The 121,749-nt window shown below is 31.1% G+C and overlaps 13 protein-coding genes across 30 annotated transcripts in view; 8 read left to right on the top strand and 5 right to left on the bottom strand.

The window, feature by feature from the left end:
• Positions 1 to 2,633, bottom strand: part of LOC113854706 (putative leucine-rich repeat-containing protein DDB_G0290503) — a 5,241-nt gene extending 2,608 nt beyond the window's left edge. The window contains exons 1-6 of the mRNA XM_027485872.1: positions 2,297 to 2,633; positions 1,891 to 2,091; positions 1,689 to 1,811; positions 1,503 to 1,540; positions 1,290 to 1,398; positions 1 to 1,015 (exon numbers count right to left, since the gene is read on the bottom strand). The exon at positions 1 to 1,015 is cut by the window's left edge and continues 1,247 nt beyond it. Coding sequence (XP_027341673.1) covers positions 1 to 1,015; positions 1,290 to 1,398; positions 1,503 to 1,540; positions 1,689 to 1,811; positions 1,891 to 2,091; positions 2,297 to 2,365 — 1,555 coding nt within the window. The 5' untranslated portion in view covers positions 2,366 to 2,633. The remainder of the gene's footprint in view (positions 1,016 to 1,289; positions 1,399 to 1,502; positions 1,541 to 1,688; positions 1,812 to 1,890; positions 2,092 to 2,296) is intronic.
• Positions 2,634 to 20,836: 18,203 nt separating this feature from the next.
• Positions 20,837 to 22,705, top strand: LOC113855741 (remorin-like). Its single transcript, XM_027487370.1, has 5 exons — positions 20,837 to 20,933; positions 21,241 to 21,312; positions 21,386 to 21,473; positions 22,330 to 22,411; positions 22,505 to 22,705. Exons 1-5 carry the CDS (start codon positions 20,837 to 20,839, stop codon positions 22,703 to 22,705), a joined length of 540 nt encoding a protein of 179 aa, XP_027343171.1.
• A 1,100-nt stretch (positions 22,706 to 23,805) lies between these two features.
• LOC113855740 (LIM domain-containing protein WLIM2b-like) lies at positions 23,806 to 25,205 on the top strand. The gene is made up of 5 exons (XM_027487369.1): positions 23,806 to 23,940; positions 24,290 to 24,389; positions 24,494 to 24,516; positions 24,604 to 24,693; positions 24,873 to 25,205. Exons 1-5 carry the CDS (start codon positions 23,806 to 23,808, stop codon positions 25,203 to 25,205), a joined length of 681 nt encoding a protein of 226 aa, XP_027343170.1.
• Positions 25,206 to 26,542: 1,337 nt separating this feature from the next.
• On the top strand, positions 26,543 to 33,122 carry LOC113854539. 3 transcript variants are annotated; one of them, XR_003502779.1, is made up of 14 exons: positions 26,543 to 26,900; positions 26,996 to 27,628; positions 27,717 to 27,853; positions 27,935 to 28,055; positions 28,133 to 28,231; positions 28,350 to 28,649; positions 28,752 to 28,859; positions 28,967 to 29,038; positions 29,233 to 29,319; positions 30,218 to 30,289; positions 30,410 to 30,499; positions 30,730 to 31,688; positions 32,106 to 32,174; positions 32,646 to 32,891. XR_003502779.1 is itself a non-coding variant. In XM_027485570.1 (14 exons), the coding sequence occupies exons 1-14, from the start codon at positions 26,670 to 26,672 to the stop codon at positions 32,718 to 32,720; spliced, it is 2,202 nt and encodes a 733-aa protein (XP_027341371.1). In that variant the 5' UTR covers positions 26,547 to 26,669; the 3' UTR covers positions 32,721 to 33,122. The 3 variants fall into 3 exon arrangements, 2 of the variants coding, with proteins under 2 accessions (XP_027341371.1, XP_027341372.1); XM_027485570.1 differs by having other exon boundaries at positions 26,547 to 26,900; positions 31,581 to 31,688; positions 32,646 to 33,122; XM_027485571.1 differs by lacking the exon at positions 30,410 to 30,499 and having other exon boundaries at positions 26,560 to 26,900; positions 31,581 to 31,688.
• A 1,555-nt stretch (positions 33,123 to 34,677) lies between these two features.
• On the top strand, positions 34,678 to 38,380 carry LOC113856174 (tetraspanin-10). The gene is made up of 11 exons (XM_027487891.1): positions 34,678 to 34,811; positions 35,375 to 35,487; positions 35,591 to 35,645; positions 35,778 to 35,833; positions 36,830 to 36,877; positions 37,066 to 37,114; positions 37,204 to 37,287; positions 37,383 to 37,450; positions 37,610 to 37,735; positions 37,992 to 38,067; positions 38,257 to 38,380. The coding sequence occupies exons 1-11, from the start codon at positions 34,758 to 34,760 to the stop codon at positions 38,320 to 38,322; spliced, it is 795 nt and encodes a 264-aa protein (XP_027343692.1). The 5' UTR covers positions 34,678 to 34,757; the 3' UTR covers positions 38,323 to 38,380.
• Positions 38,381 to 39,275: 895 nt separating this feature from the next.
• LOC113856649 (probable DEAD-box ATP-dependent RNA helicase 48) lies at positions 39,276 to 43,069 on the top strand. Of its 2 annotated transcripts, none has more exons than XM_027488590.1 (10): positions 39,276 to 40,077; positions 40,300 to 40,406; positions 40,706 to 40,761; positions 40,856 to 41,086; positions 41,280 to 41,486; positions 41,604 to 41,690; positions 41,883 to 41,978; positions 42,057 to 42,272; positions 42,493 to 42,675; positions 42,828 to 43,069. In XM_027488590.1, the coding sequence occupies exons 1-10, from the start codon at positions 39,302 to 39,304 to the stop codon at positions 43,056 to 43,058; spliced, it is 2,190 nt and encodes a 729-aa protein (XP_027344391.1). In that variant the 5' UTR covers positions 39,276 to 39,301; the 3' UTR covers positions 43,059 to 43,069. The 2 variants fall into 2 exon arrangements, with proteins under 2 accessions (XP_027344391.1, XP_027344390.1); XM_027488589.1 differs by having other exon boundaries at positions 42,481 to 42,675.
• LOC113856650 lies at positions 42,375 to 50,742 on the bottom strand. Of its 7 annotated transcripts, none has more exons than XR_003502902.1 (10): positions 50,318 to 50,617; positions 50,071 to 50,198; positions 49,764 to 49,903; positions 49,579 to 49,647; positions 49,216 to 49,354; positions 48,676 to 48,738; positions 48,543 to 48,586; positions 47,995 to 48,096; positions 47,859 to 47,914; positions 42,375 to 47,266 (listed from the first exon to the last, which is right to left on the bottom strand). XR_003502902.1 is itself a non-coding variant. In XM_027488592.1 (9 exons), exons 2-8 carry the CDS (start codon positions 50,129 to 50,131, stop codon positions 48,010 to 48,012), a joined length of 603 nt encoding a protein of 200 aa, XP_027344393.1. In that variant the 5' UTR covers positions 50,132 to 50,193; positions 50,318 to 50,619; the 3' UTR covers positions 42,375 to 47,914; positions 47,995 to 48,009. The 7 variants fall into 7 exon arrangements, 2 of the variants coding, with proteins under 2 accessions (XP_027344393.1, XP_027344392.1); XR_003502903.1 differs by having other exon boundaries at positions 42,698 to 43,005; positions 48,011 to 48,096; XR_003502906.1 differs by having other exon boundaries at positions 42,375 to 47,914; positions 49,750 to 49,903; positions 50,318 to 50,742.
• A 1,379-nt stretch (positions 50,743 to 52,121) lies between these two features.
• On the bottom strand, positions 52,122 to 54,990 carry LOC113855048 (general transcription factor IIE subunit 2). The gene is made up of 5 exons (XM_027486495.1): positions 54,892 to 54,990; positions 54,339 to 54,590; positions 53,672 to 53,803; positions 53,460 to 53,576; positions 52,122 to 52,736 (listed from the first exon to the last, which is right to left on the bottom strand). The coding sequence occupies exons 2-5, from the start codon at positions 54,588 to 54,590 to the stop codon at positions 52,395 to 52,397; spliced, it is 843 nt and encodes a 280-aa protein (XP_027342296.1). The 5' UTR covers positions 54,892 to 54,990; the 3' UTR covers positions 52,122 to 52,394.
• Positions 54,991 to 60,947: 5,957 nt separating this feature from the next.
• On the top strand, positions 60,948 to 68,368 carry LOC113854032 (methyl-CpG-binding domain-containing protein 13-like). 9 transcript variants are annotated; one of them, XM_027484842.1, is made up of 9 exons: positions 60,948 to 61,248; positions 61,799 to 62,120; positions 62,226 to 62,327; positions 63,098 to 63,238; positions 64,145 to 64,240; positions 64,676 to 64,810; positions 65,098 to 65,158; positions 65,496 to 67,888; positions 68,040 to 68,367. In XM_027484842.1, the coding sequence occupies exons 2-9, from the start codon at positions 62,037 to 62,039 to the stop codon at positions 68,067 to 68,069; spliced, it is 3,042 nt and encodes a 1,013-aa protein (XP_027340643.1). In that variant the 5' UTR covers positions 60,948 to 61,248; positions 61,799 to 62,036; the 3' UTR covers positions 68,070 to 68,367. The 9 variants fall into 9 exon arrangements, with proteins under 9 accessions (XP_027340643.1, XP_027340645.1, XP_027340642.1 ...); XM_027484844.1 differs by having other exon boundaries at positions 61,065 to 61,248; positions 68,060 to 68,368; XM_027484841.1 differs by having other exon boundaries at positions 61,067 to 61,248; positions 65,457 to 68,345.
• A 1,036-nt stretch (positions 68,369 to 69,404) lies between these two features.
• On the bottom strand, positions 69,405 to 71,224 carry LOC113855739 (elicitor-responsive protein 3-like). Its single transcript, XM_027487368.1, has 5 exons — positions 71,158 to 71,224; positions 71,006 to 71,071; positions 70,366 to 70,492; positions 70,163 to 70,277; positions 69,405 to 69,467 (listed from the first exon to the last, which is right to left on the bottom strand). The coding sequence occupies exons 1-5, from the start codon at positions 71,222 to 71,224 to the stop codon at positions 69,405 to 69,407; spliced, it is 438 nt and encodes a 145-aa protein (XP_027343169.1).
• A 689-nt stretch (positions 71,225 to 71,913) lies between these two features.
• LOC113855417 (protein P21-like) lies at positions 71,914 to 72,579 on the top strand. Its single transcript, XM_027487055.1, has one exon. The coding sequence runs from the start codon at positions 71,914 to 71,916 to the stop codon at positions 72,577 to 72,579; it is 666 nt and encodes a 221-aa protein (XP_027342856.1).
• Positions 72,580 to 100,549: 27,970 nt separating this feature from the next.
• Positions 100,550 to 101,239, bottom strand: LOC113856061 (protein P21-like). The gene has a single exon (XM_027487690.1). It carries the CDS (start codon positions 101,219 to 101,221, stop codon positions 100,550 to 100,552), a length of 672 nt encoding a protein of 223 aa, XP_027343491.1. The 5' UTR covers positions 101,222 to 101,239.
• Positions 101,240 to 106,001: 4,762 nt separating this feature from the next.
• LOC113854182 (bifunctional UDP-glucose 4-epimerase and UDP-xylose 4-epimerase 1) lies at positions 106,002 to 109,163 on the top strand. The gene is made up of 9 exons (XM_027485067.1): positions 106,002 to 106,394; positions 106,480 to 106,529; positions 106,617 to 106,752; positions 107,234 to 107,335; positions 107,528 to 107,755; positions 107,941 to 108,022; positions 108,186 to 108,268; positions 108,443 to 108,534; positions 108,749 to 109,163. The coding sequence occupies exons 1-9, from the start codon at positions 106,200 to 106,202 to the stop codon at positions 108,831 to 108,833; spliced, it is 1,053 nt and encodes a 350-aa protein (XP_027340868.1). The 5' UTR covers positions 106,002 to 106,199; the 3' UTR covers positions 108,834 to 109,163.
• Positions 109,164 to 121,749: the final 12,586 nt, after the last annotated feature.

Here is a 121,749-nt window from a genome sequence, read left to right as displayed (position 1 = left end):
CATAGTCCAGTGCAAGCTGCTCCATCTGCATCTCTAACTCATCTTTGTCCCTCCTATACATTTCTATTTCACCATAGAGATCTATAATTTTTTGCTCAAGTAAATATGTGTCCTTGGCATTGCTGTGCTCCTTAACAAGCTCTTCCAATTCTTTCTGTTCTTCATCGTCGTCTGTTTCACAATTAGAGAGGTTTCTCCCTAACTCGCGGGATTTTTTACTCTCTTCATTCTTATTGGAAAGACCACATATTTCTCTATTTTTCTGCTCCAGCATTTCATCCAGGTCCTGGACAGCAAGAACTAGTTCAGCGTTTGATTCTTGTGTCTTCTTTAGCTGTAATTGGAGATTTGCATTCAGGTCCTTCTCGTACTTCAATTCTTGTCTAATTTCTTCCACAAGAGTACGAAGATCACCACTTTCCAAGTGTGACCTATTTCTAGCTTTGGCCTCCTCCATTCGTTTGTGAAAAGACCGGAGATTCTCACATTCAATCTTGAGCGTATCTCTTTCCTCTTTCAAGCTAACAATTTCCTTTGAGAGGTCCTGCCCTCGTTTGCTTTCCTTTATGATTTGCTTCCTTAGAGTTTGTAGTTCCAAGTCTGATACATCCACCTGCCTGGCCAAAGCAGCAACTTCAGCTTTGAGTCTTTCAATCTCCATATCTGATGTTTGATTGGATCTTTCCCTAGGGAGGGCATCCTGAGAACCATTTGCTGAACCATCCGTACTCAAACCATGTTCTGAACCAGCTGACCAGTCCCAGGGTGATCTCTGATGTACATCATATATTGACGCTGAGGCATCTACAGCAGGTTTTTGAGGCTCAGAAGTGTGGCTCACATCCGATAGAAAACCATTGTTGTTGGGGTGGATGCTACCATTTAGTCCAAGTTCCCGGGGAGTATCAAGTCCAGAGCTGCCATCAGAACTTGACAATGTAATGTCAGATCCACTAGATGTCCTACAATCAGTATTCAATTCTGCTCCATTGGTTTTTACTTTGGCAGAAACATCCTGTGAAACATAGAAAGAGGAAACTTAATAATTTCTTTAGAGTTTTAACTGCCAAAATAGAAGGAAAGATAACAGATAACTTTTGCACTTAGAATGGACATGACACTGTTGAATTTATATGTTGAGGAAATTTTCAATTATGAAACACACTGATAAAATATCCACAAACCAAACACTCAATAAGAAAGTATTTATACTTTTAATTTTATAAACCAGGATATATAAACAATCCAAAATAGTTCATAAGCTCTAGCCCCAGTGATTGAAACCTTACTTCAGAAGAATCACTTTTAGTGCTTGCATCTATATCTCCATTGCTTAAATAGGTCCTCAAACTTCTATCATGGGACTTTAATTTGTCGTCTTCACATTGCTCTTCCTCTCTGCAAATGTCATTAACAAGAAGAACCCCCATCATAAAAAAAATTGAGTTTGAAGCAAACTCTATAACCTGCGAAGTAAAATAACCATAGTAATCCCCTCATACCTTTTATCATTATTTTCTTGTAGTCTATGAATTGATACCTGTCCATTAAGCAACAAATCAGAACTACTGAAATCAGCATTGCAGTAAATTGCATTCATCTCAAATTCTTTTATCAGGAATCCTTGAGATTTCAAGCGGTGTGATCTCTTGAAAGGGGGAATAAAAAGAGAGAGACCAAATACTAACATGCAAAACGGCATCACAATGAGAATTCTTGATGGGAAGAGAAACAGTAGAGAGCTTTGTAGCCTCAGCATACTCAGCAAAGTCTATAGAAACTTCCCCAAAGGAGTTAGCTTTTGACAATCCCTACACAGAATATAACACAGAAACTAGATCACAATCTGACACAACCAACCACAAAGAAAGAAAATATCGAAGTCCATACCGTAGAAACCACAAAATGATATTTTCTCTCACTGAATTTCCCAGTCTTAGGCTCCTGAACAAACTTCACTGTTTCATATACAGGACTCTCCCATCTACAAACTCCACCACAAATTGCAGCTTTCTCTAACCTCGTAGTTACCTTTCCAATGTCCCCTGGAACTATAGACAGCACCAAAGCATCCACCCCAGATTGCACTATCTGAAAAAAAGTAGCAATCACAATGTAAAAAATCTCTCCTTTCACCATCACAATTCATACCCAGTTGCTGCATTGCACCCCCATCATCAAAATTATACCCTTTTAAAACATAAACTTCCTTTAACATTCAAAAAACAAATTAAATGAAAAATGTGCTAAATTTGATCAATAAATATTTTCATTATAAAAAATGAAGCAAAGTTACCTGGGTGACATAGAATTGGAGTTTGAAAACAGCTTTGACCTTGTTTCTCTCACTCCTCCATCTGAACATCTTCGCTCACAAGTCACACACACCTCCACCGGCCCAGGTGGATTTTTGTCCCCGGAAAACTACCTCATCAACCAGAGCTCCGAGAATCCACCGGAAAAGGTGGTTCCGGTGATCAACGATTAAATGCAAACAGAGTGAGTGAACAGAGTGGTGAAGTTTAGTGAAACTCAGTTTGTGAATAAGTTAAAGAAGGAAAATGAGGGTAATGAGTTCTGAAAATAACTTGAAAGCAAACAGAGTGAGTAGATCTCATCTCATGCTTGATGTTCTTGTCCTGTGTCTTTGCAACAGTTTTTAAGAAACCAGGTGACACATGCGTCGTATCAATTTAATATTCAATTGGAACCTTCTCTTCGTAATTTTTTAAAATTAATTTATGTTCTAATTTCGTTTGAAAAAAGTTATTAGATGAAAATACTTATATGGTTTTCATTTTAGGAGAGGTGTCATTATTTTTCATTTATAATGATAGCCTTGTACCTTGTCTGGTATTATTATAAAAGAAAAATTACCTGTTCAGTGAAAATAAAAACAAGATTTTCCACATTCTGAGTTCATATCGTACTAAAATTCCCGTGAGGTATTTTGAATAACATTATTAATTACTAACAAGAGAGAATGATGGATGAAAAGGAATTTGGAACCAGACAAAAAAGAAATAAAGTGAGTCGTTGGAACAGTAACAATGTCTTGAAATAGAGAATTCAATTCTTATTGGGATAGACATACAGGTTTGCCACTTTTGCTCAAGAAGAAGAAATTCGGAAATTGGAGACATTGAATAATACCAACATTTTAGCTTAAACATAGGTCTATTGGGATAAATTTTCGTTTCAGTCAGTGTATATATACTTTTTATTTAAAATGAAAGTTTAATAACGCATAATAAATATAATTTTTAAGTTTGTTATTACAAAAAAATAGTAATGCATATTAATATAATAATTTATAATTAGATACCAGTATTAAAAAAAAATTCAATTAAAATTTTAAATAACACCACGTGTAAATTTATCAACATCTTTAATTAATTTGTACAGGTGGAGGAATGTGCCTTTTCGTAGGAAGCTTAGCAAAGTGTCCTTTCAAAGTAACAATGGTCCTTTGTTTACTTTCTGAGTGAGATGATTTGGTACTTGGGAGAGATGAGGAGTTTTGATACTAATGGCCATGGATGTGTCTCAAAAACTCGAACCAAGTATTTACTACATATTCACAATTACAACTATGAGACTACTTTTGTACCACCGTCCTTTTAAAATGGAATCCTCTTAATTGGAATTTTAAGATGAAGAGAGTAAATTGGACCATCTCATTTGTTCATAGTTTTTAAACAAGTTTATATAATGTTTTTTTATAAATAAATTAAACATTTTTCTTTATTATTTAGAACAGTTTAGTTTAAAAACATATTTTAAAATAACAAAATTTAAATGTCCATTTAATATTATACTTATAAATTGACAAACATAAGTAATAATGTATTTCTTAACATTTAAGTCTAGTTATTATTTTAAAACATATTATGAGTTATTATTTAATTTTATTATTTATTAACAGTATTCTTATTTTTAATTATCATTATTTATAAAATATGTCAAAGTAACAAAATTCAAATGCATATTAATATAATTTTAAAATATTATATGTTGAAAATTTAATTTAAATATTATATGCTCATTATACTTTTATTTATTTTACACATTTTATATATTAATTAAAATTTAAACTCAAAATTATAAGTTAAATCAAAATAAAATAACTTATGTCAATTAATACACGAATATGTCAACTAGTAGTTAGTGTAAATAAAGTTAATCATCAAAATCCATATACACTAATATACAGATAATTATGTCATTGATAATTATGTTATTGGATTCCTTTTATTGAGTCATTATCATTATATTGGATACTTTAATTAAGAGGACCCACTTAAGTATGTACTTTTGTGTATTTTCTTCGCTTCATCTTTTAATTTCTTGCATAATTAAACAATAGGACCCCCAAAGATCATCATAATAAGCAACCGAGCTTTCACTATACCGTCTTTTCCCTCTACTTTCACCTGTGTGACTTTTTGTGAATATATGTGTGTGTTGAGAGACCAATTAAAAAAAATCATATTTTAAAGTATTTACATAATTAAAAATAAATTTTAATTACATGGCTATGATCTATTTCTCATGTAAAAGTAAAATTTTCAATGCAAAATATTTGAATTTTGGAGCTAAGGCATAAGTATAATAAATAGCTTTATAAACATATATGTTACCTGACATGTCAGCTGCCGACAAGTATACATGGATGCTTGGTTTGAGTTATTAAGTTTGTTAACAAACGCTGAAAATATAAAAGCCCAACGGTCAACAATTTTCATGTTTTATTTTAATACAATGAATATGACATCTCAGCTATCACAGTTTCTATTGTAGCTTACGAATTATTGCCTAAATACGAAATCGTAGGCACTTTTTTTTATATTTCCACTAATAATTGATAATATCAATGGCCGAAGTGTTTTTATTTATAATAATTGTCTACCCACGCTTCACAGTGTTAATTTTTTATATTGTAATTTTAAGTATTTAAGATCTTACAGTTTTTTTTTTAATAGTAGTATTATTTAGACTAACTTTTTTTTTTCTTGGTAGCTTGTTAATCATGCACGTGCCAAATGTTTCCTTAACAGGCATTTCATTTAGGATCTCTAAAATGAATTCGATTATGCCGTATATAGAATTGTAGGATCAAATTACTATATAATATCACTATTAGCCTATTAGGTTGCTTTTTCAGTTAAATCGGATAATCTTCTTTTAAATTTATTAAATTGGTATTATTTTCTAAAACTTTATTGAAATACTATAAATTGTACTCTATATGTATAACTTACCCTATTTTTTTTTCTATGAAAGTGAATTATGACGGTTTTTAGATCAATTTTACTATTTTTTAACTGTTACAACTTTTTTAGTCTAAAATTGTACAAATTTATTCATGTGAAAAAATATATAAAAAAGGATTTTATATTCATTAAATGTAATTTATATTATTTTGATATTTAAAAAAACATATTTAATTCATCTTGCATTGCACAACTTTTTATTTTAATAAATTTAAATTTTGTTTTAATAAAGTCTATTTTACTGTTTTATGCACCTAATAAAAGTCTATTTTACTACTATCAAGATCCAATTAATCTTTTCACTATCTAAGCTTGATGCATAATAGTAACTAAATCATTATTAGTTAATAAAATTGTAGAACGAATTGATTTTAAGATTTTATATAGTCAATTTCAATCCTAAATTTTCAATTAGTTATCGACTTAATAATTTTAATTAGATTGTAGTATTTTATAATTTTATATTTTCCCAGATTATTTAGAATAGAATTTAAGAAAAGAATGTCAATGTTATATAATGGTTGAATATTTATAGTTTTAAAACAAGCAGTTGATTATCTAAAGAAATGTAAATCATAAAATATATTAAATAAAAAACTTGGCAAACAATGTAGGTAAAAAAATGCTCAAAGTTAATTCTAAATCAACATTGTTGCTTTTATTTAATTACTTGAAATTTTATCTTTTTCTTTGCAGTTTTATTTTATACAAGTTTTTATTTTTTTCTGCATTACTTCTAAAAAAGCTTATTTATTTTAATTTATCTAAGTAATCAGAGATTAATTATCTTAATAATTGTTGCATAGTCTATGTGAGAAAGTAATCTAGAGTTTTCAATATTTCCTTTATGTTTATGAGCACATTTACCTGTATTTTATACCACAGATGCATTAAAAATTATAGGAAAAATATATTGATAATACTTTTGGACAAAATTTCTCACTCTTAATTTATCAACTAATGTTCTAAGTAGTGTTTGCCGTAAAAGTTAACTAGCCTTAGAAAAAAAAACTGTTAAAAAGTTCTAAAATTACAATCTAATCCTTACTTCAGAAAATTAAATTGAAAACTCACCAACTCTGCCACCACGAATATCTCTGACATGTCTCCATTACAAAAGCCCAATTATCAGACCAACCTTCATCTTAAACGATGCCGATCCCTCTTCTATTTCTTGAGTCTAATGTTGATGTCTCAATCTATGACTCACTAAAAAAATATTACCAGTGAGGTTAAGATGAGAGACTGAATAGCAATTATTCAAATGCTGGACCACTGTACAATGATCCCATGTACTCCACCTAAAATTTTATCTTTTATTTTACTCATTTAAGAGATCGAGATGATAAATGTTCAAGTGGCCACAGAGTACACTTGTAATTAAAATTGGCCTATGCTTGTAGTCAATGTATTGTTTTTTGGGCATTAATAGAGAGCATTCAAATATGGTAGACGACTTAATTAAAATAATTAGGCCTTGGTTGTGAGGTTTATGACAGTTTGGTGCATAGTGTAAATTTTTCAGTGCTACATATTATTAACAGAAGGACGAAGGTGGTGACTTCAGGGGCACATAAATATTAAAAAGTCACACATATCTACCTAAATCATAAAAGAAGTATGTGTATGGACCGACACATTCTGTGTACGTATATACTTATCGTATACGTAGTTGTGTTGTGCCACAGACTTGACTGAAAGCTAAGGGACCAGACATAAAACACCTACCAATACACAGTACTAAGAAAAATTATTGTGAAGATTCAACAATTTAAAAGACAAATACATAGGTGGATGTATGAGAGTGGTGAGTGGTGAGGCAGTGGTAGTTTTCATTGTGCTTTGAATTTACTTGGCTTCAAAGGTGGTCATGTGCAGAGTGTGAGGTGAGCTTAACCAAGTCATTACCAGTAGTCAATCACTTGAAGTCCATTCTAGTCCAACTTTATAGCGTGAGTCTGCAGTTACTACCCAAGTATATGCATCATGCAAGCATTCTTAATAAATTTAAATATTTCTGTTTTACTTTATAAAATCATAATGATACATTGTGAGGGGAAAAAAATAGTTTTAACTGTTATACTCTTCTTATTTATTGAGAGAATTTTTTTTACTCAAATCAAAGAATTCAATTATTTTGTAGAATATTTTTTTTATTGTTTTCTAATTTTCTTGTTTTAATAGGCCTCTCTTTGACATTTTGGTTACTAAGCTAGTAGAAATATTTAATTTATTATGCTCAAATTTTTACATATCTAAAAAGACATTCATAATAATAATAAAGTATGTATAAAAATATATTATCTTAAATTTTATATAAATAAGCAAGTAGAAATATTTGTTCTTCTTTTTATAGATATATAAATAAAATGGATGTAGTATTATATTTTTTTCTTAATATAATATTATCATCTTATTCAATAAGATAAAAAATAATAATCAATATCTTAAAGGCATTAAGAAAATTGAGGTAAACTTTTTTCATTATATTAATAATATAAAAATTAATTAATATTTTAAAAATATTTAAAATAAACATTTGTTTTAGTCCTTCAAAATATAAATATTAATTAATTCAATTATTGCTTTTATTTCTTAACTTTATAAAATAATACTTATCTAAATCTTAATACAAAAATAATATGAAATAAAACATTTAAAACTAATAACATTTTTAAAAAATAATAACCAAAACAAATCAGAGACATGTCTAACTGAGGCCAATGACAGCTGTGAGAGCAAAGTTCACCTATCAAGTTTCAACTTTCAATACATACCACAACTGTCAAACCTAACCATAATCCAACATCTTTAAACTGGGGTCCATCCCATGTTCTTGTTATCTTAATCTCCACACTCTTATTCCAGTTTTACCTTGACATGAATGTGTGTCATACTGTTATATCCTTTTTATTCATAGAAACCATCAAATCAGAAAGCATTAGGAGTTAGGTCCTCTAGAGTTTGCCTCTTCTGGCAACTAGTCCTTTCTCATAGCTCTGTTTTGGCTGCGTACCATACACATCTTATGCCAATTAAGGTGACACCAGTTTTAAGTGTTTTTGTGGCATTTGGCATCTACTCAACTACTCTATTCAAGATAAAATAACACCACTTCAATCAAATATTCTTCTTTTCGCCAGCTATGCACCAAATCAACAGTTCAAGTTAGATATCATTGGTAGATGATTCAGTTGGCACATATTTAATTTTTCTTAAATATATTTTTGATATTATAAGTCGTATATATATATATATATATATATAAAAGTTAGTAGTTATGATAACATGTTCATAGTAGAAGTAAGTGATATTAAAGAGAAAGATTTTGACAATGACTAGAAGATTTTTCTTACCATGTAATAATAGGACTAATCTGATTGTTCCAAAGTGTAGAGCAGTGTATCTGATATTAGACAATAGAATGTTAAATAATTAAAAATATTATTTAATATATTAAATAAAGATATATACTTTGTCTGATTTAAAATAATTGTTATATTTTATGATAAATAAAATTTTAAAATGAACATATTATATTTTAAAATTAAATATTTAATAATCCTTTGATGATTATTAAAATTAAAAGGAAAAATATGAAGTAATTAATCATATATCTCTAAGACAATCTTTCGTTTAATGCAAATAATTGTGCATAATTAAAGTGAATAAAAATAATAATAATTACATATATTTTTATAAATATCCTCTTAATAATCTGTCTAAATATTATATATACGTGAAAAATATTAAACATTTATATTTATTCAACATATCAAATATTTTTTAAAATTTAATATTTTCAATGTAAAGTATCATAAATATATTTTAACAATATATAAAATTATTGATACAAAAAATATAAAATAATATATAGCTGATATAGAAACACGCTTAACACGGGGATCTCATTCTTTTGAAGTGCGAATATACGTATAAAAAAAAGGATAAAATACTAATCAATATATTTTTTTTAATAATTTGGTCTTTTGTAAGAAATTTTTTAATTTAATTACGAAGATTATATATATATATATATATATATATATATATTTTATTTTATTTTTCTTGTTTCCCATGGTATCTTTAACATTTCAATAATACTATTTTGTGCATATATACTTTCCCTTATCTTTTGTACAACTTCTTTAAAAAATGAGGGCACCAAAGTGAAATTAAGATAAAATAAAGTAAGGACTATGATAAAATTAAACTTTAAAACATCCAATTAAAAAAGCTTATATTCTTTTAAGGCCAACATTATTATTTTCTTTTGTGAACATCCAACAATCACGCTTTCGTGGTCGCTAACTGCAAAATTGCGTGCTGTTTCATCAATAGTTCAATTAGGTTCCCAAGTGTGTTTCAGAGGTCAAATCCTACAACTTCCAAAGAACTGAAGTCACAATAAATATTGGGTTCGTCTAGAGATTAAGCCTAAGCTCCTAATTAACCGACCATGAAAGCAATTATGAATAAGATTAGATTATCAATAGCCACAAAATTAAACTCAATTATGCATGGTAACTATGTGAGACTTGATTGTTGGAGACACAGGTCCATCTTATGAGACACAAAAGTGGGAACCATAAAGATGTTGATGCTGGCTTATGATGATGTTATTTTGCAGAGCATCATCTTGGCTAGTTGGTCCCGTTTGATATTTTCAACGAGGGGGACCCTTAATCCACTTTATTCATCATTATTTCCACTTTTGAGCTTTGCCATAAAATTACATTGGATTGCAAGTTTAATATTATTGGTTCATCGGTTCGCATCTTATGAACATTTAGCTCCATCAAATTACAAAAGCAAAACTTTTCGGGTTTATTATTAGGCAATGATCTTCAGAATCAACCAGCCATGAAATTGAAGGGTGTAATTAGTATATGGTTAATTTCATAGTTTCCACCTAACTCCATCACTACATAGTAACTAACTAGACATGCGAACTAATTTTGACAAGGGTCAAATTTGTTCAATTTTCTCTTGTGCCTCATTAAATGTTCTTATTTGTGTGATACACTAGAATATTATATCAATGTACACCGTGGGAGATTGGTCCTTTTTTTTTTTCCTTTACGACTCATAGTCTCAGACAAATAATCATTTGTGTCATGCTAGAAGGCATATTCACTGTCACGCTCTAATGTGGGCACTTCAGAGATGGAATCAATGAAACAGACTCAAAACTCGAATTGAATAGCTAGCAGTGCTAAAGCAAATTATTTTCCAAGAAGAATGTGCAGAATAGAACTGTTACATGTGAACTTCGGCTTTATCATAAGCAGGATACGGTCATGCGAGAATCATTGACTATGTTTTGGATCCTTTGCTTCAAAAACAAGAATTCTGACTTCTAAGGAATTGAGCCTATCACCTTGAGGGAAACAATTGTATAATTTACTTTAACAACTTCCTAATCTGGACGTCGTGATATATTTTTGTATATATGTATTATATAAATACAAATAATGAACCCACTTTGGTTAATTTAATAATAAGTACGACTAGAATTATTTTTATGTGTCTCTATTCTGTCCAAGTTAATTAAATACCAGCAAAACGCAACAAACCCCATCTCCTTCGACATATAATAACTATTAAAACGCTACTTACTCTATTAACTACTTATTTGTTAAGGGGAAAAAAATGGAAAATAATAATAGGTAACATCTGGCAGTGGCACTTTTGAGGAAACAAACAAATGTCTATATTGCATTATATCATGTGGTCGCGAGAAGTAGCTGCCATAGGCTATAGGTTTGATTTTTCAATTTGCTATTGTTATTGCTCACGTGAATTTGATTTAGTAAGTTTTGTTCTTTCACTTTATCCCTGTGTGTAACGTGACAACAATGAGATGCGAAATCTTTACTCAATTAAGTAATCAATCTTTATCACTGAAACAATTAAAACACTTGTCTTTAGTATTTCGCTCTAACTTTATTTCTTTTGAGTTGGATAAGGGAGGAGAGGCTACATGGAATGAATGATGAGTCTGTGTTGTGTGTCGTGTCAGGCATGAGGGGCAATATAGTGAATGTGCTCACGTGAATATGGTCGACCCCATCATCCATGATGCATCATCCATCACATTAGAACTCACAAGACACCCCAATTTGCAATTAAAGCGCATAGTGTAAATGGGTCCCTTAGACTCCTCCATGGCGCATCATAGTCACATCCCCATGATTTGTGTTGCCCCATTTGCTCCTTTTAGAATTGGAAACACATACACCTTATGGCGCTGAAAAATGAAAAGACCCGAAAGAAAAAAAGCAAGAAAGAAGAGATGCAAAGCCGAAGATATATTTGTCAAAAAGAAAAGGCAACGAATGGAAAATAAAAGCCAAAATAATAAAAAAAATGAAATATCATGTGCTGTACAGCCACAAAGGTTACAGATCTCACGTGATGAAAGAAACCTTACGCCTTTGTTCTCTTTAATTTTGCTCACAGTATGAAAAAGGGTATGGGTCCGGAACTAGGCATGCAAAGAATTCAGTCCATAAATTCTAGCATAGTGTATGTGGCTTCAGAAATTAATACACTGAGAATGATCACACGAATTTATGATACATACATTTAAAACAAAACATCTAGCATGGATGCATTCAAATTTGAATTTTAAAAAATGATGAAAAATTGTATAACAGCATAACTAAATAATCCTTGGTTCATGAAACTATCATATTAATACACTGCTTCGTGCGTGATTCAATGATCAAAGAATATGTGAAATGGAAATTAGAAAGTTCTATAATATGATGCTCCCAAAAGTCTCAATTTTATTAATTTTCATGAATTTTTCTGCCTTGACATTGGATGCAGATTTGGAAATGACGTGATTTGTCTTGATTGAACGAATACTTAGAAGTACTGGTGACATGGGTCATGGCTTTTATCTCATAGGCCATCTTCCCAGAAGCCGAATGCAAACATGTTAAATAGAGGTGGGTCTACTATCAGATGGTTACTGGACCCACATCTAAAGCCCAGCATGTACACAAGTAAGCTAAGTCATGCTTTGGTTGACTTGAATAAAAAACTTTTATGTTATTGACCAACAAATATACAAATAAAAGAGTATTTAATGCAGGTTAAATAAGATTTGTTTTTGTAATCAAATGTATAATTTAAAATTAACTTTCCTCTCTCTTTTTTTGGTTCACTTCTCTGTTTTGTTTATATCTCTCTGCATATATTTACATATGGTTGGTCAATGTTATATACTGAGTGAGTTTTTTACTTTTCAATTTGTGTGTGTTTTTTTTTGGGTTATGGACTGAATTATTTATGGTTAGCGTCCACTGACTTCACTCCATAAGTCAGGTGATGCATCTAAGCAAAGCCCAGTCTGTTTTTGTACGGGCCATAAATGTTGGACTTCTTTTTTTGACTTAAAATTTTAGTCTTTATATTTTATTTTATAAACTAAATTAACATACTAGTCTCAGTTTTTTATTTTGTTTGGATTTGGACCTTTCATTGTAAATTTTTTTCATTTAAACTGTAACAAAAATAAAATATATTTTAGCAAACTTTTTGTAATTGTTTTTTTATTTTACTTCCATCTCTTATTTGGTTTGCATGGGAGAACTTGGTTAAGACTCACCGGATGAAGAATGCACACCGAAGAGAAAGACTTCTCTGATTAAACTACTGACCCTGAAATCACATAAGCATTTATATGTTTTTCATATATCAAAAGAGAATAGAAAAGGAGATTGATAAGAGATAAAGACTAAGAAATAGGCGTGCTATTGGAATTTCACATGAATCGCTTATAGCTAGTTCAGATCTTGGAGTTACTTATAGTAGTATGCCTAGTAATATAACTATATAAATAAATGTTATGTCGGTATTGATAACAGGTAAGAGGAAAAAGGAAAAATAAATAAATAATTAATATATATATATATATTTAAAATTTTCAAGAGATAAAAAATGAATATTAATTTTTTTAAAAGAACCAATATTTTTCATAAAAATTTGACTTTTCTAAAACACTTTTTTAAGTTAAAAATCAAATTCAAAAGTTAAATACCAAATTAAAACAAAATAAAAAAATTAAGAGTAGAACTGTCAAAACAGGTGATATAGCTCAGTACGAATACTAAATTCAAACAGGTCGAGTTTATTTAGCTAAAGGTAAAAATAAACTTGCATGCATTTTTATTGTCCAAACCTAGTCTTTTACGGGTTACAGACTTTTGCAGGTTAGCTCATAGTCCAAATAATTTTTTTTTATGTTTTCTTTTTTTCTTTTTAGTAACAGATTATTCTTTTTACTATTTTTGTAACAACAGACTACCATTTCTTTTTTGCTGTTTTCAATTTTATAAGATCATTTCACACTATTTTTGTAATAACTTAACAAACCATTATTTTTTTTGTCCAGTTTTTATATTAAACCATTTTTTTATTTTTTTTAAGTTTTAATAGGCTACTGGTTCTTCTTCTTTTTTGTAATAGCTATTTTTTTTATTTTTATACACACAATAAATCTAAAAAATATAAATAAGTTCACACAATCACACTTCAACAAAGTTCTAAAAACAAAATGTCTATACACATAATAAGTCAACAAAATTTTTTTTTTTTTATATATATATATATATACGGGTTGTCCAAGCTCGAACGAGTTAGCCTAGTTAAAGTCCTATCAGATATCAGACTTATCTAGACCAGACTAAAATAGCTCAAGGTAGTTCTTAGCTTTATTTTTTAGAGTCTACGTCTGCTCATTTAATGAAATTTTTCAACCTAGTCTATTAAGGCTGCTCTAGCTAAAAAGTCAATATATTGATTTAATCTAATTTATATATTCTAACAAAAAAAAATCTCAAACTTTAATTGGTTGAATGTAATTTTTGTAATTTTTTAAATTAAGTCTCTACTCTATTTTTTTAAATAATTAAAAAAACATAATAAGTACATAATATATTGTTGGTTTATATAAATTTATATAAATATATAAAATAATTGAATGAAATAAAAACTTACATTACACTTTAAACATTTTATTTAATATTTATATTTGAATTATTTATAAATTTCTTCCCTTACTTGCTATAAATAAAGAATATGTTATACTTTCATTATATTCGTATTTATTATTGGTTAAATTTTTAAGATAAAAGACTTAATTTAAATAATTTAAAAATTAAAAATAAATGCAAACAATTAAAATTAAAGAGACTAAATTTATACATAAATTAAAATATAAAAATTAAAAATATATTGTTAGTTTTTATATTTTTAATTTTGAAAAAAAAATTAATTTTTTTTAAAAGGCAAGTAATACACTTCAAAATTTTACTTATAAAACATATAAAATTAATATATTTAAAAAAATAGTGGAAAATAATTATTTACTATTAATAAAAGTGAGACGTTGTATCTTGTCGGCTTTTACAATTTGTTTAATGGAAACAGTGTCTGTATATCTTGTGGTGACAGTTTTATGTAATTTTTTATTATTTTAGGAATATATTTTTAGATTACTTAGAAATATAATTTTAATGATTCAAATTATCTAATAGAAAAAACCCAAAGTTAAATAAAAATAGTGCGGGGTGCATTTGAATTTGAAGGAGGTTTGAATGGAATTATTCATGGAAGGACAGAACTCCAAGAAACCCCAAAGAAATTAAAAGAAAGAAAGATATTAATCTCTTACAAAGTTCATTGCCATGCTATAATAGATTAATACAAGAAAAACAATTTTGTATTAATCTATACCTTTCTCAAAATATACCTTTCTCAAAATATACTTGGTTCTTGAATGATACCCACAATACGCAAAAGCTATATCTAAGAAATTAACAATGTATGTATTGTGATTAATTAAGCCGAGAGACAAGTAAAAACAATATGGTCAGCAGCAAGGGGAAATCCATTAGAGAGGAATGAAGCATTGTCGGAGAAAGGTGGAGGAGTGGAGGAGGAAGCATTGTTGTGAGTGGCTTCAGTTGAATGTGATTTGGAACCCTTTTGAGAAGCTGCTGCAGATGCCTTCGCTTTATAACATAATCTTCAGGAATAAACACGTCCATATTGTAAATGTGTGTTTTGGTGAGTGATGTCAAATTCTAAAACTGTATGAAAGTGAAGTGAAGCATAAAAGGATGGGGTGTTGATGATTATTAATATGGAGAGAGACAGAAGATACCATGGGCGTTGGTCCCATGTTTTGGACTAAACTGACTAAGCTAACTTTTTAGTCAGGTACTTTGGAAAGATCCAGGTGAAAATTGGGTTATTCTCGATTCATGGTCCTGTTTCTCTCGTGTTCTGTCCTCATAAGATAAGAACTGATGCAACGTGCCACAACTTTTAAACTTGATTTTGGTTAGCTTTTATTTATCCTTTCTTTAAGAAAACTAAAAATTTATTAGCTTTAACAATAGAGTTTGATTTTTAGATATAGTTTGTATAATTGTTTTATATTATTAATTAAATAAAATAGACAATAAATATAATTTTTTAATTTAATATTATAAAATAAATAAATTTTATTTTATAATAATTTAATAATAAATTAAATTGTCAATTTATTCCAATTTTTTTAACACAATTTTATTACATCATCTTTGTTTATTTATTTTTAAAATGCAACTTTATTATTTCAGTTGTTTTCATTTTTTATAATTTATTATTTTAGTTAACTGTCTTCAATGCTTGCTTTTGTATATTGATAAAAATAGTTTAAATAAACATTGCCTTGGATAGATCCAACATTTAAGAATAGAGTACTGTAAAATTTTAAAGCTGCAATACACCCTATTTAATTACTTGACATAGCTCATATTTCAATGTTTCACCTTATTTTATTCAAACTCTATCCTAATTCTTAATCTAAAAGAATATTTAAATACTTTTTGTACTAAAAGATTTAATAAATTAATGAATATATATTTTTAAATAAAGTCAAAATTTAACTTGATGAAATGGTGATGATATTTTTTTGCATTAGCTAAAATATTATACTTAAAAAGATGATTAATTGGCTTAAAATTAAAATTTTTGTACATATATGTACATGCTCGTACAAACAAGTATATATATATACATACACACCGTGACAGATTATTTGTTTAATTCATAATAAACTAAACGACAAAACTCAAGGTGAGGTATTCTGCAAAATGTTACTATTGATAAACAAAATTAATTTTTTTTCAAAAAGTAAGAAAAAAAAACTGCAAAGTAAAAGGACCTCTTTACCATTAATAAACCACATCCTAATAAATGTCTTTTTTTTACTATAAAATTAATTTTCAATTATATCCAATCAACTCTTATTCAAATAAATAAATTATAAAGAACAAGGTGCAAGAGTGTGATTAAATGAAATTAACTAGTACTTCAAGTTTTACAACACATTTATTTGGTTAATGACTTACTGTAATGCTAGGTTGAAGATAAAATAAACAAATCACCGACATTGCCGATTGCTTTTAGAAGGATAAGCATGAATTCAATCCACCGTTATATTAAAAAATTGTAAAAAAAAATAAAAAAATTCTTGTGTGAGACTCAAAGTGTAATATGTGGTATGAAAAGAAAAGACATAAAACAGAGTACATGTAAAAGAATCAGAGATTAATAATAAGACTCCATGACAAACCTAGGTTCACGTCACTTGCATGCATAGCAATGCATGATGTCTGTGATCAAGTATAAGTTACTATTTTGGTTAAGAAACAATAAACGTGCCAACCAGCTCATTGTTTGCATAGAAGATCAAAATGCCTCATCATTCATCAATTCGTGAATCTTATGATCCAAATCTAAACGCTTGTGACGGATCCATGATCGTTTGGACACGCTTTTGTACTTTCTAACTCTCTCTGTTGCTGAGATTTGAAGTGTCTTCTTTAGGTTATGGTTCTTGTCGTCCGTAAATTATGTGATGTACTAAAATATTTATAACCATTATAGAAAGTGTGTAGACATTGAGGTAAAAAAAACTTAATTAAGAAAACAATCACAACGGTTAATTAAAAGTAGTTATTTTATTTAAATTTTTCTTTATATAGATTTATTTATGTATTTTTATCTTGTATAGTAGACTTTAGATTTCAAAATTAATGTTTTCTTTGGTACATGGCCTTTTAAATTTAAATAAATTTTTTAAATAAGAATATAAAAAACATTTTTATTATGAATTTAATTGAAATATAATCATGATATATAATCTTTCTATATTATCATTTAATTATAAATGGTCATATAATTAAAAATTATTAATTTTTATAATAATTTTTTAAAAAAGATAATCATAAAATACAAATCAAAATACAGACAACTTAAGATGCTCACAACCCTTAGACACCTAAGACTAAGGATATCTTCTAAGGATATCTTCAAACAAGCACTTTGGCACACTTAATATAGCAACTGCCATCTTGTCCTCTATGAAAGCAATCAATCCTCCATTGTTCACTAATCTAATGACATATTTTGACTCACCTTTTTCAGCCATCAAGTCCTCAACACTCTGTGTAAGCACAACAATAAGATGTATCCATGGAATAAATTTTAAACTTTTGAAAAAATGAAGAAAATCATGAAAATTATTTGTATGAATTAAGAGATGTCAGCTACATGTATATTGATTAGATATAAAGTGTTAGGTTTTAATTTTCATTTGAGATTAGTTAAATTTAAGTAATAAAGCTTGAAAGAAAAAAAAAATGTAATAAAATCAGGATAAATTATACTTTATCTGTCATGTAGTGTTTTTTTTTTTCAAAGTAACATTTTGATATCGCATTACATACATGTCCAATGTTATGAATGTTAAAGTGAAGAAATTCAAAGGCAAGAGTAATTATAACTCTGTTAAAATAGCTAAATATCTTTCAATATGAGTTACATATTATAATTTTAAGGAATATAAAGTATAAAATAAAAACTTAAATTTAATATATAAAAAATGTCAGAAAATATAAATTTTCATTTCACGATTCCCACTTTGACTTGTTAAAAAATATAAACTTGAAATTAGAATATCATAAATTTTAGTGTTTTCATGTAGACATGAAAAATACCTGTCTCTACTGCTACAGTGCTACTACCACACTGTGTGTGTAATTCATGTCTGGTTGTTTTCATGTCTGAAAAAGAATATTTTAGGCAACGTATAGTTAATGTTTTTTAAAAAAATAAGTGTAATTTCTTCTTATAATTTAATGTTTTTTAATCTATTTCCTCTTTTTTTCTATCAATTATTTTTTTGTGTGTAGAAAATAAAGTGAAATGAAAAATAACACTAAAAGTAACATGAAAGCAAAATAAGTATATGAAAATTTAGTGAAAAAATCAAAGAAATAAATTGAGAAAGTTAAACTGTACGAGATAAAGTATAATTTATCTAAAAAGTTAAACTGGTCATCAAATCAAGAAAAACAATTGGTTCACGAACTTTCACAAGTCTTATCGTAATTATTAAACCAATAATAGTCAAATATATTTTTAATAATTTATGATACATCACAAGTAAAAAAAAGGCATAAAATTCTAAGAAAAAAAATTTAAATAAATATTTAAAGTAATAATCCTAAACATAACAATCTATATATAAAAGTAATAAAACCTTGTACAAGATTTCACAAATTTATGTATTATTTTAATTTAATTAGAATAGTATTTTAGTTGAATTAAAAGTAATAAAAAAATCAATTCAAAGAAATTTGTCTAATTCCCACCGTTAATTATAATCAAATTAAATTGTGTTTGCATGTAAGCAGAAGCATCCATCCCTTGGTGAATAGAAAGCATTCTCTGGTTCAGTTCAGTCGGCCAGCCAAGGATAATGCTTTCACCTCAAATAAGGTGCTGCTTATAACAGTAAATTTTATATCTTTAATAAATCAATAATAAATAATAATATATTTAGATACAAAAATTTATTATTGTAAAATTTATAAGAACATATTAAAAAGAGTATTCATAAAAAATATTTATTATTATAAAAAATATTTTAATGAGTTTAGTAAAAAATTATTAAAATAAAAAAATAATTTATAAAAGTCATTAACTATGTTCTTAAGCTCTTTCCTTCCTTGAAATGCATTATAAGTTATTAATCATGAAAACTATTCGCCAGGGCGAAGAGATAGCTTGCAAATGCCAATTTAGTTAATTAATTATTAGTGTCATTTATTCCAGCTCACCACTTCTCTTCCAGGTATGTGAAACATGTTTAACTTGATACCTATTCAATTTAAAATTTTCATAGGGTTTAACATAACTGGCTAAATCATATAACTGAAGAATGATAAAAGTTAAGATATATTTTTAGTTTATATTTCAAAATAAACATTCTTAATATAAATATAATGTTATATTATATCAAATATTTGTCACTTTATTTTAAATTAAGTATTAATTAAACTTAATTATACTTTTACTCTCTAATTCAGTTAAAAGTGTAATTGATTCTATTAATTAAACAATTTAATTATTGTTAATATGTAATTCTTAAAAGAATATAACTCTTAGAAAAAGAAGAATATAAAGAGTTAAGGTAACCTAAAATGTAGTTGAAATTTATTCTTAAAATATATTGAGTATAGTTATTGAACTTATGTAAAATTTAATTTTGAGTAGAGTCATAAAATAAAATTGGGTTAATCAAAATTTGATCGATAAAATATAAAGTTTAAACTTTAAAATTTTAGACCAAATTAAATCATGACAATTTTTAACTTGATTTGATTAAATCTGGTATGGGTTAAACTTGTTTATTACTAAAAATAAATAAATTTTTATTTATTTATTATACTGTTTTTATGAAATCAAATTCACTTTAAACTTTTTTTTAATACAATTTACTAAAACTTGTGGGCTAACCTGAGCAAGTCAAGTTTCCTGTTTTGTTAATTATAGATAAATGAAATAAGAAAGTCTCCGTATATTTCTTTCATTTATCCTAATGCTAAAACTTGGTTTAATTTATTCGGTAGTTCATTATAACATAGTCTGAAAAACCTTAAAAAAAAACTATTTTATTTTTTCAGTGGTTAGAATTTGAAACTTAATAAAAATAACAAGAATAAAAATGATAATTATATTTATATTTGAAAAATATTTTTATTTTTCTTATTTTTTTATTTGGTATCTACTTTTATTCTAACAAATTTTTAAAACATGTGTAACATTACACATGATAAATAAATTATTGTTAAAAATTATAGTATTTAATATTATTAATATATTAAAAAATTAATAATTTATAGTAAAAAAAAGCACCAGAAGAGATGTAGAAGTAGATTACAAAAGCGGGGAACATGTGTGGACCCACTTGAAACTTCCCCGCATCTCTTACATATAGGAGCGAGGCCATCATGTGGTTTAGCTCATCAACACCTGCAAAAGGTACATTGATTTCCCCACTTTGCAATTGTATTTGAGTTTTGCTATGTATTCAAAGTTTCATAGGAGAAAGTAACTGTACGTAATCGGAGAAACGAGGAACCAACAGAACAACCACAGTTAGTGTGCTCTGTCCCCACTCTAATCGCTATCTCCACCTCAAGATCCTCGAAGGAATGGTACCCGAGAACGCAGACACTTCAAGCAGTTTTAGACGAGTGCGCAGCGACAACTCTGCTCCTAAAACCCCCGACACTTTGTCACCTAATGAATGTATGTAATCGCTTCAAATATTTTCATTTGATATAAAATATATCATAATCTTATACTAATTCACATATAAGAGTGAAAATATTTTTATTTACACACACATTCTCACTCAATTTTATTCTTTTTATTATTATTAATATAAATCACAATCCATTGCTCATGTCAACGTTTGCAATGTTAGTAACGTGGTTTCACTAGTTCAAATATGATAAAATAAAAATTGATTTAAACAGCAACGATTTATTTTCACTGCCCGAAAATGCTTTTTCTGTTTGTTTGTCAAATTACATGGATTAATATTTATTAAACCCGTCATGTGTTTCCTCTTTGCATGTTGCAGTTCCTGCTGCTAAAATGGACACAAAGGATTCAGCTGACAGAGGTGGTTTTAAAAAATTTCTGTATTTAATCATTGAGTATTAATAGATAAACAACCTATATTCATTTTTCATCAGATGCTGCGCTTGCGAGGGTTGAATTAGACAAAAGACTGGCTCTAATTAAAGCATGGGAAGAAAGTGAGAAGACAAAAGCAGAGAACAAGTAAGATATATATATATCTCATCTAATAGTTTGTTAGCTTTAGAATGAGGTGACGTGTAAGAGCCCCGGTTACGGAATTAATCGAGTCTTAACAATCAACTTTACGGGTTGGTTGATTTTAAAATTGAGTAAAATTAATTTTTAAGGGTTAAATATATTTAAAATATGTATGTAAATTAATTTAAATTTCATGTATTCATTGAAATATTTTTTTTATTAAAAATGAAAAAATTAAATAATGATATGGTTTATGAAAAATTTACCCTTCCATATATATTAGCTTTTAGAACATCATAATATTTATATCAAGCAATCAAGTTCCAACTTGGCTCATGTTCAACAATAAAATTTAGGCATGTTTTTGGCTTGGTTAATTAGGAGTGTGTTTTCACCATTTAGACGAGTAGCAGAAGGTATTGGATTTCATTAATTGATAATTGCTACAAATTTGTTTATAATTGAACAACTCTTCTTTGAGGCATTAGTTTTACTTCACGTTCTTATAATTTTTTGAACAATGAAACCAGGTTTTATGTTAAATTCACTACGTTGTAAAAAAATTGAGATATTTGCATGACTTTGAAGTATTGAAGAAATGTTAAAGTGTCACTATTCACTTGCAAATTTAATCATTTTGGTTGGCTGTAATTCTCATCAATATATACATTATTGATGTACACTTCATAAATGTTTATGAACAATGTAACTGAAGCAAGATATTATCATTGTTTGTTTGTGACTATGTTATTTTGTAGTGAAGTTCAAATACGAAATATTAGCCAATAACCTCTTCATGTTCCATTCTCTATTCTGAGTGCTGGGTTTGATGAATGTGAAACTGTGAAACATGAAACAGGGCATATAAGAGGCATTCTGCAGTTGGGTTGTGGGAGAATAGTAAGAAAGCATCAGCGGAGGCAAATCTCAAAAGAATTGAGGTCATATATGTTCAATTAACGTAACAATGTAACTGCTATTTTATGCCAGTTATGTGATCTTAATGTTATATGAAAACCTTTTGTATTTAACAGGAAAAATTGGAAAGAAACAAGGCCGAGTGTGTTGAAAAAATGCAAAATAAAGTTGCTGAAATTCATCGATCCTCAGAAGAGAAAAGGGCATTGATTGAAGCCCAAAAAGGAGAAGATTTTCTCAAGATAGAGGAGAAAGCTGCAAAGTTTCGTACCCGTGGGTATCCCCCAAGGAAATGTCTTCCATGCTTCGGTAGTTAAAGGTTTTTCAGCCAAAAGCAGAACACCAATTTCTCACTGTCTTGCCTTTTTGTTGTCGTAAAATACATTTAAAACTTACTTTCATGTCGTTTATTTGTAATTAGAACCGGACAAGTATATTTGCATATTTAAAAAATTTACATTATTTAGATGATAAACTAAAAGAAAACATATAAATGCACATGTTTTAACGTATGCGTTTCTTTGTTTTTTCCTCCTGAATAGGCGTAGACACAATTATACCTTTGGTTTGATTCAAACAGGGTGAGTGTATTATACCTAAAAATAGTAAAATTTTACTAAGAACGTTAAAATAAATTTACCTTTAAATAATTTTGACATAACTAAACATGACATAAATTAGTTGAACAAACCTTAATTGACAATTTTCGGAAAATCAAATTCGTGCTTAACCTGAAAAATAAATTGGCGTTCATTTCATGCCTTTGTTACGACCCTCTTCGGGACAAAAGTGGGGGATACATCATTACCATAACAAGAATTACATTACATACTTACATAACACTCTTTCTTCGTTTTAACCTTATTTATCTCTTTATCTTATTTTTTTGTCATGATATATTCACAATATGCACATATTAATAAACTCCTAAAAAAAGTATAAACACAATAACAAGTGTAGAAGTATCATCCTCGAATGAACAAATTCATGCATGTTAACAAATTTCGTGAAAGACTTGGTCAAAGGATGTGGTGTCTCATGCCATTAACTTCCGATTAAGTTGGTGACTATAATTAGAGAAGGGAATTTGTGACACATTAATCGAAAAGGCAAAATTAAGAACCCCATGTGTTTGCATTATTTGTCAACACTTAACCGAATGCACCTTCTCCACCCATTTCATGAATTTTCATTTTTCGAACCTGTAATTTCGCACGAGAACGCAAGTACAAGAGGACGGTGGAAGGTGACACAATCCATTTCATCGTAACGTGCTATACGACGATATATAAACCCAAACTCCTTTGTTTTTCGTGCTAGCTTTCCATTAATTCCAATAACAGAAGTAAATTCTGTTGTCGATTATTGATTGATTTTGACTAGCTAGTACGAGAAAAAGATAAATAAAATAAAATAAATGGCGTTCAGCGGGACCCAACAAAAGTGCAAGGCTTGCGATAAAACTGTCCACTTCGTCGAATCTTTATCTGCCGATGGAGCTGTTTATCACAAAAACTGCTTCAGATGCAGCCATTGCAATGGTCTTCTTGTGGTTCGTATTTGTTTATGCCATGATCGATCCTTTGCTCATGATAATAGGACCGTTTTCTTGCATCTAAAATGCATTTTATTAAATATTTTAATTGCCTTAAAAGTATGTATTGAGGAATTACTTACAAGAGTTTAAGAAAATAGTTTATGATTTTCATGTTTTATAAATAATTAATTTTATGTCATAAATTTTATGCAATAACAAATTATTGAATATTAGATAAGTAACAAATGAAGTTATTTATCTAAATGTGTTCTAAATAATTTTATGATTAATATTTGTTAAAACTTTCCCAATGTCAATAAAGTTGAACCACCCAAGAAAGAATCTAAATTTTCATTGATTGCAGATAAGCAACTACTCATCGATGGAAGGAGTTTTGTACTGCAAGGTTCACTTTGAGCAGCTTTTCAAGGAAACTGGAACCTACACCAAGAAATTCCAGTCGGGTAATACCCTTTTTGCCACTTGCACATAAAATTGTATTAACAAGCTGTTGTGTACTATTTTTGGAACTAATGAATCATACTCTTGTTTCATAATTTTCAATCAGCTGGAAAGCCTCCAAACGAGCTGGTGTGTATTCTTTTATTAGCTTGAACTATATATTTCACTAATAGTGTCAATTTATATCATTTTCATCAATTGTTCAATGAATTACAGTCTAGAGCCCCTAGCAAACTTTCAGCTTTCTTCTCTGGAACTCAAGACAAATGTTCAAAATGCAAGAAAACCGTGTATCCATTGGAAAAGGTTCGACAGAATATCCCACATTCTTTGTTCAGCAGATCTTTATTTGCATGTTTACGTCAATTCTTATTATTAATTTTAAGTAATTAGAACCGATAAATTTTTATTAAAACAATTATAATATTTAAGATTATAATTTGCATGCTAACGCAGTTTGTGAAATGAATTTGTGTTCATGACAGTTGACCGTTGAAGGTGAGTTTTACCACAAATCATGCTTTAGGTGTGCACATGGAGGATGTTTCCTCACTCCTTCATCCTATGCTGCTCTTGATGGATTTCTGTATTGCAAGCCTCACTTCTCTCAGTTGTTCAAGGAGAAAGGTAGTTATAGTTATCTATCCAAGACAGCTTCCATGAAGAAGAACGAAGAGCAAATGGCTGCTGAGAAAACTGAGGATAAGACAGAGTCAGAAACAGAGAAAGAGACAGAGAAGACAGAGACAGAGGCAGAGGCAGAGACAGCAAAGGAAGCAGAACAAGGTGACGATGATGCTGTCCCCGCGCAAGAGTAGTGGTTGATGGAACAAAGATTCGGCAAAGAGGCACTTCACATGCGTCTTTGCGCTTGTGATTTCTTTATGGCTACAACCCCGTTTGGGCCATTTTGTTTCTGATTGATTTAATGGTGGGGTTGTGATCATTTGGGAAGAATCCAGCAAAACTATTATTATTGTGTTCCCTTAATTTGTAAACAAACGTTGATGTAAACGGTTAAGTGTTGTGTTCTTTGGGGGTATTTTAGACGTGTCTGCCCCTAGGCATTTCAGATGTAATTTAATTCATTCTTTGGGTGGTTTCAATCTCATTTTGCTTTAATATAAAGGATAATAAATAAGATACTTCGGGAAAAAAAAACTTCGATGTTCCATTTATGAAATTTCTTAAAATAAAAACAATTTTTAATGGAAGGAGTGAGTTTTCTAGCATCTACTATGCCCCTCTTTGAGTCTTGACAGTTCATCCATGTAACTGCGTGCCTCGTCTGGATTCCAAAATTTTGTTTTGTGTAGGAGGGTTTGTCATTCAACTTTGCCTTGGTTAGTTCTACATCCATTTACTTTTGAATTTGGCTAAGCATTCATTAACTCAGTTAATCTATTTAATAGCAAAAAGTGTCAAACTTTCAACCTGATCGCCATTTTAATATGCTAGAAAAATTCAATTCATTTTAGTCTAACAATTTTGTTCAACTTATTTTACCTTAATTTTTTTCTTAACCTTGTCAATTATCCAATTTTCAGCTTCTCATTTGATCTAGCTTAACAATTTTTTTTTCTTTTTTTGTGTTAATGTAAACTAATTTGGCATATTAAACTACCATTCTGTTGGTACAATATTTGAGAGCAGTTTTAATGGGAATTTCTTGGATTTGGATTGGGCGTTGTTAAAAGATAAAATATTACAGTTAAAAGTATTTTATCAGTATAATTCATCTGAAACTTTTTGTGCTTCCACGTTACTTCTTAAAAATGGAAGAGAAATTGAACAACACAACACCTTCTTAAGATTCATATTAATTAAAAACTCATTATTGAAGTAAACTCAAGAATAATTTTTTTAATTAAATATTGATTTAAATTAAGTTCTTATTAATTATAAAATTTTACAATAAAGCTATAAAAAATATAATATTTACATAAAATAACTTGCAATGAATAAAGTATAAATATCTATAATTGTACTAATCATCACATTATTTTCATGCACCTAATATTATAAAATATCATAGTTCAAAATATCTGAGTATTAAATTAATTATTTATTAACCAGATTAATAGTTAATTATTTTAAGGGGGTAGAAGCCACGTCACTATGTGTGAGATAACCCTTCCGGTTCCCCCTTCTTGCTACTCGCTAGCCGTTTATCCAAAGGCAAGGTTTCTGTTTGAGTCTGTGTGAGAAGAGAGCACTAATAAAACCCTTCTCAACTCTGATGATAATAATAATAATAGTTGTGAATTGAAATTCGGAGGAATATGGGAACGCTTCCTCTCACAAGTAAACCCTTATTCACTCAGTTTCATTGCTTTTCATCACACAGAAGAAGAACTACAACGACAACCGTTTCTCTGAATCAGAGACACAAGGTCTTCGCCTCACGATTACATTCACAAGATGAAGAACCCCCTCAACTCGATAGCTACGACCTCATGGAACTCAAGTTCGGTCGGTTAATCGGAGAGGACCCCAAGCTCACTCTTGCCAAGGTTTCGGAATAACAATGTTTCATTTATTAATAACTTTGTTTATATGTTTATTGTTTAACTTTACTAATTGATTCTATGCATTGTTATTAAATTAGATAATGGGAAGAAAGGCTAATCCTAATGCTTCGTATCTAGATATTGAGAAGGCGTTTTATAAGAAGGGTAAAATTGTGGAAGTGGAGGAAGTTCCATTTGAAGGGTCTAAGGGAGGGAAATTATCAGGTAAACTGGATGGCTTGAATTTGGCGCGTCCAGTTCCGGTCAAGGGAGTAAAATTTAAAGCTGATGATAACAAACCTGTAGTGGAGATTAAGAAACCTGTCCGAACTGATAAGATGGTGGGGGATGTTAGGAAAACTAGTGTTCCCAATGTTATTCTCAGAAAGCCAACTGTGTATAAAGAGGATGATGATGAGGACAAGTCCTCGAGGTTGAGGATAAGGCCAAATTTGTCGCTGAAAATGCGGGATGAGCAAGTGAAGGATAAGTTTAGTGACATGACGCTGTTGAGGAAGCCTGAACCACCTGTTGCCAAGAATGCTGATACGGTTGAAGAGCCTAAAACTTGTTTGGATGACCAAGGGGACAATGATGGTGAGTTGAAGGTGTGGAATGAAGAGCTGATTGATGAAATTGGTAACTTGACCTTGTTGGAACGGCCGCACAAATCAAGTGGCATAAAAGAAGAAGAGCAGTTTGGAGAAATGAATGTCACCGTCCCAAGTGATGTAGGTGCTAATCTTTGTTGCTACTTGCAATATGGAATATAGTAATGTAAAGGTTAGTTTTTGAATTATTTCATGCTTGATTAATTAGAGATTGAAGCAACGTGAGCAGAGTCAACCGGAGTTCCATCAGGTGCCAGCTGATTTATGTCAATCATCAGATTTAAAGTCCGTTGATTCTAGAGTGGAATTGTCTGTGGAAGCTGCACTACATGCAAAGCCAAAAAGGTATCTGAAAATAGTTTTATGGATTAGTTTAGTGTTGCAATTGTGGTTTTAGTTCGTTACTTAAATGTATTTTTGTTATAGATTAGATCAATATGAGAAACAAACCTCAAAATTTGTTGGAGAAGAGGATGCTTCCCATACTCCTGAAGGTCACAGAAACAATGATGATTTAGGGAATGTTGTTGATGCATCAAACTTTCAGGTCAGATTATACAGATTACAAGTTATTTATCTATTTTCCCAACTTTATGTTAAACTTTGTGCTCTTTAATTATGTAGGAAAGTGAAGATGCTGACTGGACCAGGGCAGAGGACTTGATTAAGACTGGAGATAGGGAAGTTGTAGAATTAGTAAGCTGCAATATGAAAGGTTTCATGGTAAGTACTTAGCAAGCAGTATGAAGGACTTTCATTTGTAAATATAAAAAAACATATTCTTAGTCGTTGATGACTTTTTTTGTATATTTCTTCTGAACACAATTAAACCGTTTTGCAGGTTTCTTTTGGTTCCTTAGTAGGATTTCTGCCATACCGTAATCTTACTTCCAAGTGGAAGTTCTTAGCTTTTGAGTCTTGGTTAAAACATAAGGGTTTGGATCCCTCCATGTACAAGCAAAAATCAGGCACTATTACAAGTTATGATGGTGAAAATAAGAATTTTCCTCCTGAATCTCCTCCTTATCTGGAGCTTGATGGTAAAGTTGAAGATGAAATTTCAACAGATATAAAGTTGGAAGATCTGTTAAGGATTTATGACCAAGAGAAAACCAAGTTCTTATCATCATTTGTTGGGCAGGTTTGGTATTCACTACTCAAGTATATTCCTTAAATTTTACCATAACATGAAACCCAAATATTATTGATCTTAATTTTAGTATATCAATACTTTGTTTTTCAGAGAAATAAAGTAAATGTGTTAGTGGCAGACAGAAAAATGAGAAAGCTCATATTTTCTCTAAGACCAAAAGAGAAGGAAGAATTGGTTGAGAAGAAGAGAAATCTGATGGTAAATACTTCAGTAACAATAACATTTCTTTAATTAGCATGGAGCATGTATTGTTGATTAAATGCAACAAAGTGGTCTTCAGATTTGTTTTCTGTTTCTTATTGTAGGCTAGACTTCAAGTTGGGGACATAGTGAAATGCAGCATCCAGAAGATAGCTTACTTTGGGATTTTTGTTGAGGTATATAAAGCATTTCATTCAGTATTACAAACAAACTTAGCTTTACGTCATTTTATGCTAGTGATAGTGCCTCGTTAAGCCTATGCTTGTGACTCTGTATTTAGCTAAGCACCTGGATACCCTTTACCCTTTCACGGAATCAGAGTTGAGAGTGGTGGCAAAAAATTCTAAATATTGACATGTTATCAATGTAGGTCGAAGGAGTTTCTGCATTAATTCATCAGTCAGAATTATCATGGGATGCCACTTTGAACCCATTGTCATATTTTAAGATTGGTCAGGTACTTTCCTTCTTGACTCTGACAAACTAATAAAGTGGAGAATAATTTTCAGCAACTCAATAAATAATAATGACATGAACCCTGATCAATTTGTTTACTGTTTTTTTTTTTTTCCTATTATTTGTTTTGCTTCCATGTACATGACTTTTCCATCTATTTTCAATGCTTTGAACAAGGATGGTGTCATGAATCAACTATCTAAAGAGCTTAAATTGTTGGGTGAAAATATATGAATGATTTTATATCTAACAAACTCCCTCATGCAAGAACCCTATAGGCTCGAAGCATATTCATTGCACATGTGCACCTGACCTTTAGCTGAAATTAACTTTGATAGGCTAAGTTCTGCCCTGGATTAGGTATTTATTAGGCAGTTCTAATTCTGTAATAGGAATTTACAAAACAGTTTTTTTAATATTAATTCAGAATAGTCAATTTTGTGTTATAACTTATTTGTAATATGACAGTTCATATAGGTCTTGTGACAGACTTGTAGTTGTAGAAGGCAATTAAGGGGTTAGATTGTCTTTCCTTGCGTTTTGGAAGAAGGACAACTGCTTGTTAGGGGGAAACCCTGTGTTTGTACTTAAATTGGGCTTAACAACCACATTATTTCTAGCTTTATTCAAAATTCAAGGTGTTTATTTCTTGAGTCCAACAAACTTTAATTTGGAGAAAAAAGGGCAATAGGGATTGAACTCGTGATACATAGTTGTAGTTGTAGAGGTTCTAATACCATGTCATGAACCAACTATCTAAAAAGCTTTAGTTGTTGTATGAAAACACATAAGTGGTTTTATATCTGATAGATGGAACTAATTGAGTACCCATCATATTTGAATTTTTTTTTTGTACATAACTTCTTCATATTCATTTTTAATCTTACTTTTTGGTCCAGGTTGTAGAGGCAAAAGTTCACCAATTAAACTTTGCTCTTGAACGCATATTTCTATCATTGAAGGAGGTCATGGTAATTTATCTATTCCTATGATTAGGTTAGACTTATGGATATTATTTTACCAAAGTCTACTTAGATTAAACAATGATTATACACTTTGTGAGTTAACAAATCATTACCTTCTTATGGCAGCCTGATCCATTGATGAATTCCTTAGAATCTATAGTTGGGGATCATGGCCCCTTAGATGGGAGATTGCAGGCAGCTCCAACAGATGTAGAGGTAATCTTTATATGAGAAAGCAGAAGTCTCTTTAATTACTAAGAAAAATGATTGGAAAACAAGACCTTATATTGATTGAATAATTGCATTGCTTTTGGACTTTATTTTCTCTATAGATTAGCAGCCAACAACAGGCTTGGATTAATTTTATTTGCAGGCATTGATATAGTATAGTATATAAATCTCCTTATTGGTATTTACTTTATGGTATTTGTTTGTATTCTGGCCAGTATGTCCATACTTTATCTGGAAGGATGGAGCAAAGGTGGACACCAGCAAATTAGAAAAAAGATTATTGAATAACAAGCAGCCTGATTGAATATGGTTTTTTCTGCTGATGACGGTAGTAAATTTGTGGATCTTTATGTGGGAATAAGAATTGAATTCAAATTCTAACTAAAGGATGTGGTCTAGTAATAAAGTTGACTCCTTTGAGGTTGGGTGATAATATGGGTTTGATGCTTTGGCATTGCATAAACCTGGGGCAATGATACTCTCACCCCTTGCCTTTGCCCTTTGGTTAGGTGGTGTTGGACTAGGCTTGGAATCACTTAGAGGGATCCATGTAGGTCTTAGTCTTGGCCGATCAGGCAATATGAGAATATCTGTATGGACTACTGTTAGAGGTTCCCTGCTGATATGGGAGCTAGAAAATGCTTAGGGATTGCATCTGTAGGCTAGCTTCCCTACTGTACCTTTTTTCTGTATTCAAAAAGGAAAAGTTGTCTTATGACTTTAAAATTCAATCAATCAAGTAGACTGTAGTTTTGTTCTTGATTTCAGGGTGTAATAAGGTTTCAGAATGTAAATTGAAATACTGTGAGTTACGTTTTATAGCTTTTGTTTTCTACCTTATGATAAATTCATGGGCCCTTTGGTCTTGCCTGATTTTTATTCGTGTGCATAATATTTTCATTCCAATCAATCACTTCATTTATATGCTGTTTTATGATGTGGCAGAGAAAGAAATCTTCTTTCCATAAAATGAATCATCAATGTGGACATGATGTTTTATTTTATTGTCCAGTTGATTTTGTGGTTTGACATGACTAATCATTAAATTATGCTAATTTTCGTACAGTGGTCTGAAGTGGAATCCCTAGTCAAAGAATTACAAAAGATTGAGGGAGTCCAGTCTGTTTCAAAAGGTCGTTTTTTCAGAAGCCCTGGTTTAGCTCCAACCTTTCAGGTATTGATACATTCAACCTCTGCATAATTCAATGAATTTTATAATGTGGATTTGCACTTCATTATTTGCTTGAATGAGTATAACATGATTATTTTTTCTGAGAACTTGCCATCAAGTTCGCAATTTGCTTTATGGATTTTATATATTGTTTATGAAAAGCTGATCAAGGTTTAAATTAATCAACTGTCATGTTGAATCTTCTTCTGGCTCTCCTTTTTCATTTTTCTTTGATTATGTGGTTGCTTGTTCTTGTTCTGAGCACCCACTACTAGTTGACTAGACATTCCTGATTGGTTGTTGTTCTAGTATGGAACTTCTGGTTCATTTTTGTTTATCATTTATTTCCTGACACAGTTTAGTAATTGTTAGCAAACTCAAGTTCTTGATTTATCCGTTTGCAAACCAATTTTGTTCCAGGTTTATATGGCATCCATCTTTGAGAATCAGTACAAGTTACTTGCTCGATCTGGAGACAAAATACAAGAGGTAATGTCATAGGTTCTGTTTAAACTTCTTGGTCAACAGATTTTTGTTGTATCATTAAAATTCTCTACCCCTTTTGGACAGGGACACGTGATATTTTCTTTCAGCATATTTAATTTCCAAACTCCCTTGCTATTTGCTCATTTTTACCATTGTAACAAACTTGCAAGCAATTGTTTTTGTTTGTTCAAAAGAGTAAGCTTCTGTGTTATAGTTTACACAAACCATGGTTTGATTCATGAAAAAACCACCTTTTTTTTCCTCACTTCCACTCAAGCCATGGTCTGATAACCAAAATCATGTTAACATTTTAAATGCGACCGAACCAAAGGTTTGCTTATATGTATATGCTTTTTGAAGGTCATTTTTCTGTTTTCTCTATTTTCTTCTATAAATGCGGGTGCATTACTTATGGAGATAAGATATATTTATGCTTTTAATCTTAAACCCTAATCAATAAATCATCTTGCACAGGTGATAGTTCAAACTTCTTTAGATAAAGAAAGGATGAAATCAGCTGTTATGACATGTGCGAACCGGGTGGAATAGTTGTAGCCTGCTGTTGATTTTTGTGTGATTGTACAATCTTTTGGGATTGCAGCCTGCAATTAAGGAGCATTTCAAGTTAATTTATACAAGAGGTTTGGTGGAGTATCAGTATTTTCTTTCCTGTAAAAAGTGATAATAAAGGCATTTTTTTCTTGTGTTCTTTCCTTCTTTTTTTTTTTTTTTTTGGGGGGGGGGGGGGGGGGTGGGTTGTGTTACGTAAAAAGGACATGTGCTTAGTAAATAAAACATGTAGAAAAAACTTTAATCTTTGCTCTTGGGTCAATTGATGCCATTTCTGTAACTTTTTGTGCACCTCGACCACTTGAGAAATTGTTGATCTTCGTGATCTGTTAAAATGAGCTAATAATTTGAGAGGTCTTACAGTGTTGGGTCTGGTTATTCTCTAAAAATTGTTGGATTGGGCGACGAAGTGAAACATTCTATTTTGTTTTTTTTTTTTTTTTTTTTGTCAAAATTCTTTTCTGGTTTTATCATTGAGAAATTTCATAAAAGCTAGACAATTTGTGTTGTGGAAATTTATTCGGCCAGCGGTAAGATGTGGAGGTTGGATATACCCAATTAGTATTATTGTTGCAGAAAATACTACTCCTTTTTACGAGATGATTTTAATTAAAGTACACAGATCAACAAAAGAAATTAATTTTAGTTGATTTTTTAATATTATGATTTAATAATTTTATTGTCATTTAATATTATTAAAATTAATTTTATAGCAATATATTATATTTTATAGCAATAAAATAAATTAGAATGCATTTTATGAATGGGAGTAAAAGGAGCAACTATGAAAAGTTTATTTGAAAATACATTAGTTCTGTACGATGGAATCATTTGCCGTGGAAAAGGGTAAAAAATTAGCCTCACTTGTGTAAATTGTCAATTTCTCTTATTGGCTTTATTGACCTTGCTTCTACCCAAAGAAATGTGAAGGAAGAAATTGCACACTATAATTTTTTTTTATTCCAAAAATGGTTAAAATCTTTTGTTTTTATTTTTTGGTACACAAATTCTTTCTTGTGAAATTTATATTCTTTTTATTATTAATCGTGCTAACGGGCCAATGTATCCATATTTTTACTTGATTTTTAAGAATAGACAAAGGTAGGGTCGAAAGGCCACATTTTCGTAGCTTATTGACCAAGAAAGAAAAACAAATTCTCAACCTATTGACCACTTGACTACTGAACTTGACCATTACAACTTTTGAACTTCAGTTTCTTTCCTTATCTAACGATGATACTAATTCAGAAAACAAAAGGTAAAATATGTTTAACGAAATTTTTTATTATATTAAACTAGAGAATATTTAACACTCATTCTTTTATATATAAGTGAAAATATTTAACAAAATATATTAAATACTTTTTCTTCTTGTCTTTGTAATACTAATTAGCTCAGACGATTTTTATCGTGATTTTTTTTTCTTTCAAAAATCAGAATCTTCCATGAAGCAGTCATATACTCTCTCTCTCTCTCTCTAAAGTTAATTATATTTAATATTTTTTTACTTTTTGTTTTTTAATTAGTATACTTAAGCATGGATAAACATTTGTCTTAAAAGAACAAATTAGCTAATGTTTGCACAATTCATTTTGTATTGGTTTAAACAACAATTATTTTGAACAGCATTCGTTAACGTTGTACTAGAAGTGTGTGACCACAAGTCAGAACCATGTTTGAATTCTCCATTAGTAAATACTTTTTTTTTTCTAAAAAGAAAAGACAGCTTGCTTGTTTGCGACTTGGGGTTACTGTTACGTTCAGATGTGCAATCCATAATAGCATTGGGTGTCGTGTCGTAGGATGTTGGATTTCTTGGCGTACACAGTGCAGCGCATCTTCATCACGCATGATGCAGTTGCATGCTCTTCCATCATTCCATTTCTCTCCCTTGTTTTTTATTTTCAATAATTGTCTCTTTTTCCTAAACTGATAGAAGCAAAAAGAAAATCTTTTTGAATAGCATAAACATTTAAAGTTAAACCCAGAATTTTCAGACGGTTCCCTCTGCGGAAAATGGGAATGGGAACTAGCACCTTTGTTACTAGATGGATCAACTTTCTCACAATGGTAATGCTGTTTGCTTTCTACTCTCATTTTTCTTTTTCAAATTTCAATTTTGAGTTGCATTTCTCTGAAGCTTGATACGCTTTCATGTTCAAATATTTTTTTGATTTCAATAACCGGGTTTAAATGACCGTTTCATGTGGAAATCTCAAAACCAATAAATAGAAACTGGTTTGTGGGTTGTTCTATTTTCCTCTTACATTCACTTCATCCACTATCTTTTAGTGGGGGCACATATTCTCTTTTGCTTGTTCAGATTTTTTGGGGAATAAAACGGTGTTCACATGCTTTTTGCTGTTGTTCTTGCATAAACCGTTTTAGTTTACACTTGAACTTGTTCAAAGCTACGGTTTTTAGCAGCTAACTTTACTTATAGTTATCACTTCCTTTCTCTGTAGTTTATTGAGTGCTAAAAAAAAGAGAAGCTAAGAATCCGGATTCAAGTGTTTTTTAGAAAAATGTTAGGGTTGAGGTTAAGCAATTAATCATAATAAGATTTTAATGGAAAAAAAATTGTATTATTACACTTTTGTTGATGCTGCTTTATATTTATCCTACTTGTGCAGGTTTTAGCCATTGCTGTCATAATATTTGGGGTGTGGATGAGCACTCATCATGATAACTGCCGAAAGTCTCTCACTTTGCCTGTGATAAGCCTCGGAGCAGTTATTTTCTTGATGTCAGCATTGCATTCTTTATGATTTTGGTGGCTCTTTTATTTTTAATTTTTTTCCTATTTTCTGCTTGTGCTTTGTCTTCTATCAAGTTTCTGTGCTGTACAGATCCGTAGTTGGTTTTTTGGGTGCCCTGAAAAGAAGCTCCATACTCTTATGGATTGTATCCTTATTCCCTATACATTATGTTAAAGATGGTTGCGTTGGAGACATATTATACCCCCAAACCCTAATAATAAAGAAGAGAGAAGAAAAATTTGGATTTTAGGTATCATCCTTGACATTGCACTTGCAGTATCTGATCATGCTGTTCTTCGTGTTGGTGGGAATTCTGGTCTTCACAGTGTTGGTGTAAGTATGCAAATCCATTCACATGATCATGTTTTGCAATTAAAAACAGTCTCTCCCATTTTTAGAGTCTTATATGGCTGTGTTATAAAAAGAAGTCTATGGGAGTCTGACCTCAGCATTTGCAGCAGCCTGACGTGTTTGCATGGCTTATGGCTGTTCTGCAACATTAAATGTCATGCCTTAACACATTTTTATTTTATCCTTTCTTTGCTGTTGATCTGTTCATAATTTAATCCATTTCGGTTTATATGGCTGCTCTGTTTATTAAATTTTCTATGTCGCTGGTTCATGGTCACATGCAAAATGGGTTTTTTTATTGTTCAGCAACAGATGGTTTCTATTTTAGAATTAATTAGATATCACCTCAGTATCATCTGCAATTATTATAGAAACTAATGCAAACATGTAAAGCTGAGAGTCTGAGACAGTTGCCTATGTGTATTCTGATTTAAAATGAATAAATTGAATGAATTTATGACTGAAATGCATGGAACATGTTCTAACAACGTGACAAAAGTTAAAAAAAAAACTGAGTTTTAAAGAAGGATATCTTCCTTGATTTGTTCCTCTCAGCAGCGTAAGTCACATTTCAAAACTAAGCATCGATCTTTTGCATGCTTTACTGCCACAGTGCCACCTTGTGTTTGGTTGTTAATGAGATAGCATCACTTGTTATAAAAAAATTTAAAATTCCAAATACCTTTGATGCAAGGGGAAATGTGCCCATAACTTGAAGCCATATATTATTATGTGTTGGATTGTGGAGGAACAGTAATGAACATGAAAATGAATGCATGTTAATTGTTATGTCTTCTTCAGGGTATGTTAAACAACTGAATGAATTGAATGTATATTTTAATATCTATGTGAGCATGTTAAAAGAGAGGTGAAGTTATGTTTTCAATTAATTGCTATTGTTATGATTACTCAATCTATAATGACTTCTGAGTTTGGGTCTTCATTTTGATCTTAAATAATCTTCTGCCATTGTGTCAGGTTCATCGTGACTAATAATGGATCAGGTCATAGCGTGAGTGGCTTGAGGTAAGGAGTCAAGTGTTTCATTTATGTAGACGTTACTATGGTCCTTCATACTTGAAGTGGTGATAATTCATGATACATATAGTGGATCACACTGCATATGAGTAAATGTCTGGTTAATGCTTTTTTCTTATTTTAATTCTTGACAACATGGTGTGATCTGATGTATGACATTCTTCTTGTTTGCTTAGGTATAAGGAGTATCAACTCCAAGACTTTAGTTCTTGGTTTCTCAAAGAGGTAGGACTCTATCAACATAGAGAACTGATGTGCACAAATAAAACCTCTTCTCATCATCCTTATGCTTGAAAATTTTCTTTTTGTTTCAGTTGAACAATTCTCATAACTGGGAGCGATTGAAGGTTTGTCTTGTCAAGTCTGAGGATTGCAATAACCTATCCAAAAAATATAAGGTGTGTGGCCTATACTATTCCACTGAATAGAATTATCTGTTATCTTCTACGCAAAAAGCTGTGATCTATCCCTTTCCAATGTTCTTGATCTGCAGACTCTTAAACAATATAAATTGGCTAAATTGTCGCCAATTGAGGCTGGTTGCTGCCGACCACCTTCACAGTAGGTTTTGTTCTCTTGTTCGCCCTCCTTTCCTCTCAAATTTCTTGTTTGTAACTGCCACCCAAGTGCATTTCAATAGAGTATAGTTTATTTTTCGCATATATGAAAATCAGGGCACATCTCTGATATTCTTATAAGCTGGAATTTTATGTAACTTAGATGTGGATATCCTGCTGTAAATGCATCCTACTATGACTTGACCTTTCATCCAGTTAGTGCAAACAATGACTGCAAGCTGTACAAAAATTCCCGGGCCATCAAATGCTATGATTGTGATTCTTGCAAGTAAGCATGTCCATGATCCATTTCTGGTTTGAGGAATGCTAGCAACATACTCTACTATTGACTAAAATTTATTAAAAACTATAAAAATTATGAGTTTTACTCTTTCTTACTGTTAAATTAATGTTTCTCTCTTATAATTTTGTAATTTTTAATAAATTTTAGCAAATATTGGATTGCGTGTTGCTAGCATTTTTTCTTTCTGGTTTTCTTTAGATTTGTAAAATTTGTCTCTCTGTTTCCTCAACCTTGGTTCCAGGGCCGGCGTGGCACAATACATGAAAACTGAGTGGAGAGTAGTTGCAATATTCAATGTTGTTTTATTTGTTGTCTTGGTAAGGCATTCCTGCTTTATTTGAACTTACAACAAAGAATCTTCAATCCATCCACATGTCCATAAGCTATGCTTTTCAATAAATAATTGAATTTTTAATAGCACAAAGATACAATCTTCATTATATACTCTCCAGCTTTGCATTTTCTGGTGCCTTAATTCTATTTACCTTTGTTGTCTTAAATGCTAGTGTATTATATACTTTGTTGGATGCTGTGCAAGACGAAATGCTGCCAGGAGCCATTCCAAGGGTTGAAGCGAACCTGTGTTTATCCATTAACTGCTTTTGGAATTTGTTGGAGAGGAAAGAGAGAGATCAGTATCTTGTGGCTAGACACAAACTCGCCAAAATTACATGTTATTTTTTTTGGACCTTGATGATGAATTTTGTAATCTTTGTAAGATTATTATTTGATTTGATGTGCATAGAAAATTCAAGATGAGCAAAGTTAAAAGTGTTATGATGACGTGAAAATGCTTAATAGATCCTTGATTTACGAAGTACATCTAACTGAGTTTTACCGAAGCAAAACAATAAATAAATGATTCAATTCTAAGCAACGGAAAAACACGAGTTCTTCGTAAAATCAGGAAGATTTAGCAGAGGTTTTTTTAGATTAAATGTAAAATTATTTTTTTTAATAATTTTATTTGACCATCTGTAATATATTAATAAATTTGTTTACTTTTTTTATTTGATTTAATGTGAGAATTTTAATTAAGTGATATCGGGTCATTAAACACTAAAATTTGATGAGACGAGCTAAGAATTTTTTTTTCAAAATAATTGTTTACTATTTTTTCTAGTATAAATTTTAGATAAAAAGATATTTTTATATTTAAAGTTGGATAATAATTCAGCAGACCTATCTCTTTATAAAAATAGATCTTCCACAATCAATCTTCATTATTTACTTTATTTTTTTAAAATTAAACAAAATGTATTTTTTTTATAATTTTTTTTCTTTTATTTTATATAATTCATTTACATATTTTTTGCTATATTTCTTTCTCCATAACCTATAAAAAAAAAAAATTAATTTTCAATTTCAACAACTTCAATTTAAAGGATGTCTTTAGTGAGTAAAAAAAAACTAAAAAAATAAAAATAAATTTTAACTATGTAATTATACTTAATTAATAACTTTGGTCCTCAATCTGACTGTGTTGAAGCATAAACCCTGAACCTTGCTTCTTTCTTCTAAACCCCTTACTCGGTCCATCGGAAAAAGAAGATGTGGGGTCGGATCGTATGCGAAGGGCGGAGGGTACTTCCCTGCAACCTGCGACTGGTACGAAACATGGGTGGCGGTCCTCGCACGTTTCCCGGCGGCGTCAACAAATGGAAATGGAAACGCATGCACGAGAAACGAGCGAAAGACAAACAAAACCGACTTCTGGAGCAAGAAAAACAACTCTACGAAGCTCGCATTCGTTCTCACATTCGCTCCACCCTCTCCCCTGACCACCGCTCCGCCGCCGCGGCCACCCACCAACCTCTCTCCCCCCACCACCACGTCAAAGCCCTCGCCGATCGATTCATCAAAGAAGGTGCCGAAGATCTCTGGAACACTCACGATGGTCCCCTAACACCCCCACCAACAGTATCAACAACACCTTCGCCGCTCGATTTGGGGAAACTTGTACCGCAACTTCAGAAACGGAGTTTTGTCACTGTTAGGGGTTACCGTTCTGTTGCTGGGGTTGGGAATAATCGTGTTGGCACCGAAAAGCGAAGGTTTTGGAGGAATGATAGTGATGGGTCTTCTAGTGAGAGTGAGAATGAGGGTGAAATTGTAAGTGAGAATTGGGGTTTGAAGATGGGTAGTAGAGCTTCTTTGGGGAAATATGATGTGAAGAGAGAGAGAAGGGTGGTTCCCAATTCGCATGAAGAGGAAAGACAGTTATCGGAGCAGGTTGAGTTGATCAAGTATGAACTTAATAAGAGGAAGTTGAGCCAGAATGAGGAGCAAGAGGATGAGGAACAACAAAGCGTTTTAAGTCAGACTAGGTATTCATTTGCTGCCCTCATGGTTTTTCCTTTTTTTAATGCTTGCGAAGTTGCAATGGGAAATGTTTTATTTTTAGTATTGATTGATGGTTTGATTAGGTTTCACTTACAGGATGTGGAGTGATGGTGATGATAAGGGTGTAGATAGGTGGATATGTATGCTTGGTAATTTTGTGGAGCAGTTGTGTTGCAAGTGGTAATTTGGGTGTTTTGTTTTTGTAGATTTGACGAGTGTGGTATATCGCCTTTGACGGTTAAGGCGCTTTCATCTGCTGGTTATATTCATATGACCCGGGTACAAGAGGCTAGCCTCCCTATTTGCCTTGAGGGTATGTTGTCTTTTTCCTTCAGATCAGATTTTTGCAACTCGGGTTGCTAATTATTGTTGTGATTATCACTTGTAACTCTTCAAAAGATGTGGTTTTATTTATTTTGTTTTTCTTCTCTTGTAAGGACTTATTCACAAGCTCACTCAAACTCAAATTGGGTTTTTATCTCAATCTGTTCCCTGTTTGGGTCCAGTTTGAGTCTTTTAGTTACTGTTTTGCTAGTTATTACATTTCTGCTATTCGTCTAACATGACTATTAGATTTGATTTGATGATATTTTTAGTTCTGTTGCATTTCAGGTATGGATGCTTTAGTCAAAGCTAAAACTGGCACTGGAAAAAGTGCAGCTTTCTTGGTACACCCTGGTTCTTTTTCTACTCTTTTTACACACACTGCATCCTTCTTTGATTTTTATTCCCCTCCATATCAATGATGTTGAGTGCAAACAGCTTCCTGCTATTGAAACAGTTCTAAAAGCTATAAGTAGCAGTACCTCTCGACGTGTGCCTCCAAATCCAATACTTGTTCTTATTCTTTGCCCTACCAGAGAACTTGCTAGTCAAATTGCAGCTGAAGCAAAGGTTTTGATGAAATATCACGATGGCATTGGGGTACAGACTCTTGTTGGAGGTGTACGATTTAAAGTTGACCAAAAACGCCTTGAATCAGATCCATGCCAGGTTTTTTGTTATGGAAAATTATAGTTTCCTACTGCATGGCTTTGGGCCAATTGTAAAGCTTGTTTTCGGTGGGGATGGAGAGGGGAGTGGGGGAGAGAGAAAAACAGAAGAAAATTAGAGATTTTGCATGCTTAATAAAATCATTACTAGAACCATAATGATTTTTTTTTATTTCTTTTATCAAATTTTGCAGATACTTGTTGCTACACCTGGTAGGTTGCTGGATCATATTGAGAATAAGTCTGGAATATCTGTGCGACTAATGGGATTGCAGATGCTTGTACTTGATGAAGCTGATCATTTACTGGACCTGGGATTTCGAAAGGATGTAGAAAAAATTGTTGATTGTTTGCCTCGTCAAAGGCAATCGTTGTTGTTTTCTGCAACCATACCAAAGGAGGTTAGATTAGGTTTTTTAATTTGTATAATTAATTTCTGACCTCAGGATCTTATAAGCAGGTATATGGTGCTGCAGTATTCCAACAACAATGTAACTGATGCTTAAAAAGATATACAGGTCCGCCGTATATCTCAGCTTGTTTTGAAAAGGGAACACAAATATGTTGATACAGTTGGAATTGGCTCTGTGGAAACTCCGGTTCAGGCAAGTTACAATAACTATTGAGATATTCTGAAAATTGCAAAAATAAAATGAATGGTAGATTGATTCTAGAATCTAGACAGTTATTAGCCTATACTTTTTTTTTTCTCATAATAGTATTTTCTTAAAAAAAATTGATCGTGTTAAAAATTTCCTGTCATAGGCATTAATGCTTATTCTGGTTTGGTATCACAGGTAAAGCAATCTTATCTTATTGCTCCTCACGAGTCACATTTTCAATTTGTGTACCATTTTCTGAAGGAGCATATCTTGCAAGCACCTGAATACAAGGTTAATGCATTTGCCATTTGAGAGTTTGAATTGCTTTGTTATATAATTTATGATTTTGACCAATAGATTTGCATTCAGGTTATTGTTTTCTGTGTAACTGGGATGGTGACATCACTCATGTATCACCTTCTTCGGGAAATGAAAATGAATGTCAGGGAGATACATTCTCGAAAACCTCAGCTTTATCGAGCACGCGTATCAGAGGAGTTCAGGAAATCCAAACAATTGATTCTTGTTTCATCTGATGTTTCATCACGTGGAATGAACTATCCTGATGTTACTTTAGTCATACAGGTGTGCTTTCATCTTTTAATGTTTTTCTGCTCATGTTTTTCTGTACTTACGTGTTTCTTGAATTCTTTTTGTTATTTTTCTTTAATTTTTTATGGTGAATTAACTACTGAAACAAAGTTCCTTATGTGAGACTGGGAATTATTTCTTGAAATTACATGACATCCAAGAGGACATAGTGTGGATTTCATATTTCATTAATAGCATATAGTATGAAACCCAGGTGGGAATTCCTTTCGACCGAGAACAATACATACATCGTCTTGGAAGAACGGGACGGGAAGGCAAAGAAGGGGAAGGCATATTGTTGATTGCTCCATGGGAAGAGTATTTTTTAGAGGAAATCAAGGATCTTCCTCTACAGAAATTCCCCTTACCAGATATAGATCCACAGACGAAGCTTAAGGTGCTTTTTTTTCTTTTGTTCTAATGTCTACACTATTTTGAGTTATACCCATTGTACATAGATATTTTGATCCTCATAATTCACATCATCTTTTTGCTATCTATTATATATTATACATAGTTACGTACAGTTGTTGTCCATGATACTTGTAGATTGAGAATTCAATGGCTAAGATTGATAATGACATCAAAGAAGCAGCATATCATGCTTGGCTTGGTTATTATAACTCCATCAGGGAAATTGGGAGGGAGAAGACCACTATAGCTGAGCTAGCAAACCGATTTTCTGAATCAATTGGTTTACAAAGGCCTCCTGCTCTCTTTCGAAAAACTGCAATAAAAATGGGTTTGAAAGACATTCCTGGCATTAGAATTCGTAGATAGTAGCATGCATGGACAAGATGCTGAATTTTGATTATTTATGACAATAGATTGTGGGATTCTTCATATCATGATTGTTCAATTGTTAGTACTGAAATCTTGTATTTAATTGTAGTGAATATCTTGTAACACCGAGGAACCATACCATAATCGTCATCAATTGATGATTGACTTGGTTTAAAAGAAGAAAACATTTATGTTTATTCAAATTTTAAATGGTATCTCAACTCTTAAGACCTATTTGAAAATCACAATTTTTAACTATAGGCTAGACTAGAGCCATCTTGGCAAAATTAAGAACTGTAAATAACGGTTTCTCCGAACTCGAAATCGGACGCCCTTTCTCAAAGTGCTATTTGATGCACAATTATGGACAAGAATGAATTGTCTTGTATTAAAATTCCTTTTTGACATTTTAGAGCGTTAAATACGTATAACAATTTCATTTTGGAGGAACCTCGCTTAAAACATTATCGCTTTAAAGGATTTTGAGCGTGCTCTCCATTTCTTAAAGGAAACAGATAAAATCTTGTCTATTAAAAATTCTGAAAGTATTGAGTTTTAAAAGATAATTTTCATTGTAATAATTTTAATAGTTGGATAAGGAAATAGGCAAAAAAAATTGAAGAAATGAAAATTTGAACTCCTATTTTATTGGTTAGAAGTGTCTAATGTGCATCTAAAATATAGAAGCTACATTTTGTAATGTTGAGTTGACGTGGTTTATCCAATTTGAACCTAAATCTGAAGACGTTATAAGCCATGTCTCGAAAGGTTAACTAGTTGTCCAAACGATACAAATTTTTTTTTTTTTTCTGCTCTTGTTATGACAGTAAGTTGACATGGAGGGTTGATATGCATAATAGCAAGTGGCTAGTAGGCAAAGAGGATGAGCAGAGTTGTCTCACAAATCTGAAAATCTTGATAATATTGTGCTAACCATTTAATATAAACTAAGACACCTTTTTTTTTTACCTTGTTCTAGCTGCAGCTAGGTTCTAATGTTGCAAAAAAAAATAATACTTTTTTTTGTTAACAAAATTTTAGATTGTCTCAATGAAAGGTAGAAAAGTTTTATAGGTTTAAAGAATACTTGTAAAAGATTTATATTTAACTTATCCTAAGATGACATATATTTAAACGTGACTTATTTCATATAATATCTTCGTTTTACAACTATTATCTTATAAAAAGGACTATTACAAGAGTTTCATACTCTGTTGTCTACATCAGCAACATAGTACCATCATATTGTTTCACACGAAAACACCTTGACCAGACGCGGCCATATTAACCGATCTTGGGTCCACCGTGTTAATCAGGAGTCAAATTGGTATCCCAACAGGATGCAACAAGTGACATATAACAGTATAATCACAATGAAACTCAACATGCAAGGCTGCAAGAATTAAAATAGCCTTGGATGTGATCATGGTGACCGAGGGAAAGACTAACTAATTAACAAAAATAAAATGGTCTCTTGAGCATTTAAGTCGTTCAAACCACGCAATCTAGACAAAATAATCAAACTGACTATTTAACACGAATCTGACGTAAGTGGCTACCAGCATTTCACTTAACCAAGAAAATGAGCTCTTCACTTGTATCTATCAATTGAAGTTTGAAAAAGGAGAAAATTTTTGGGACGAATCTCTTGTTCTGTCCCATAAAACGTGCATTATTTAACTATGGCATTAAAAATGTAGTTCAAAAAAAAAAAAAACTCAAGTATTAGTACATATTTAAGGGTATAAAATAGGAGAGAAGCACCTAACAATTTGTTTTCTTTGGATTTTTTTTAATGTTTTTCAAAACTGCTACCAATCAATTTCAGATAAGAGATTAAACGTAATAATATTATCACTTGTATGTAGTTTTGGGTTCAGTCCTTTAATTGTATAGAAATAACAATGTTAAGGGTTAGTACCTTAATCGTCTAACTAAATCGGAAAAAAGTAGTCCATCCCCTACCAAGTTAAAAAAAATAGAATAATTGAAAAAAGGATACGTGCTTAAACTTACAAGACATAGCACCATGACCATTTGAACATATTCTATACTCGTGGGTAACCACAGTTAGGGTTGATTCTAAGTAGTCGGTGCAGGCTTCTACACTCGTCAAAGAAATAGATGGTTGAGAATGACCCTTATTTTATTTATTTATTTATTTTATTATTTAATGCCAATTGAAACTTCAGCCCCAATAAGTCCAGTCAATTAGACAGGTGCCAAACCGGGCCCCCATTCATGTGGTTCCAACTACAATCTTATGTGCAAAACAGTTATAATGTTGCTAGCATTAACATATGACACTGCCCATTTAACGACACGATGATCATAAACTTTACAAGTACATGGTGCTCTCAAGAATGGCCACTGGCAACACCAGATGTGGATAAAAAAATTTGAGATAATGAATTTAAAAATCCCTTCTCTTCGATTCCTTATCTGGGACCCCATTCTTCATTCAACAATTCATAATTCAACAAACTAATTTGGCATCTATACTACACGATAATTTTGGCATTGACCGAATGAGATAGCTAAAGAAACCAATCAAAGGCGCCACAAATTGGCAATATTTCAATACCGTGTCTGATTATCTTTAATAATAGATTAGAGGCCAGGGCAAATGAGGAAAGGAAAGACAACACCTGAATCAGAAAATAGGCACCAGCACTACTTGACACTCAGATCCAGGGACACTGTAAGCACACACAAGTCTTTGCAATTATTATCACAAAATTATATTATCAAACCTCTAAGTGAGAGTCATAAAAGACCCAATTGATAGAAAAGTCAACGGCCTCATCCTCTTCTAAGCAGTATTTTAAGTTGACACTCCACCAGAGCTGAAAGGACGAGAACTCTTGTTTCCTTGGACAAAATTATCTAAAAGCTCAGGGTTCATCAGAGGCTGAAGTTTAATGCAGCAGTATCTAATTGTATCCTCCCAGCTATTCTCAAAGCTATATGAATCATCAGAGTGAAATTCCAACAAGACGAACTGAATCAAAATATCTTCATCCTTACAACAACTGTGCCAAAACAAGCACAACTGCTTAATCCTCAATCTGTTTTGTCAACTAGTTCAGACAGTGGTCTGACAGAAAATCCATTTATGATCAATGGGCAGTTTGGCCATTTCATTAAAACTAATTTAGTTTTGGCTTTATTTTCTGTACAGCTTCACTGACTTCATATAAAAGGACAATAAATCATCCAGCATAAGGGAACAAACTAAACTCAGCCCCTTCTGTTAACTACTGTGTTAGTTGTTACTTTAAGTCTCTCAATTCACAAGACTGCAGTGATGGCAGTTCAATATCCAAGGCTCTCACTACTGATCTTAATGATTATACTGATAATTAGCCAACTCTCAAATTGCTGTGAGGGCGGCAGGTGGATGAGTAAAGAAATCAAACAAACAGGAAAAAGCAGCTCTTTTCAGGAGTTCTCAAACTCATGGCATATCTATACAAGGACACAACAGGGACCCATCACACAGGAAGTCCACCCAAATTATGGAGTTTCTCTACGAGATGTTCCAGGGGGTCCAAACCCACTTCATAACTGATCAACTATCTAGCAATATGCTGCTTATCAAGTTATACAAGTTTTTGCAGGCTTCTAGTGTATAATATTAGTTTGCCTTAAAGATGTAATATAGATACAGTTTGGGAGAATTATCATCCTTGGTCTTCTAAAGATAAAAATTGTACTTGATTCAATGGAAAAATGATGAAATCTGCAGACATTTGCCCAACAAATCAAGTTTGTTTTTGAAAGTTGTCAGATGTGAATTATATTTGAAAGGTTACACCATGACCTGTGCAAATCCCTAGTTAGGTATCTGAATAATTTCTATGTTAGCTACCAGTTGAGAGCATCACCACAAGAGCCTTCACTGCCTTCGATTTCGTCATCTGCTAATCTATTCCCTTAGTGTCACAATACTACTCCACATTGAATAGTCACCAATAGGCCTCTTTTCCATCAAATATTGAATCTTCTTCAAAAACTTGATACCCATAGCTCCAAAATCAGAGCTTTAATACCAATTGATAAGAACCTTAACAGAACCCTACCACAAAAGCTACTTGTTGTAATTAGAGAGCCCAAGGTTTTATAAACCATAACATCTTTGTTCAACTGATACTCAATTCAAATGGTAAGACTCTGTTTTAAACAGCTTCAAGATAGATGATACTCTGGTGGAAATGCAAACAATGAAGGTAAAGAGTGGACATACATGCATGGTGACTCAACCTTTGTTAATGATATGAGCATGCAAAAAAGCAAGACCAAGAAGTTAGTGGCATATTGTTATAGATGGATTGAAAAATAAAAGGAACATTCAGTGGGGATTGCTGGAGAAAAATAATGCATCCCTAAATATATGTTAAGCTCTAGAGCACCCAGTCCAACCCCTCCCCCCACTAGGATTTTCATTCCTCTTGTCAAGTGGTCAAATTGATATCTATTAGTTAACGTATACCCATAAAATTTATTTTATGCAATTATACAACTTTAACAAAAAAAAAAAAAAAAAAAACTAGTATCTTGTGCGAATAATTTTGACATTAACATGGCAACATTTAACTGAAGCAACATACAAATAGCAGGTCCAGGCACATATTGAAACATATACAATGATACATGTACATAATAAGCAACAAAAACTTTACTGAGGCAATTAAGTTTCAGAATGTTGCAAAAAGAAGTGGACAGTGGACTCCTATTCTATATTCATAACTCATAGCAAAAGAACATGTAAGTGAAAATAAAAAAGCAGGAAATAACCTCCATCCTTGTTTCTAGAAAGAAGAGGAAATCAAGCCGCATATCTTGTTAAACACCTGCAAGCATTTGGCATAAAATATGAGAAATATGTATCTCACTTACACATATGCCTAGTAATTAAATAGTACAAGCTTACCATAAGTCACACTCACTACATAATTTCAGTTCCCACTGGATCCACAGAGAAATGAAGAGACAACGATTTGTGGACAATAGGCTGGAACTTAGACAGCCATACCTATTTTTCAAATCCAAAGATAATTTAGATTCTTGATGTGCTTGTTCTCCTCAAAATATGGTTACAAACAGATGTAATTGTTCAGTTTTGTAAAATATGTTTATATATATATATGAAATTATATATCATTTTGCTCATGAGAAGTTCATCTTAGTAAGTTAATATAATCAAAATGGAAAATCTCTAAGTAAAAATGAGAGTGTCAACCAACAACTTATAATTTTGTCATTTACTAAGAGAAAATGGCAACATGAAGTGAAACAAATTTATGAATTATATTGTTTAAAAGGGAAATGTTTGGAAGAGTTTTCCATTTAAATTTGGCATAAGGTGAACACATTATCTATCACTAAGGTACACACTACTTTAGACCAAAAGCTGTATGACAAATAACAGCCCAAGTGTAGAATCCAAATGTGTAAGAAACAATAAATCAGGTTTCTTACATCTTTGTACTCTTTGCTGTTTATAAATATCTCAAATGCCTCAACTGCAAAAAATGCCATCATGCACCAGTACCAGTCAACATGACCAAGGTGAAAGAAAATCAGATGTTACAGACCATGAGATTGAGATCACCTGATCGAAATCGTATCACAACTCCATGAGTATACGCCTTAGAGCTTGGACTAAAATTCAAACCTGGCAATAAAAGATACGATAACCCATTTATAAAATCAAAACTTGGAGAAAAAGAATATAGTTCATTTTACCTGTTAGGATGTCCTATATTAGCTAGGAATAGAGACAAAATACTCTGTATAAAGAATTGGGTAGTCCTCCTCTTATAAACTAACTTATGAAAGTGAGATATAAAGTCAAAAAACTCCTTGTAAAGGCTTGAGTAATAATTCTCTTAGTATGAGATAGCTTTTGGGTGTGAAGCACGAGGCTCCTACCCAGTCGTGTCAAATGGAGAGGCTGTTTTAAGGATTTAATCCTGTGGCCTCTTGGTCACAAAGTGGCAAGGCAACCTTACTATATACTAAGACTCACCTTCATTCTTCGTACTATTCTTTTGGGAAAACAAAAATTTGATAAGTCAATGAACCAAATTAAAAGGTTAAGTTAAATGACAAGGCAACAATTGAATAAGTAATGGTGGAACTAGAAACATACCTTGAGTAAATTGGACTATCAAGGATGGAGATTCCAACATCACCGATGTTAGAGAGGCCAATGCATGTTCTGATAGGTTACCCAATGCATCCTCATTAAATGATATCAGAAGCACAAACTCCACCCCATGGTTAAACTCCTGGCCACAATTTAATTAAAGCACCCGAAAGAATTATTGTTAGAATCAGAAACAGAACACACCACAAAGAGAATAGGTCAATGAATCTAAAATCCGTTTCCATTCACAATTTGCAATGGAGGTGTGACCCCCAGGTTAGGGTCAAATATGAAATGGGACATCAATTTTTAATGAAAAGCCCCCTGATTCGTAGACCCGGAAGAGTAAAGTACGTTAGTTCCAACCTCTCCTTTGCGAAATATAGAAAGCATTTCATCTTCCACTTCTGATTCGTAATCCACATTAATCAATCCCTGACACAGCAATCAGTTGAGCACCAAGTTAAAATGTTCAGAGAGAGGTTTACTTGACAGTAATAAAAAAAAAATAAAAAAAAACAGAGAATCGGTGTTTACATGTTGGTGCATACATGGCAGTAAGTCATTATATGGTCCTTGAGAACCTTCAAGTAAAAGGGATTCCCGTAAAACTTTTCAAGATTTTCCTTCTTCTGAAACCGCATAAATAGAGCATGTGTATAGTACTCAGGATTTGGAGCAGAAACGCGCCCTACAGGATCAACAAGGTCATCAGTATATGAAAGCCTAGCACTATATTAAGCACATGAAGAAGGAATTAAAGCAACGGTAGGTACACTAACTAGGATATAGCTGAAAGCTATGTAATACAGGGAATGTATCATGATTCATGAATGTGGTTATTAGCAATGAACCCACCCAATGAAATTGCAACAATACCACCCATTTGGTACTGTGTTGTGTACAAATAATCGAGCATGTCGTTCTCTTCCTCTTCAGATAAATCCTGCTTTGCTTTCAGCAGACAAACGTGTTCCACAACTTTTCTACAACAAATTAAAACATTCATCATAATCGCAATCACAGGAAAAGGGGGAATTCTGAATCTGAAAATGTAATCGAGATTAATAAGAAATTAGCATCAACAACAATAAATGGCGAAGACCTTTTCCTCTCAGAACGGAGGTTGGAACTTGGGTCTTCCACACCACAGAGAATCATCATCCTCTGATTCTTTGGAGCACTCTTGAAACGGTTCGCAAGAAAAGAAATTCGAATTTGAAAAGCGTGAAAAGAAAGAGGGCTTTGGGTGAAACGATGAGGGACACAAATCGAAATAGAACAGCCATAGCTTGAGCATTGCATTTTTCTGCTGCTGTGTGTTTGGTATGGTTATGCTTCCCCGATATGAAATGATATGATAAAAGCGAGAGATATGATAATGAAGATGGTGTGAGTGAGTGTGAGTAAACTATATCACAAAACAACATTTTCGTACCATAAAAATGGGTGGACTAGGATTTAAATACACGCATCATTTGGCGCCTTACATTTTAAGTGAACTACCCTTTCTGTTCTAACTGGAGACTCGAGCCTCTAGGTATAATTTTCACACTCTTGTACTAATATTATTTCTTTACACGTATTTTATTTAATAATTTTCATTATTTTTATTTAAAACAGTATATTTAAAAAAAACAATTATACATATTCGATATCTTATTTTAAAATATAAATAAAATACTTACTGTAGAAATACTAGAAAAAATTTTCACACCTTCTTTTAAATGTACCATTTATTTATTTATTATTTACAATTGATTATTCAACTTAGTCGCACAACATTCAAATTTACATTTCTTTCTTTCTATGCGCAATAATTTTAATTTGATACACTTATTTACAAATGAACACCACTGTTTACATACAACTTCCTTGTCAAGCTTTCACCGATTCACCATCTTTTTTTAATAATTATTAAACAAATGGCTGGTTTGATATTTGTGCGCCACACACATGAACGTTCACCATCCATATTTCCTTTCCTTTTCTCTGACCTACCTTTTTCTCAAAAGAAAAAAATAAAGGTGTAGTGATTGATTTTGTGTCCCGCAAACATTAAAAAATTGTAAAAGCAGTGATAAGAATCCAAATCCGCTCCAATTTTAATCGTACAGTCTCATTCTATTTTTACTTAAAACAAAAATAATTTTTTTTAAAAAATCATAAGAAAAAGAGAACAAGAAGAGAGTTGAGGGAGAAGACTTAAGAAAGTTAAAAAAGAATAAGAGAAGAAAGAGAGAAGCCGAAAGAGGGAGGTGCAGGGCTCCAAAAAACAAAGAAAAGGGAAGGGCAAAAGACGCGTAGTTGTGAGAGAGGGAGAAGAGGCTAGTGAGGGGAAGGGGAGAAAAATGGGTGATTGCACAAGGGGGAAAGAAAAGGAGAAGAGAAAATTAAAATTGTTCATTTTTGTTTAAACAAAACAATTTTTCTTAAGGAAAAATAAAACTGGACCGTCTAATTCAGTTATAAAAATAGGACATTTATTGTCACTCAAGATTCTCAACACTTTATTAATCGCCGCTTGTCTACCTGTCAAATAAGTATATGAAGCCTTATAATAAACTTCTAAAAATAAACTGTCGTAAATTTTAAGATACCTTATAAAATAATTTTTAATTTATTTAAATATGTTTTATAATCAAAATTATATTATAAATCTTTACATAATAGAAGTTTACTAAATAAACAATTAAACATTCTGAACTGCATAGTTATAATATTGATCACTAAGCAAGGTCATAGTTAAGTTTCACAACTACGTCTCCATAAACGAAATTTAATCCCATTGTTATTGGCTTAAGTTGAATTCTGGGTACTTTTAACCAAGCCCACGCTTGAAACATTGGGCAGGTTACATTCTCAAAGTGAACAACGAGCTGGTTTGTTTCAATTAATGAATTGAAGGGAGGAAAAACAACTTTCGATCTAATAGATTTTGTATAAAAAGTTACAAGACTCGAAAATTAAACATTACATGGTTTAATATACAAGGATTCACAAATTATTTCGAGTTGCTATAGATCACAACAGTGCATTAGCTGCAGCCTTGATGTACAAATATTGAAAACAAGAGTACGGGAGAGCAACAAGAACCTCCTGAATGTTCCACTCTGATAATCTAGTTTAGGCTGGCTGACAAACTATCTATGTGAACTAATCCAACAGTTGTTGAGAGTAAATCAGGAATTGTTTAAGTTCTGAAAAAGCTCAGGAAGATGAGCATTGGTCAGCTTGGTTCTCTTGCTGATTTCACTCTTCTTCTTCTTAGGCTTGGGCTTGGAGGAAATGCCTTGAATTTGTGCTGCACTCCTCCTCTTAGCAGTGTTAGTCGCGGGCTTCATGCCATTCTTTTGAAGATCCTTCTCTATATCAATCATATCACGAGGCAATTCAATACTCCGAAAAAGCTGTTTTAGATCATCATCCACCTTAATGTGCACTTTGGGATCATTAGGGTAAGCAATGTCTTCCTGTGAATCAAAGTTGGAGAGCAGCCAAATCTGCCCTGCAGCTTTCAAAGCCTAGAACAAACCGATAGCTTTATAAGATTCTATTCCATGAGAAACCAATTATTAGCAAAAACATCACCTATCATTATGACATGTCATCTGATCAAAGACATTTTAGATCAACTTTGTCAACCAGTTGTATTCTTATTTACATGTTTCAATTCAATAAAAACAAACTAACTTACTCACTCTCCATCTACAACTCACCATCATGTAAACCTCAGTAAGGTAAGGAAAGAAGCAAAGAGAATGGTCTTTCAACAAAAAAAAGATAAAATAAATGCAGAGAAGTGAAAAGAGGGAAATTTTAATGGCCTTTGTCTACTAAGCGTGATCATCATATGATGCTCCTTCGGACTAAACTCCTACAGACAACATTTTGAAATTCTGCCAACGTTAACATATCACTAAATCCAATAACTAAGCAAACAGCAGCAAAAATTCAAGTTAGCACCTTAAACAGCAGGATTTTCCACTGACTAATTAAAAAACGTTTTTATTTCCTCAATACTAACCTTAATGCTACAATGGCCAATACTAGGAGAAAGTGGCAAAATTTATCTATAAAGCCCACTAACGTACGCTCATGTTTCTCCCAAAATACATTAAGCAGATAGGTCACGGGAGTCCAATCCGTGAGAAATAAGAGCAGACATGTATCTATATGAACAAAATGACAAAATGTCAAGAAATGTTCGTTCACCAGAAAGAGAACCATAATAAAAGTTGTTTTACCTGCAGGTCTTCCATCACAGTGGGGTAAGCATCCTTTAGGTCAATAACAGCAATGCCCTCCGGATACTTACGTATCAGTTGAAGAAGCTCAGTTCTGTCTTTAAGACCATACTTTGACTGTAGACCAAAAGCAAACAACAAATGAAGAAGTTATTTTCTAAAGAAACATTCGAAGATACAAATGTTCAAATATATGCACGAATAAAAATTACCTTATAAGAGAATCGTTGCCCATCATAGTGTACTTTAGGATTTTTCCTCAAATTATCAAAAACATCTTTGTTAGCCTTCATGTCAACATAGCACGCTTCATTTATCTGCTCTGGCGTTAAAGCTTGCCGTATCTGTCAGCAAACACACACACCAAATCAATATGGTTTCAACTCAACAATTTCTGATGGTGGACTTTCTTATGTAGGTCATCAGTTAATGATATCCCTCCTTGATGCTTTTGGCATGCCCTAATCTATGAACAAGACAACCCCCACCTAAACTTTTTCTACGTATAGTTGTAGGAGGACCAACACAAGATACGTCAAACATATCCGTCAACCTTAAGAAAGGTGTGTCAACAACTAATTCAGACTCATCTGCCATTAAATAACTTAAAGTTGGTCAAAACAAAAGCATAATTATATACATCTTGTAGGTTCTTCAACAAAATTATGCTACTCAGTGTTTTAGGAACACAAATTTAAATTCTGAAACTCAGTAGTACTAACAACCCAAAACATGCAAGTTCCGAGTAAAATTCCCTTTTTCTTAAGTCTTAACTCAAGCCCATATCACTAGTAACATAAAAGCTAACAATAAAACCACAAACCTTATGAAATAACCACTATATATTTGTGCATAAGGAATAGCAATTTGTATAGGTACCTCTAGAAGGAGATCAATAACACGCTTCATCTGAGCACCCACAGGGGCTTTGCGAATGCTGTTAATATGTTGAAGCCTCTCTGTGTCGTTAGAGAACTTGACTGCAGGGGCTGCGTTTCTTCCATTGACCGAAGCGATACCATGGGAAACAGCTTTTTGACTAGCGGCTTTGCTAGCTGCAATGCTCGAAAGTGTCGTTTGGCACTTCTCTTGCTGCTTCTTGAACTTCTGTAGCCTTTCTTGCAACGCCATCTGAAGATCCAAAAACGCACACAGTTTCAGAGTTCGAATTTGCACAAACAGTTCCAAGGATTAAAACCAAGTCGTGTATCAAGGAGTATGGCAAGTCAAAGTCAGAGAGACCGGAAATTGGGAATTTGACAAAACCCTAATATTTTGGAGAGTGATTGAATCCTGATTTTTTGAATGCACTTAGTTTGAAATCTTGCAAGGTTTTAAGGAAAGTAAAGGAAAAGTGAAAATATGAAGTGATGATATGCAACACGCAAACGTGTGTTGCAGAGGGCGAAGTGAGAGAGAGAGAGAGGCTAACCGTGGATGAAACGACGGACTTTGCTGCTCCTCCGTTATTGATTGGGGAATGGTTAGAACAAAGAAACTTCGGTTATTATAATTACAGATTGTGGGATTTAGCTCTTCTAGGGGTTAGGGATATTAAATATTATAATCTTAACGGTATTTTTAACGTGAATATAAGTAATCATTTAAAGGAGTTTAAAATATAACTTTTTTATAAACAAAATAAAGCATTTGTTATTAAAAAATATTTTTATGTTTATTTTTAAAAAATTTATCATTATAATTTTTAATATATATTCAATTATATTATATTAAATGTTTTTAATTATTATAAAAATTGTATAAAATATTTTTTAAGATTTTGATATAATAATATTCTTATTTTTCATAAAAAATATTTTTTATTTAGATACATATTAACAAAATTAATTATAAAATATTAATAAATTACATTTAATTTCTAATAATTATAACTATTTTATAAAATCGCGTGTTTTTAAGTATAAAAAGTATGTGGTAAAAAATATTTCGGTTGTTAACAATGAAAATTTTGTTTTATATTCAATAAAACATAACATATATATATATATATATATATATATATATATATATATATATATATATATATATATATAAAGAGAGAGAGAGAAGGTTTTAAAATTATTAAATAAAAATTAAAAGATTAATAGTTATAAAATTGATATATTATATAGATAATAATTGATATAGTATGTTAAAATTTAAATTTATAAATTGTGAAATTTATGGACATACAATACTTTAATATTCCCCTGGTAAGATTCGTTAACGTAAGATAATTTTATATGAAAAAATGACAACAAATTAAAATACATGATATAAAAAATCACGTAATTACTGAAACGCAGTGCATTGAAAAAATAACAAATGAATGCACTAAAGTATTATTCTATTAATGTACACATTTGTCTTCTAAGTGTAATATTAGTGTTTTCATTATAATTGACATAGGTTTTTTTTTTAATACTTTTTATGTTAAAAAACCTTATGCGTAATATATCTATACACAGAAAGAGAGTGACTTTATTAAGAATATTTCATTGGTAATTTATGTTTTTATTTTCTGTGTTTCGTTGACAGCATGTTTCAACTCTCTGCTCAAAATATTATAAATATCATAAAAAAAAATTTAGGTATATTCTTTTTAAAAATTACGTCTTTGTTTAAAATAGTATGACAGCTTTTCATTTACTTTTAAGATTTTCAGTGTATAGTGAAATACTTTAATAAGGAAATCAAATAATAAAAAATCAACAGACAGTTTAAAAAGTTGTAAATTTTGTTTAAAAAGTTAATTAAATTAACAGTCACATGCGTTGAAAAATGTCAATATATATATATATATATATATATATATATAATAATAATAATAATAATAATAATAATAATTTATTTATATTTATACTAAAATAAAGTAGGATAGCGAGATATTAAATTTTAAGTATAAAATGTTATCTGCATAATTCAATAGAAAATATTTAAAATGATAAAATTTAGTTTAAAAAACATTTAAAATGCTTTATTTAATTTGATAATCAATATTATTTAATCACATTCTTTATTGATTTATCATCCTTTAAAAATAAATAAATAAAATAAATTGTATTGCTATTTTGGAATAATTTAAGAGATGTTAGAAGGATAAAAGGAAAAGAGATCAACCTTTGTTTAAATATTTAATATTAAAAGGAGAAGATGATGTTTAATATTGAAAAGAAAAGTAATGAAAGTTTAATTATGTAAATGATATTATTAATTTTATATTTTTATTTTATTTATTATTATTTTATTTTTTAAAATACAAAAAAATAAATATTTTTCTCTTACTAAAAAATAATATTATTAAAATTAAAATTTTTGCTTTTTATAAATTTTTAAAAAATTTCAATTTAAAAACTAACATGTTTAAAAAAATTTAAATCCTAATATTTTTTAAAAATAAAAATAAAGAGCATGAGTAAGTGAAAAAGAAAAAAAACTTTGAAAAACTAACAAAAAATCAACTAGACTTTGAAATTAATTAACTTTTAAATAAAAGTAAAAATACATGACATTTAACCATAATTTCAATAACCATAAAGTTAACATCCAGTGACTATTTAAGATATTAAATGAATAATTTAATTTTTTTAAGTGTATTGTAATAGTTTATTTATTGAAGCATATACTGTTTTGTAAGAATAATAACGACCTATCTAATATCCACAAATTATGATTTATTAATAATATAAAATAAATCATGCATGTTTTTCACATCATTCAGATAAGAATATCTTTAATTTTTATTTTTTTTATAGAGGTGTACATCCTTATCAAGCAGGAAGAAAGAAATACAATGAATTTCAGCATTCACATAATGGTTCACGAACAGTACCTTTTATCGCCATATTCATATATCTGTCTCCCTTCCTTCTCAGTGCGGTTAATCCGAATTTTGATTGACAAGCCGCAAATTTTCCTTGAATCGACTGAAAGTATTTGGTACGTAAGACGTCGCTTTTCATCTGCCCATACCAACCAGCCATGTCATTTGTTACATGGAGCCTTGATGGATCCCTTTTACTTTACCCGATTATTAGATGCTACACTATATTTTATATGTGTTTGAACTAAAACTAACTTTAATTCAATAATAATAATAATAAAGCTTAATGATATTTTTGTCTCTAAAAATATAGACATTTTTGTGATTAGCCACTATAAATATTTTTGTTAGGAAGTAGTCATTCTAAAATAAAAAATTAGAAAATGATCTTTGCCGTTAATCCCTCTTCTGTTAAGTGCTGAGTTGGCTGACGAAAAGTCAGCTCAGCACTCCACGTGGCTTAAAATAGTCCTAGTCAGTTGTTGAAATAGATTGTTGAGGTGAGTCACTTTCAGAAATAGAAAATCTCAAATAAAATAAGCAAAGAAACGTTAGATTAAGTACAATAGAAAAGGGCATCATACTTTCACTCGTGGAGTCTAATTCAACGAGAGTCATTCATTGTGCTACCTAGCATTTGCGTCTAAATCTGAAGGTTATATAGGAGCTGTGAAGCTTGTGCCCAAAAGGGAGAGTGTGTGGAACGTGGGTTAAGGTTAGATTTAATAAAAAGGGACAGTGGGTGTGAAGAAAGTAACTTTTACGCGTGGAGTCTGATTCAACGAGAAGCATTGGTTGTGCTAGCTAACATTTGCATCTCAATTTGAAGGTCGTGTAGAAGCTGTGTAGGTTGTGCCAAAAAGGGAGTGTGTGTGGAACGTGGAGTAAGGTAATGTGTCAATGAAACCCTATTTTATTATTTTTGGATAAGTGAAAATTTTTTAAGTTATTTCTCTTATTAGGTTTTGTTTTTTTCAAAAGATTTGGAAAAAACCTCTTTAAGAAATTTATATTTCAAGCTGACAGATCATTAAGAGGTCAAAACTAGTAAAAAAAAATAGCACTAACAAAAAAAAAAGATTTTAAATTCATAAGACTAAAGACTTTTTCAAAGAGTTTCTGACAATTTTCAAGTTCCTGACACCATGATCGAAAAATAGGATGACAATAAATTATTCAAAGTTTATAAGACTAAAGGTCTTTCAAAGAATTTTTAAGGATTTTCAAATCCTCAATACCCATAATTGGTCAAAAAACAAAAACTAACAGGAAAAATATTCTTAAGTCCACAAAATTGGGGTGAGATTCTATACTTCTCTTAAAATTACTCGAAAATCAAGAATTGATGAGAAAATTATTCTAAGATCGTAAGATTGAGTGAGCTTTCAAATTTCTTCCAAAATTGGTCGAAAAGTATAAATTGAGAGAGAAATCATTTTAAGTCTATAGAACTAAAAAGAGCTCGCAAATTTTTCTAAGAAATTACTCGAAAAATAAGAACTTAAGGAAAAATATTTTAAGTTTACAAGAGACATGATAGGGCTCAAAAAGTGATATCGAAAGAGTTACAAGACTTAAATCAGTTATCAATAGTTACTATTAATGGAAAGTTCAAGACATGAAGAAAGATTGTATGTAATAGCAGTTATGAAATAAGTTACAACCAACAACACAATCATAAGCAATCGTGGAAGCCGCAAAAAAATTAGATTGAGAGTGGTTCATTTACATATAAATACTATAAAGCTTTACATTACCAAGGACGATTTTTTGCACCTAAATACTATCTAAAAACCTTTACATGCTAAAACTCTGCACTGCACCAAGCACTAACTACTAGGAGACTCATGGTGATTGTTGTTCATTGTTGCTAGGAGTCGTACGCTATTTTTCTTGCATATTTACGATTTTGTGTTTTATTTTTCTAATTTGTTTTACGTCTTTATTCATACAATTTTCTTATTATTTAGTACATTGTAAGCATTTGCGTTGAGTTTAATACGTGTTTCTATTTCGTGATTTTATTGTTTCTGCTAAATTGTTTATTTCACAACGTCAATTTTAATGTTACGTTAATAATACATTTAAAAGAATAAAAGTGATGTAAAATTCAGTCTTTAAATTGCTCTTGAATTTATTTATTTACAACTTGCAATTTTTACCGTAAACACCATTCAAGTGAAAAAAATTGTTAATCATTCTTCATATGTTGGAGCAATTTCATTCAAAACGTAGTGTGTGAATAAACGATAAATAACAGAAGAAAAACACAAATAACTTTAATTTATTTGTTTGCTCACCAAGTTATTCGACTGAAGTAATCAAAATCGTCGGAGTGTACTTCAATATTCGGAAGTGAAGATTATGCAGGAGATTATACAGCATGTGTACTAGATAAGTTTATTTTTTAATTTTAATATAAAGTTATCTTATAAAAATATTGTATTATAAATAAAAATAATATAATAACTTCATTGATTTAATTTATTATTTTAATATGAACCAAAGATTAATAAAAAATAAAAAACTACCGTATGTAACAATGGGCACGTACTTTTTTACTCGTTTGAGCGCAAACATATAGTTACAGTATGCAAGTTCGTACTATTTGTAAAGCTTGTCAATCTTCTGGAGTTTTAATCAATCAGGATAAGCTGTAGTCAATTTTTTAGGGGCATTACACAATGTTGGATTCGTGGAGGAATTCCGATAGGGTTTGGGCCTGGCTTTTACAGAAATATTTTGAAGAAAAACTAGACGCGCCTTTAAATTAAGTTAATCGGAAAAATTGACCTTGGAGAAATATTTGTTTTGAGCAATTTATTGACTAGGTCTATATATTTTTTTTAATGTCCGAAATTTTGATATAATGTCTAATGATGACTAAAAAAATTGTTTTATTCTTAACGGATAAAAATTGTTTTACGGCCTCAATTGTTTCTACGAATAAAAGTACTACGTTGTGAACAATAATTTAATAAAAAGAGAGTCAATCGCAAGTTACAGCACTTGACTTTAAAATTTGTTAAAAAATTGATTTACGGGTGAACAGTAAACTAGATACAGAAAAGGCATTTAATCGTTTTTATCGGAAAAAGTTATATATAACCTCCTTGCAAATTATCCTGACGCTTTATTAACACGTCTTTTATGTTACTCTTGCAAGCTTTTAAAATTTTGGAGCGAGTTCAGTTTAAGATATGCCGAGACTATAATATTTTTCATGTCTAATATAAGTTTTAAAAATAAAATTTTAAATATTACTAGCCTTTAAGAAGGGAGTATTTTTATTTATATCTTACTTGACCATCGTCCATTTCACGAGAGAGTAACACAATAATCAGTCAAATCCATGTTTTAAAATTATTTTTTTAGATAATAGCATATTATCTGATTGATGTTTCAATATATTCATTATCTAATGGATATCAGTTGCTCATCTTTAAATAGCACGTCTCTATTTTTTATTCAATAAAACTTAAATAAAATCATTTAAAAATAAAAAAATTAGAAAACATGTTACGAATATTATCGAATTCTAAAAGAAAGGAAAAAACATTTGGAATTTTTTGCTATTCCAAATATTGAAACAGATAATAAAAAATACTGTAAGAGTCAAAGCTTAATCATGCACTTTAAATCGGAGTGTTCCTGCGAGATGCGTGAGGGAACGAATAACTGACCTAACGCACTGTGGTGGTGTGGTGAACTTATTTTAATTAATTAATATTATTGATAATATTTTGGGAGAAACAAAAAGTGTGTTGTTGCATTTCAATCTTCCATTGAATAGAACACGTGGGTAGAGAGGCTGATTCGTGGATTTAGATTAAATATTCGCATACTCACAAAAGCATCTCTTCCATCTCTAAAGCTCATTGCATACCCTCGCTTCTCACAAAGCTAACCATTTCACTTCCATCTTCAAGATCCTGCAAGTCCTCTCTCTATTCACCATCAACTAGGGTAACTAGTAACTAATCGACTAACTAATTTCGTTATTACCTTAGCGTTTACTTTTAACTCTCTCTCTCTCTTCTTATCTTTGTAATACTTACTTGGTGTAAATAGTTGTAACGTTTCGTCATTATTGTTGTTGGTTTCTTAGTGTATGTTAGTGATTTGTTTGGGAAACGAGATGTGGAGGTGAAGAGGAAGGGATGAATGAGATTTTAGTTGAAATCAATGCATTTCTGTGATTTTTCCCTCCGATCTCTTTGTGTTTAGCTACCAAAAGCCTAAGATTGTGGTTATTCTTGGTTTGGTTAAGTATGTAATTATTTTTGTTTTTCTCTTTATAAATGAAGATTAATCATAAGTTTGGTGAGGAATTATTTTCTGACCAAGTGACCCTAATTGTACTAGGCAGTGACAAGGTTAAGGTGTTTGTTTGCCTGGTGACTGTGTTTCGCAGAGTTCAATCTGTTTAGTGTTCAGATGTTTCCCTTGGCTGTATCATATCCAATCTTCATTTGCTGTTTCCTTTTAATGACCTATGAGATATTATTTGTTTTAGGTGGTGGAACACAGAATGGGGAAAATTCAGCTTAGTCTGCAATGCAGGGAAAGTTATAGTTCCTGATATGTATTTTGCTTGTTATGTCTCCTTGTTGGTGTGATGAAACAAGTCAGAATGCAGGTTTTTTGGCAGAGGGAATAAATTATTAGAATAAGGAAAATAAGGGAGATGCTTGGTGCTTTGACATGGTTTTTGAATTTGTTTTATATTTGGTGATATAACCTACGTTCTGAAAATGGGAAGTCCTGACATTGACAAGTCTGAAGAAACCAATAGACATATTGACAGTAACACAACAAAATGCAACTCTAAACAACAGGTGAGTATAAATTTTGAAGGTGTTTTTTTTCCTGGAATATTTCCTTCCCCTGCTTACCTAATAGCCTTTATTGCTTGTCACTCGGTTGATGTGTGAGAATTCCAGACTGTAGAGAAAGCTAATGAACGTCCTGAATGGTTACCTGATGGCTGGAATGTGGAATTCAGAACCCGTAAAAGTGGTGCACTTATGGGATCTGGATATAAGGTGGTACATAGATTCTCTGTTTTTTTTTGGATATTATTGTTGTAGACCATTAGCAACTTTAGTTAGACTGTCTTCTATCTTTTGTTTACCTGAATTCTTATTATTCCTTAAATACTAGTTTGCTCCCAATTGTCTATAATTTGCACTGTCCTCAAGTTTCTGGCCTTGAATCTTGAATAATTTATTAGTACAATTGTCAGTAGCAGAATTTTTTACTTCTCATGACTTAAACATATGATTCATACATTTTTTTTTTCTCCCCTTGTTTGACTTGGGAACAATTGTCCTAAATTGTTGAGCTGAATTTTGGGACACATCCTTTCAGACCATGTTCAAATTATTTTGCAATGGTTATGATATTCATTGGCAGAAGGCTAAAAGCTATACTCCTCAGTTGATGTAAACATATCATGCTGTACTCTACTCCTTCTGGGTGGTATTTTTTTTTCCTCTTGGTTTGTTGTTGGACTATCTCAAAGACTTAAGTTCTTGACTGAGTTCAATATCATTGTATGATCCATATAACTGACCTCACTTAGTGAGATCAGGTTTGGTGGTTGTTGTTGGACTATTAATTTTCAAGCATATTGATTACTGTGTTGCCCTTTGTTTTTTACTTATCCTGTTATTCTCAAATAATTACTCTTTAAAAGGGTAAAGTAAACACTACTTGTAAAAGCTCTGGATGATTTTATTGTCATTTGTTTGTTAGCAATTCAACATTAATAATACAACTAATCACTATGTATAAAACTCTTTTTATGTTGCAGTGTTACATTGATCCGTTGAATGGATACAAATTCTACTCAAAACCAGAGGTATTACGATATCTTGAAACTATAAAGGACAAGGATAACAGCTGCACTTTAAAGAAGGAGAAGAAACGCACCAACATGCATTCTCCAACTGATGTTTGTATCACTGTAGCCCTTGTATCTCTAATTTTTTTATTTTTTATTTATTTGTTATTATTAAGATGTCTCACATTGGTTAGAAATAAAGATAGAATACTCCTTATAAGGATTAGAGTAGTTTACCTTCTATGAGTTAACTTTGAAAGTGAGTTAGGTCCAAGTTTTTTAGTATGGTATAAGAGTCTATTTAGTTTAAATGTTGGGTTGCTAATTGACTCCGGCAAACACACACCAGATGTCTCGCATTGATTAGAAATAGAGACCACAAATTTTACACATCAGATGTCCCATGTTGGCTAGAATACTCCTTATAAGGGTTAAGGGTGGTCTTTCGAGCTAGTTTTTGGAAGTGAGTTAAGCTTAAGTTAATTTAATAGCAGAACTTTATTGTTTACTTTATTTATTGTGTAGACAGGACCATGACATTAAAGTTAATTTGAAAATACAACGATGATGAGGAACAGTATATAGATTAACCCATGAAATAATGCGGCCCTGGTCTGTTCAAAAAATAAAAACGGTTGCATCAGCTTAAGTCCTTACTTTTATTTGTTTGTTTCTTTGTACATCTACTTCACCAATTTGGTTTATCTTTCTTTTGTTGGACTTGGACAATATGGATTGCAAGAACTTTTAAGTCCTAGTTTGTGTTTATCACCCAGTTGCATACATTCTTTCATATGTTTTGACTTTTGTCTACTTGGGTTGTGTGCTCTTTGGGCCATTTAATCCATTTACTTTTTTGAACAAAAAACTCAAATAAAATATAATATGTTTTTTTAATATTGATTATTGGATGAGCCTTTTTTTAGTCCATTGATTTTTTCTATAAATTTTAAGTTATCTTTATCTTTGTAAAATTGTTTTCAATTATTTAATTTTCAAAGTTTTTCTGTGTTTTAGGCTGTGGTTGAGAAGTCTACCTTGGAGGATTTACCACCTGGATGGGTAAAAGAAGTAAAGATTAGGAAGAACAGCAATGGCATTCGGAAAGATCCGGTATGAAGTTTCACTTGATCTTTCAAAGGGGTTCATGCTTTGCTGACCCTCTTCTTCCTAAGTACCACAAAGAAGATGGATACTTATGTAATGTTATATATATATATATATTTGAGAAAGAATTTTCTTACATCAGTGTAAGTCTAAAAACTCTTATATTTAATCTGAGTCTTTCATTTAATTTAAATCTAACGGCCAGTAAAGTAATAAATTATAACCTGTTAGATTTAAGTTTAATGAAAAGCTCAAATTAAGTGTAAGAATTTTTAGACTTACACTGGTGTAAAAACATCTTACTCATATATATATATATATATATATAAGAGGTGGGCTGCAAATAATTTGAAGTGTGGTTTATTGAGTAATATGCTGCATTTATAGTTTTCCAATGGTTTGACGCTTGTACTAATTATTATTGGGTTGCGCTTCCAACAGTTTTATAAAGATCCAGTGAATGGATATGTATTTCGTTCTAAGAAGGATGTCCTGCGCTATCTTGAATCTGGAGATATACGTTCATGTGCATTTAGGCCAAGTAGAAGGCAAATCCAAGATGAGGACAACTTAACTGTAAGAGTTTTTTGCACAAGTTCTCTCTTATTATTGTTGCTTTTATTGAGCATTCTCTTTACCTATCAGTTCTTTGCTCAAACTGTTTAAGGATTAAAAGAATCTAGGGATTATTCAATCACATCAGATTTGAGACTCACTGAAAGTTTAAGCATGTTAAGAATCTTGTTTTTAATGTCAACTTTGCAAATTATTGTCATAGTGACATCGATGTCAATAATCTTTATGTTTGCTTCTTAGAATTCAAACTGTGAATAATTTCATAATCCTGCTTTTGTTCAACGCAGCCATCACCTGCTGCCAAGGGACAGAAATGGAAGCGGTCTGCAGCCAAACAACTTTCTGTAGGTAAGAAACCGTTAATGAAGCATATTTAGATAGGATCTCTTTTCCAATTATACTACAAGCTTCATCCAACTCAGTGGGATGAAAAATGTGTTATTTAGGGTGTGTCTATTGCTATTTCAAGATGTTTATTGCCATTCCTGTACGAGTAATATTTATCTAAAATACTCTCTTTTTTTCTTTGTTAACCAAATTAATAACTAGGATATTAAAAAAAATTCTCAAATTGGAGTCACAATAGACACTCCCTGCCATTTACACATGACACCCATTCCAATATAGTTTAAACTGTTTGCTGCAGCCTCAAAAATGCTTAATAAAAGCAGCTTAAACTTGCCAGGTGTTAGCAGCTCAGGGAAAGGGCAAGATGGGAATGTGCGATCTGGAGTGATGGTTGCTTCAGTTCTCACTTGTGAATCTGCTGTAAAGATGCATGATGGAGCTGCAAATTCTTCTGAAATGAAGAAAGCATCTGACCCAGCTAGCTCAGAACTACCAAAAAATGAATACTTGAAAGAATCAGAAAAAGTACCTGCTGCAGGTGGTGTGGAAGAGAAGGAACATGTGAATATGACGGAGAATGCTAATGAAAAGAATTACAGTAACCATAGTATATCCAAAAACAAGGAGTTCAATGTGCGTCATCGGTTTTCACCAAGACTTGCTGGAATTAAACCTGTTCAGTCAGTCAACAATGTGATCGATGAACAGACTCTTCAGGTTCCAAAAAGAAACTCGAGGAAAAGTAGAGACACTCTAGATGTTGATATGGAAAATAAATTATCTCAGCATTTCAATGGTGTCCCAGAAATTGAGCACATGCATGAAATGCAACAAGAGGTAAAGAACATAAGCAACAATATTTCTGAAGACCAAGCAGTTTCCAAAGAACAGCCATGTCAACATGAAACAGATAAAATAGAAGACAATGAGCCAGAAATTCAAACTAACTCAAACAAATCAAGTAATAAGAAAGGGAACCACATCCCTCGTCGAGCTTCAAAACGATTAGCTAGAATTGAACACGAGTCAACGAACTCCATATCCTGTGTAGAAGCAACCAAATATGAAAGCAAAAGTTCTGAGGATGAGGTCAACGTGGAATTGCAGCAAAGTGAGGGTGGGTCAGTTGCAGTGCTTTCTGATCATGCACCAATGAATGGAGAGTCAGCGAATAAAAGAAAAAAGTCTCCTAAAATCTCATCTACTGCAGAAAAACAACTAAAGAAACTTGAAGATGAAGAAATGTATGATGAGAAATCAGAACATCAACTGTCCTTTGCATTTCACTACTCTTGGTCTGACCCAAGCTTGGAATTTGCAATCAATACCCTCACGGGTGTGTTGCCACCAGTTGAGAATTCAGTTGATAATAGACCCACTTCAGTCCCTGAAACTGAGATTCAAAAACCTTTGATTGACAATGTTACAGGACAAAGTGGGAACAGTCAAAACAATTTGCTTGACACCGATATAGGAAGCAGGGACAGAAACTCCCAGGTACGCTCAAATAAACCAAAGAGAAAGAAAGAGCACAAAGTGCCTATGCGGTTATCAAAGCGACTTGCTGGCCTTGAGCCTGAGATAATACCTTCTGAAAGAGCTCTTGAATATTCCACTCGAAAGTCATGCAAAGAAGAACCAACTGCAACTGCTATTTTAACTAATCGAGTGTCTGACCATCTTTATGATGAGGAGGAAACCAAGCTTACTCTTCAAGCATCTGACAGTTTGAAAACAGAAGTACTAGGAGAATCATCAAATAAGGGTGAGAAGTCATGTGATACCCAAACAGTTCTCAAAGAACAACTGCAGAAAGTTGAAGCTGAAAATATTGATGATGAGATATCGGAGCCACAATTCCCCTTACCGTTTGGGGACTCTTGGTCGGATCCATGCCTAGAATTTGCAATCAAGACTCTCACTGGTGCTTTGCCAGTTGATGCTGGTGCTGACGTTTTGCCTGTTATGACTCCTGACATTTATGACCCACCGTATGAGGAATTGCATGGGAGTGTGGTTACAAGCATCAATGAAGTAGCTCATGATAACTCAAACCAATCACAGAACAAGAGAGAACTTAATATGACTAGTCAACCTGAGTTGAGGACCAGCTCCACATCTTGTGAAAATGCTCCTAAATTTACAACTAGAGTCTCTTATGATCAAGGCAACACAATAGGGTATTTGGATGGAAAACCTCAATATTTTAATGCTGGAAACATACCACAGCCTGTGCATCATTCTACAAATATAAACACACTAACATGTGAAGAGCCATTAAAGGAAAACGGACAAGTTTTCAAGGGTGAATCTGTCACAGCAGGGCAACAACTGATTGAAACTGAAACTATAAACAATGATAATTCTGAATTGCAGTTTTGTGCGTCGTTTATGAATTCTTGGTCAGACCCATGCCTAGAATTTGCATTTAAGACCCTTACAGGCGTGATACCAGTAGAGGAAAATTTACCCATGCAAGGATGTTTCCAGGAACCTGCTAACTATCATGAACGAAAGCATGGTGGCTCAACATTGCCAGATTTTGGATCTTCCAGCTTTTCTCAAAATGATATTTCATTTCACTATGATACAGGAGTGAAGTCAATGCAAGGGCAGCAGTCATCAACGAGCTCTTCATTCCTACCTTTGGAAAAAGCAAGCCTGCAAGGTTTCCCTGAAGTTGATCCTAAAAAACACTATCCTCAGTGCAACAATACTTTTCAAAAAAAGGTAAACTAGTTATACATTTGTTGCTACCCCAAAGATAACTACTATTTGTATCTGATTATACTTTTGTAGACTGCAAAATCATTGTCATGAAGTATCTTTTATATTTTCCTGGCGACTTTTGTAAATACATTCTGATCAAGGTCTGGCTTAGTGTTTTGCTTTGTTGAGAAGATATAGGTGAGCAAAGCAAGGAGGTACAGCAGTCCAAGTGCTGTGTTGTGAGAAGGTTAGCTAGCTACTGTAGTTTGTATCTCTAGTTATTTAGTTCAAGTAATATTATTTCTTTCCCCTTCAGAAAATGCTGTAAAAGGCATCAGTTTACAATTGCGTGTTTAGATTAGCTTATTTTTAGGAAATAATTATTTTTTAATTTTGTTTCTCGAGAGCTTTGGAATTAAAAAAAAAAAAAAACTATTATACCAGCTCATAATTAAAATACTATAAAAAATGGTTATTCTCAAAATTAAACTATTTGTAGCCATTAAGAAATGATTGTCCACTCATTTAAATATTTTATTAGGAATTAGGACTATTATTTGCACGTTTCCAATTGATTTAGGCCATGTATGGATAAACCATAAGTTCTCGTGAAAAATATATATATAAAAATAATAAAATTTTTCTTATAAATTAAAAAGAATTTATTTATTTAAGTTTTGGAGAAGTAAAATGACAATAATTTATAAAGAAATAAAAAAGTATAAATTAATTTAATTTATAGGAAGTATTTTATTTATCTTTATATATATTTTTTATAAGGACTTATTTATAAGGTGGGTCATTACATTCATGACGGGCATTATGTGCCGATCTTTCCCACCTAATTTGTTATGACCTTTTTAGAATAATACGTTGTACTGTTGTAGTTCTTTAAGAATAGGATGAAGTCATTTGTATTGTTTAGTAGCAGTGAGAGGTTTAAATTTGTTAGGACTGTTTGACTGATAAGTGAATATGATTTAGAAAAATATTTTATATTATTTTGTGTTTAACTAACAAGATATAAAGTTTATTTTATCATATATTTTAAGTATAATTTTATTTTGTGAAGAATTTGAGTTAAAAATTAATAAGTTATAATTTAATTTATTGTTTTAATATGCATTATTTATAAAAATAAGATAAGTGTATATTTTACGTTTAAATTATTCTATTCTTATAAAGCAACCAAACAAATTATATATTGTTTAAGAAATGAATTTCTTTATGTTACATGATACGTTAGAAGGTCATTAAAACTCTGTTTTTTCTCCATAAATAACAAATAGACATTATTTAATTTTTATGTAAGAGAGAGACAAATTCTCACCTTGTCATGTTTAAATTAATAATTAATAATTATAACAGTTTTTATTTAATTATTCTCAATTATAAAAGTTGAGGTTAACAATTTCTTTTAAATTTTAATAACTAAATAAGGTAATTGAAAAGTGAAGATCATGGAATAGCCTATTAATATCAAGATCTTCGTGCATTAATTAATATACGCAGTCAGAAATGCTATTAATAAAGGCACTCAGTTTCGGTAACCAGACTCTTTCCATCCACCAAAACTTTCCTCCGGCAGTTCTCTGCGATCCTGCATTAAGAAACGCAAACCCAGCCTTGGTTAAATCATAATCGTAGATTAAAATGTAGTCAACCAATTGGATATATTGCATTTTATGTACTCGACAACCATGATGGAGACGAATAAACAAAAGAAATCCGTATTTTATGTTTACTTTTCATTTATAAATCTTCCATTATTTTTATATCAGATAGTTTTAGTTTTTGGCAAGTACTCTCATCTGTGTAATGGTCTATATAAATAAGAATGTAATTAAACTATATGGAGATAATAATTAAACATTTTATACTATCATCTAATTCAAAATTATTAATTTTTATAATAATAATTTGAAAAGTAATTTTTGATTTAGTTCACAGTATAATGAAAAAAGTACAAAATTAAACCCTATATAAAAGTCAAGATCCATTTATACTAGGCGTCAAACTTGAATTTACTTTTGTGTAAAAACTTTTCATAAAATATAAGATTAATAAATTTAATTATTATATTATTTTTATAATTATATATATCAAATTTTATATAATTTAAATATTTATAAGTATGTTATTTAAAATTTAATATTTTTACATTTTAAAAATATATTATCCATAAAAATAAAGTAATAAAAATATTTATTTATTTTATTTTTGTGTTAAATTTTATTTCATTGATCTAATCTGAGTTATATATAGAAAAAAATAGATAAAAAAAAAATACAATACCTGACGCGTAAAACTGAGGCCAATTCTAATCTCTCCACAATAGTGGCCATCCTTCACAACATTGTATGAGGTGGGTGGAAGACTTCCTTCCGAAAACAATGCGACTAGTGGAATGCTGTAAAAAAATTATCAAATTTAGAAACAAAAAATGCGGTTAATGAAAAGAATAAGATGAATATAGATGGAGAAGGAGAATCACTAACGTGGCTTCTCCTACAAAATCATCAGCCGTTAAGGTGTCACTGTCCATGATCTTCAAGTTTAGTTCGGAAACCCCTTCAGACACGTTGAATACAAAATTCTCATTCCATTCTGGATCACTCCCTTTACCTGCAAGCATATAAATATAATAAGAGCTATTATCTTAGATTGATACAATCTCTTATCTTTATTAGTTTATATAAAAAATGAAGTTATTTATCTTACGTGGCTTGTCAGAACCACATAATAAAAACGCGCCAGCGTTTACGGTTATCTAAACAAATGAACAGAATTATGGTAACGCTTTAATTCCGGGTATTGAGTGTTCAACATTTTCAGTTCATAAGCCTTGCCAGGAATTAAATTGAATTATGAATGATCAATTCATCGTTGATTTGATCTCTGGAGAATGTTAATCAATAAGAACACTCATTTAGAATCAAAGAGAAAAGATTTTATTAAAAAAAAAAATCATGTTAGAAATACACTTCATGATTTAAATATTATAGTTATTCGTTTTTTTAAACAATCTTTCATACTCGTACGTTAGCAGGATTCTTAATCTCGTGGGTAATTAAAATTGACAAGATGTGACAAATGGTTTGAGATCCAGATAGAGAGAGAGGAGATTTACGCATGCACCTGATGCAACGCTGCTTTGTTGCTTCTGAGTGCGGCATGTGAGGATCACATAAGGGTCCATGTTACCTGCTCCATATATAAGATCATATAGTGAATGAATGGTTAAATTGGATCGTTTGATATAATGCATGTGTGAGTAAATAACAACTCACTAAGAAAATCAGTATTCTCAAGGCCCTTGGCGCTAACAAGAAGAACTTCAAGGCTTCCCTGAGGCATTTTGAATGGGAAAGAGAATCTCAGAGAAAAGTGAAATATGAGAAAACTTTAAAGAGACACAATTGGTAGGGTACGGTATTTATTGTGTTAGAAGAGCGAAACAAGACAGTCACCGGTTTTACAGGAATGATAGGTCACCTTATGTTGTAATGGAAAACGGTTACGTGCACTCTCACGGGATATATATATATATATATATATATATATATATATATATATATATATATATATATATATATATAGATATATACTTAATAGTAAGAAATAGAATGAGAGAAAAATAAAATAAAGGTACGTAATAACTAAGAATAGTTAACACTTATGTTTCCATTTTGTTACCTAAAATTAATTAATATAGAAACAAAGAAAATAATATTATTATTTAAAAAAATAGAAAGACAGATTAAAAAAAGGTACGTAATCGATGAAAACAAAAAAATAATAAAATTGAACGAACAGAACAAAATAACAACAATGTTATTTGAATATTATTTTAATTTTATAATACTAAAAAAATATCTCAAGTCCCAACACAAATTTTTTTAAAAGAAAAGTCAAACAAAACCACTAAGAACATAACCTTTCTCAATTTTCCGCCGAATCACCGTTAGTGTGCGCCAATTTTCTCCGATGAAGTGGCCTATATAAACAGGCCCACCCTTCCCCCGTTCTACACACAAATCTCAAAAATGACTCTCACAAAAGCCCTCTTCTTTCTAATCGCTCTATGCTTCACCTCTACACAAGCAGCACGGTTTGACATCATAAACCGATGCCGGTACACCGTATGGGCCGCGGCTGTGCCTGGTGGTGGGAGAAGGCTCGACTCGGGCCAGTCCTGGGCCCTGGACGTGGCAGCAGGAACGAAAGGGGCCCGCATTTGGGCCCGAACGGGGTGCAACTTCGACGGTTCGGGCCGCGGTAAATGCCAAACGGGTGACTGCGGCGGCGTCCGAGAGTGCACTGCGTACGGTGCACCTCCCAACACCTTAGCGGAATACGCACTGAACCAATTTAACAACTTGGACTTCTTCGATATCTCTCTTGTTGACGGTTTCAACGTTCCCATGGACTTTAGCCCCACGTCGAACGGGTGCACCCGTGGCATAAGATGCACTGCTGACATTAACGGACAGTGCCCTAGTCAGCTTAAGACTCAAGGTGGTTGCAACAACCCATGTACTGTGTTCAAAACTAACCAGTATTGTTGTAATTCTGGTAGCTGTGGCCCCACTACTTATTCCAAATTCTTCAAAGATAGGTGCCCCGATGCTTATAGTTACCCCAAGGATGATCAAACCAGCACGTTTACTTGCAAGGGTGGAACTAACTATAGGGTTGTCTTTTGCCCTTGAACGGTTCAATTCACGTGAAAAGCAATAAAGTCTCCCTGTGTGCATATGAGGATATGCACTTCTTTAATAAATATAAATAAAAATGATTTCACGTCAAAGCAATAAATCATCTCACGTCCATGATTTCGCCTCTTCAATCTGAGTTTTTTTAAGTATATGAAAGATGGCATGTTTGAATTTTCTTGGTTAGTTGACTCGAGTTTAACGTAACCGTAATGAAAAGAAAAATTAATATTGGTTGTTGACTTATGAGGTCTTGGGGTGGTATTAAAATGATAGAAAACATGACATTCAAAGAGATATGTGACTTGTGGTGTTTTGACTAAACAAATGTGCATATAATTTTTCATAAAAGTAGAGCAACATGAATTAATTGGATCAATACCTAAGAAAAAGATTTCGCATTTTCTTCCTTAGAACAGGCACAACGACTTTCCGTCCACGTCCACTACACATGCTATGTAGATTGTAGAAATTCAAAGTTGGAAAATATTTTTTTTTTGCGGCACTACACGGGTTTGTCATGAAACCAAATGACCGAATGTGATTTTATGTGAAAATAAATATACGCAATAACTTTGTGTAACGAGTGTGTTCGTTTTTCAAAGTGAATTAAATAATATTTCATTTAATTTAAGGTGTATTGTTATTTTAAATTATTAGGACTTAAAATTGAATCCAGATCTTTGCAGTTTTTTTTAGGAAACAGCAATTAAAATTCTAGTAAAAAGTAATTTTGATTTAAGTCAAAAAAATTTATTTAAGCAAATCTAGTAAAAAAATAATTTTTGCTTAAGTCAAAAAGTTTGCTTAAGACAAGATTGCAAATTTTTTTTAAAATTCTATTTTCTTTTTCTTTAAACTGTAAAAAATTTAAGGAACTTTTATTTCTCACCAATGACTACTAGTTACCAAATACTCTTATATACTTCATCGCACCAAATATTTCAAATGTATTATCTAGTGTATTAGTTGTGCTAAATATTAATGAGATATAAACATTTAGAATCAAGTTAAATTGTTAAGAGTGATGATAAAAATTATAAGAATGATAACTTTAATTGATTAATAAATAGTTACATTATTACATATTTTGAAATACTTTAATTTTTGTAATATGACTATAAAATGTGACCACATGACCTTGTATAGATGTTTTCAAATGTATTGTCTAATGTGCTAGTTATACTAAACATTAGTAAAGTAGAATCATTTCGAATCAAGTTAAATTGTTGATGATGATAATAAGAATTATAAAAATAATAACTTTGAGAAATTGGTTGAAAAATAGTTATATTATTACATGTTTTAAAATATTTAAGTTTTTATTGTATGACAATAAAGTGTGACCGTACGATCTTGTACAAATATTTCTCAATTTTTTTTGTAATTTAAGGAGAAAAAAGATAAAATTTTAAATTTTTTTATAATTTTGACTTAAACAAAAATTACTTTTTTTATTGAATTTACTTAAATAAATTTTTTTAATTTAAGTTAAAATTATTCTTTTACTAAATTTGCTTAAACAAATTTTATTTAGCTTAAACAATTGTATGCTATAATTTTCTCCACGCATAGGATCCGGATCTCTTAAAATTTGATATATTATTAGGGGGATTCTAATATCCTCCTTTCTTTTGTAAAAAGTAAGGGAAAGAAAACTTTTGTAAAAGTAATCATATACTATGGACCGTTGATTTTAATCGAGTGGTTAAGAATGTATTACAGGATACCAGTTATTCAAATTAGATTTATGAAAGGATACATTGGTAATTTCATATTTCTATTCGTTGTTCGTGTTTTGTACCTCTTCTTCTTCTTAGTCATGTTGTTATTTTAATTTTTCACATCGCAACATAACTATGGAACTGTGTCGCATTATTTCCCATTTGGTTTCCCAGCAAACGTGGAACTGTATCAGAAATTATCTCTTAAGGCTCACATTTAACAATGACATGTTTTATTTTAGTTGCACTTTTATATTTCATCTGTGAAAGACATATATAATATTTGATGGTGTTTGTGGTGAAACGCAGACACATTTTCTGCTATATCAACCTTTAAGATACAGATTATAGATGGAATGATGGAAGTGATAAAAAAATTCAATTTGAAATTGTAGGCAATATTACAGTAAGTTAAACGTGAACATCAGTTTGTGCCATAACCCACATATAGAAGAACCCATGTTTATTAGTGTGACAAGAAGAATCTGTTTACCATTTTTGTTGTGAAAATGAAAATGAAGAATATATACGTGAAACAAATAGAAGCGAGAGCTTAATGGGGCTTTACATTTGCATCGATTGTGTTATAAAACCAATATCATTAGGTGACGATCATAATGTTTGCACATGGACTCAATTTGCATCAGTTTTGTGGCAAGTTTGATGTCATCAGACAATCACTTTATAGATTATGTTCATGGACTGTATTTGCATTGGTTGTGTTGGGTTGATGTGGCCACTTTTTACATCTGCTATATGAGAGAACCCATGTAGATATGTGAAGGACTCAATTTGCATCAGTTTTGTGGCAAGTCCGATGTCATCAGGCAACCACTTTATAGATTATGTTCATGGACTGTATTTGCATCGGTTGTGTTGAGTTGATGTGACCACTTTTTACATCTGTTATATGAGAGAACCCATGTAGATATACTTTGTGAAGAACTCAATTTGCATCGATCATCCAATTCAACTGATGTAGAAGTGACAACCCATTTTGAAATTTAAAATAATGGCTCAACCTGCAATGTCGACGGTAAGTGTGTATTATACATCTATTTAGTCCACAAATGTCATTGTCTGAGTATCATATATATTATATTTAATTATTTTGTACGATAGAATCGATTTAATATGTGTATTAATGTTGTATTCAATTAAAATCATATCAGGTATAATTTATTATCCTAAATTTGTATTTGATATAACGAAAATAAAACTGTAGTCCATTATACTATTATTAATTTAAAAATTTTAATTTGATATAATTAATATAAAAATATATCTTTATATATTTGATTTAAAATATATAAATTATGTGCATATTTTACATTCATATTGTATTAAAATAAAATTGAAATATTTTTACTTTACATTTATAATTCAATAGAAAAAGTAATTATATTTATTAAATATTAGACAATGTTTTATGTTAACTTAGTTGTAAATTTAGTGTTAAGTAAAATGAATTTAATTTAAATCTTAAATTAAAATAGTAGAAAAAATAATTTACTTTTGATACATTCATAAAATAAATTTATAATGTGAAGTTAATTTATTTGATTGCATCACTGTTGTAATAAATTAGTGTATTTTCATAAACATTATAGTATTATTAATTAATTAGTTGATACTTTATAGAAGCCTTTAAGAAATTTGTTTTTTAATTTAGTATTAGTAAACAAAATGTGTGATAAAAGTTTAATATAAAGTTTATAAAAAAGTAAATATTTTTTAGCATGATAAAAAAATAATGTTAAAGTATTTGAAATTTTTAAAAGCAGAAATAAACAAAACTTAATATTTGATGGTGTATAGCGGTTTGTGGTGCAATGCAAACACATCTTGTGTTGTATCAACCTTTTTGCTGCAAATTGCATACATGAAATGATGGAACTTATTTATTAATTAAATAACGTAATATTTGTACTTGTAGGCAATATTAGAGTAAGTTAACTTCTACATCAGTTTGTACCATAACCTAGTTATAAAATAACCAATGTCTAAATATTTTCCTTAACAAGGAAATGTTGAGCATTTGTGTTGTGAAAATGAACAATATACAATATATACATGAAACCATGACGTGAAATGGCATGTTGTTATGAACGGAAGCATGAGCTTAATGGGCCTTTGGGCCTTTAAGCGTCAATATATACCCATAATATAAAAAATAAAATTTGAAAGGTGAAGGACAATGGGCCTGAGCGAGGAGCAGAAACATCTTCTATTGCGTTAAATCATGTTTTTCAGACAGTAAAAGGAAGTTATGAACAAAGTGACGTGTTATGTGGGTCACCAAGTCAATTATCAATGATGAAAGGAGTAGTCTGTTTGGGTCCTACACACGCCTGATAGACTCTATAACAGTGTCAGTCCACATTAGGATTTAAAAGAAGGTGTCTCTTCGAATATCCACATGTCAAATAATATGGAATACATTAAAATTTACAAGTACAAGAACTCATATTCGTAAGTAAACCTTTTCACCTCTTCTCTTCATGGGCAGTACAAAGTTGATGGTTGTTGTGATTTAGTATCAGATTGGAGGTACTCATTGCTTGATTATAAACAACCATGAAATTTTATTCTTACATCAGCAAGGTAATAATCTTGACAGCGATGAATTCCGATGTCAACTGAAGTGTGATCAGGTACATAATCTTTTCATCAATTTATTGGATATTGAACGTATTGTATTTTTTTAATTATTGGTCGATGAAATTGTCATTATTTGTTTATTATGTTTTTCAATTTATAAAGGAATATTATATATATATATATATATATATATGATCTGTTATTTTGTATTGATGCACAATGATATAACTATCAATGGTGGCTTTTATAGAAAATGGCTTTTTAATATTATAGAAAAACATTTTCCCTGAAAGATCCTTTGGGTAATGTTATTAATGTGACAGTATATGAAAATGGAAATGCAATAGTCGGTTATTTTAGAAATGCATCAAGACTGATAAAACAATTTTATAAACTTGATAGTGTATAGTTTGTCACCTTTAAGTACGATGGTGATAACGTTTTTGAAATAAGAATCACCAACATGGAAGATGTAGACATTGAATATTGTCAGATTGACCCATATGCACCAAGCAAAACCTTCGTTAAGGTCAAAGTAGAATATGTGAAGATGTGGCAACGACAAGTGTCAAAATCGTTTGCATATGAGAATAATGTACTGGTATGTATAAATATCAAATAAAAATCTAGTGAATGAATGGTTGATTTTATTTATTTTAACAAATTTATTGGTATATTTGTAATTACAGCCTCTTCCTGTTAACTATGTCCCGAGGTGATGTTAGCAGGACAGAGACACGTGATTTTGAAAGAGAAGGGTGGACTTATCATTTCATCTTGTCAAATATTATATGGGAAGAAGACATCCTAGAAGTATTTGGGTGCAGGGTGGTACAGCTTTTGTAGAGCACTGAAATTGATACGAGGAGATGAAATATCATTTTGGCACTTTGGACTGCAGAATGAGCTCGAAGTTCGTATAAGCCGTGCATAATGAATAATTACAATAATAACGCTTGAGTTTTCAATTTTTTTTTATTTTTGGTGACTTGTTTAATGTTTTTCTTTAGATTTTTTTCCAGTTTATGATCAATTATAACATTGCAATCTAAGGGTGTTGTTTTGTTTATTAACATAAAATAGTTTTGCAAAAATGGTGCTATAATAATGCTTTAATATAAGTAGGTTGAAATTTTATATTTGGTTTAATAATGCTTTTAAACCGTAATTGTAGTTAAAACTGGTTTTAGATCCAATATTTTATGTGAAGATTGTTTTAAAAGTACCTTCAACCTTGTTTATAATCTTAAATATACATTTCAAATAATCCTAAAACTTTCATAAAATTAGTTTTTATTATTTTGAAATTGCATGACTGTTGTATTCAATTAGATGTATTTTGAAAAACTTATAGTATTATTTATTAATTATTTTTAAGCAGGCTTTCAAAATTGTGAGTTTTTTAAATTAAGTTATAGTACATGATATAACTCGTGTTAAAAACGAAAAGAAAGATGGTCGCACTTTTACAATGTTGTGGTCAGGTTTGTAGGTTGTAACCGAATTTGTATTATAAGAACAAGATGTGTTTGACATAGGTTGCAGGTCATTAACGATTTTGAAATGTTTCAAAGCGGATTCGTTTGACATCGGATGTAAATCATAACCGATTTTGATTTATTTGAAAGTTGCAGATCATAATCGATTTTCCACGAATTGAATGTTGCAACAGCAGTATATAAAATTGTCAATTTCTGAACATATATTTTAAGAATGGGTTATTTGTGATTGTAAATCATTTTTTGTTTATTTTTGTGAACTTTGAACAATTACACCTAATTGTTTTTACATTGCTTTATATAATTAAGTTATATTTGTCGACACATCAGTATTTGAACATCAATGTAAACATATTAACGTACAATTTTATACATGATTTTCAAACATGTACATTTAATATATAACAAGGATTTTGGTTTTCGTATGAGAATGACAAAATCTTCCATGACGATGGATGATAAATTTATTATATATATATATATATATATATATATTTATATAAAGTTGACTTTTTGCAGAATGTATGAAAATGAATCTGTAGTTTATTATACTATTATTGATTTATTATTTATATAAAATGAATCAGATATAAATAATATTAAATTATACTTTTCGTGTATAAGGTGTAGACATTACCGGACAACAGAGCAGGACATATGTTTGACGATTCATTTCATTAAAATATATGCATGAATTTGACGATTCTGTAACACATCAGTGCACATGGGTGGACATCTAAGCAGCCATGCAGATGAAGTGTTTAATTTTAACATCGCCTGCGTATTAACATAAGGTAAGTTCGATGTTAATGTTCATAAAATGACAGCTTCGTTATTTTGAAACTATCAGTAAAAAAAAATAATATTTGTTTATAATAATTTTTTCTTTAGTTTCATTCATTTGATAATTAAGATGTGAAGAAAATTATTGTTGTCGACTAAAAAAATCCTCCAAATTGGTATTTTAATTACAGTGGAAAATGTTATACCCTAATAATAATACATTGGCATAATAATTAACATAATAATAATATCAAATTTTATTTGACATTATTTTGGAGTACTTATAAGGTACATATGTAAATGTATTGTTAATCTTAATATTTAGATACTAACGATTATTGTTGGACAATTAAGTCCTTATCACCATTTAATATTATTGAAATCACCAACGATTATGGCATTACAAAAGCTGATGTACAGTGTATTAAATTATTTGTGTTTATATTATTATTAAATGAGGAACAATTTCCAACAAATTGTGATGTTAATTTTAAAAACATAAATAAAAATATTAAATTGTGATGTTTATATAATAGTTGGAGAAGATGTAACACAGAAATTATAACTTGCCTTTAATATGGCAGCTGACGGCCTCAGTGGGCCGACATGACATTGTTTGGAATGCGTAAAGCCAATCACGTGTGCGCCTGATTTGACGAGTCATGATGATTGTAGAGTAAAAATCTCTGTGCCTCGTATACAAATAAGTGAAAAAAGTACCAACTCTGCGTCGATACTATGGAAATTGTAAAGTCCACATTTAAACGTAAGTGCATCAGAAGGGTCTTTTCAGCATGTAAAATAATTATATTATATTAGAAGTTAGGTGAAGTGCATTAACTGACACACGTTCTATTAAGTTGGCAACCTATAATTATTTCAAAGAACCAAAACTTAACAATATATGAAGCGTTGATTAAGAGTGTGAAACAAAATTTACCACAAATACCTATTTCGAACAATTTTTGTTGTAGCAGTCAAGCATTAGGAATGACGACACTGTAATATTGGGTGTACATACAAGAAGGAACCGATCTTGACAACAATTCATTACGGTATCAACTAAAACCTTATTGGGTAAGCATTAGTTGATTCATTTTGGGTATTTTGTGTTATATAATTACAAGAAAATAATATATGAAGAACGTAAGATAGTACACATTTATACAAATTATTTATGTTTGAGGTTTTTTAAATGGTTGAAATTGTTGATTTCCTATTTTTTTAAATTCATTATTCAGTAGATGAAATGACACAGTATTCAGTTTATATATTTGATAGTTTAAAAAAGAATAATTTATTATTTCAAACGTAAAAATTTCTTTTTCTTTGTAGGATGATATAATTATAAATGCTGATTTTTATAAAAAAAAATGGCGTAATGAATTGGTGGACAAGGAGATAAAGCTTAAAGATCCATTGGGGAACATAATCAATGCCACAGTCTATGAAAAACGCGAAATCGGTTTTTTGAAAAATGCAAGAAGGTCGATAATGCAAATGTATGACCTTGATGGAGTGTTTTTTGTGACTTGTACTTATGTTGGTGATAAACTTTTTCATATAATAATCACCAACGCTGAAGACGTCAAAATTAAATATAACAATAATTACAATGTCCAGCCTGCCGCTAGTATTTCGGTTGAAGTTTCCTATGTGCAGGTTTGGAAACGAAAAGTTTCCAATTCTTTTGCTTCTGGCAGGAATGTTCTGGTACGCCTCCTTTAAAATCAGATTTTGTTTACATATATTGATTAAATGATTAAATAATTTTTGTCATCGACTGATTATTATTATTATTGTACTTTTTTTAAAAACTGACAATGATGTGGTGTTAAAATAAATCGCAACCTCTTCTTGTTAATTATGTTCGTCAGGTGATGCACCCAGAACAGACGCACATAATTTTGAGAACTAAGGATGATATGGTCAGATCTTGTGAGATATGTTTTGGGAAGACACCAAGCAAAAAGTATTTGGGTGTAGGCTGGTATAATTTGTGCAAATCAATGAATTTAAAAATTGGAGATGAAATTTCATTTTGGCAGTATGGAGTCGAAGATGAACTCCAAGTGCGTATTCATCGTGCCTGATGTCATTGTGGTACTAAAGAGGAACGTTTAGAGGAACGTCTTATCGTTTTATTTTTTGTTCTTGAATGGTTTTTTGTACATGAACAATTACATTTTTTTAAAATTCATCAAGTGCTGCTTTGTGAGTTCTTAACAATGGGTTAGTCGCTCTTGTCAAACGATTTCTCACTTCCAATTTACATGTTTTTATTATTAAACCACTATTCTAATAGTTATTACTATTAATGATTTATGGTATTAATACAGACAAAAAGGAACAAAACTTCAATGTTCAATATTTGAAGTACGTTGACAGAGTACTGATTAAAGTATTGACTTATCCACATAGATGGTTTCTTATATAACGTATGAGACTTCTATTTTTAATTTTAATGTACATCTGTTTTTTTTTACACTGCATTTTAACTGTTATTAGAAAAATATGTATTGTTCAATACGTACAAATGGAAGTGTGTTGCAGAATGGGTGTCAATTTGTATAGGATACATTAACATATATTAACTGCACTTGAACAAAATTAAGACTGTTTGTCATTTGCATTACACTCACAAATTGAGCTAATTTTACATGAGACAAACTATTCATTTGAGTGATATAATTATCCACCTTCATAAATAATAGGGTTTGTAGGTCGTATGATCCGTTTGTCTGCATTCCGGTCGTAATGACTTTTAGACGTGTAAAATATTTAGACAAAACGTTAGGTTACTTTATAAGTATTTAATATGTAAAAATGTGCAAAATTTTGTTGTACAATTGATACTCATGATTATAAAATTATGACATTAACAGTGAACAATTTTAATTATTATTTCAATGTGATAATTAATTATTGGCCTTTTGTACCATTATTTATTTACAATCATGCGGCTTGGACAGGTAGAATGTGAGCAAACATAATGGACAATACAATAATAAACATCACTATACCAAGTCCCAATCTGTACACGACTTTTATATAATTGATGGTAATCAAAATTCCAATTATTGCTAACAAGACTTGTTTTAACTACTAAGTGGAAAAATTATATAAAAATCTACCTGTTGTTTAATTCTAAAACAAACTTTGCCCAACGTCTTCTAATGTCAAAAATTTAGTCTTCAGCAAATGGATCAGCATCTTCCAATAACTAAATAATTTATGTACATAAGAAAATATAAATAAAAAAGAATTCATTTCTTTATTGGTCAATGAAAATAATTAACTACAATATCATAAAAAGAGTCGAAAAGTTCATGTACTAATTCCCACGAATCTATTATAGTTGCTGTGATAATAGTGAGCATATGTTTCATCACGTAATATCCATACTCCCAGCTCCCTTGTTGTTTGTGTGACTACAATAAAATTATGACATTATGTGTTTTAAACAGATGATATCAGTAATTGTGTATTGGAACAATGAATTTGAGATAGGAGAAAATTACAATTTACGCACTCGTGGAAAGATCCATGTAGTTTTTCTATTGTTGACATCGTTGTTGTATTTGAGAAACGTTGCTTGCATACATCTATACAGATGAAAATAATGCATCTATGTTAGGCAGAAAATTAATGTTATTGACAATGTGACTTCATGTATATTCATTTACTTACACATCAATAATGAATTTTATCTCTTTTTTGGGTTTATTCCATAACAAGCAGAGGAAAACCACTTCGTTTGTTGTGGGACAAAATATGAACAATTGCCAATGGCTCCTACGAAAACAGGTAACAAGTAATAACCCAATTAATTTTACAATTATATTTGCGTAATATATTGAAGATTTACTTACCCATAATGATATTCAATATATTTCTTGATTGATTACGACTTGTTCCCTAATGTTTGAATTTGAAGAGGGTCAATGAACCCATACAAATGACTTACCATAACTGTGGTCGAAAGGTGGTGTAAATACCTACAAAATCGGCATATGACCATAAATCACTTTTTATATGACAACCATTGGTTGTTTGACATAATATTAAACCTTTTCTTCAAATTAAGATAACATTACTTTAACCACACTTTAATGACAGAGATGAAAATCATCTCGTCACTCATTGTAACCTCCATCATGTCCTTCTGTGTCAAGTATAATGGGATTGATGATGAATATCCACTTATCTTAGGTTCCAATTGAATTTGCAAAGGTTGTTTTCCAATCTTCATGGCGAATATACATAAGCGGTCAAGTATATCTTGTTCGGCATGTTGCAAAACATCATCAAATTCCTTTACAATTTCATCGTCACCCTTTTAAATATTTGACAATATTATTTTACATATGCAATATCAAACATACAATGCCAATGGGTTAAAATTAACATAATATAATACCTGAGAATAACATTTTTGTACATCTCTAGGAGGACTTTCTGCTAAAACGTTCGATGGAGGAGCATTGTCCCCACAAACGTCAATTGACGCACAACTACCTTTTGTGTTGACAGGGTCTTCAAGTCCAGATGGTTGAGGAACAGGTGCTGAAAAATTTGCATTTTCTCATTGGGAAAGCTGTAACGATGCAAGTTCTTGCCTTATTTCAACTCTCAGTTGTTCTGTAATCTGTTGTCGAATTGCCTCTAATTGGTCGGGTGTAACCACCCGTCTATTTTGCAATGGACCAAAATATTTTTTAATGCCAACACCCCAACCAACAGCATGGACACGACCAGGGTGCTCTGGTCTTCCAATAGAAGTGGACAAAATGTCATGACGTCTATAAGGTGTAAACGTTCCCTGTGAACTTTGCTCCATTAAAGAATCCTACAACATATAATCAGATTTAGATGAAATATTTTGTAATGCAAAAAACATGTTGGATTTATAATACACTGTATTTCAACCTACAATTTTCTCGGCGACAATACGACTCTCATCTATAGTGTATTCTCCAAACTTTCTCAATCGTGCTTTCTTCCACTTCTCATGACGCGTTGGTGGTGATGGATGTGAAGCTATAACAGAAGATTCAGATTCGGTCACAGATTCTGTCAATCTTTCTTTCTCTTCTAAAATTCGTTTCTCAATTAAGGCATATCCCCACGTGACATCGTGTAGGGGTAGTAATTCTGTGATTGAATTGACTGTCCCAATCTTCTTTTCTCCTATGACATTAACAACATTTGAGGCAATTACGCAATACATTTGAATATGATTTGAAATCCAAAACATTAACCCTAACTAACATATAACAGTGTTCGCAAATCTAAAAAGAAGGATCAAGTCGACTCTGGACAAACTTATGCCAGGTGTCCTCATCAATGAAATCATATCATTCGTAAGGGGAGATATCTTTCAGCTTTCCAAAAACATATCTTGAAGTCAATTGGGTCTTAAAGGCCCTCCAACGTTCCCCAGCAAATGATAACCACTTCTTCCTCAATTCGTTTGTGTTTGGAATGTCGTAAGTTAGCTACAGTTGTGATTACAATCACCTTAATGTCTAAACCCCTTGTTATTATAATATCATATTGCAGGAAGGAAATAAAGTTGATATGGACAATATTCATTTACCAAGATAATTTGCCAAATTTGATCGCTCAGACGCATGTCTACTGCATCCTAATCCTTTGTGAGTATACTGACCTTTATATGAGCTAGAAGTGCAACATAACTCTTGAACTGGGTCGCATTAGGTCCCAATGGGTTCCCTGTTGAAACGTCGAATTATATCAGAATCCTTTCCTCAACTTTACATCTAACAATGATATGTTTTAGTTTAGTTGCACTTTTACCTTTCATCTGCGAAGATGGGGGCACCTACGGTGCAGAAATGAAAGAGCATGTAATATGAAGAAAGGTGCCAAAAATGGTAATGCAGGAAATTGACTGATTGCTTTGATTATCAAAGTGCATATATGACTGTCTAAAGTCAAAACATTTTTTATTGCATCCTTTAAATAATGTAACGGTTTATTGCTTCGGTCATGGAATTGAACCGATATACAATTTTGTTATATTTAGTGTTGCCCTCTTTTACAGCAATTGTGCAACAGAGCTGATTTTGATTGTTTGATATCGATTATTAAAGTGTGTATATTAGTTTGACCAATGTTTATTTATTTGTGAAAATCTTGTAATGGTATATTGCTTCGGTCATCCAAATCAACCGATGTACAAGTAATTTATGAATTCTTTTGGCCTCTTTTACAGCAGTTGGACTACAGAGCCGATTTTGATTGATTCTGAAACCTGCAACGTTGACGGTAGGTGTATTTCTGAAAATCACAGTTTATATTTGTATGATTGTACAGAAACAAAATGTAGGATAATAAATTATGTGATATCAATTGATTTGAAAATAGTTTAATCGATGTAATTAAGTTATTCAAATTATATATGGTATGCATATTAATAGTTGGAATAATGACGAACATTTGTATAACTAAAGATGTTGCTATTATACTTAAACATCCAATGAAGGATATGTAACCTAAAAATTGATTGTTGTTATTATACTTAAACATCCCATGAAGGATATGTCACATAAAAAATGATTAATTATTTTCTATTTATTAATTTGAATTTTGTTGAACAAACGCATATATATTATTACAAGTAAGGAGTACAATGAACAAAAATTTTATTTAATAAAATGCATACATAGTACATCGATGGCATGATGATAATAAATAACATAACCTTTAATAACATATGTTACGAAATATGTTAACTTTACAGTGGTGTGTATTATGTATAAAGATTAAAAAAAAGCCATTGTTAACATATATTAACTATTTGTTGTGTTTATAATCATAATTAAACAAAGATAATTAAATACCAATTATGGTGAATATTTAAAAACATGTCCTCTAATTATTCAGAACATGTCAAAATTTAACCATATCTTTGTATATAATGCATTAAAGTCAGTAAATTGTATATACCCTAAAACCCTAAAGTCAATGCACTCTATATACCCTAAACCCTAATGTTAATGGAATATGTATATATATAATAAGACAATAATAATAAGATTTATATTAAATAACTTATAAGATTTATTATTTTATTTGTTTCATTATTTTGTTCTTTTAAATTAACAAATATACGTAAATATTTATTTATACATTTTTTGTTTATGTATATATTTATTAAATTCTACCAATAATTTTATTATGTGGTAAAAATTATACAAAAATTAAATTTCATTCATAAATAACGAAAATGTTTATATCTACATTAATAGTTTATGTTAATGTTGTTACATAATAGCGAAGTCATAAGACAAACACATTAATAGTTTCGTAGAATGTCATTACTGTACTTAGTATAAATCAGTCTGCATGATGGGATTAATTTACAAATGTTCATGTTGATTGTATAATTAATTAACTTATAATGAAATATTTTATTTACTTTCTATAAATTTATTTTTTATTCTCAAATATAATTTATTCAAAATTATAATAGTAAAATTTTAGAGTTTAGGGTATTAAAAATTATAATAATAAATAATGTCATTTTTACAAAAACTAATTTAAATAAAATAAAATTTTTATTTAAAATATCATTTTATCATACTATTATTCAGTTAGTTTCAATATTATTTAATACTTAATATTATTTTATAAATATATAATATTTAATAAATTATTATTATATTTTGTATTTTATACAAAATTAAAATAAAATAAATAATTATTGTAATTGTTAATTTTTCAAAATCTATAATATTAAAAAATCAAAAATATAATATTAATATCATTTTAAAAAAATAAATTTATATTAAATAAATTAATAAGAAAAATAAAAATATTATTTATTTTCTTAAATATGTGAAATAAATTTTAATAAATATATACAAATAATACTTTTTTTATTTTTATTTATTTTTAAATAATATAAAAAGATAAACATAATTGAAAAAATGAAAATTATTTTATTATTTCAATTATTATAAAAAATATAAATATTTATTTTAATAAAATAATATTATATAAATAAAATATAAATAATAATTTTGTTTTATTATATAAAAATATATATAAAAAAAAAGTTATGCTCTAATTATTGTCCCTTGGGAATCGAATTCTGAGGACTGATAAAATCAGGTCTATCCTTGTAAATATTTTAGGTAAGGGTCTATTTCACAATTTTAATACTTTTTTAAAAATATTTTAGTAGAAAAGTCACTATTAGAAGAGTGGAACCTCTAATCTAATCTTTTGCTTCGCCTTTGCTTGGCCTGCTTAAGTTATGACACATAAATCCTTCTGATGTGACAAAAGTAGATACGAAGCTATACAGTCAAGCTTCTGAATGTCAGTGTTATCATGACTTCAATTAGACGTCGAGAGTCGTGATCAATCTGTAGTCTATATTGGGACCCACTCAGCGGCTTCATTTGTACGATATTTCTGAGACAATTTTTGCAGACGTCGTATAAATGACAAGAAATGCAGATAAAGTAATATAGTAATTTTAAACATTTATTGGATAGAAGGTTAACATGTCCAATAAACGACGATGTTTTTTTAAAAGAATTTTAGTCGTCACAACTCTTGAATTGATGGTATGGAAGGCCATAACCATTACAACGACCAAGAAGGATACAACAAAAAAAATCCATGGTAGAAGGGTGAAAGAAAAAAAAAATACTATGTTGTTTACATAGGCCGTAAAGCTGGAATATACCACAGTTGGCCAGAATGTCATGTCCAAGTACATCGGTATAGTGGGGCTTGCTTTCAGTCATTTGCCAATGTTGATGAAGCTAAGGAAAATTGGTTGCACTATTACGAATCATAAGGACTGAAGAGAGAAGACAACCTCATAGGAAGCGGCAATGGTTCAGGGTGTTATGAGAAAAGAAAAGAAGATGATAACAACAACAACACTTTGGAAGATACGTGGTATATTGGTAGCAGCGAAACTTTTCAAGTGAAACCATCAATGGACAATAAAGCTAACAAAACAGGAGTGGATGTCATTCAGATGGCATTCATGCAAGGCATGTTAATTGGTATCATGTTCATGAAAAAAAAGTAGTTCTTGTTAATCGTTTGTGACTGTTTATTACGAATTTGTAATTAGTGGTTACCCAATGTATGGTTATTAGGTTTTATATTATGCTAAAAGATGTTTGCAGATATCGTAGTTCATAACAATGAAGGATATGTTATGGTTTGTGGTATAGTGGTATTTTGTTAAAAAAGAGTTATTGAACTTGTTCAAATCGCCCCACGTGACCCAAATAACAAATGACAATGCTGATGAATATAGGTCGAAAGCAACTATTACATGTCAAAATGTTCACTATTGTAATTTCCCATGTGTGTTGTACTCCTTTTTTTTTATTTTTTTCTGTCCATTCATTTAATGGTTCGTCATATTTAATAGTTGTTCATATCCTATCAGAGACAGTGCATCATTGGTAATGAAAAAAGTCGCAGATGGCATTAATAATACCCGAGTCATGATGATTATTTAAAATTTTTACCAATACTGTGTAGGGTTGGGCAACATAGGAGGTGTTAAGTTGTCCTATAACATTAAATTGACATTAATTTTATAAAAGAGGCTATTAATAATTTAAAAACATGTATATATTCAACTTCAAGTTATCTGCATGTATGTTAGTGACAAAGATGGAAACTCAGAATGTGAGTAATGACAACATTAATGACGAAGGTTCCGGCCAAAATCCAGATGCGAACACAATATACAAGGTGAGAAATTCCTTCGAATACATTACGTCTTTCTCTTAATTAAATTGGTGCGATTTGTAAATTATTTTACGTCCACTTTCATCTGATAACGTCTAAACAAATGTAATGCAATTAGGATGAAGGTTCATAACCCATATGCAACATTAATAGATGTACATAGGAAGATGCCGTTGAAATGAGACAAGTAGGTTTGATTTCTTGAACGTAGGAGGTCTTACATAATGTATTATATTAATTTGTTGTCAAACATCTTCTGTGATGCTCAAACTTATCTATTCAATGCTTGTACCGCGTTATTTAACTAACATAAGAGCTTCATAACTTGCAGTCATTGGAGAGTCATATTTTGACAATACACAAAAAATTAGAATCAATCGATGTTGGTGTGATGATGATGATGCAGATAATTATGTCTAAGGCTAATGCTTCTGCGAATCCAACTATTGTTGGTAAAGCAAGAATGAATCCCGATTGTTCAAAAAAGACAGAATATATTACAACCACCGTAGTTAAAGGAAAATTACCTATGTTATCCCCACAGACCACATGTCCAACCTCTTATGGCAGCGGTATAAACAATAACAGTATAAAATCCTTCAAATGTGACGACGATGAAACAAACATGATGGTCATGGTGTCAGATGATGAAAATATTCACAATGATATTGACTTGTTTATTGGCCTAAAAACTACACCGACGACAAACATGACTGAAAACATATTGCGAAATTTTAGTTCATCATCAAAACAGTGTACACCCAAGATACAACAAACATGTCAACAATTTAGCCAGGTTTGTTACATAATCATTTATAATTATGGTATTAGGTTTTATTTGTTTACACTTCCCATGTGCATATAATAAATTTTATTTGTTTACACTTCCCTTGTGAAGAGAATGGTGACAATGAAATCTCTATTTTCATCGACCGTCCGAAAAAAATATACAACTGAATGTTATAATCCTTATGCACGACCCCACCCACGTGGAAATGCTCTTCATTCTCGCCTTCAAAACACTAATAAAGTGAATGCAAATTGCAGACCTAATGGATTCATTCTGCCTCGGGTAATAACATAATTATGTCCCATTTATAATTGTCTTCTAGACAATTTAGGATAATTTCAATATTTGTTGTGGAATTGACATGTAAAATTTTTAGTTTTTTAGGTCAAAATTTAGGCCCACGGCTGATATGGGATTGAGTAAGTTTGAGATGCAACTTTCAGGTTATGTGTTTGGGAACTTTTTAGACAACATGTTAGTTTTATAGGGCTTAAAATTAATGATTGCATTATTAAAAAATATGTTCATAATGAAATTGTTGTGAACGTATGATAACTTGTTTATTGGTTTCATTGACACTTTAGCGAAATTATTTTTCGACACAATACCATCAACTTGAGTAGAGGAGATTTTGAATGCTTGTGTCCGTCAAATGATATCACTGAGAAGGTAGGGAAGACGAGTCCAAACCCTGTCTATATGATTAACGCGGTTAATATTACAGTGTTCAACTGTTATATACAAGCTCAAGAGTCCAATATATAACGTTCACGTGTAGATAATTGAACTTGTTGCAATGAAAAATTTGATTTAGATGCAAGAAAATGTTCGTGAACCTATCGCTTCCGGGTTCTGTCCCCCTTCATTTGCGGTACTATATGTTGTTATAGTTGAATTGGTTTTCCAAATTGATTGACGTGTTCACATCAACCTCCACCTAAACACATATCTTTGTATGGTATAACAAAATCCATAAATAATAAATAAGGTTGTTTACAATGCAGCACAACATTGTCAAAAGAGAAAAAGTGAGGATTTTTGGAGACATTATGTCCTTCAATGGATGCCTCCAACAACAGACTTGTCATATGTTAGTGAAATTTGTTAATTTTTGAAATTTGTTCTGAACAAGTTATTGGTAAGGATGAAAATTTCACCAACTTTGTTTATATTTTAACAGATATACGTCTTGTTCCACGAGTCCAATACTCACTGGTATTTGATGGTTGTAAGTATCGTGGATAAGAAAGTCTATTATTTGGATTGTTTTCCAGATGCTAACCACTTCGAGGACCAGATGACTAACATGATGAAAGTTGTAAGCACATTCACCCAGAATTTGGGATGACATTCCTTCCGTAAACATAATTCGACCAACTATAACCCTTCACAATGTGTTTAATATGTACCATTCACTAATGTTTCGTTCATTGTGTAGTGTATCGCACTTGAAAGTGTGATATGTTCCAATTTTTTTCTTCCTGGAATGATTACTAATGGAGATGATATAGCGTCATGGCCAGTGGAAGAACCCAGGGGCATTCCAAACTGCAGAGAAAGGTTATTATCTAATATTGACACTTATTAAACATGCTTAATTATGTTCGTAGAACTGATATCATTTTCATTACAATGTCTTCAATATTCTTTGTATTATGGTATGCAGTTCTGACTCCGCCACATGGGTTCTAGAATGGCTATCCATGGGTAGTTGTTTTCAAAGAAATTTATTAGGAGTGGTAAGGTTGTATGTGTTTAGTATTTTACTGACAATGTGACGGTTAATGAATGTTGATTCATATTAATGTTTTGGGTGGGTGTAGGTAAACCATAACAAAGTCCGGATGAAGACAATGTTATCCTTGTTAATACATCCGTTTAATGACCTACAAAGATTGGTGGAAACAAGATCAAAAGAAATGTGGAGGCTTTATGCAAAATGATCATCCTCTTGATCATCAATGAAGAATGACAGTTCAATATTTGTCAAGGTGTTATTTTGGTTATTACGGTGTCCTATATTACACTGTATTTCGAATCCTGTTAGTGGAAAATACACGTGTGGTATTTATTTCAAAGATGTTGTCATTTAATGGTAATTTCAACTGTATTTGATTGAAGTAACGTCAATGAATGGTGGTTAATATGAACTAATTTAGATGGATTAATATCTATGGTGGATTATATGACATTTGTGTACTTGAACGGTAGGTCCAAACAATGAAATATAATACAGAATCAGATTAAACATACAAAGTCGCTTGCATATTTCATCACTGCTGTTCTGTGAAGTTGTAACATGTAACAACAAATTCTTATTCATGTGTTCTGAGACTACATGAATAAGCTGGTGCCGCTACAACTACATGTGTCTCATTTGTACCCAATTGTTTGTTCATGAAAAGAACTGATGACAACAAAATATAAACTTTATAAAACATTTTTAACAGTTCTTCGACCTTAGAGTAAGTGAAGGAATGGAATGGAATTCAGAATGAGAATGGGAATGGCTACATACGAAACTGCATTAGAGTAATCGCACAACGAACAATTAATATTGACATATGCACAGGTGTGGCAGACATTAATAAATGCAAGGCTAATCTCCTGTCAAGACACGTGAAGGAATTCATAATTGGATACAATTAATTTAGACTAATAAAGTCCCCATCGAAGTTAACATGGCTAAATATAATAGTTAGAACATAACAATTATTCTTACTTAGAGACTAAATTGTCGATCAAAGTTATGACAATATGATCGTATAATAGGAGTGATACAACATTAAATTAAACGTGTTCTACTTGTATAATGCAGAAACACTGCGCATGTGATAATTGTCATAGGTACAGTAACGACGATAACTTACAAACAACAACAGAGGGAGGGGCAAAAATATTATATATACGCCTTGTTCCAGAAACGCATATTTATTGTCATTCGTTTGTAATTAAGACGTCACCCTATTCAGCAAAAAAAGTGTTGCAACATAAACCATTCCCTGCAAACAACATGGAAAACAAAAACATTCAACCTACCAACATTGACGACCTTGGTACAGACCCAATACCTCAGTCAACAAACATGGCTAAGGTAATATTAATTCCCTGACAAATGCTACCGATGACATTAAACATTTATTGTATTTCCCATTTAATGTTCTAATGTACATTATCAATCTACTCCTATGCAGGAAGTTGGATCAGACGCCACTCATTTACATGCATCTGAAGATTGTTGTAAAATGATCGACGTAGGTTTTGTAATGACCATAACTGTATAATATAATGATGACTGACTTTTATAATTTTCAACGCAAAGGTGATATTACATAAGTGGTTTAAGTTACAATCAAAGTACCTTAACACTATAGTAATTGCATTTTGGTTTGATCAGGGATTAGACAAACAAATGTATGACATTTTGAAGAAGTTGGATGAAAAGTTTGCCCATGATTCTGAAACTACGAGACACCTAACAACACCCACTTCAAAAACAGAAAAGGGAAAAGGACCAGTAATTTCTGATGACATTCGATATCAAACATCAACAGTCAGTGCATCCAACATTCGGCAGACTACATCAGTCCCAACTGAGGAAGATGACAGTGATATAATCTTCATGTTATCCGAAGAAGATGTTGACATTGACGACCAAAATGTCGTACATGTGTCAAATTTTAGAGGTAGGAAAGATTATATGCCCAACTTGCCTACTACTTCAATGTCGTCATTAACCAAGGTTTGTAACGATGGCCATTGCGTTTGTCTTGTAAGTCGTTGTCGTAAGACAACATTAACTGAACTGTTATAATCATGGTTTATTTTTGAATGTACAAGACAAAAGTGGTTCGAAAGAGGTTGTTGTCATCAGATTGTGAAAAACAACGACCACCTGCACTTGCATTGCGTAGAAGAAGTTGTCCAAATATTCCTTTTGGACGACGCAGCCAAGCTACAAGTCGTCAACTGACAACAATTTCACCAACTGGTTCTGTTGAACAAGTAAATTTAAATTTCATGTGCAGACCAATGGATTCATTCTACCTAGGGTAATAACACTTATTACATCAAAGTCTTTTAACAGTTAGTGTATGTATTATAATAGTTGTTATTATTTGTTATGTTATTAAATACTTTAATGTTTATTTATTGTGTGATATCTTTCTCACGTTTCAGTTTGTAAGGTCAAAATTCAAAGTAATAGGAGATATGGGTTTGACAAGATTTGAGATGCAAGTATCGGCCTTTGTCTTTGGAAAGGATCTAGACACGAGGTGAGTGCCAATAACTATAATTTTAACAATGTTTGTATTAAACCGTCAGAGAAAAGTGAGTAATACTCCTACTGGTAGCCAAATTATTTTCCAGCATAAAGTCATACCATTGACAAGAGTGAACTTTCATTACCTATGTCCGGGCAACTATGTTTTCGAAAAGGTGGGTTCATCATTAACAACAATAGCTAATCGTTCGTTTTGTCAAGACGATACAAATTTCTCTGACTCCAGAGTTATGACTTAACAAAATTGTTATGAATAACTAAATATGTCAGCTATTTGATCTTGTTGCAATGAAAACGATGTGGATGCAAGAACAATGTGGTCAGGATATCACACACTGGTTGTTTCCCCCTTCATTTGCGGTACAGCTGTCTTAAAATTTTTCTTTATTGTCTGTCGTTCATCAATCGTTTTTGAAATAATACTTTAAGGTGATTTTCACCTAATACATATACAATTTTGGTTCGCAGCATCTGATAATCGAAGGAGAATTCTTAGGCTATTTACGAGATGATTATATGATTGACTAGATGCCACCAACATCACACTTATCATACGTTAGTCTAATGATAATTGAATAAATAATTTGTATACATAACATTGCCATAGCTAACAAGAGTTGTTCATCTCCTCTTAACCGTCTATATTAAATGGTAATGCATATATATGTGTCAATCCATAAGTCCGCTCACTGGTATTTAATGGTGATTAGTGTGAAGGAGAAAAAAGTTTATCATTTTGATTCATTTCCTCACGTCAATAACTTGGACGAAAGGAGAAAAAATATCAACACCATTGTAAGCAAGGACGAGAAGATATGACATGGTATTATTATTAACATTTATTGTTTATCTTGCCTTAATAAACATATTGTCTATGAAAATGTCTTGTAGTGTGCTAAACTAAAGTTGCTTTTACATTCAAACTATTATTCTTCTGGAATGATAAGTGGTGAGGACAATTTTGATTCATGGCCAATTGTAGAACCTAGAGGCATTCCAAACTGCGATGATAGGTAATTTTTTAGATTATTAATTTTTCCTAATTTAACCGTTAATTTACATTTTTGAATAGAAATAATGATTATCGTTTTTGTTCGTTGTAGTGTTGACTCAGCAACTTGGGTTCTTCAGTGGATATCCATGGGTTATGACTTCCAGACCAATCTCTTAGGAGTGGTAAGAATATATATATTCGATATATATTTATATATGTATAAGGCGTGTATATATATATACAGACACAATATCTTCATTGAAATACTACTCTCATATTTCCAAAGGTCAGTAACATCAGTTTTATATAGGTCAACCACAACAAAGTAAGGATGAGGACAACATTATCACTGTTATTAGATCCTTTCAATCAGATACAAGCTTGGTTGGAAAGAAACACTGAACACATGTGAAACCTATATCGAAGATGAGTATGTCAATCCTGTCAAACTTAACAAATCATTCCATTCCATAGCTCTATTGTACTTTGGGTTGCTAAACATCCATTTTTTGTTTTAGTTATCGTTTATGTAATGTAATCTAAATAGTGACATTTCTAGTGATGTTTATATTTAACCAAGTTCTACTAATATTACATACTAATTTACGCCATATTTTGTTTTGTTCCAGAATAATAGAGTAACTGACGTCAACAGTTGTTTCTACATACGGGTGTTATCAATCAATATAATTATTAAACAAATCCAAACTCCTAAGTACCTAATATAACAATGAAAACTCTCATGGTTATTTCATACGTGATTTTCAATCCTTTCTTCAAATTTCATTCCACCCTGTATATATATATATACATAACTATTTTCATACTACACAGTACAACAATCATATATTTGTCACACATATGTATATATCTCTGTCCATCGAACACCAGCATATGTACAACACCTGAATTGTATATGGCATATGCACAAAATTGTACCTACACAGACTGAAAATTAAAATTTTATCTTTTCATAACCAAAAATCATGATACTTATTTCATTTAGTGTCAACCATTTCAAAATCTCTGTCAACACCCTACCTAAAATTCGTCAAACAAGTTACTTATGTCTTATAGTGCTTAACTACTATAATGTCAATTTTATAAATAACGTGTCATATTACACCCACTATGTCATAAATTTCCATATTACGAAAGCTCATATTGACTTATTATAAACAACAAATAAACACCACCACTACTAAATGGAACATAGAACATAACATAACAGGTTAACAATCCAACATAAATAAACAACACACTTATATCAATTAACAACAGTCACAATAATACACTTTGATTTGATTAACTTTCTTCTCCTTCAACAACATTGTCTTTCTCCTTCAACAGGTATCGTGTTTGGACAATCAAATTAAAACCCCCTGCAAAACATTTATAAGAAAACACATATTACTATTGCTATTCTTCCCTATTGTATTCACGTCAAGTAATTGAAAACAATAACCATATTCATAAAATATTATTACCAGCTTTTAAGCTCTACAAATATTCTTCATAACTCACACTTCTTGATGAAGAATTACAATCATTTGTCATCCTCAGTGATTGACTTATATTAATGGCATGTTGACAGGTACGCCGAGTATGACCAACAACTTTACAGCAACCACACCGTGTCACACGCTTGCGTTTCCTTCCAACAACACCACTGCACGTACCCACCGTATTATTTGTTTTTGCAATGGGGTTGTTTGCATCAATTCCACCATTATTAGTGATGATATAATTAGTTGAATCACTCTCTTCATGTCCATACTTTCTTTTCAGACGCTGCATTTCTCTTGTCAGAATTTCTCTAACATTACAAACCTCATGGTAACTTTGACAAGCCAATTGGAACACTGATCTTCCACTCTCACATAATAGTCCAAACCAACTCCTCCGCAGTGACCTTTCATCAGCATTTCTGATCATTTCATTGTCATATTCTTTATAACAATATCTCCATTGCAAGACAGGAACAACATATCTCTGTTTTTGTTGGTTCCAAAGACACATTCCATTGTTTTGGTCTATGACCACACTTCATAACAATATAAGTCGTTGATGAAAAACATTGAATAATGTCAACCACTGTTAAAGATACTGACTTTAATAGTATTTCCCGAAAGACTTTAAAAACATTATTGGTATATACCATTACTGCAAATTTCTCCAACTCAACTGCATGACTTACAGGCACTACATGACCAAAATTTGACTTAAAATTCATTTCTTTTTCATTGTTACGAATGTTATCGACACATTGCTTAAAATTCTCCATAAATTCTCTCAAGTTATTTCTTGACTTAATATACTTACCAATTTGAGAATGTAAACCCTCACATCTTGAGGTTGTCCTTAACCCAGCAAAGAACTTACCCTTAACGTAAATTGTACACCACATCTCTTTCTTATTATATAATTCCTCAACCCATACATTACCTCCCAAATGACACTCCTCAACGGCAGAAGCCCACTTCTGTTCAAACTGTTCAGTGTCCACGTCACCAAGCATGCATTCTTTAAACAATTTACTAAACCTTTCATTGTGAACATTGTATGTCACATTCCTCATTAAATGTCACCCACACAATCGATGATGAGCAGATGGGAAAACTTTCCTGATCGCATTCCTCATTGATATATCACCATCAGTAATAACACAATTAGGACACTTACCCTTCATTGCTGTTATAGACTGTTGAAGGACCCATACATAAGTATCTTCCTTTTCATCAGACACAACTGCACACCCAAATATACACGTCTGTTTATGATGATTCACACCAGAAAAAAACTACAACAGAACATTTGTATTTATTCCTCCCATAAGTAGCATTAAAGGCAACAACATCTCCAAAAATGTCATAATCAATTTGACTCATACCATCACACCAGAATATATGCAACAACCTCCCATTACAATCAACCTTGTGATCCCAATACAGCTTGGGATCCTTTAAGCGCAACCTTATTAAGAATTTTTCTGCCTCCTTAACATCCCCATCCTGTCTTCTTCTATCTTTCTCAATCTGATTATACATATCTTTTTTTGCAAAAGCCAACCATGTCATAACTTCCTCTTTGACTAACAAATGAGTCATATATTTTGCAAGTTGGAATACCATTTTTCCTCATTCGACGCATCTGTTCAACATCACCATCATCCATTTTGCGATGTGACCTTAACATTCCAAAATAATTCTCATCAACTAAATTATGATTATGATCATCAAAGAATCGACAAACTACCCAACACCCTCTATATACATCTAAACGTATCTTTATCTCTGCCTCACAGCTAAACCTAGTAATTGCTCTGTGCTCCCAAAGTCGATTGGGGTTACATCTGTAAATTTCTCGTCAAAAACCTTGGCTTGAACAAATAAATTGCTGCCACACAACATCCCTATTCTTATTTTTACCCCGTTTATTTTTCCTCACACTAAACCCATTAATTTTTCCATATTCATTATAAAATTTATAACCTTCCTCAACACTCAAAAATTCCACTCTCTTAATCTCAGTGCTACATAAATCACTCAAATAGACGTATCCATCCTTCTACATATCGACTTCATCTGAACTTCCCATTTCCTCATCCACATTGCATTCCTCAACAACAACCTGTAACATATATAAATAATACACATGTTACTTTGATTATAACAACTATGGTTATTCACTCAAATACACATAGCCTACACAAACCTCGTTGTTTCCTTCATCATTTCGAGGGAAATCCATGTTAAATTGATTTATATAATGAGTATTTTTTGCTTTCTACACTCCTTCCGTCGTCCTATTCTCCTTTATCTTTGCACTGCAAATTCGTTTTTCCCTTCTTCTCTAACTAAGTATTTCACCTCTTCATATGAAAAACCCTACCACTCTGCCACCTCTCTCACCAAGGCTTTGTTTAGGCTAATACAATTTCTTCCTATGATTCAACATTGGAATTCACCATTTTGCCCAATAGCTCTACCAAGACTTTCGTTTTTCTGTTGGTCACTAATGTAAAAAAACTTATAAATATGGCTAGTACAACTGTCACACATTTGCATCGGTTGTGTGATAAAACCAATGTCATTAGGCGACCACCTATTACATTTGCACATGGACCTGATTTTGAATCGGTTGTCTGGCATAACAGATGTCATTACCCAACCACCTTCTACGTTGTCTACATTTGCATCAGTTGTGTAGTCAAAATGATGTCATTATGCGGCCACCTTTAACATATTGTGCATGCCCTCTTTTTGCATCGGTTGTGTGCTACAACTGATGTCATTTCACAAGCACCTTTTACATATTGCACATGCACTCTATTTGCATCGGTTCTGTGTTAAAACTGATGTCATTTCACTACAACCTTTTTCACATTGCGCATCTACTGTATTTAGATTAATTAGGTTCTAAGGTAATGTCTCCCTTTTACAATTACTTCGTTACTATCTCATGTTAACCATATCTACATCGGGTGTATGAGATGTATGATGTTAATAAAATTTCATGTACATAACTTGTTACATTTACATTACTAACCCTCTTCATCTTGCTCATTAATAATTCATATCCGCATTTGTTTACCTTTTCAATATTTAATCTTAGTCATCCAATTTTAAACTGCCACGATCAACGGCTCACTTTCAATTATTAATCACTTATGCAAAAATAATACTTTAAAAAAAAATACTTTTTATAAAAAAAAAAAAGATATTAAAATTACCCATATTATTAGAACTTAAATAACTTTCATAGCTGTTTAATTCAACTGCATTAATAATTTGTACTTTTACAACAGGTTACGAAAGTCAAGACGGCTACTTCTACCGATGACTATTTTATACTGTTATTTTAACTCCGAAAATTTTCTATTTGATGGTGACATATATGTGTGTATGCTTCATGTTTTCTATTAGCTGATAATCTGCTGTGATTTTCCAATACAGAGACGCGAGGACATACTATTTATTTTATATTTTCAACTATTCTTTATAATCTAGGAAGATTTCTAAAAAAAAATAGTATAAAAAATTTAAAAGAATAAATTATTTTTAACATGAGAGAAAATTTTGTTATTTTATATTAATTATTTTCTTATAAATTTTTATAGAAATTTACCCAAATATTTGTAGCTGTTAGCAAAGATAATTCTAAAAAGTTCCGCAATTTATTTATTTTGAAAAAAGAGTAAGTCAATTTGAATGTACATTAATTTGGTAAATTTGAAAGGGAATTACGCCATTTAAGTAAAAAAAAAAGGCAAACGTGGTCCCATGTTACTTTATAAGACAAAGATAGACCAAGAGCACAAGCTTTAACCTAGCTAAGGACTTGAACAAATCAAACTCGATCCTGTTCAGTGACCCCAGTCCGTTGAAATTGAGACAAGTGCTAGGGTACATCTCTTGGATGTACACACAGATTCCCCGATCCCAAGCCTTTTATTTGGTGGTGGTAGAAGCATATATATTTATTACGAGCATAGCAATCAGCGAAGAAGAAGGAAGAAAGAAAAACACAAACAATGGTTCAAGGGCAAAACACAACCCTGTAGTTGGTTCCACCGGGGCATGTAAACGTGCTGGATGCATCGTCCTTAGGATAACTATAAGCATCTCGACACCTGTCCTTGAAGAACTTGGAATAATCGGTGGGTCCACAACTACCAGAATTGCAACAATATTCATCAGTCTTGAAAACCGTGCAGGGGTTGTTACAACCGCCATCCGCCTTGAGCACGCTTGGGCACTGACCGTTGATGTCAGCAGTGCAACTAATCGCGCGGGTGCACCCATTCGAAGTTGGACTGAACTCCATCGGAACATTGAAACCGTCCACAAGCGAAATGTCGTAGAAGTCGAGGTTGTTATATTGGTTTAAAGCGAACTCCGCGAGCGTGTTTGGTGGTGTGCCATATGCTGTGCATTGGAGAGCGCCGCCACAATCCCCCGTTTGGCAATGTCCACGCCCTGACCCGTCGAAATTGCAGTTCGTTCGAGCCCAGATGCGTGCTCCGGCCGTGCCTGCCGCCACGTTAATTCCCCAGCTTTCGCCGGGGTTTAGTTGTTTGCCGCCGCCGGTGGGCACGGCCGCAGCCCACACCGTGTAGGTGCATTTGTTTGTGATGTCGAATGTGGCTGCATGGCTCAAGCCTGTCATGCAACTTACAGCGATGAGGAGGAAGATAGAGAATTTTTTCATGATGGAACAATTTCAATTGATGAATAAAATTGGCTTAGGTAGTTAGTTAGTTGAAGAAAGTGGCACTGAGAGCTGAGATTATATATAGTTATATGGTGGGTGTGGATTATACGTTGTTGAAATGTCTTGGGTTTGGAAAATTCTCCTGATGAGGTCACGTTCTTGATGATGCATGCACATGAAGACTAGAAAATTGTTTGCAAACTAAAATAAAATAACGGAATTCTCGGAAATGCGCAGGTTTAAGCTTATTAAAATAATGTCACGACATTCAAACGTGGTTTTGGCCATGATTGTTGCAAGCTATTGGCTAAGAGTTAAATTTTTCTACCTTCTGGAAAAATTAAGCGTCTACTTCATTATAATAATTAACTCTCCGTGTTCATCGTTATCTTATTGGATAAATGTATATGCGTCGACCTTCACAAGAGAAGAAAAATCAACCAAGTGCACATTGCGTCGTTATTAATCCACTATATGCGGAAATACACAGATGTTTGTCTAAGGACCGACATTGACAACCTTAGCGAGCAAGTTTCAACACGTATGAGGTAATGGTTCAGAATAAAATAACACAAATTAAGCAATCTTTCTATACATGATAGAAATAGATAGATATAATTATTCAACCGAGGCTATACGAAGCGTGTGCAGCTTACATAAGTAACACGGAAAATAGTACTAGCATTCTACAGCATCAATAATGTTGAGTTTATATATTTCATCAAAGTATATATCTTCGCCCAAAAAAAGTATATATCTTCAATTTATTGTTTATTGACACCAATCTAATAATAATCAGGTCTGCCGTAAATATAAGCAAGCAATCGAATCGTATATATTATATTTTAGGATTACTTGAATGTGGCTTCCCATTTCGGTTGAATAATTCAGATTCCTCTTATTAATTCTCCTATTTATTAATTAAAGAAGATCATAAATATGAAGAAAAACAAAAGGAGGATCTTATATAAAAATATATATTCATTCGGATTGAAGTAGTTAATAAAAAAATAATTTTATCAATAGCAATCATAAGTAAAGTTAAGGTTAAAGAAATAAAAAAACGTTTTTTTTTTCTAAAAAATAATAGTTCCCTATTATTTTTGTGAATTTAAAAGTAGATATAAACAAAACCATCAAAAATATCAGCCATATTTGAACTTAGCATAGAGGTGAGGGCTGAAAAAAATAATATTTGATAAATATAGACACGTTCTTCTATCGTGGAGAAAATCAACAGAAATTCTTGATAATTAGGACTTTGAAATTTGTTCATCCTAACTCTTCTAGAATTGGTGAGTGCTACCTGTAAGTTTCATTAGGTAGGAACTGACTGCATCACTTGGTCAATTTTCGTTGCCGTGAAAACAAATTATTATTATTATTATTGGTCAAGTGACAACAAAATATTAGAAAATTTTAATTTTTGTTCCCATTTTTTTATATTTTTGGTTCACAATTTTCTTATCCTTTTAGGAGGCAACAATGGGGGAAGGCCTAGGGAACCATTATTTTATTTTATTTTATTTTTAGTATATTTGTCACTAGGCCAAAGTGAATTGGGCTTTGTAAAAAGAGGCCCATGATCCCGATGCTTTGATTATCCAAATCCCTGGATTAACTGATTATCACTTAACTTGTATTTTATGATATTCTTTATTTTAAAAAGCAGAGCATTCAAGTCACCAATTTACCCCTTTCGATATACACTTCCAAAATATCTAGCTTTCAGGAGATACACTTCACTTCAGGATTATTTCACAGTTTCTTTTAGATGTTCAGACTGTGACTCACTCACATTTAAATCTTATAAACATAACACTTCTTTACGTTATTTGGTACAAACTATTTTAGAGCATTTGGTTGATAGGTGAATCTAAAAGAGAAAAATAAGTTTGACTAATGAGTAATTTAAGATGACTATTTGACAAGCATTTAACATATCACATTAAATAAATTCATTTATTCAGAAATATATATTATTGTTTTTTTATTACGATAAATAATTTTTTTTACACCCAAGAACTGAGCAAATGTTCAATAATGTCAACTCGCTAGCTGTCTTGATATCTTCCATCCGTAACTTTACATTGTACCCAACATAAAAAAAAAAAAAACACGGTGAATTATAGGAAAAACACAAGCTTGAACTCATATCTGTTTCTAAATACGAGTATATTAAAAAAAATTACAATTCCTGTATATTCCATTGGAGTCCACCGCTTGTAGAAATCTGAATCTGAATCTGAAACTCTGAGCATATAGACAACTGTAGTTGCTCATCTAAGTTGTTTTACACGGCTGGGTGAGACTTGCGTTCACGGAACAATATCCAAGGACCTTCAATGCACCCATTGTACAGTTCAGCCATATTTTGTGATGACGATATTGACAAAGAGAATGCATATCCTTTTATTGATGTTTAGTGTGTAAATAATAATGTATATACATATTCGCATCGCATTTTAGCATCTTTATTACGTGATCGAGCACGTGTTTTCATATCCAAATGAATCTCTTGCGTGTCATCAATTGCTCAACACTTCACCCTCTGTGTCTGTGCTACTATTCGTTCTGTGTTTGTTTGTTCCAGACGGGCAGAATAACCCTATATATAACTCAATTCATAAATTATTTTGCAAAATCGGGTAATTAAGAATCATGCACCTGCATATACATTATATTGTTATTATGAAATTTTATAAATTTTTTAAATATAAATAAATTATTAATTTGATATGAGAACAAATATACTTATATCGTTTAGGTTACATTTTTTTTCGCACAAATAGTTTTATCTCAGAATTAGTTATTGAATTAAATTTTTTTATCATTTTAAATATATATGTAAATTTTTATATTAATTTAAAATGTTGTATATCCATTTCATATACTTTAAAATTAATACACTATATGTTTAATTTTAAAAGAAATATTCACTTTAACAGATTAATGATTGACTTGATGAATATAATATTTTATATAAAGTTATTAATGGTGTAAACAAAAATATAATTTATAGATATATAAATTATTCACTTTCATTTAATATAATATTTTAAAATGTAAATTTATAAAAAAATTAAAAAATAAGTAAACGAAGATTGACTAAATTAATTTAAAATTATATTCTAAAAAATTAGAAATTAATTTTAGAAAAAAAAAGAGAAGATTTTTTTAATTGTAACCTTTATTTAAAAAATTAAACTTTTTTTATTCACTTAATATATGATTAAAAGATAATTTTTGAATATATTTATCAATAATTAAATTTCTTTATTAATATCAAAGATAACGAGCTTTTATAAATTAATATTAAAATAAATTTTATTTATTTATTGAAATATTTAATTTAGTAAATGTTTTTAAAGTTTGATTTTAATCTATCTATCAATATATAATTAAATATTACATTTTAATAAAAAATAATCTTTTATTTGTTTATACATGTTTTAGACACATAAAAAACATAAATTTTGTGGAATTACACATATGATAAGTTAATGCGACATTGTGACTGGCATGTGCATTAAAAGAATTCATGTGGTTGTGACCTAATTCTATCGCTATGTCACCCCATAACCGGTGTCATCTTCCTGCACCTCACTGTTGCGAGTCACCTCAACGCAACTATTTAGCTATGAAGACAATTCCCTCCCCACAACCTCTATCAACCAAAACATCAATCACAGTCACGAATCAAAACTGCCATCAACCACCATTGCCACTACTTAGCTCCATCGTAGTCGCCACAAAGCTCTACCCTACGTATTGGCCCGTGTTGCAATGGATAAGAGGGGCGATCAGTTTCTAAGTACAGAAAAACAATAGCATACTATAACTGTTCTTTTTTTTTTTTAAGTAAAAAAATTACATCAACTAAAAATTTAATCATTTTATTCAATTTAATTGTAACTTTTTAAAAAGTTATCTTTACTTTTTCTTTTCTTTTTTTTATATTTAGACTTGTCTTACATGAGTGGAAAAAAAATATTTATTATCGTCGTTAACTTCTAAATAAACAGATAAATCAAAATTTATTATTTTATTTAACAAACAAGTAGGTACATAACAAATATGATACGATGTTTTGTTTGTCTGTTACATTATTATCACTCAACAAAACATCATATATTTTAACTCAAATTCAATTTAATTAAGATTTAATAATATACAAGATGAAACGGGATATTATAGTAATAAAATTATAAAATTTTTAAAAATAAAATAAAATAAAAATATATTTATAGTATATATGTTAAAATAAATAATATAAACATATTATTACGTTAAACTTGCCTACTAAATATAATATAAATATAAAAAAATTTATATTATTAATCAATTAAATAAATTAAAAACAAATTTTAAATGGTTTTTAAAATTAGTTATATTTAATTATATAGATTCTTAATTAGATGATGATGTGTAAAAAATTTTATGTATTTTCATTAAATTGATATGATATCATGCCATATAAAATATTATTCACTGAGTATACAATTATTAATAGTAAATATTAATTAAAAATATGATTTTAAAAGAATAAAAGATATTAAATGTAGTTAAGAAAATATAAAATATAATACAATTTCTTTCTTAAAATGTGTTAAATTTAATATTGTATTAAGATAGACTATTAACTGCCTGCTGGGCGATCACGCGCATGAGGTGGGTTTGCGTGGCGAACCAATCCAGAAAGGAAGAGACCAACGCGGGACCCACACGGAAAACAAACAGAATAAGAAATAAATAATTAATTGTTAACGAAAATAGTAAAAGAGAAAGGCGCGCGCCAAAGTAACAAACCAAACGGATTAGAAAGAGAAAGAAACTAAACATCCCCCATACCAATGCTTATCCCAAATCCCATTCCATTATCTCTCTCACTGCTCCTTAAATTCTCGGCGCCGCTCTTATCTCCCTCGTCTCGTCTCGTCTCGCATTCGGAAACTCTATCGCCTTCTTCTCCAAAATGGTGTCCCCTTCCCAAAAGATTCTGGTGACCGGTGGTGCCGGTTTCATAGGCACTCACACCGTCGTTCAGCTTCTCAAAGGTGGCTTCACTGTTTCTATCATTGACAATTTAGACAACTCCGTCACGGAAGCCGTTGACCGGGTACGCGAAGTGGTGGGTCCTCAGCTTTCTCAAAACCTCGAATTCACCAAGGTCTGTTCCTACTTCACTCTACTTACTTCGTTGTTAATTTACCTTATTGCAAATTGAACCCTAGTTTCAACCTTTGTTCTCGCAGGGCGATCTCAGGAATAAGGATGACTTGGAGAAACTCTTCTCCAAAACTAAGTACGGTTAATATTTCGTTCTTTTCATTTTTTTTTCTTAGGCTGCGGTTAATAATTACGTGCTTAAGTTTTTTTTCTTATGGAATAGATTTGATGCGGTGATTCACTTCGCTGGTTTGAAAGCTGTTGGGGAAAGTGTTGCGAAGCCTCGCCGCTATTTTGATTTTAATTTGGTCGGCACTATCAATCTCTATGAAGTTATGGCAAAGTATAATTGTAAAAAGGTTCGCCCTGTCATGCCCTAATTTTGACTATGCTATCATTTTTTGAATTGACTTCAACATTGGAGGAGGATTGTCCATAAATGTGTAGAATAATGAAAATAACAGGTCCATAGTTTATATATTCCTCTTTTCCTTTCATTGCTGTTCTTAATTAAGAGAATATTTTATACTTAAAACAATGTTTCCAAACAAGGAAACTCTTGGACTATTACCTTATTCTTTAATATTGGTTCCCATAAAATCAACCATTTAAAAATACTATCTTGTCATTTATTTTTTACCTCATACAGGCAAAATGGTTCCATTTGCCATGTAACTAAAATAAGGAATAATGTCTCATTACATGCGTTACTTTTTATTTTCCTTTCTGCTTATAGTATCTTGAAATTATATACTATAATGTAAACTTAAATGGTATAAGTTTCTTTATTTTTATTCTTAGATATAAATAGAATATTACTTAACACGTGGTCATTTATAGATGGTTTTCTCATCATCCGCAACTGTTTATGGCCAACCTGAGAAGATACCATGTGTGGAGGATTTCAAGTTACAAGCCATGAATCCCTATGGACGCACCAAGGTAGTCATGAATTTTTTCTGCATTAGTTTTTTACTCTCTTACCCCTTGTTGGGAGCTTGTATTTTCTAATTCAGTTGTAATTTATATGTATCACTGTATTGGGCATTGTATAAACCTACTGAGTTGTAATTTTAAACTTGTAATGCCTGGTTTTGGGTTCTAATAGCTTCTCTCTGCATTGATTCATTGAAGCTTTTCCTCGAAGAAATTGCCCGAGATATTCAGAAAGCTGAGCCGGAATGGAGGATCATCTTACTGAGATACTTCAATCCGGTTGGGGCTCATGAAAGTGGTAAAATTGGTGAAGATCCCAAGGGCATCCCAAATAACCTCATGCCTTACATACAGCAAGTAGCTGTTGGAAGATTGCCTGAACTCAATGTATATGGTTATGATTATCCTACAAAGGATGGCTCCGCGGTTCGTAAAACTTACATATATTTTGCAATTTAATTTTTCTTTTTTTTTTTACATCATACGCTCCTACAGGATATTTGGGGAAAATGTGACAATTGCACAAAGACAAGTAAATAACACAGCATAGACATATTTGTTAACCCTGCAAAAATGCTAATACTCCTTTGTTTTTTCCTTATTAAAATAAGGTCCGGGATTACATCCATGTGATGGACTTAGCAGATGGTCATATTGCTGCCCTGCGAAAGCTTTTCACAGCAGAGGACATTGGTGAATGAATTCTTCTTTTTCTTCTATATATCTACATGGATAGTTTTTTCCCCACTTCATTGATTGATTTTTTACTCTGCATGCTTACCTGGTGGGATAAGGCTTTCGTTGTTGATTGTTTTTCTCTGTATGCTGAAGTAAAATGGGATATATTGTTCTTCAGGTTGTACTGCTTACAACCTTGGAACTGGTCGTGGAACATCTGTACTTGAAATGGTTGCCGCATTTGAAAAGGCTTCTGGCAAGGTAATGTGTCTTTCTGATATACACGGAAACAGATGAAGTTGTGGAACGGTGTATTGATGTGTGAATGTGAACTTCTATACCAATGTAGATGACTCCATTTTTGTATTTACTCAAACGAATAAAATAATAACGTTGGAAGGATTTTCTTTTGTCCTTTGGATATTAAATCTTCAGAAAATCCCAGTAAAATTGTGTCCAAGAAGATCGGGAGATGCTACGGAGGTTTATGCATCTACAGAGAAAGCTGAGAAAGAGCTTGGTTGGAAGTAAGTGCTTGATTTTATTCCTTTGTACGTGACAAATCATTTTGGTTTCTAGCAAAACAGATTTGTTGAGCGGAAAATCAAGATTCCCAAATCTGAAATATTAGCATACTATGCTTCGTTGAACTTGTATATCGAACAAAAGCACAGATGTACGGATTGTAGCTTGTATTTTACGCTCTTGTTTTGTTATTACTAATTTGTCTCATCTCTTCAGGGCAAAATATGGCGTGGAGGAGATGTGCAGGGACCAATGGAACTGGGCAAAGAACAATCCTTGGGGTTACACGGGGAAGCCTTGAATTAACCTGAGAAATATAATGCTCGGCTACAAATGTTTCAACAGAAATAGGCTTCTCTTTGTAGAAATACTTTTCTGCCGGGGTGGTTTGTTTAGGCACTTAATTGTATAATCTTGAGAATAAAAATTTGGCAGCTTTTCAATAAGTAAAAGCTATATATTTAAACTATATTTTTAAATTGGACTAGCCGTCGATTTGATATTGGGAGAAGCTTATCCATTTCAGCCATCTGTTTTAAAAGGAAGGAAGTAAGGATGCTGAAATTGAATTTAAACTGTACTAAATTGTTAATTCCATAAAAAATATATATAAATGATTAAATTGTGCATTGAAAGTAGTGAATAATTTTTTTATTAAGTTCGGAAAAGTTTGTGTTTTTCATTTTTTGAACTGAATTAAATTATATTCTTTCATATTGATAATACTTGTTTTTCGGTTGAGGCACTTAACTCTTGTGACTTTTAACACAAATTTTATTTTGTTTTCAAATAAACCAACCAAAGTTTCAAAGATCGAAACTAGGCTTGAGTTATAGTGTTGGAACCTCAGTTTAATTGTACAGGTATTTAAAAAATTAAATAATCAAGTCATAATTAAAACTTAACAGCATATACATAGCAAGCTAAATAACTTAATATTTAAAAATAAACTAAAAATTGTCAATAACTTATAAATTAACATAACATAAAAATTAAACAAAAAGTTACAAAATTAAAATTAACATAACAGTTATCATGGAACCTTGACTTTAAAAAAGTCATTCACTATTTTACACAAATAAAAACAGTTTATAAGATAACAAATAGCTGAATTTGTCTTAAATTTTAACTATCATAATTCGCAGAAAAAAAATTTGGTACATTAGCGTTATTAGTGTTGTTTATCAATTAAATTTAAAGTTTTACTTTAATAATCTATGATAAAATTAAATATAAATATTTTTATAATAAAATTATAATTTTAATTGATAAATAATATTAAGACAATATTTAAAAAAATTTCTAAGTTTTAAAGTACAATTTTATACTATTGAAATATTATTTTGATCCCTTAAAATAACGAGTTATGTAATATAGTTTAAGAAGGAAAAAATTACAATATCCGATTTTGGTCATTTAGAACAATAATTTAAATGCTCTAATGTGTTTGCATTTTTTTTGTGTGTGAAATTTTGAAAGGAAGGAATAGTATTCCATTTTAAGAAAAAAAAAACTCCCTTAAAGAAATGAGTGAGAGCTCAAATAGAGATATAAAAGTTTGATGTGCGATGAACCACCATTAAATGGGTCAGATTGGTTTAACCTATAGATTTAAAGGGCCAAAAAAATGATTGTTTGTGTCTGTATACCAACCTATTTAACTGCAAATATATACATGTGTGTGTATTATCAATAACATAATTCTATATTTTTGTTGGTCTTCACTCTCTTTAACTTCAAATCGCCAAGTTTGAGTCCAAATCCTCAAATTTGTGATCTAATATGTAACCTATTAAATGTGAGACTGTATTTTATTTCACCTTATTAATTTTTAGATGAAACGTATTAACACACGCATACAGAAAAGTTATTTAAATATAAAATTAATAAATTGTAAATGCTGAAATATGGCTTTTTCTGCACATCTACAAGAATATGGCATAACATAAAATGTCAAAAGCAATTTTGAGTGAATAGTTGCATGGTAGGACTTAGGGCAGAACTGCAGGGTGCCTGAAACGTAACAAAAAACGTCAAAGGCGATTTTCATATGAATAGTTGCATGGCAGGGATCGGAGCAAAACTCCAGGGTGCCTGAATCGTAACAAAAAAAAATGTCAAATGCGATTTTACGTGAATAATTCATGCAGGAGTTTAGAGTATAAGCTAAAATCGTCAAAGGTGATTTGAGCTTGATCAAAAGCATTGTATCGTCAAATCGATGCAGGTGGGTGCAGGAGGTGCAGGGGTCAGTAAACTCGCTATTGGCGATTTTAAATGTTGTCATGCTGGGAACCTAACTCTGTAAAGTCGACATTGGCGATTTTGAACATCTTAAAACGCTAATGGCAATTTTAGGCTTTATATATTTGCTGCATGCGAGAAAAGGGACGAGACAAAGTTGAAGAAGAAGAAAAAGTGAGATTTTGGAGAAATAGAGAGAAGTTGAAAAATTATAATTGCAAAAAAAATAGTTAAAGATACAACCGTTGATTCAAGGAAATATATTTCGGAATAAATTCAAATTTTAAATGTAAGTTTTTCTATGTTATTTAATATATTTTTATGTGTATTTTAATTATGGTTTAATTTTTAATAAATAAAATATAACATTAGTAATATATAGTAGTTAGTTTTTTTTTATAAGTAAAAAGTTAATCTGGATTTTTTATAATAATTTATATTATAGTAATTAAAATTAAAAAAATGCTGAATTTGTGTTGGAAAAAAGCTAAAATCAAAAGCTCGTAAGTTTTATTTTGAAATATGTTATCATTAATTTATCATGTTAATTTAAAATTGATTTATATGATGTGAAGCACATTGTAATTTTGTTGTACATATTTTTATCAATTATATTATTATAATGAAATTTGATTTTATAATTTTTTAAATATTTATTAGGATTTATGTAATATAGATAATTGTTTTAGTAATAATGATATTTTTTAATTATTTATAACACGTAATGAGAATGTTACGCTCTCGTCACTTGTCAATAACGCCTTTAAGGATTGAAATTATGAAAATTTTATGACATGGTGGATTTAATCGAATTTCTCAACTTTGTGAAATGCAAATAAATGGTTCACTAATAAATGCACTGGTAAAATATTGGAGGTCTGAAACACACTCATTTCACTTAGTATGTGAAAAATGCACAATTACATTGGAAAATGTGTACATGTTACTTGGACTTAAGATCAGCGGTGTAGCAGTGATTGGTTCTACAAATCCTTCTACTGTTATTATATAGGATATGTGTGAAAATTTAATAGGAGACCGACCTAATTCAAATGACATTAACGAATCAGAAATTAAATTAAAGTGGCTATCCCAACACCTTGGTTTGCTTCCTTGTAATTCCAACATTAGGTTACAACAACATGCTCGTGGATATATTCTTTACTTGTTAGGACATCTTCTAATGCTAAATAAATGTAATTCAGTGGTACATGCAAAATTATTACAATTGTTAACAAATGTGAATGAAATTGGCAATTACAGTTAGGGATTAGCATGTTTGGCCTTTATTTATAGAGTCTTAGATCGAGTTTCTAGACAGTTATTGGCCTTTCTTTATAAATGTTGAAGTATGGCTTTTTCTGCACATCTACAAGAATATGGCATAACTAAAAACGCCAAAGGCAATTTTGAGTGAATAGTTGCATGGCAGGAGTCAGGGCAGAATTGCATGGTGCTTGAAACGTAACAAAAAACGCCAAAGGTGATTTTGATATGAATAGTTGCATGACAGGGATCAGAGCAAAACTGCAGGGTGCCTGAATCGTAACAAAAAAAATGCCAAATGCGATTTTACGTGAATAATTCATGCATGAGTTTAGAGCAGAAGCTAAAATCGCCAAAGTCAAAAGCATTGTATCGTCAAATTGATGCAAGTGGGTACATGAGGTGCAGGGGTCAGTAAACTCGTCGTTGGCGATTTTAAATGTTGTCATGCTGGGAATCTGACTCTGTAAAGTTGACCTTGGTGATTTTGAACATCTTAAAATGCCAATGGCGGTTTTAGGCCTATATATTTACTGCATGCGACAAAAAGGGGTGGGACAAAGTTGAAGAAGAAGAAGAAGTGAGATTTTGGAGAAATACAGAGAAGTTAAAAAATTAGAATTGCAGAAAAAATGGTTAAAGATACAACCATTGGTTCAAGGAAATATATTTCGGAACAAATTCAAAATTTAAATGTAAGCTGTTCTATGTTAGTTAATATATTTTTATGTGTATTTTAATTATGGTTTAATTTTTAATAAATAAAATATAACATTAGTAATATATAGTAGTTGGTTTTTTTTTTAAGTAAAAAGTTAATTTGGATTTTTTATAATAATTTATATTATAGTAATTAAAATTAAAAAATGCTGAATTTGTGTTGAAAAAAGACTAAAATAAAAAGCTCGTAAGTTTTATCTTGAAATGTGTTATCATTAATGTATCATGTTAATTTAAAATTGATTATATATTATGTGAAGCACATTGTAATTTTGTTGTACGTATTTTTATCAATTATATTATTATAATGAAATTTGATTTTATAATTTTTTAAATATTTATTAGGATTTATGTAATATAGATAATTGTTTTAGTAATAATGGTATTTTTTAATTATTTATAACATGTAATGAGAATGTTACGCTCTCGTCACTTGTCAATAACGCCTTTAAAGATTGAAATTATGGAAATATTACGACATGGTGGATTTAATCAAATTTCTCAACTTTGTGAAATGCAAATAAATGGTTCACTGATAAATACACTGGTAGAACGTTGAAGGTCTGAAACTCACATATTTCACTTAGTATGTGGAAAATGCACAATTACATTAGAGGATATGTACATGTTACTTGGACTTAAGATTAGCGGTGTAGCAGTGATTGGTTCTACAAATCCTTTTACTGTTATTATACAGGATATGTGTGAAAATTTAATAGGAAACCAACCTAATTCAAACGACATTGACGAATCAGAAATTAAATTAAAGTGGCTATCCCAACACCTTGGTTTGCTTCCTTGTAATTCTGACATTAGGTTACAACAACATGCTCGTGGGTATATTCTTTACTTGTTAGGACATGTTCTGATGCTAAATAAAAGTAATTCAGTGGTGCATGGAAAATTCTTATAGTTGTTAACAAATGTGAATGAAATTGGCAATTACAGTTGGGGATCAGCATGCTTGGTCTTTCTTTTTAGAGGCTTAGATTGAGCTTCTAGACATGATACTAAAGAAATTTGTGGCTGCTTGATACTTTTGCAGGTGTGGGCATGGCATTGCTTCCATGGCTTGCTCTAATCCCGGGAAAACTACTAATATTTTCACTTGCTCTTAGATGGAGACGATTGCGATATCCAGCAAAAACTCTGTTTAAGAATCTTTAGAATATTAGATTAGAATTGGATCAAATGGATCTTAATGAGGTAAAGAGTTTTACAAAATGTTATTAAGATGTTACATCATGAAACCCTTTGTTAATGAGGTGATAACATTAACTTATATGTTTATTGCAGTTTTTGTGGAGACCATATGTGGATGATGAAATTCATGCAGTAACTCCAGATGAACTGATGCATGAACAACAAGTGTGGTCAACTGTTAGTCCTCTTATATGTTTTGAAGTCATAAAGTGACATGCAACTAATCGTGTTATGCGTCAATTTGAATATGCTAAGCCTATCCCTCTTCAACCCCAACAACTTCAAGGAGTCTATAACATAGACCTACACGGAGCAAAAGAACTAAAGGACTGGGCAATCATACATCAACGATATTTTAGATTAAATTTCTAAACTTTTGATTAAATTTAAAAATTTGATTACATTTAAAGATCATTGACAAAGACTACAACAAATTATACAATCGTTCATTGTTACGAAAGTACAACATACCAATTTCACAACACAATATAAAAGATTACAACATAGATGTTAATCAATACCAACAACATAAACACGCCAAGAAAGCATCACTATTAATCTTTATGAACTAGGGCTAGCAACATTAGAACAACGAGTACGACTATGGTTTTCGCTTCGACATAGACAACAGTGTGATGCTCGCCTCATTTGTTTCATATCCATTTCATTAATAAAACGAGTTGATTTGGGATGTCCTTTCAAAGTACGCTTTAAGGCGTGGTTAGGACAGAGCTTGGGACCTCGGTATTTGTGCCACTTTGATTCATTTCCTACAACCCCAAATTCTTTTTTGTAAACTTTGCATACTTAATTGATAGTATAGACCTCATTCACATAAATATGCTAATCAATATTTTGACTATAACAAGCAGCAATTAGGTGGCGGCATGGATATCAATCAGTTTGCAAGTTTCCACAGTCACAATAACTTTGTCTCAGATGAACTCGATATTCTTCATTTTTGGATAAATCCTAAACATGAAAAGTCTCATTGCATTTGTCAAACTACGTGACACGAAGGTTTCTTTAGCCATACTTGTTTGATTGAAGACAACTTGTAATATTTTCTGAGAACAAATGTCTAACATTCTTCCGTGCATATGCCTTGCTTCCCTTATGTGCAAATAACTGTGCCAGTCGAAAGTAAGTGACTCTTATAAGTGCTGTGATAGACAAATTGTGGGCACTTTTTTAAACTAAATTAATGCATTCAACGAGATTCGTCGTCATATGACCCCATCGATGTCTGCCATCAAATGCTAAAATCCACTTTTCTCTTGGTATTTCACTAAGCCAATCTTCATAAACTTTTCCACGCTCCCATAATTATTGATAATGAATATTAAATTTATGTTCGGTTCTTGAGTAACCTGTAAATAACAAAATCAAATTTCATTAGCATAGAAAATGTCATCTAGTAATATATTAATAGCATTATTTAAAATACAAAAATGAAGTTTATTACCCATCCGAACAATTAGTTTATGCAAGTTGAGAGCCTTGAATTTACGTAAGAAATTTGCAACAATGTGCTTGATACAATACATGTGGAATACTCTTAGAGGTTCCCATTGGCCATTACTTCTTTTGATTGCTGCTATAATTGACTTGTGACAATCAAAAATCAACCCAAGGTCATCTTTAGTAACGACATATTTTTGTAAATTTTCTAGGAAAAAAACTTCAAGCATCTGCTGTCTCACCCTCAACAACAGCGAATGCAATCGGCAGTATATTCTAATTTCCATCTTATGCAACAGCAACTAGTAGAACTTCCTTGTATTTTTCATATAAATGTGTCCCATCAACCTGCACAAGTGACTTGCAATGGCAAAATGCTCCAATGCAGGGACCAAAACTCCAAAACACTCACTGAAATATTTGAACATTGGGAACCAATTCATCATTGCGATAAGCCTGTACAACATATAATTTCACAATAGAACCTTGATCAGCATCACACATTGCTATGCACCATTGCGGCAAAGCTTCAAACAAGGCTTCCCACTTACCAAATACATTTTCAATTGCCTTTTATTTTGCCAATCACGCTTTTCGATAACTTATCGTATACCTAAAGCGAGACTGAATTTTCCCAATTATTACTTTGATTTTAAAAGAAGGATCAGATTCTACCATTGGCTTTGTACATTCTGCAATTATGTCTGTATCCATTTTTCTGTGATCTTGAGAAATAATTTCAATAGTACAGGTGTGTAGACCGTTGTATTTTCAAATTTTCCAAAAATACTTATTCTTCCTAAAACTACATCGGAGAAGCCACCTACAATTTAAGCCATACCTCATACATTTACAATAAAATGTATTTGATTTTGACTCGAACACTTTGTAATCTACTTCTTTTGATATATTATAATGCTTTACAGCTCTTATAACAGCTTTTTTGTCATTGAATTGCTTTCCAATATACAATTCGTCATCTATCTCTGTGTTACCTACCAATAGTGAACATAAACTAATTAATAAAAATATAATTATTTACACTAACATAATTTTAAATATCACATACCTAATTTTCATACTTTGAAAACTCAATAACATTCATTTCACCAAGATATAATTCACGCATGAAAGGTAGCTCCCTAAAAGGATGTTGCCCACCCATATGGGACTCCTCTTCATCATTATTATCGTTAAGATCCTCATCGTTGTCTTCGCCGCTTCTATATTTTTCTTTAAATTCGTACTCATCACTTTCATTGTTGTCGAGTTCCTGTTCTATCTCTGTCTCTACAATTGTGCTCGGAAATTCTGTTTCAACCTCTATATTTTTTAAAACAATATACAACTCAATCATACCACTTGGAGGACGACATTGCTAATGTATCTGAAACATTTGTTGAACACCTTCGTCGTTGGTTATTTGAATTGTATGATATTGAATAAAACCACCAAATATTGATACTGGACATTGATACATAACATTTTCTACTATTTTTGAAAATGGAATTTCATGAACGTATTGACAAAGCCAATACTTTAAATATTCAAATGATATATTATATGGAATATTCACACATGTTGGCTTCTCACATAGAAATGTCACACCTTCACTTGTATTTGATATAATATCACCATTGAAATAAACTACAATAGTCACACTCATTTTTTCTTTTGATAAACACAAGCTATTAATCACACTCTTAGAAACAAAAGCTTTAGGGGCGACTCGTTTTGAAGACAAATTGCAGTATTTATAGTCTCATCAATCCAAAATTGCCAATGGTGTTTTATAACGTTCTTTGATATCTGTGATTAGTCAAAGGTCGCCATTGACATTTTAAAAAAAGTTAAAGTAATTTCTAACAGTCAAAGGTCAATATTGGCGATTTTAACCAGTCTTTCATATTTTTTCAACTTCTAAAATCACCATTAGTGATTTTATTTTTGCAAATTTTATTTTTTATTCAAAATCGCCATTGACTTTTTTATATTATAACTAGCTTACTGACAATTAAAATCGTCATTGGCGTTTTATACATTCACCATATTTTTGTCATTTTATAAAAAAATCTCATATTTTGGTAATTTCTTAAAAAAAACCCATATTAAAAAAAATGACCCTGAATTATTTACGTAAAATCGCATTTGGCATTTTTTTTTGTTACGATCCAAGCACTCTGTAGTTCTGCTCTGACTCCTGCCATGCAACTATTCACGTCAAAATTACCTTTGGCATTTTTTGTTGCATTTCATGCACCCTGCAATTCTGTCTTGACTCTGCCATGCAACTATTCACTCAAGATCACCTTTAGCATTTTTAGTTATACTATATTCTTGTACAGAAAAAGTCATATTTCAGTATTTATAATTTATTAATCCCATATTTAAATAACTTTTCCCACGCATACACCACATTTCTGCATGCCATAGAGATTTTGAAATAAAAGTGAATCATTTAAAAAAAGCATAAGCCGCGACCTTCGTGACCATGCTCGTGTCATTCTTCTTAATAAGCAACCCACGTCATACCCAGAAGCAAAGCCTGACGGCTGATTTTATGGTCAAGTTATTTATATCTTATCTAATATTTATTTTATAAGATAATAAAATAAGACAAAACACTAGTTAAAAAACTAAAAATTTAAAAATAAATGTTCTAAAATATAATAAATACTTGTCTCTATACTTTTTTTTATAATTTTAAACTAAAAAATTCTTTTTTTATGCAATGTTCTAAGATTGTAAATTAGTAAAATCCATAAAAATTTAAAATTTTAAGAAAAATAACAAAATTCTAGTATATCGTCACGGATAATCCTCCACCGAAAATTGGTGCTGTTATGCTTTTAGATTCCATGAATTGAATAGAGATTAGTCTTTTGTTTTTCTGTCTCTGTAGTGTCCTTTCTATGTAACAGATAAATATAGAGAAAAAATAAAACTTCGTAATATTTATTAGCAGCTAATTATTTAATATATTTTTAATTATTAGTTAAATTTTATTAAAAATATACAAATCATGTATATTTATTTTTAATTTTATTTAATAATAATTAAAAAATATATGAAAAAAACATTTCTAACGTTGTAATAAATAATTAGTGGACGAAATACAGGCAATTTTATTTAAATAATGCAATTTTAAAAACTATTTTTAAAAATAGAGTTAATTTAAAACTATTTTTCTGTCTGAGACTTTTTTTTTTTGCGAAGTAAGTAAGTGTATCGAAAATTTACAAACAATATTATTATTTTTTAAAATAGTATCGCACATATCAGGTCGATACCCACTCCAGTAATGACACGTGTCAAGCACAGAATGAGTATCTCACTTTTTTGAACAATAATGTTATCTCTACTTTTGCAGTAATACTGCTATCTCCATATTAGGTTCGATACTAAGTGAGATGTTAACACGTGGCATTAATTTAAAAATATTAAAAATTATAATTTAAAAATTATTTAAATTTATAAATTTAAAAATATTTAAAATTATAAATATAAAAAATAATTAAGATTATCTTTAGTAATAATTAATACTACTCATCTAATCTTTAAAAAAATTTAGATAATTAAGATTATAATCTTCATTATTTGTTATTCCAAAATTAAAGATAATCTTAATTATCTTTTAAATCAAGTATTGAAATTTTGTTTCTAATCTTTTAATAGCTAATATTACATGATTAGTTAAATTATTGCTTGCAGTCTCATATTATTTTGAAATTTATAATTTTAACTTTTTAAAATTTTACTAAAGGTAATTTTAATTATCTAAAATTTTTTAAAGATTAAATGAGTAATATTAATTATTATTAAAGATAATCATAATTATCTTTTATATTTATAATTTTAAATATTTTTAAAATTTATAATCTTATTCTAATTAAATTCATAATTTTAATTTTTTAAATCATAATTTTAAATATTTTTAAATTTAAATCTTAATTATTTTTAAAATTTATAATCTTAAATTTATAAATTTATATACTTTTTAAATTATAATTTTTAATATTTTTAAATTAATGTCATGTGTCAACATCTCACCTAGTATCGGACATGATATGAAGATAGCAGTATTGCTGTAAAAATAGAGATAACACTATTGTCCAAAAAAGTGACATACTCATTCTGCGCTTAACACGTATTATTAATAAAGTAAGTATCGACATGATATGTGCGATGTTATTTTAAAAATAAAAAAAAATAGTATTATGTGTAAATTTCTGATACATCCACTGCTATGACAAAAAAAATGCTCCAAATAGATAAATAATTTTAAATTAACCTATCTTTCTAAATAATTTTTAAAATTATATTATTTAAATAAAATTACCCGAGATACGTCTGAGAATAAGTTAATGTGGAAGGATTTCCACGAGAATACGTATTATTTATACATTAAAAAAGACTAACCACGGGAATCACGTGCTGTTGACCTAACTGGCCATCCCACCTTCTTTTTATATTCTAAAATAATTAAACTAAAAATAGTTGGGTTAAATACGTAGTCTTAAATAAAAAGTCTAATAATTTTGTTAAGAAAAGTGGCGACTCTTAAAGTGACCAGTCATTAAGAAAATAAAATGATAACAAGCTCTTCAATGTAATTGTAAAAAAAATTAATAATAAAAAAAATAGAACTCAGTAAATGTTACATTATAAGTTTAATTTTGTAACTGTTTAAGAAAACAATGTTACGACAATTATTAAGAAGAGAAAAATGATGACCACGTAAATGGTAAAGTTTGCTATACTTAATTTTGAAGAATCCTTCGAGAGTTTTGCGATGTACAGGAAAAGATATAAGGATATATTATTTATTTAAAAATTCACCGTTAAAATTATCATAAAGTTTAAGCAATTGTAAATTCAAAATTTTAAAGAATGTTAAAAATCAGTGTCTTAAAAATGTTGATTAAATTTTTTAAAAATATATTAAAAATTATGAAAAAAAATTTACAAAATTTTTATAATTTTAATTTCATCTATTATAACATGAAATCCACTTAAAATTTTAAAAAATATTAATATGTATTTTTTTAATTATTTTTAAATATATGTTTTATTATTAGCTAAAATTTTAATTTTAATTTCAATTTAATATTTTTATATTTTATATTTTTAATAAATTTTAACTAATAACTAAAAATATATTAAAGATTACTAGTATGTTGTAAATATTTAGCAACTTCTAAAAAGCTAAAAAAATTCTTCTTACACAGTTACACTGGTAGTCTTATACACGCACTATAGCCCCTAGCTACTTGACTTTTCGAGCCCAAAATTAAAATTTCCAAAGGCCTCGTGATTGAGGCAAGCTGGTGACCCCACAAACTCCACTGTCATTACTAACCACACCATCTCGTATTAATCTCTTAATTAATGTAGTAACATGTTTAGGAAATATACTTTTTAAAAATTACTTATTTTTTTAAATAAACTTTCCAGCTTTTAAAATTATTAAATGAAAACTATAAAAAAAATTCAAAATTAAAACTATTCATTAACATGCAATTTTTTTTATAATTGTAATAAAGCAAAAACAACTTTTTATTTTTAAAAAATTAAAAAAATATGTTAATTAATTTTGAAAAAGCTGAATCATTGCATTTGTTCATCTAAAAGCGGTGGGGTGCGCAGCAGAAAGTACACAGAATCCTCACTCCTTCCAAATTCCAAAACCTCAACTTATCTCTCTTCCTCTTCCAAATAAAATAATGACAATAACGGTGGCACCACCCTCAACCGCAGTGCTAGACATAACCGTTCTATCAATAGAAGGCCTTCAAAACTACACTTCCTTCTTAAACCCCACCATCAAACCCTTCATCACAATCACCAACCACAATCACACCCCAACGCCATCGCCGGATCACAAGTTCCGCGTCCCACTGGATCCTACCTTCTTTTCGGATATCCGTTCCCGCCTCAACCTTCAGCTGTTCGCCAACCGAAGATTCGTGGGCCTGGCCCAACTCGGGTGGTGTTTGATTCCGCCCTCTGACATTGGGCTCCTTCTCCCAGGTTCGGTGCGGTACCTGAGTTACCGGCTACGGGATAGAGACGGTTCTAGGGGACAAGCCATCATCAACCTTTCTATCAGATTGGAGTTGGAGGAAGGCCTCCAAAATCTCAAGGCTCCCTGGATATCAACGGACGCGTGTCACACTGTCATTGGAATACCCGTGACACCCATTCCGGTAACTTATTGCATCAGCCAAATCACAAACATGATGAAGATTAGATAATGTTGTATATAGTTATAATCATTTTTAAATAGCTTTCTCTAAGGTGCTATTGTCGAATCTCTAAGCGTT

The sequence above is a fragment of the Abrus precatorius genome, unplaced genomic scaffold (assembly GCF_003935025.1).
Source record: "Abrus precatorius isolate BTA unplaced genomic scaffold, Abrus_2018 Scaffold11, whole genome shotgun sequence".
Taxonomy (NCBI): Eukaryota; Viridiplantae; Streptophyta; class Magnoliopsida; order Fabales; family Fabaceae; genus Abrus; species Abrus precatorius.
The sequence above is the reverse complement of the archived record's forward strand: the minus strand, read 5'-3'. Positions and strand labels throughout refer to the sequence as shown.

Excerpts from the sequence above, each read along its gene's own strand:
- LOC113856650 (XM_027488591.1), bottom strand. The coding sequence starts at position 50,517 with ATGCAATGCTCAAGCTATGGCTGTTCTATTTCGATTTGTGTCCCTCAT. Across the intron at positions 49,648-49,763 it reads ATATAATGACTTACTGCCAT|GGATTGATTAATGTGGATTA; the intron begins GTATGCACCAAC and ends TTGCTGTGTCAG. Across the intron at positions 48,097-48,542 it reads ACAGCAAAGAGTACAAAGAT|GTATGGCTGTCTAAGTTCCA; the intron begins GTAAGAAACCTG and ends TTTGAAAAATAG.
- LOC113854182 (XM_027485067.1), top strand. The coding sequence starts at position 106,200 with ATGGTGTCCCCTTCCCAAAAGATTCTGGTGACCGGTGGTGCCGGTTTC. Across the intron at positions 106,530-106,616 it reads AAACTCTTCTCCAAAACTAA|ATTTGATGCGGTGATTCACT; the intron begins GTACGGTTAATA and ends CTTATGGAATAG. Across the intron at positions 108,269-108,442 it reads TTGAAAAGGCTTCTGGCAAG|AAAATCCCAGTAAAATTGTG; the intron begins GTAATGTGTCTT and ends TTAAATCTTCAG.
- LOC113855739 (XM_027487368.1), bottom strand. The coding sequence starts at position 71,224 with ATGCCTCAGGGAAGCCTTGAAGTTCTTCTTGTTAGCGCCAAGGGCCTT. Across the intron at positions 70,278-70,365 it reads GATTTTGTAGGAGAAGCCAC|CATTCCACTAGTCGCATTGT; the intron begins GTTAGTGATTCT and ends ATTTTTTTACAG. Across the intron at positions 69,468-70,162 it reads GCCTCAGTTTTACGCGTCAG|GATCGCAGAGAACTGCCGGA; the intron begins GTATTGTATTTT and ends TTCTTAATGCAG.
- LOC113854539 (XM_027485570.1), top strand. The coding sequence starts at position 26,670 with ATGGGAACGCTTCCTCTCACAAGTAAACCCTTATTCACTCAGTTTCAT. Across the intron at positions 29,320-30,217 it reads CATATTTTAAGATTGGTCAG|GTTGTAGAGGCAAAAGTTCA; the intron begins GTACTTTCCTTC and ends TTTTTGGTCCAG. Across the intron at positions 30,290-30,409 it reads TATCATTGAAGGAGGTCATG|CCTGATCCATTGATGAATTC; the intron begins GTAATTTATCTA and ends TTCTTATGGCAG.
- LOC113856649 (XM_027488589.1), top strand. The coding sequence starts at position 39,302 with ATGTGGGGTCGGATCGTATGCGAAGGGCGGAGGGTACTTCCCTGCAAC. Across the intron at positions 41,691-41,882 it reads CTGTGGAAACTCCGGTTCAG|GTAAAGCAATCTTATCTTAT; the intron begins GCAAGTTACAAT and ends TTGGTATCACAG. Across the intron at positions 42,273-42,480 it reads ATGTTACTTTAGTCATACAG|TATGAAACCCAGGTGGGAAT; the intron begins GTGTGCTTTCAT and ends AATAGCATATAG.
- LOC113855417 (XM_027487055.1), top strand. The coding sequence starts at position 71,914 with ATGACTCTCACAAAAGCCCTCTTCTTTCTAATCGCTCTATGCTTCACC.
- LOC113855740 (XM_027487369.1), top strand. The coding sequence starts at position 23,806 with ATGGCGTTCAGCGGGACCCAACAAAAGTGCAAGGCTTGCGATAAAACT. Across the intron at positions 23,941-24,289 it reads ATTGCAATGGTCTTCTTGTG|ATAAGCAACTACTCATCGAT; the intron begins GTTCGTATTTGT and ends CATTGATTGCAG. Across the intron at positions 24,517-24,603 it reads GAAAGCCTCCAAACGAGCTG|TCTAGAGCCCCTAGCAAACT; the intron begins GTGTGTATTCTT and ends AATGAATTACAG.
- LOC113854032 (XM_027484839.1), top strand. The coding sequence starts at position 62,037 with ATGGGAAGTCCTGACATTGACAAGTCTGAAGAAACCAATAGACATATT. Across the intron at positions 62,328-63,097 it reads TTATGGGATCTGGATATAAG|TGTTACATTGATCCGTTGAA; the intron begins GTGGTACATAGA and ends TTTATGTTGCAG. Across the intron at positions 63,251-64,144 it reads CAACTGATGTTTGTATCACT|GCTGTGGTTGAGAAGTCTAC; the intron begins GTAGCCCTTGTA and ends TCTGTGTTTTAG.
- LOC113856174 (XM_027487891.1), top strand. The coding sequence starts at position 34,758 with ATGGGAATGGGAACTAGCACCTTTGTTACTAGATGGATCAACTTTCTC. Across the intron at positions 37,288-37,382 it reads ACCTATCCAAAAAATATAAG|ACTCTTAAACAATATAAATT; the intron begins GTGTGTGGCCTA and ends CTTGATCTGCAG. Across the intron at positions 37,451-37,609 it reads TGCTGCCGACCACCTTCACA|ATGTGGATATCCTGCTGTAA; the intron begins GTAGGTTTTGTT and ends TATGTAACTTAG.
- LOC113855048 (XM_027486495.1), bottom strand. The coding sequence starts at position 54,590 with ATGGCGTTGCAAGAAAGGCTACAGAAGTTCAAGAAGCAGCAAGAGAAG. Across the intron at positions 53,804-54,338 it reads TTATTGATCTCCTTCTAGAG|ATACGGCAAGCTTTAACGCC; the intron begins GTACCTATACAA and ends GTTTGCTGACAG. Across the intron at positions 53,577-53,671 it reads GGCAACGATTCTCTTATAAG|TCAAAGTATGGTCTTAAAGA; the intron begins GTAATTTTTATT and ends TTTGGTCTACAG.
- LOC113856061 (XM_027487690.1), bottom strand. The coding sequence starts at position 101,221 with ATGAAAAAATTCTCTATCTTCCTCCTCATCGCTGTAAGTTGCATGACA.
- LOC113855741 (XM_027487370.1), top strand. The coding sequence starts at position 20,837 with ATGGTACCCGAGAACGCAGACACTTCAAGCAGTTTTAGACGAGTGCGC. Across the intron at positions 21,313-21,385 it reads AAAGGATTCAGCTGACAGAG|ATGCTGCGCTTGCGAGGGTT; the intron begins GTGGTTTTAAAA and ends ATTTTTCATCAG. Across the intron at positions 21,474-22,329 it reads AAGACAAAAGCAGAGAACAA|GGCATATAAGAGGCATTCTG; the intron begins GTAAGATATATA and ends AACATGAAACAG.